General features: G+C 31.3%; 6 protein-coding genes, 1 long non-coding RNA gene and 1 other non-coding gene across 8 annotated transcripts in view; 4 read left to right on the forward strand and 4 right to left on the reverse strand.

Moving 5' to 3' along the window:
• The first annotated feature begins 15,284 nt into the window (after positions 1 to 15,284).
• On the forward strand, positions 15,285 to 16,412 carry LOC136986656 (uncharacterized). Its single transcript, XR_010882510.1, has 3 exons — positions 15,285 to 15,342; positions 15,986 to 16,060; positions 16,122 to 16,412. It is a non-coding gene; the product is annotated as an uncharacterized lncRNA (long non-coding RNA).
• A 1,487-nt stretch (positions 16,413 to 17,899) lies between these two features.
• LOC136986639 (ion channel TACAN) lies at positions 17,900 to 39,028 on the reverse strand. The gene is made up of 13 exons (XM_067284222.1): positions 38,947 to 39,028; positions 38,743 to 38,847; positions 31,385 to 31,503; positions 29,971 to 30,084; positions 29,384 to 29,443; positions 28,699 to 28,791; positions 28,536 to 28,625; positions 28,364 to 28,429; positions 28,235 to 28,296; positions 28,031 to 28,123; positions 27,704 to 27,768; positions 19,007 to 19,075; positions 17,900 to 18,584 (listed from the first exon to the last, which is right to left on the reverse strand). The coding sequence occupies exons 2-13, from the start codon at positions 38,809 to 38,811 to the stop codon at positions 18,465 to 18,467; spliced, it is 1,020 nt and encodes a 339-aa protein (XP_067140323.1). The 5' UTR covers positions 38,812 to 38,847; positions 38,947 to 39,028; the 3' UTR covers positions 17,900 to 18,464.
• A 4,003-nt stretch (positions 39,029 to 43,031) lies between these two features.
• On the forward strand, positions 43,032 to 44,009 carry LOC136986692 (bis(5'-nucleosyl)-tetraphosphatase PrpE [asymmetrical]-like). The gene has a single exon (XM_067284270.1). The coding sequence runs from the start codon at positions 43,044 to 43,046 to the stop codon at positions 43,890 to 43,892; it is 849 nt and encodes a 282-aa protein (XP_067140371.1). The 5' UTR covers positions 43,032 to 43,043; the 3' UTR covers positions 43,893 to 44,009.
• Positions 43,983 to 71,108, reverse strand: LOC136986690 (myb-binding protein 1A-like protein). The gene is made up of 22 exons (XM_067284268.1): positions 71,022 to 71,108; positions 70,508 to 70,587; positions 70,355 to 70,418; positions 70,212 to 70,276; positions 70,074 to 70,125; positions 66,954 to 67,076; positions 66,675 to 66,884; positions 66,435 to 66,596; positions 63,092 to 63,319; positions 58,667 to 58,721; positions 56,316 to 56,443; positions 53,334 to 53,470; positions 53,083 to 53,254; positions 52,517 to 52,586; positions 50,650 to 50,699; positions 50,525 to 50,569; positions 50,392 to 50,459; positions 46,632 to 46,683; positions 46,433 to 46,549; positions 44,447 to 44,515; positions 44,266 to 44,370; positions 43,983 to 44,192 (listed from the first exon to the last, which is right to left on the reverse strand). The coding sequence occupies exons 1-22, from the start codon at positions 71,079 to 71,081 to the stop codon at positions 44,061 to 44,063; spliced, it is 2,244 nt and encodes a 747-aa protein (XP_067140369.1). The 5' UTR covers positions 71,082 to 71,108; the 3' UTR covers positions 43,983 to 44,060.
• A 4,973-nt stretch (positions 71,109 to 76,081) lies between these two features.
• On the reverse strand, positions 76,082 to 87,158 carry LOC136986691 (myb-binding protein 1A-like protein). The gene is made up of 8 exons (XM_067284269.1): positions 86,970 to 87,158; positions 81,564 to 81,668; positions 81,330 to 81,413; positions 81,078 to 81,254; positions 80,602 to 80,724; positions 79,193 to 79,285; positions 79,013 to 79,115; positions 76,082 to 76,218 (listed from the first exon to the last, which is right to left on the reverse strand). The coding sequence occupies exons 1-8, from the start codon at positions 87,150 to 87,152 to the stop codon at positions 76,097 to 76,099; spliced, it is 990 nt and encodes a 329-aa protein (XP_067140370.1). The 5' UTR covers positions 87,153 to 87,158; the 3' UTR covers positions 76,082 to 76,096.
• A 604-nt stretch (positions 87,159 to 87,762) lies between these two features.
• Positions 87,763 to 87,835, reverse strand: TRNAR-UCU (transfer RNA arginine (anticodon UCU)). The gene has a single exon. It is a non-coding gene; the product is annotated as a tRNA-Arg (tRNA).
• Positions 87,836 to 93,402: 5,567 nt separating this feature from the next.
• LOC136986680 (uncharacterized) lies at positions 93,403 to 93,927 on the forward strand. Its single transcript, XM_067284258.1, has one exon. The coding sequence runs from the start codon at positions 93,403 to 93,405 to the stop codon at positions 93,925 to 93,927; it is 525 nt and encodes a 174-aa protein (XP_067140359.1).
• Positions 93,928 to 101,278: 7,351 nt separating this feature from the next.
• The window catches only part of LOC136986726 (SEC14-like protein 2), a 51,322-nt gene continuing 8,421 nt past the window's right edge, over positions 101,279 to 144,179 (forward strand). The window contains exons 1-8 of the mRNA XM_067284315.1: positions 101,279 to 101,486; positions 119,712 to 119,781; positions 119,997 to 120,040; positions 121,325 to 121,387; positions 121,462 to 121,555; positions 127,131 to 127,225; positions 141,442 to 141,520; positions 141,602 to 141,682. Of these exons, the coding sequence (XP_067140416.1) occupies positions 101,433 to 101,486; positions 119,712 to 119,781; positions 119,997 to 120,040; positions 121,325 to 121,387; positions 121,462 to 121,555; positions 127,131 to 127,225; positions 141,442 to 141,520; positions 141,602 to 141,682 (580 nt within the window). The 5' untranslated portion in view covers positions 101,279 to 101,432. The remainder of the gene's footprint in view (positions 101,487 to 119,711; positions 119,782 to 119,996; positions 120,041 to 121,324; positions 121,388 to 121,461; positions 121,556 to 127,130; positions 127,226 to 141,441; positions 141,521 to 141,601; positions 141,683 to 144,179) is intronic.

The following is a 144,179-nucleotide window of genomic DNA, read 5'->3' on the forward strand; positions in this document are numbered from 1 at the left end:
TTCCTTTTTAAGGGAAGGAATTAACGTAAACAAATCTCGACAAAGGAAATTTATTGTTTTCGATTCCCACGAGATTCAGTTTAATTTCGCATTATTGATAAATAGGAATGTATCTTTTTAAGTTTTAGCTGATGAGAGGCGGAAGAACATTTTTTAAATGGCAAATTCCCCAAAAAATATTATCAAAATATTTTAACTTTATTTGTTGTATGCAATTACTTTGCTTAAGAACATTGTTCTTAATTTAACTTATCGTGATGTGATGTTATGTATATCTCTATATTATAGTAGTATACATGTCTATAATATAAATAAATAAATAAATTTTAATTAAATCTTAAAATGAATCTTAAACGTTAGGCAATGATTCTAAAATTTCGAATTACACTTTTCTCCTAAATTTATAAATTGTGTTTTTATTAAAAAAATAATAATAATAAAGAAACAATACATTTGATCGGGTGTAAAAGAAATAATATTTTCATAACTGAATTTGGGTCAAATTATATTTTAAACGTTCTCTGATGCGTAAATCCAGTAAATTCATATTCGGCACAACTTTATTTTGCAGATTTCACGTAATCTTCAGGAAGTATAATATTCGTGTTATATGCAAATGATGCCATTTTCCATACAATATACCGTTTATATTTGATATTACTAAAATAACGTCAGTTAAATGTATCTATAGCACGGGAATCAATTGTAAGTATTATCGTCATAAAATCTATATTTTTTAGATTAATAATTAAGCTAAATAAACGCGCTTAAAAAATTCGTTTATATATCTTTTAATTTATTAATAATTGATAAATTTAGTTGTCGACTATGATTTAGTAACAATTATAAATTATTATTTGAGCAAAATAAAAAAAAAATGAAAATATTTTCTTATTGGTTTTGTTAAAAACTTTTAACATTAATTTTTTATGCTTTTTCAATGATTCTTATTTTACTTGTGGATCGTTGATAACTATTTCTAATCTAAATAAATGTTAGGAATAGTATTTATTTGGTAAACTTTGACTTGTTTGATGATATCTCCATTTTTTATTTCAAAATTTAACTTGATTTTTCCTTTCGTCTGATAATATTGTCGAACAATAGCAGTAAACTTATTAATTACACTATTACTATCAATAAATATTTTGAGATCTTTTCATTTTAGCTTATATTTTCCCGATTACTGTTTTTTTTTTTCGTATTATTTGTTAACGATTTTTACAAAATATTTTCTTATTTATCCGTTTATCTTAAAAAATTTTCCACGACAATAGAAATTTCTGCCATAAAGGAAAAAAATCAGAACCTTTTTTTCAATTCGCCAATAAAACGTGCTAAAAGATTGAATCAATGAATATAAATTATTCAATGTACTGTACATTATAATAATATTCATCTTTATTCATACTTATACAAAATAATAACATTTTAATGCGTCCTGTACATTGTAATTCCGTTATTAATGGGTTTTTAATACATTCAATTTAACGGATTGTCCGCAGTAGCGACACTCTTTCTTCAAATCAATTCGTTAAATCGAGTCTACTGTATTATAATTGTAAAACGGAGATACTATATTTATGCTAAAAATACATTAATATTATTTTATTTGATACGCAATGCGATGAAATGTGTTACGGGTCTGAATACTTAAATGCGACGGAAGGAACAAACTATTTTATATTTACGCTTTATAGGCCCATTGTTTATAGTAAAACAATCCATATTTATTCAATTTAATAATATAATATTCCTTTATCTTCATTCGTTTTTAAAATATATATACACGAAAGAGTTAAAATGGACAGTTAAAATAAAATTCTTTTGTTCGGAATCTTTTTTCTTGGATTTTAAATAAATAGATCTTTGAAATTTGCCAAAATATCTTGGATTTTCTTCTTACATGCTAATTTTGTTGCTATCAACAATCGTAGACAAATATCTCAATGGATTATCAATAAGATTTCTTTTAAATAATTATCTGAAACTACCAATTGGTGGAGTTATAAGCTTATTAAACTCTATTGGAGCGTTAGAAAATCGAGTTCATAACAATTAAAGACTATTTTTATTCGTGGGATGTATTTCGGTATTCACTACACCCGCTTCAGCCACTATTAGGCTACATACTGTAAATACTGATATCGGCAAATACATAAAAACTGATACTTCAAAATGCTGTACAAAAGTGGCATCGCGGCTGTAAGATGCCAACAAAATAATTGTACGATGTAAAAGCAGAGATTTTACGACCCTTGCCTCGTCTTATGTCCTATGCGACGTGTGATTACAGTAAATCAAGAGTGTGATACATCCGAAACCAATAACGAGTAAAAGAGACTGTCCTTATGATTTATAATAGAACCCCTATATTTTTTAGTCAGTGGATGGTCAGTAGGATTTTTAGTCAAACTAATGAGAACTTCAAGAATTTTGTAACATCCTAAGAGCGTGTCTGCACTGTCACTGTGAGTTGGCAATCAGGTGCTGAAACAGCGTTTCCAGTAAGATATTGTACAGGGTTGACAGATTGGCTTTTTTGATGCCAAATTTGCAAAATTTGGCTTTTTTTTCACTGATTGGCGTAAAAAATTTTGTTTGGCTTTTTGGCTTTTTTTTTTGGCTTTTTTCGAATAACATCATGATAATTTTATTTTTTTAACAAATTTGATTTTATTTTTTCCAGTAGGCATTCTAAGTTTTATATTATAAATTCTAAGTTGTATATTATTAAAAGAAATGATCTTGGATCAGACTAATTATCTTTGTTTCCATTTGCAACTCCAATAGTTCAAAAATTTGGAAGGTTAAATGGCTTTTTTCAACAAAATAAAGCAGTCCTTTAATAAAGCAGAGCCTGCAGTTGCATGAACGTTTATTTTACACTACAAAACTTTAAAAAGTAGACTTTATGATGGTAATTATAAGAAAAGTATTTCTAAAGTTGAATTTGGAATGAATTTTTTAAATGAATGAGATAAATACCTGCAAGTAAATAATAATGATGAAAAAAATCATGCAACGATTTCTATCAATCAAAGAAAGATGTTTTCACATGTTAGAAGAGGCTTTAAATCAAGTTCAACAAAGGCTTCCATCGGCAATGAATTTATTTCAAGATCTAGCGCAATTAAGCCCAAATATAATTTTAAACCAAGCTTTACGACCAAAGTTTTCTGAATTGCCATTTTTGACTTTAGCACAAGACAATCTTAATATGATTGAAGAGCAATACAGGAAATTACCTTTTGTCAATTGGATAGACGAAGATCAATTTAAGAAATGTGGAATATCCAATGAAAGTGAGCTTTTTTGGCAAAAAATATTACAAAATCCCCAATTCAAAGAACTTGTGACTTTTGCCCTCAATTGCCTAATAACGCCCATTAGCAATGCTACAGTAGAGAGGGTGTTTTCACTTTTAACTCATTTTAAGAATAAGGCAAGGAATGGAATGCAACTTTCTCTTCTAGATGCAATTATTAGGATTAGGTCACAACTTTTGTCCTCAAATATATGTTGCAAAGAATTTGTCCCTTCATATAAAATGTTAGAGTATTTTACTTCTGAGAAACTGTATTCCTCTGATTTAGTTTTTTCCCTTAATTAATCATAAAGATATGCTTTTTGAAAAAGAAACATTAACATAATAAAATAGCATTCAAGTATAATTAAAGTATAATGTATATAAAATATATGATAAATTTTGGCTTTTTTCTGGCTTTTTTTTTTTTTACTTTAGTTGGCTCTTCATAAAAATTTAAATCTGGCTACCCTGATATTGTAAGCTAATCGATTCTTATTCTCACGATAAATCAAACGAATTAGTGTATCATACGCAATGCTATTTCTTTAATATTGCACTTTGAACTATAGATTCATGTATTTATATTGTAATTCTTCAGTTTCTAACACAGAGTAACAACATTCAAATAACCTCAGCGTCAGGGATACGACCGGTTAAAGGGTGGATTGTTTACCAGAACTGCTTCAAATGATCTCGTAATTCGTGTGCTAGAATGGACGGCGACGATAGATGCTATTCTCATTTGTGAATTTTTTTTATTAATAAAAAAATAATAATATATAACAGTTATTTACTTAATCTTTTGAATGCGTTTCAAGTAAGTGTTCCGTGTACAACACAACAGTTTTGACTAATATTTACATAAAGCAAAATAAACTACAGAACAACGTAATTTTATTATGTTGTCAGGTAGTTAAAAAGCAACTTTGTTAATTTTCAAATATCTACGTATATTCTTTATTATTTTACAATTCTTAAAAGCTTAAGTGTTACATTCTGCTCCGGTTTCTCTCCTGCTGATATCAATTTTATTAAAATAAATAAATAAATAACAGGCTCAATAATGAACTCGTTACAGTGAGATGTGCCTGATAACTCAAATTTAAGGAAACACCGAAGGCAATTTAAGGAAACACCGAAACTATCGTCGAAGGTGTATTGTTGCGTGACAATAGCCGTCCTCATATCACTATCCGTATCGTTGAAACCCTTCGTAATCTGCACTTTAAGATGTTGGAAAAGGCTCTTTATAATCCTGATATTGCCCTTTAGATCAGTCAAAAGCCCAATAAAATCTGTTAATTTACCTGAAAAAACTTAAGAAAAGCGAGTATAGATATAGCTTTCTCTCAGCCTAAAAGAATTTTTTCCTAAGAGAACTTTTGAGACCATAGATTAATTTTATTTGGGTGAAAAATAATGATCTCACTGTTGTAACAAATTTTAAATTACCAGTACATTGCTTATAATTATTGATTCACCCTCGTATGATAACGTATACGATAATGGAGTATTTTGTTAATAAAAGTATGACAGAATTTTACGATATAATATTTGTTAATACGTTTAATTACTAACAAGGAAGGAGCCAGACCTTCGAGTCTTCGATTCGAATGAAACGTGATGAACATACAGCCCTACACACAAACATCTCCTTGTCCAAATAATAAGACCAACTTCTCAAGCGTTTCCGGGAAACGAGCCTCTGAAAATTAAGTGTTTAGCTTATGTCTTATTCCCTCGGCTATCGCCGAGGGAATAAGACATAACGTCGTTCCTCTCGCCACGTTTCGTTCGAACCGGAGACTCGAACGTCTGGCCCTCTCCTTGTTAGTAATTCGATCAGTAATGTATTTACCAGTAATCTTGAGACCAGTTGAGAATATTAAACATACGAACATCCAATAAACTAAGAACAAAATTAATTTTTTTTTTATTACATTATCCTTGTCTACAGGTAAAAGTAACATTCTGTTTCTAAATGCAGTAAAATATTATATATATATATATATATATATTTAAATAAAAAAAATTTCAATTCAAAAAGCAAAATGTAGATCTAAATCTACATGATTGCATCTTTCATTATTGGAATACAAAAATCGTTTAAATCTGTTTATTGTTTTTCATTAAGATTCTTTGGATTAATTTCTTATATTCATTTCAACATTTAAACCTATTAAGATTCATTAACAATTGATAACAATTATAATTTCTAATTCATTTAATATTGTAAATATATACAACATCTAATTAATAATATATACATATATTTCTTTTTTTAGAAATAAATTTTCCTCGATATTTTCGACAATGAAATTATCTATTTTGCTCGCCTTCTTTCTCTGTTTCATAGGTAAGTTATAATTCCTAATACTGTAGAATAGCGAGGTTGAGGCCGAAGTTTTAAACGCGAAAACGTGTACGTCGGACGTTGATGCGCCGCTTTCCTGTAAGCCTAGAAGTTTGACAATGGTGTTTGGAAAGTCAGTGGAATCATGCTTGACATTCCAAACGCCATCATCAAACTTCTAGGCTTACAGGAAAGCGGCGCATCAACGTCCGACGTACACGTTTTCGCGTTTAAAACTTCAACCTCAACCTCGCTAATATTTATTCTATTTCTTGTTGAATGAAGCCATATTTTTGTTTTAATCTTTAGTGGTTTATGGGATTCGTGGTTTTTGCGGTAGACGAGGTTGTCCACGAAATTCTACAGCCTGTAATAGTTATTGCAACGAAAGATACTCAAGGGCTTGTGGACGCTGTGGCAAAGTTCTCCACCATTGCTGTTTCTGCAAAAAGCATCGTAGTTATTGCAATCGAACGTCTGATTTGCAGTATAAGTGAGACGTTCCACAATTGAAAACTAGTTGTAATAAACAATTTTATTCTTTATATAATTGATTTAATTTTTTAAACAATTATATATTTTATTGTATATATCCGTTTAAAAATATAATATAAATGACTTATTAAAAATAGATAAGAAAATGTGTAAAGAAAAGACATCTAAAATTTTAATTAACAGCAAAGAAAATATTATCATCAGTTTAACATTACCAGAGAGAGTTTGTTAGCTTTTACACCCAACATGCCAAAATGCTATTGTATTCGATTAAATTGCAGTTTAACATTAATAGTTTAACACTAGTTAGCCGGTAAAATATAAAATTAAAATAATATTTCATGTAGGCTACGTCTACATTTCACAAATCCTTCGGTTTTCAATCAGCGACTAAAGAAGAAAAGGACAATAACAATATTTATTTGTTTTTAACTGTCGGAATCACTACTCGAAACTGTTACGGAAGGTCGAATTATTACGGATACTCGCTATTTAGTTCTTTTCTAGTGATTTATTTTGCCATCTTTCCAAATTTGCTTTAACAATTCGATTGGATTTGGGCTAAACGAAAATTAACAATAAAAAGGGTGAAAAGTATCTCCCGAAATAAGTGGAAAGGCCGCATTCGTCGTCTCTGTGAAACCGATAAACTGTTATCTAAATGCACCTTTGTAGGAAAATCATTGCCGCTAATTGTGATATTCGGCTTAACAATGTTCAAAAAATATCTAAATTTAAAAAGTTCTGAACTTATCAATAAAATCTCTGCAAATGATGCAAACTTCAGAAAAACTCTTGAAATAAATCACTTTTAATCGCACAAACAGAAAATCCAACCGCTCGCAACAAATTGTCAAAGTTTTATTGTTACGTCGCCACGAAATTTAATGTAAAGCGCTTGGATTTTTCACCGAATTTCGTGATTTTTGCGCCTCCCTGTCGCCGAAAAGACGGATTTTCGCGGATTATTCCCTGCATATATATTAATGTTAACAATAATACGAATTCAAAAATCTAATAATCTCGTGTTTCGTGTCCGTATAAATGTGAATAAAAATTTCGATTTTATGATGATTCTTCGAACCGAAAAAAGACTTGAAGTATAGTAACCCCCTATTATCTAACAATCTATTAATAAAATTGTTTTGTTAAATTAAGGTGTTCTAATTTTACAGATAAAAGCTTATACACGATAAGGACGAGGGAGCGAGTTACGGTCTGAAATATACGAAAGATAATGAGATCTATTGAGTGACTAAACATCTCTCTTGAGAAAGATTTATTTTTCCATTTTAAACGAATTAGAATCTTCATTCTAGAACGTGTTAAGCCATGTGTTAGATAAAAGAGAAGAGGAAGTACACTGCCAATACACAAAATTCGAAATAATTTTCATCATACCGCAAAAATATAGAATAAAAAGTAAACACGTCATTTCTATTGTATTTCTACTTGGTAGGATGCAGAAGATCGGGGACTTGGCTTATAGTTCCTTGCTTTGAATAGTTTAAAACACCAACGCACTATCACCTTCGAACTAATTCTCTTGGTCGACGAAATACCGTTTTCCAGAGCTGGTACAGCTTGTGGAAGCTTTACTGTAAGTCATTTTCAACTACATGTTTCCTGTCATGCTGTTTTTACCTCATTTGATAACTGAAAACGGCCTGAAGTCGTTTCCATATCTTTGAGTCCTTCATATTTTACTTTTTTCAGATTATTAATTAATGACTTATTTGTTACTAAGCAGGGGAAACATTATTTAACACGAATTGGCGTAGTATTTTTATGTACAAATAGCTTTTCGTAATTCTATTTTTTTAGGATTTTTCCACTAATGTTAATAACGTATTTTTAAATAGTTAATATGAAATTTAATAAGTTTTATTAAATATAAAAATTTATATACAATCGTGAAAATTCCGTGTACAAAACCTACAAATTTAACTGTTGAAATAATTATAATTCTGCTTTAGACATATATCGACTGCAAAGTTAAAGTTCAACGTGGAAATGGTTTCCTCCCGTAGTGCATTATTCTGTGAAATTTTTTTACTAGTAGAACACCGGTCGAAATATAAGTTGTCTTGGCCAGTTACAGTCGTTTAAACAACAGCATAACACAGTCTTTTATTAAACACGAGAACACTGCTTAATGTTTCGTTCTCGTTTTGGTCACGATAGACGTCACTCTCGATGTTCTACGCATTTTAACAGAAGTGGAAGAACGAATCTCGAATGGTGTCGACAGGGCCGGATTTACCAATCCAGGGGCCCTGGGCACAAATTCGGTGAGGGCCCCCTTTAAGAGTAGGCAAATTTGATGATTTAGAAAATTTACACAAAATACTGAACTTTCAATTAGATTTCAACTAGGAAGTTGTAAATTTCATTTAAAAAGAAGGTTATTGTAAACATACATATATTTTATTGTGTAAAACTAATTATTTTAATTTAATTGAAAAATACCAATGTGAAATTTTTTCCCGAAATTTTCCGATGTTCCATAGGTTTTTTCCCGGGTTTGGTTTTCTTTGCCTTTGGCCCTCATGATTAGGCCACACTAGGCTGTCGCAGTAATAGGGGGAAAAAATTATGTTTAAACATAGTTTTGTGGGGGCCCCTATTTTGCAGTGGCGTGCCGTCATTGAAAGCGGTGGAAGCGCCGCATCCACCTTCCAATGACCTTTTTTTTTTTTTTTTTTTTTTTTTAACTCTTTCCGCCCTGTCGGCACTAAGAGGGCCTCTTTTAGTAGGCCCATTATGGGTTCGGCCAGGCCCACAATGGGGCGACCGGGTGGTGAGGGACGGGGCCCGACATATCCGAACGGACCACCCCCCGAAAAATTCCTGGGGATTATTCGACCCGTTCGGATTCGATCCCGGGTCCCCCAGAGCGGTAGGCTGCCACCTTTACCGCTCGGCCATCCGGCCTTCCAATGACCTTCCCTTCTATTTTCTAAAATATAAATTTTCATATTTTAACGTACTTTGAATTAATTAAAATTAATATTTTATTATAACTGCATTATGTATCTTATTAAAAAATTCTATACTACATGTGAAAAAAACGATAAGATTGCTATTGTATATTCGAATGTCAGTGGCGGAATGGAAGCGCTTCCGAGACAGCTTTCAAGGCCAGAATAACTGAATGGTGTAAAGCAGCCAGAGGGCATTGGCGCATGCTCTTTACAGAGCACCAACCTCAGCTGGTGTAGCTGGTGGAAGCTACACACGCGTAACGCTTCCAACGATTCTATCCCTTAGCCACTGGTAGGGAGCTATCTGACTAAGTGAATTGTTTAAGATTTAAAAAGTAAAGAGTATTCATTGTTATTTTTATGTACGTTTTTTTGCAAAGTTATATTTAATTACAGTATAATTAAAAGAAAATTATAATTACATTGACAGATTTTTCAGATATAAAATCTTTAGAATTTTTATCACTTTTAAATGTTTTTCATAATATTAAAATTATTAACAATTTTTCCAAGCGTGTTTTTAATTCTTTAAATTAAGTAAATTTTATGGAAAATTTTTTGATTTATTTAAATTACGTAGCGAATCGCAACATTTATATTCGTATACGAACTATATTGACAAGTAACTCTTAAACATTAAACATATTATAATTAATGTCGATCCGAACAAAGACGTACTAAAAGAATTATATGATTTAATATCATGAATTTTTACGGTACCATCTACCGGTGCGTCTGTTGAGCGCAGTTTTTCGACCACGGAGCGAATTCATACATTGGCCAGGAACACTCGGTCGGAGGAAAAATTGTCGTCGCTAGCGTTGCTTTCGATAGAAAGAGAGCTTTTAAATACGTTGACGGAGTCGACGACCAGCGACTTTTATGATAAAGTAATTAACGACTTGGCGGAAAAAATGGCCGAATAGAATTAGTTTATAAAAAATTAAAAAAACAAGATTTCTATCATTGTTTGTATCGTATCAATTTGTATTATGTGTGTATTATTTGTGTTTTAGAACTAAAATACATAAATTGTTTATATTTGTCATTTCTAGTATTTGTTTAAAACTTTTATAGAAATGTCATGTATCGGACAGGTCGGACCCGTCACGAAAGACGCGAAAAAACGATTAATTTAGAGAAAAATTTATTGGTTTAAAAAAACATAGCTAAAAGTCGTTTGTAGTCGGACACCCATTGTTTATATCAAACTGCCGGGCAGAAACCATAAATCGCGGTAGGAAGTCGTCCTATGATTGGTGGAAGATCGAATTCGTCTTCGATTTTGACTTTTCTCACTCTCCGGGTAAGAGTCTCGTTACGTTTAGTAACCGGGGACCAACCACTCGGAAAGCGTGATCGAGAAAGAACGACCAATCAAAATAGATGAAAGAAAGAACGGAGATTGATATAATCTCCGAGGACACCTGGCACTCGGTTAACGTTCCGAATAACCAAAACGCCGTGTGTCAACGCGCAAAAAAAAGGGGAAAAAAAAGTTTCTCGTCTATTGTGCCAACCTGTAACCCGTGCCCCTTCGGACTTAGACCGTGTCCCCGACTCCAACGGACGAAGTCTCCCCGTGCCTTACAGACTCGTCGACGCCACTGTCCCGGGGCCACCTTCGATAGACCATCGAAGAACCACATCCACGCTCGGGACGTCCGAACGGCCGATTGTCCTAAAGCAAACTATTTTGTACATAGTATATGTTTATTTTATATTAAAATAAATTGTTTTAGTGAGATACTTGTCATCTTTGTCTCTACAGCTACCACACCCATGTACGAATGGACCCTAGACCATTACTGACGCGCAATTAACTGATTGTCCCTGGAAGTCGGCTTCTTACAGAAACACAGCTTCCCTATCATTAAATGTCACGGCACGCCACTGCTATTTTGTGGGGGTCTTGGGCACCGGCCCCAAATGTCCTTATGTAAATCCGGCCCCGGGTGTCGAGGTAAACTGGGAAGGAAAACTCTACTAGGATGGAAAGTCAAGTCCAGCTGATTAAGTCATTTCCGGGTGGTAAAATCATATTCGTGTGAAAGATCACTTCCGGATGGCAGTGTCACATTCGGTGGAAAGTTAAATCTGTGCAAGAAGGCCTCGGCAGAAAAATGGTTATTTTTTCCAACCTTTTCCACCAAGGCCTTTTATGCTTGACGGATTTTTCTACGATTTCTTCACTCCTTTGAACGCGTTTGGAAATTATAACCGGTGTTACCGGTAACCGCTGTTAGTTACCAAGGCGTTTAGAAAATGTGACCTAAATAACCAACCGCGTTAAAAAATTAGTTATGACGTCACCGGTTGTCCTGCGGTACTCACCGAAGTAATCATGGTGACAAAGCGGTTACTGCGGTTCTTCTGAATTACAAGATGGCGGACACATTGTATCGTGTGACGAATGTGGCCGTGATTTTAAAAATTTAGAGAAAATAACACAATGTTTTGTTTCCGCATCACAGAGCGACCAAGATCAAAAAGCCAAGCCATGTCGTCCCAAATTTCGGATGAGGCAAGACAGCAACGAAAATGGCCAGCAAATGCTACGAAATTATTGATTTCGCAGTATAAACTAAACGGAGATAAGTTTTTCTCCCATACTTGTTAAAAAATTCTGCAAGTTCAGTTTCATCTTTTTATAAACTTGTCGAATCATCATCGTCATACGATTCTGAATCGATATTCGAGAGCAATGGTAAAATTAATATCATCTCCTTTCGACTTTCCGCCATGTTGAACACCACAAAATAACCAGCGTGTTCAAAAATGTGCTAATTGCCCGAAATAACCGGCTATGATCGATGACGTCAGTCGCCACTACCGCGGTGTTAGCGGTTAGAATTTCCAAACGCACCCTTTATGTCGAGTGCCGTCTCACGTGACCGTGTCTCCACCGTCCATTTCGGAACTTCGGGATATCGCCGCTCCAGATAATGGACGAGAGACGAGGAGCTGTAGTCCGGAGTTATAACGACTCCCGTTTGACGTCGGGTGTATACGACTTCCGCTGTCCGCTCTCCTGCCCATCTTTCGAAAGCACTCGTATTATACGAGGCGAAAACGAGGTGTGCCACTGAGATGGTCCATTCTGCAAAGAAAAATGAGCAAATGTTGTAAAAACAGAACCTGCAACAACAATTTTTAATGTTCGATAGAGAAATTACTCGTAGTTTACAAAAAATTGTACTATGGTCTGTTGACTGCGTAACACAAAACATCTGTGAAAATAGAGGAAACGAGACGACGAATGAACTCGAATTATTAGCGAGGTTGAGGCCGAAGTTTTAAACGCGAAAACGTATACGTCGGACGTTCGGCGCCGCTTTCCTGTAAGCCTAGAAATTTGACAATGGCGTTTGGAACGTCGAGCGTGATTCCACTGACTTTCCAAACGCCATTGTCAAACTTCTAGGCTTACAGGAAAGCGGCGCTCAACGTCCGACGTACACGTTTTCGCGTTTAAAACTTCGGCCTCAACCTTGTTATTCTAATTAATTAAGATTCAGACGAATTTCATACGGAATATCAATTTATGTACGCATGTAATATATAAACTATAGCGGAGAATAACATATTTAAAGTATTTGTTAATTTCCATTTTGCTTTAACAACTCCATTAGAAAATTCCCAATGAATAGACTGAATCGGCTCCTCCAAAATAAATGAAAAGATCCGATTCCTCTGAAGGAAGCCGATCAATTGTTATTGAAAACCACCGCCTCTAATTGCGAAATTTTGCTTATCAAAGTTAAACAGTATATAAATCTAGAAAAATCGTAATCTAAACTTACTTAAACAATCGCTGCAAATAAAGAAAAGCTTGAAAAAACACTCGCAATAAATAATCGCACGAGTCAACGACAGATCCTCTCCCAACAACAAGAAAATTTTATTGTCGCGTAGCGACTCAATTTAATGTTAAAAATGTGGATTTTGGGGTGAATTTCGTGATCTCTATCTGTAAACAGTGGGACTTCGAGGGATTATTGCAAGAGTTTGTCTCTGGCCTTTTACTTGTCCTCACGGACACGAGCCGTAATCAATTCACATAGAGTTCGGATATACTCGAACACTCCTAAAATAAACAGATAGTATGAGAAACGATATAAAACGAGATTAGAATTAGAAGAAATTCCTGAACGCTGAAGTGGCTTATACGCTACTTAGCTTTAATCTTTTCGTGTAACATACGAGCTACTCAAAAAATAATAATAAAATATAAAGGTTAAGATATCTTTTTACAAATGCAAAGTCAGTCAAGTATTGCGCGACGTTTCGTAATTTTTAGTTGGGTAATACAAAAGCATACCGAACGTACTGTACGTACGTTATATAAAGGGTACGGCTCTCTAGGCGATGCGAATATATTCGTTTAAATTAATAAAAGCTATTTTCCGAAAGTATAGAACACGTCGTGTGCGTCTTACTTCCGCCATTCGAACGAAATAAAAAAAAAAAAAAACTATTCTTTAGGAAGCCCAAAGGGTACAGTAAAAACTTCTCTCTCAAACGTCTGTAGCTCAAACGTTTCTTTAATTAACTTTCTTTCTTTTAATTAACGTTTCTTAAATTAACTCGAAGAAAAGGAAGCACTTGTTGTGTCTCAATGGAGTAGCTTAGGGATTTAATGTCTCCAACTTGAATTTCCTTACTCGAATTTTCTCCAAGTAGAAGGTTTTCATGGTCCCTGACACTGATTTATTGTTACTTTTAACTTTCCCGATTCGAATTTTATTATTTATTCTATTCAAAGTGTCCTTAATTATTGGATTTTCATGAAATTTCCAGACAGTTAGTTGTATCTACTGTCCAACAGCATTTGTAGACAATGTTACAATCCAAAGCGAGAGGACCTGTCACTTTATTTCAACAAGATGTACCGGCAAAACTGTTCTATTCCATTAGTTACGTTGAACATTTTGCTGAAAGGCATTACACGAGCTGTTTAAAACAAAAGAAAACTATCGAAGATTCTTTATACAATGCAAGACAGGAAAAATTAGAATTTCAGAATTGGCATTTTTCACTCCATTGTTCTCTAACTTGAATTGTTTGTAACTCGAAGTTTTTCCCGTCCCTTGGATCTTCGAGTTAGAGAAGTTTTACTGTAGTTAGAAAAAGGGCAAAACTGTTTGCCGATCTTATTTTCAACGGACCCCAGCAAAAATGTGGACTAAATTTCTGCTATAAACTTTATTATTTCGGACTTCTACTAGCAAGGACTGACCTAGCTCGTTCCCCAATGCTGTCGTCGTTACTTTTAACTTACAGGTAAAGCGTGAATAACAGTTTGTGAATAACTTACGATGGCTTGCCCTAATATAATCTAGCAATAAAATCATTTTAAATATACATTTAAGACAATATTAAATTTGGAGACAGAAAACTTTAAATAAACTAAACGAAACTAACCTTTCTCTAATTCTCGACAAATAGTTTTTCCTCTCGAACTCTGTTCCTGACTTTTCCATCCTACTTTCACGTTTATAGAAGTCATTCAATAATGATACGTCGTAGTTTATCTTCTTTCACATATAACAAGAGCATTGTTTAACTGCGAAACGATAAGAAAATCCCGTCTCCTATGATAAAAAGAGTAACACAAAAGGTATTTGTTATTTACAGAAACTTTTGTAAGCAATTAAAATTTTTGAAAACGTTCAGGCACAACAAATTTTTTTAATTGCGAGAAATTTCAATGTGTCTAAATGGAAACATTTGAAAAATAATAATGACAAGTGAATGATAAATGTCTAACTCAACTGTCTCCTCAACGGATAGGAAATTACCAGCTGTTTCGAAGCGAAATTGTCAATCTCGCTTTGTTGTATCGTTCGAAAGATACAATAGATCTACATTGTTCAAGTGTATCGATAAATTTATATAAATTTAATTCGAACCGTCTGTCATAACATCTCTAAAGAACTAAATTGTTTTAATAAAATAAACAATGATGAAGTAATTAAAACTTCCTAGAATATAAATTTTAATGATCTTCGCGACATGCGGTATAAAACAATATTTGAAATATATGTCACAACATTCGTGTTCTTCAATAAATAAATCTCAAAAGTATTGACATTCATTGACAATGATTATATTCGTCCTCATGTTCTTTCCAATTCACACAAGCTATATATACTATAACTACATCATTCGCCGCATTACGCTTCCAGTTTAATTAACAGGTACTGTGCTGTATGTTAGATACATTAATTTAGTTTTGTAAGTTTTAATATAATAATATCACATTTTAAAAATATTTATTGATATGTACTTAAATATAAATTTATATTCTAAATATTTAACGGCAAATATTAGAAATTTTCTTTTCTAAATTCTAAATATTGCTTAGAATCTATCATAATATATACAAGCATTCATATAAAATTAAGATTGTTTCAAATATTTGCGTAGATTAAGCTTTTTGTGGATAAAATGTTATATGTATTGACTTCACACACATTTTTCTTCGGGGAAAATGTGTGTGAAGTCAATACAGTACATGGGAAATATTTTCTTATAAACGATTGGCTTGGGGCCCCGTTGGTGACGGTCCCAGGCAATTGCCACTTTGCCCATATTCTATATAAATCTTAAATCAGAAATATTTGTAACATTAAAAATTTAACGAAAACATCAATTCGAAATTATAAATATAAAAATAAATTTAGAATGAAGAACAAATTAATTTGTCTTATGCTTTAGTAATTACAGTATCGGGTTTTCGATCTTTTAATTGGTTAAGATCGGGAATGTAAATAGAAATTAAATTAACTATTTTAATATTCTGTATTTTTTTAAATATATATATATATATTTATTTTGCAGAGAATAGTTGTATCAATACTAAAACAATGAAATCCGTTGCATTCTTTTTCTTCTGTTTTCTGGTCTACAACTTGGGTGAGTTCCTATACTGTAAAGTATTGTTTTTCAATATTATTAATTTAATCGTTCATTTTAGGAATGCAAGACTCGGAAGGTTTCCTTTATTGCTTTAGTCGAGGATGTCCACGGGATCAGAGTGTTTGTAACCAATGCTGTACCGGAAATTACTCGTATTTATGTGGCCGTTGTCTTTTTCCGTCTAGCCTTTTATCATTTTGCGTTTGTTCCGATAGAGAATCATTTTGCAATCGACAGGCATAAATTATGAGTTTACTGCTTTAGTTTTTAAAATATCTCAATGAAGTTATTCGAATTTTTCAAATTATAGATTAATAATAATAAATATTTAAATTGAACAAAAACTGAATTTTGAGTTTGACTTTTATTATTCGTACGTATATTATCTGTTACATAAGAGATGGAAACCTCTTAATCGGAAGAACGTATTCCATTTCGGAGGGATCTCGTAAGACAACACATTGTTTTGAATGTAAATTCAGCCTGGGTGCACAAGAAATATATACTTTTTACGCAACTTATGTAATGATGTAATTTTTCAGCAGGCAGCCATAAAACTGTAGAAAATGGCTTCTTGCAATCAGTACAATGAACATCTAATTCAGTAGAAAGGTGATTCGTATGCAAATATCAAGAAGACATCACAGGTGACGAGAGGGCACGCTAGTCTTTCAATAAAGACTTTTGTTTGATTCCATACCGTATGCATTCTATTTATTTTTGCGCTAGTATGCTTTTTTCATCCTTTAAGTACAAAATACTCTCTCTGCATTCTGAATTTTGTCTCCCCAGGTGATTTCTTGCGGAGTTAAGCGACGATTTTTTTTTGACCGTAAGTTTTGCAACCAGTGTAAATGTATTTAAATAGATACCTTTGTTGAAAATACAACAGAAAACATATTTTTAATTTATTTATTTGAAAATTGAAGAGAAATAAGTGCCTATAAATTTGTTTTTATATCATATTTATATTTTATTAAACATTAAAAAACAAACTGCATTAGAAGCCAGAAAAGGCGGCATGTTCCTCACTATAACGAGATATCTTTGGGATATAGTATATCTAAATGTTTTATTAAAATCAATTTAGGGAATAGACTTACAGAACTTAAATCTAATTTTCTTTAAAATGAAAGCATCATGGGATGCCGAGCGGCGATGTCAACCTATTGTTCTGGGTATGGATGGCACTAGAGTGAGGCGAAGCTGGACGTCAGCCTACTCTAAATTTATTCGATTCTACCCGTACTGGTCATTATTGGAGAGTTTAAATATAAATTGATTATTTGCCAAGTTATTAATCGTTCTCACTAAACTTTTTTCCACTGATAACTATCTTACTGATGATCAATCGTTAAATTTTGAATTACTTTTAGTGAAAAAATGTGCAGATAACACCCACCCCACTAAAACAATGTTTCTACTCCACCTTTATCCTCCCAAAATAAAAATCCTAGAGGCTGTGGGAATTCGGGAATGAATCCAGCGGGTCGATAAAACCCAGGAATATTTCGTCCTGGATATGCCAGTGATGAGAAAAAGTATAAGTATACACACAGAAAAAAAAATGTGGTTTGTGTAAGAAATTATCAACATTGTTTACTTAAGAAATGAGTTTTATCTGAATAATTATAACTATCAACCGGTAGTTATTTAATTAAATGAGTTGTTGAACAAAATCAGAATTTAAGTAAGAAATATTTAACATAGAAATAAAGCCAATTAATTTATTTTAATATGAATTGTTTTACTTGTCTCCTAATTATGTCTTCATTATCTGGTATGACACAAAATCCTTTATATTATTTCAAATTACCATTTTAAAACATACAAGACTATACATAAATCTTTCCTTTATTCAAAATAACATCAGGACATTCTTTGTTTTTTTCTATTACAAATATGAACATAGATAATAATCTCTAAGATTGACTTAACTTCAAACAATATTACATTTGGGTAGTTATATTAATAATGCCTAAAACTTTATTGGTGCGTAATCTGAATGTTCTTATTAATTTATTCAAATAAAACTTTATCTGTACATTTTTATATTTATCCATTTTATTAATACACAGGGTAAAATTATCTCACAATTGGTTGTCTGTCTTATAATTTTCATACAAATACATTAAATATATTTTGCATGGAATATCTTTTTATCACATTCTTAGAAATATAAATTTTTCAGAAAATTTACAATTTTACAACAAGGATTTTTGACATTATACAATTTCATCATGTTAATAATGACTGACACTTTAATGTTTTGTATACAAATTGGCAGACAAACTAAATTTACAGTTTCGGGTGGGGAACACATTTGGTAATTTTTAGTTTAATTCAAAGCATTGACAAGACTGTCATCTTTGGCCCATGATGTGAAAATTTTTTTATCACCTTAAGGTATCTTCTGCTTAATGTCTGATAATTTTTCTTTTATTTTTTGGTGGATTACTCTAGAAGTCGTTAAGGTGTTTCCAAGAAAAAGGACAAAAAATATAGCTGCCGACCAAAGTACCTAAAATAAATTTTGCAGATAAATATAACATAATCTAGTTTTAAAATAACGATTTTTTTATGTTAGTACTTTATTTATTCATATACGAAATAAAAATATAGAGAATTTTAAAGATTATTTTCAAAACAAATATTTTCAAATAAATTTTTTGCATTAACTACTTTACAATTAAATCTTTTAACAGATGTAATTTTTAAATATTGATTCTATTGTGTTACAAAATAACAAGCTTTAATCCATATTTTAGCATAATAAAAATTCTATATTTTTGATAATTATAGTGGTAAAAGAAATAATTTTTTGTACCACAATGAGCATTTAATTCTATTAATATTTGGCTAACATAAAAAATTTTTTAAAAATGCATTGTCTCATACTAAATATAAATAAATACATTATAATTACAATAAATTTTCACTAACCTGCCATTCAATGCATTGAGGATGATCACTCAATTTATATAATGTGTAAGCATTATACAGTTGGAATATCTATATTAAAGATAAATTTATTATAAGTGTAAATTTATAACGTATATTTTTCTTAATATAATTTTTTTCTAAATTAAACTACATTCACTTTTGTATCCTAACACAATTTCTAAACGTGTCTAAAAACTACATAAACAAACCTTAAAAAATTTCTCACACGTAGTAATTCTTTTTGATTTGTAAGTTAATATTGAAGATGATATTTGATTATTAAAATGTGGAGGATTAATGATTGCTTGAGAAAATTGAAGATGCAATTATTCAGCTGTCTCTAAGAAATTGTCTTCATCCATTTTTGATAAAACACATCAACCATCACCACATACATTTGTAAAAATTTATAATGGGATAATCTATATAATAAGCTGGGAATGTCTTCTTACTTCAGACACTAAACAACTTGATGAGAATAATTGAACTATGTATAGTAGACTCTCAAATAACCAGCATCCATGGGGATTAGTAGATGCCAGAGCTACTAGTAAAAAGTAGATGCTTAGTTGTTTGAGAGCCACTAGTAAAAAAAAAGCCTACTAATTCTATACCCCATACTATACCATAACATATTATAAACTCTGTATTCACTTGATATTAATATTGAAATACAGTAATTAAAAGCAAATTAAGATAATAAAGACAAACTCAATGTAATATAGATTTATTATAAAAACAGCTAATAAAAGATCCCAACCAACCAGCATGTCAACACATGGTAAATTGGCAAGAGTGGGAGACAAACATCTCGTGTGAAGTGTAGCTTCCTACTAACTGCCACTTGGCACTAACTTCTACACTTAACTATTCATGATGGCACTCAATTATTGATGTTTGCTACACTCAGGTTTTCTTTTAGACCCTTTGGGGACTACAGCCTTGCAGCATAAAAACTGCATGCCAATATCAAACAGAGGATACTGTAGCCATATGTATGCCGTTCAGAGGGATCCTACCTTTCTCTACTGTCTATCGCCTCTCCCTCCTTCTTCCCCCCTTTCTCTTACCCTGTTTTCTGCCAGCTAAACACTTCATGTATGGCCGATGTCTGTCTTGTATGTATGTATGTATGTGTGAAGTGTGGGCTTACTCACAGCACAGCACACAAGTATAAACTTACATTTCTGATGAAAATTGATTTTATTTTAATTTTTACTTAAAATATTATTTCTTCAATTTTTATGCTAATTGCTTGAGTTCTGGTTAATGGAATATTCACAAACGTTTGCAAAATTCTTTTTTTATCATACTATTTTGAATGTGTTCAATAAGCAACTTCTGCATCTACATACTTCTGCCAGCATCTATATCACTTTTTCAAAACAGTCCTGAAAGCTAATTTTTATCATGTCTTTAATGACTTTTATCACTGCAGCTTGAATTCTGCTGCTTATTGTAATCAGCTCCCTTCAACTTTTCATTTTACAAATAAAAGGATGTGGGGTAAAAATCAAGAGAATATGATGTAAAAGTACTATTATACTTTTCTTGGTCAAAACATTGGTGGCTGGCTCATCAGAAAATTCCCTTCCAAGTGGTTGTTTGTTCAGTGGCTTTTCTTATTTTAACATATATTATATTTCACTTGAGGAAAAAAGTTAATAAACAAAATATAAGGATTGTCTACTGTATTAAATTTTAAAGTCTTATACTAATTCACATCATAAGCTGCCATGGTACACAGCCCATAGAGACAGACATCGTGCTCACAGTAAACACAATCTATTTCTTGAAATTTTAAAATGACTGGCCATGATATGAATATGAGCTGCCATGGAACAACTCATGTAAACCAATATTTGGCCCTCCATAATGTGCATTTTGTAACTTCTAATTTGAAAATGACTGATCACAACTTGGGCTGTAGGCTGCCATTTTTATTAGCTCTCTTTCTGTATTGATGAGCTCTATAATGGCCTCTTTATTTCTAGACTTATTACACCGTCATTAGACAAGATCAGCTTCAATATATCCATTTATTTTTAATAGTATGCATTTTAGACTTAAGTCCCTCCTTAGCATTTTTACAAATTTTCTGCAAAATTGACATAATTACAACTCCAAATCATACAAAGGAATTTTGACATTTGGCAATAATTGTTTACAATTTTATCTATATTCAATTGAAAAACAATTATTGCCAAATGTCAAAATTCCTTTGTATGATTTGGAGTTGTAATTATGTCGATTTTGCAGAAAATTTGTAAAAATGCTGAAGAGGGACTTAAGTCTAAAATGTATACTATTAAAAATAAATTGATATTAGTGTTTCTCATTTCCCGGTCTTTTGCTTCTCCCAGGATTCCGGGATAAAAGTGAACTGTTTCCTGGGATTCTGTGAAATCTTGGGATAGAATTACAGTAGAGCATTGTTTATCTGAATCAATTGGGGACTGGGGTCGTTCAGATAACTTATTTTTCAGATAACCGATTATGTACGAAAAAATATATTAACCTATCCAATGTTGAAATTTTCCTCCATTCCATGTCGCTTCGCATTGAATTTTCATCAATGTTAAGCCTAACGTAAATGTTTTAAAATAATAATTGTGGCTATTGTGTCGTTAAAAATTATTTCTTTATTTTCTTTTGACAAAATAAATATATTGAAAATTATAAAAACAAAAAAATTATATTTTGGAAGTTAATCTAGTATCAAAAACGTTCGATTCAGCACGACACAGTCTGACTGGAACGCTTTCGGTTAACCGACGTTTCGGTTGATTGGCTTTCAGATAAACATTGTTCTACTATAATTATAAGATGTACAAAATATTTTGAAATCAAATGATAAAATTATTTTGTCATTTTTTAAAGTAATTTAATATGTTCCTCGAAACCTCCTCTAAAGTAACCTCCAAAATAATATTAATAATGCTGTGTAAGATATATATTAAAAATTACCTTTGAACTTTGTAGAAATTTTCACAAATAGAAAAAAATTTATTAAAGTTTGCTGGAAACTGCATACAACGACAACAACAAAAAAATGCTTTGAATTGAGTTGAAAATTTAAAAACAATGAACTTAGATCAAACTTCTGACTTAAAAAGTAATTTTCGTTTTTAAATAAAACATATTACAAAATATTATTGTAAATTTTTAAAATAAGATTTAAAAAAGCAAAGATAGTCAATACTCCAATCACTCGATCTGCTTCCTATTTAACTAATGAAAATCCTGCTACCAAGAATGTCCTTTCTGATTCAATTCATGTAGGTAGAATCGTCTTTAATGCATTTAAGAGAAGACAGATGTGTTTTTTTCACCTGTAGCCTGGAAGATTTCTAGTTCATTTTCGAGATGCATTGCAGTACTTTCTTTTGCTCTCTAGAATTCTTGATTTGTCTATCTCAGCTGTTTTAATAGAAACATCAAGCTTATAGCCCAATAATTCAGCAGTTCGTTTGTCTTTAATAATCAGGTTTATGAAGAAAAACTTCATACTTGCAGACTTTGTACTCATTTGTATCCTTGCCCAATTTGCACAACCTGGCATTATGCAGTTATTGAAGCTACTGGGCATGGTTAAAAATTAAGACAGCATAAGCACAATCATTCCAGATATTACAGGTTCTGACAAGTAAAGAATTTTTAGAGTCCTGCCACAAATAAGCTACATATTGATTATTGACCATTTGTGACATTCCATAATGAGCAAAAATTTAAAAAAACTAATAAGTAGGTTTAAAATTAATAAATACAAATGAATTCTGACAGTTTATGAGTTAATTATACTTTCTATTTGCAAAATTTCCTCAACCTTAACACAAAATACAAAAAAAGTGAATTTTTAAGAAATTTGTGGGATTTCCCGGGTTAAAAATACAACCGGGATCCCAGGATTTGAAAAACCATAATTGATATATTGAAGCTAGCCATTACAGAGCTCATCAATACATTTTAAACTAACAAGAAGCATATTGTAGTAGTAGGTCTCTTTCTGCCTTGTGGGCACTAAGAGAACCTTTTTTCCAAGACCATCATAGGTTTGGCCAAACTCACAATGGGAGCAGCTGGATAGTGAAACAAGGAGCACAAAATTAAGACCATTCCTGAAAAATTCCTAATACGTTTTTTCAAGTGCCTGGGATTTAATCCTGTTCCCAGAGCTGCAGGAGGTAAAATGTTTGGTTCTAAGATGAAAGGAAACAATACTTTCACAATTTCTAATATGGTTACTTGATGCCTATAGATTGTTAGTCATAAGACAAGAAGTCAAAATATTCTGTGTTATACTCAATCTTATAGGAAAAAATCTCAGCCTATTTGTTAGTAAATAATTAATGCTATAAATTATGATGCGTTTATATTAATTGGAATGAATACTGAGACATTCTGACTCCTTGACAAGATAAACAAACTTTAACAGAGTGAAAACTTTATTTATTTGATATAAATATTTGAGATGGAGATGATTCATCTTCAGATAAAAATTTAAACAGAAAACTGAAAAGTAATTATATCAAAAACAGTTCACCACAATGTAACTGAATTCTGATACTGGATAGCAGTTTGTTTTTTTTTAACTCTTTCCACCCTGTGGGCCTTTTTTGCAAGCCCATTATGGTGGATTTGGCAGGCCCACAATGGGACGACCAGGTGGTGAGGGATGGGTACCAACATATCGGACCACCCCATAAAAAATTCCTGGGGATTATTCAACCTGTCTGAATTTGATCCCAGGTTCCCCAGAGCAGTAGGCTGCCACCTTGACTGCTCAGCCATCCACCATGACTGGATAGCAGTTAAGAAGTAATAGTACAGATCACTTGTTCAGATTAAGACATAAGAACTTGGGTACAAGAGTTCAGAATCTCCCACCAGTTACCATGCAATTAGAATACAAAAACATGTCAAATTGCAAAAAAATTTGCACTAATGTATTGTAAATTATTAAATTCTAAAACAAAAATTTATATTATCTACAGTCAAAATAGCAAATATTAATGATTCAAAACTAAAAGTTGGTTGATTTAATAGTTAAAAAAACTTTTTGAAATAATTAATATAAAATTTATTTAAATAATCATTACATAAAAATCTTGTTCTAAGGACTGTCATTAGGGGAAAGTCAGGGATTTTTCCCTGGGTCCTAAAAAATAGATGCCCTTAGTGGTTCCTATCCCTATAAATTAACATTACTTTTACTAACTAAAACAAAGTCTAAATCTGCTTATTATTATTAAAGTTTTGAACATGTTTTGGAACATACATAATTATAAAATATTTATACAGTGGTGCCTCATATGACATACTTAATCCGTTTCAGGTGCATGTCCGTTAAGTGAAAAGTCCATTATACAAAACACATTTTCCCATAGAAATACATGTTAAAACATTAATTCATTTCACAGCATAAAATAACCATACTGTATCATTAAAAAAAAATGAAAATGGAGCAGTTACCAATTATGCCAGGTAGTCAGATGTTGTGAGGAGGTGGAGGAACACTTTCTTCACCCATTCATACAGACACACACTTTTTATACATTGCAGCAGGTCTCTTTTTATTGTTTTTTAATTGGAGTCAGATTCAGGAGAGGCTACCAGGGTTTGTAGGGTCAACTCCTCTTGTTCCATCCTTTGTTTTCTGGCAGCTGGCTTCTTGAAAAACATGTCCAAGGTGGTCTGTTTCTCTCTCTTCTTCAACACCTGTTGAAAATGACAGGCAAGGGTGTCATTGTAGAGATCATTGATCCTGTTGGTCTCAGCTGTGTTTGGATAGTGAGTGTAGGTAAACTTCTGAACCTCTTCCCATTTGACAAGGAAGTCCTTGATGGCAACAGTTGAAATTGGTTGACTGGATTGCTCCTCCTCGTCAGATGAAGCTTCCTTTTGAGTTTCCATCATGTTCCTGGGCCAGAAGTGCTTGAAGCTCTTCAGTTGTCAGCTCTTCTTGGTGTTCTTCAATGAGCTCCACCACATCCTCTACCTCCACCTCCAATTCCAACTCTTGGGCCATCAAGATGATCTCCTGCACTTCTGTATCCTCAGCTGGTTCTTCCTGGGTCCATTCAGGAACAAGCCTCTTCCAGGCTGAATTGAGGGTCTTCTATGTGACTTCTCCCCAGGCTTCTGGATGAGTCTGATTGCCACAAAAACATCAAACTTCTCTTTCCAGAACTTTTGGACAATAGTGTCTCCACAAAGCTGACATTCTTCAAACACCTTCATAAAGAGAGCTCTGGTGTAGTTTTTTGAAGTTGGTAATGAAGGTCCTGTTGGGCATCTTCTTCCAGAAAAGACCAGTTTTGTCAGCATTAAAAACTTATTGCGAGCAGTATCCTTCATTCTTGAGAAATTGTTGAAAATCAACAGAGAACTTCTCTGCTTCTTCCTTGTCATTACTGCCAGCCTTACCATGACGCTGTGGATTCCACACCTTTTCTTGAACCTAAAAAACCACCCCCTGCTGGCTTTAAACTCCTCTTCTTCATTGCCACTGCTGCTGCTTGTTCCAGGAGTGTTTTTCTTCAACTCATCATAGATGAGTTTGGCTTTTTGACAGAACTTCTTGGGTAGAGATAGCACCTCTCACCTGCCTGTCATTGGTCAAAACCATCAACAGCCTTTCCATTTCGTCATGGAGTGAAAACCTACTCTTCACATGAAAGATCTTGGAGACTCCCTTGGCAACCTTGGCTGACTTGATGGCATCTTTCTTGCTTAAAATGGTGTTGATGTTGGTCTTGCTGAGACCAAACTCTTTGACAAGGTCACACTGTTTTATCCCACTTTTACTCCTTCTGATGATTTCTTGCTTTGTTTCAATTGAAATCACCTTTCTGTTTTTTTTAGAAGTCATGATTTGCACAACACTTGAATAAATGTAAATACCCTGCAATGAGGTGATGTACTTAATAAACAAGAGAGCAAGCCAAATCCCAATGGGAGCTTTGTACTTCAGGCGGCGAAGGAGCTCAACCATCAGGGCTACTTGTAAAGAAGAAAAAAAAAACAGCCTACTCTTCTGCAGCCAAAGAGCAACTGTTTTCAAAGGCTCCCTACCTACATCAAGAAGCTATTCTGGGAAGCCATGAAGGGGAAAACATGGAAATTGTCATGGGCATCGGCAAGAGTGGAAACATCATTTTCACTTGTTCGCAGAAAGTCCGTTGTTTGCCTCATGTAACTGCCGAATGGAAAGTTGTTCGCAGCACCGTGATACGAGGCACCACTGTAATTTTATAAACAAAGTTTTGCTTTGAAACATACTAATTCTGATAACATTAAATAACTGATAAGAATATCTGTGATTACAATAAGTGGATTCTACTGTATACAGTTTGAATTCATATTGAACGAATTAATATTATTCCTATCATTATACAATCATTGACTTTTGCTTTTTAGAAAATTTTCAACTTTTAAAACTAAATAACCTTGCATAAATAATGAAGAAATATTCCTAATGTGTAATTTGTTAACATATGTATCATAAATTCAAAAGAACAGAATTGACAATTATTTTAAATCAACTAACAAATATTTTTCTTTTGTCTAAATCTGTTTCCATCTTTATCTAGACACACAATTTTTATAAAAATTTCTCAACTTATGTTCAGATTCAGAATCTGACTACATTTCAATGAAATCATTGTAGATGATTTCATAATAATTCATTTAAATTCTGACCATCCAAAACTTGAGTGCTTTTGTTTTTCATAACAGTCTTTGAATTAGAATCATATTAAACAAAATTTCATTTTATTATATATTCTATATATATATATATATATATGTATGTATTCATGCATGCATGTATATGTACAGGAGGGTCTAATGATGTGTTTACTTGTTTATAATCGATCAGCGCCGCCGTAACTTATCCGTTACAATTCCCAGACACGCACCTGTTATCAAAGAGTTGACCGTTACGAGATTGACGGTTGCGATTTGCGCTGATCGATTATAAACAAGTGAACACATCATTAGACCCTCCTGTACAAATGAATTACTTATATACGTGGTACAATCCAAAAGTTCGGGGAATGCAGTAATCTATGACAACAAAAGCATGTATTTGAAGTTATAGTGTATGAAATGGATTCTACCAAACCACCTCTACGTGTTCAGGTTAATTTCACCCATGTCATGTGATTAAACCATGAGCGCTGCTGTTTTTTTTCCGGAGATAGTTACCTTTGTCCTGCGACGTAATCAAAGTGGAGTTTCAAGAACAACCTCCAACATTTCGACTTCACCGTGACCTTTCACCGTAGAATCACCGTACACCTTTCTTAGCAATTTTAAAATCTCCACAGGTGTTTTACCTAAACGCTGACAAAATTTAATGTTGGAGGTTGTTCTTGAAACTCCACTTTGATTACGTCGCAGGACAAAGGTAACTAACTATCTCCGGAAAAAAACAGCAGCGCTCGCGGTTTAATCACATGACACAGGTGAAATTAACCTGAACATGTAGCGGTGGTTTGGTAGAATCCATTTCATATGCTGTAACTTCAAATACATGCTTTTGTTGTCATAGATTACTGCATTCCCCGAACTTTTGGATCGTACTACATATAATACATTAGTAATAAAAAAAAAACTATACAAATTTAAAATTTATAAATGTAAATTTATCATAAAGCTCTTCTCATAATTAAATTAATATAAACTTATACTTACATATCCAAAATATAAAAATGGCAATAGGAAAGTAAGTCCTTTCCACATCCAGGAATGAAAACCCTCTGAAAAATTAAGAGTTCATTAATTCTCTAAATATAAATATTTTGTTTACTATTGAATAATGAAGTATGATTTTTATCATTAGTATATTTTCATAACTAAAGATTATCAACTTGTGATTCATTACATTTAAAAACAGATTCTCTTATTTTTCTATAGAAATAAGAGACATTGAAATTAAGGTTTTAAATTTTTATTTTGTAAAAACTTTTTAAATAAAAACAACTTATAAATTTTTAAATACAATTTACAAAATTTATGTACCAATTGTTATATCCATATTATACCTTTCACCTAAAGCTCGTAAACGATACAAACATCCTTGCTGGTAACTAAATTGCAAAAATTGCAATATACCTATTAATTAATTTTAAAAAATTGCATTAGTATTTTTAAATTAATAATATTTACACATATAATATTAATCATATATTAAAAATTGAATATACATTTATCATATAGACATACTTGTATAACAAGCGTAGACCATAAACTGTTTTCTAAATAAATCGTACATTAATCCATCAGGCCTATAATATTTGAAAAAAATTAAAATTTTTGCAATTTATATTCTGTTATTTTTTAGTTATTACATACCATACAATCAAAACACCAGCTTGTACAGTGGTAATGAAATGATTAATTCGCCACCATCCTTTCATTCTATTTAAAAATAAAATTTTAATAAAATTAGAATTTTTTTTTATGAGTTCGTTATTGAATATTATATTTTAAATATTATAAACATGTTAACATTGAAATATCTTACCGAGATCCATTGATAACTAAAATGCTTTCTCTGATTGTTAATGTACAATAATACCAAACCTGTAAAAAGTGGAGAATGGAATCTAGAACTCTGAAATAAAGTATATGAAAATAAAACTTTAAATTTTTAAAATCTTTTAATCTATGAAATTAAAGTTATTTACCGATATGACACAATTATGTCTAGAAATGACAGGATAAGAATGATAACTGTTACAATACATTTGAAATTTTCATATTCTTCTTTATATTTCAATCTGTAAAAGAAAATAGTTTACTTGTACACTTTATATAAACTAATATTTTGAAATTCTTTATATTTCTTATAATATTCAAATAAGATAAGAAAAGAAAAGCTACGTTTTCAGAATATTACATTTTGTTTTACTATACTCTAGGCATGGACAATCTTCCTATAGTAAAGGGCCATGCAATAGTGTTTTTATCTGAGATTGGACCAAAATACTAAGAATATCAGATTTTATATACATTCTACATAAAGGAAATTCTATATATCTAAACAAAATCTGAATATTAAGTTTCAAATCTATCACTTATAGCCTTATGGACTTTTTCCACTAAGTATGTGGATTTATTGTAAATTAGTTAAGATGGAAATATGTTTCCCTTTCTCTTTTACACTATATTGATTGTATAATAATATTCAACTTTAATTCTATTAGGAACTAAATACAGAAAATAAACAGCCACCAGATAAAAATAATTACTTGTTGTTAAATATAATCAATAATTGAGTTTTTTATAAAATAATTTTATAAATTCAAAGTAACATTTATTCATTATTTAATATTTCTTAAACATTTAATTATGATATAATTGAGTACTTACCTATCATCTTTGTTCATTAAATTAACACTTACGTTTCCAAGAATGACTTTAAGGTAGAGTCTAATGACAAAAATATATATTTTAAAATTAAAAAAAAAATATGTAGTAAATCATAAAATTAACAGAAAAATTCAGAATAATTCTATATAATGTTAATAACTTTTAATCTGAGATTCATTAATAATTTATTCCAACATTAAAAAAATATTAAAATTAACTAAATATCTTGGTTTACATGATAATTTTAATATATATATATAATAATATAGAAATATCATAGAAAATCATTTAAGTATTTAAAATTTTTTCTAATATATAGTGAAAATTTATCATCATAGGAGAATATTAATGATGATAAAAATATTAAAAATTCAATTAATATCTATAATGACTACTAATAAATAAATCAAAATACCTTACATAAAAGCTAAATAATGAAGTTTGCATCTGTATTTTAAAATACTCTTTAAATTCAGATATCAACAAGATTTTAGGTAGCAATAAATATACATACATTTTCAAAAGAAATTTCTAAATGAATACTAACTTATACATCTAGAAGTTAAATATAATTTTTTATACAATACCCATTTTTTCTTGGTAATACAGATTCCATTTCTTTCAAGCGTTCATATCTTGTTTTTATGTTCTCTTTTAGTTGAGAAACTTTAGCCTTTTCTTCAGTACTTAATGATTTAAAACTAAAAATTGAAAAAAATTTTATTATATGAAATCAATTAAATTATTACAGTGATATTAGTGGTGCTAAATAATTAATTATACTAATAACGAGCAAAAATTATTGAGACATCGTCACAATGCCAGACTGCAATTTTTAATCATATTTTTGATTTATTTAATTTAAAATATACAATCTAGATCTCAAATTACTAGTGGCTTGCCTCTGTACATCATTACTTTTCCTGACAATAACAGAGTCATGCTGGTCATCTATGTAACTCCAATCCAGGAAAAATTTTTGAATTGAAATCATGTGACTTCCAGTCTATACCAGAAATTTTATACAGTTAATTGACCTCCTGCCCTTAAGCTTTCCATATCTCGTCTTGACTTTCATCTATCTAACAGTGTTCTCGAGATTAAGGAAGTACAGACAGACAGACAACAGTGGGAATTTATAGGTCTGCAATCTTTTTCAAACCAACCCAATTAGGATAAACACTGCACATGTAACCAAAATCCAGCAAGAAGAAACCAGAAAAAAGCAAATGCTTTTATCCTTGTTTAATGGACATCGTCAGGCCCTGATGATTTCCATTAAAACATGGATGCTTTCTTCTGGTTTCTTCTTGCTGGATTTTAGTTATATGTGCAGTGTTTATTAATGTGTACACAGTTTTGAGTAGTTGAATTTAATAATAAAGATAGTATAAATACTATTTTTTGTATAATACAGAAAATTTTATCCAATATCACTAAATATAAAATTTATCATTTCAATGATTTTAAAAGTTTTAGAAAATTTCTATTTTTCCTTTTCTTATAAATTTTTTTAAAGTTTTATTCTATTGATTCCTGCTTGGAAGAAAAAAATAAGCTTACTCAATTAAATTTACAATTAAATAAAATATTGATAAAGTAGAATATAAGATGAATAGAATAAAAGGCAAAAAAAACAAAATTAATGGAGGAAAAACAACTAAATAATTCATAATAACGTTTAACACACACTATGAATTTCTCAATCATTTTCCTCCATTCATTTTAATGTATTTTGTAATCTCATTAATTAACCTTGACATGGTTATGTTTTTTAATTTAATATATAAAAATAATAAAATACTGGTTTCAAAATCTCATTATATAATTCAAACTAAACCCTAACAGAAATTTTTATTGCATTATCACATTTTCTCTAAGTATAACAAACAAATAGAGAGAAATTTAGAATAGAATTACATTCTATTTTTCTATAATATATAATTTCAACAATCAGCACTTTAAATTTTTATTAAAATTGAATAAATAAAGCTAACATACCTTTCTAAAGATTGAGAAATTTGTCCCATACGATATCTATGGTGTCCTGTTGATTTTACACACACCGCTTGCAATTTACACATATTATCAACACTTTTTAGGTAATTTTTATGAGTTTCCTGAAAATATTAATTATTTTATTACAAAACTATAGTAAAATTTTATCTAATTTAAAAACAAAATAATTTTATTAAATAGAGTTTTCTTGTTCAAATATTGTTTCAAATATTCAATCTCCATTCATTTAGTAATAACTATAATCATAAATGAGATTAATTTCTAACCGATTTTCAATCTAAATTATGCAATTTATAAAAATTTTTGTTTTTTTAATAATCCAGAATAAATAGTTCTTTTGAAATTTATACAAAATATCAAAACCAAATAACAAACTAATTGAATTTATATACTAAACATTAAAGACTGGTACAAAAAAATCAGTTTAGCATTTAGGATCAGAATTGTTATTGTTGCTTGAATTTGTTTATCAGTTTTAATAAATAAAATATATATTTTTAAGAAAAATTTAAATTAAAATCTAATCGGCATAAAATTAGCAATTTAGTTACTTCAGTTTGATTAAACCAATTTTATAATTAATAATCATATCGTCATCAATTATAAACATTTATATAAAAAGATTCAGAATATTTGAACAATATAAATATATTCAAAAATATAAACTATAAAATAATTTGAATGTATAAATAATTTCATTATTTAGAATAGAGGAAAATAAATTTTTTATTAAAACTTTATAATAATGTGGTACGCAATGAGACAAAAAAAACTCCTCGAAAGTTTAGTAGTATACAAGGATCATTAACACTTCACCTTATCCAGTTCTTGCCACAGTTTCTTGGAATATGGAGATGATTGTCAATGTCACGTGTCCAAATGGCATTTCAGTTCATAAGACTTTGCCCATATTTTGTCAATTGTAATAATATGACGAAGGAAGGATTTTCCTTCATGCATGTAATGATCTAAATAACTTCAAACACTTTCCATTCATTACTATTTCTGCACATTCTTCAAAGCATGAGATACTCATCTTGCAACAACTTTGTGCTTTTCCAGCTTCTTCATCAAGATATGGAAAATACCAGAAGCTACAATGCTTACTTTAGTACTCATTTCTTGGTAAGTCCATTAACAATTAATTATCCTCCAATAATCTCAAAATATTTTCTTCTGCATGCTGTTCATCTGTTACAGTGATTAAATGGCTGCAACAGCATTTTGTCCACATACAACTTGAATTTTGATAAAATATTTTTCTTGGCAAGAGTAAACATTCTTGAAAACTTACAAAAGTAAACATTGTTTAAGTTAATAAAATAAACACTTAAATGTTTGATGTTTTCCTATTTTTTTACAAATATTATTTATTGTTTCTATTTATTAATCTAATTGTGAACATGTGTGTTGTAAAACTTGTACATATGAAATTAGTGTTGTGCCCTATTTTAAAATGAATAATATATATTCAATCTCTTGTGTGTTGAGTAAACACCCTGATGTGAAGCTATTACATCAATGCAGTGAAAGAAGTGCATTATTTTTCTGGGAAACATTACATATTTTGACCAACAATACTATCAATAGATTCACATTAGATCTTTCCAAATTATGGGTAGTGCTTTACAAACAGATGAAAAATAAAACAAATAAGTAACCAATGTAAACCAGCCATTATTTTATACTTTTAAGCAAACCTCAATATTATATTTTTACTTAATACATATATGTTTCCAGGTGTTTATGCAATTTTCTTTGAAACATTAAATTACATCTCGCATTTCATGTTTGTTCTAATTTTAAAATTTTAATACAATACAATTAACATTTTATTAGTTATGTAATACTTAGTGTAACATTTATAATTTCATATTTTAATATTTATGAATGTATGTATATTACATATACTTTTGTAAAACATGTTTTAAATAACTTAGTATTATAAATTATTTTTCAACTAAAAACTTAATATTTCATCTGAATAAATATTAAGCAGATCTATCTAAATTTTTTATAACAAAAACTTATTTATGCCAACTATATAACTTTCAGAACTGCCTAATTGACTTTTTTTTAATGAGAAAAACTGTTTTTTCGACATATGTTTAATCTAAAATTAATGTAAATAGCCAGTGTTCAAATTCTACTTGCATTATATATCTGATCCACTAAAACTGACTTTGCGTAAAGATAAATTTAATCACAATTCAAATCAATAATCACAACATAATGTTTTAAAGTGCAATCATAATATAAATCAACAAACTTTTGCATATTTTATTATTTTTAGTCTAAATAAACAACAAATAATTTTTCCAATAAAGAAAAAAGAAAACAGTTGATTAAATAATTCTTAAATTATAAGATATATTCCAACAATTATAAACTTCACTGGGCTGCAATTTGAAAAAATTGTAGACCTATAAATTACCACTGTTGTCCATCTGTCTTTCCTTAATCTCCAAAATGATGTTAGATAAATGAAATTCAAGACCAGATACGGAAAGCTTAGGGGCAGGTGACCTTTATTAACTATATATGAACGTCCAATGCAAATCAGAAATTCAATTCAAAACGTTTCCCCTGAAAGGAGTTAGATAGATGACTGGCATGACTCTACTGCTAACAGAAAAGTGTGATGTACAGGGGCAAGCCACTACTAATTTGAGGTAGTAAGCATTTATTTTAAACTAGCTGACCCCGCCACACGTTGCTGTGGCTCAAAATGTATCTATTATAAATGTATAACACTTCCCCGTGGGGGGAATTTCAAAAAATCCCTTCTTAGTGTACATTCTTTTGACGTACCCTATTAAAACGCAATCAAAAACGCATCTAAAATAGTATAATAAAAGTCAAGTTCTTCACAGTAAGCCTTAATCCTGTCCCTCTCCCCCGCAAGGAAATACCGAAAAATCCCTTTTTAGTGTATATTCTGTTGACGTAACCTATTAAAATGCAATTAAAAACGCAAAAAACCGCATGTAAAATAGTATAATAGAAGCAGAGTACTTCACGGTAAGCCTTAATCCCATCCATCTCCCCCCAGTAGAGGAATTTCGACATGTATATTATATAAAAACACGTGCGTACTCGAATGCAACGTTGTGTCAAAATTTCAAAGGAATCGGTAGGAACAAACAAACGTTATATTTTATTTATATAGATAGATAGAAAATGATCTGCTTTAGTCCATTCTCACAGAAAAGCATATTGCCTCACAGAAAAGCAAACTTATGGCGTCAGAAGTTAGCGCCATCTGTTGGACGTAAAAGCCTTAATCCATATATAAATATATTTTTGAAAGGGAGGAAATGGCAGTCTTCACATATGCCAGAAACCTTCACGGGAGTGTATTAAACAACTTCCCGAAGTTTCATGGCAATCAGATAAATCATGTAACCAAATACCTTTGACCTTTACATTTCATGGTAATGCATGAAGGACAAACACACACACAGACAGACAAACAGGCAGGCATACATACATTCGTTTTTATATACCGTATTTTATGGACTATAAGACGCTAGGTTAATTTTTAAGCAATTTTAAAAAAAAAAATACCTGTAAGACGCTATGGACTATAAGACGCACCTGAATTTTGGAGGCAATTTTTCGAAGAAAAAAGTGCGTCTTATAGTCCGTAAAATACGGTATATAGATTAAATAAATTAAAAATATGATTAAAAATTGCAGTCTGGCATTGTGACAATGTTACAATAAATAACTGCTTGTCCAAATTTAATTTGATATTCTAAGAATCCATCAAAATGAAATATAGGGGAAACTGGCATAAAATCACAAACTAAGATAAAACCTATAAGACACTATGGTTATACTGGTTTATATGGTTTAGACACTGGTTATATTTTAAAAAATACCACAAAATACATTTGAATTTATCTATGCTGCTCATGAGGTGAGAGCAGCAATAATTATAAAGTTTTGACATCATAAAGAGTCTTTTGTTGAAGGAAGAGGAAAATCAAGAAAATTCTTCTCTGCAATGAAATATTGTGTTTTTTGCAACTTTTTATCACTGTAGACTTAATCCATAAATAATTGAAATGTAATACATTCAAATATAAGTGATTTTTTTTAAAATATCAACAAACTATTCCTCCATCTCTATAGATTAAACTATATTATTAATTTAGAATAAAATGAAATATCAGTTGCCTGGATAAAATGACCTACTGTGTCATTTTATCCTAGTGCTTTGACAGTGTTCAAATTAAAGGTTAACATTTTATGTAATGATACTAACACAGACTATAATGTGATAGGCCTGAAGAAATTCAAGATGAAAAAAACTTCAACTTTCAAAATATTGATGAAAGTGACTGTTTGCTTCTACTGTGATGACCTTTACATTCATTCTGAACCTGGAGAAACACTGCTTAAATGTAAATGTTTTTTCTGAGCAAATAATAAATGTGCAGTGCAGACTTCACCAAGAGAAAAAAAAAATTTTATGTGATTTATGCAAAAAGTGATTCAGGTGTATCATTTTATCCCAGCAACTAAGGCAAAATGAATCAGTATCATAATTTTTTGAAAAACACCTGTCACTTAACAGACGAACAGTCTGTTAAGTGACTGTTTTATCATTTGTTTTATTAAGCCAAGTTCTCCTAACATAAATAAGTTTTAGATGAAAAATATATAATCATATATATATTTGTTATTATGCAGTTATGTACAGTACACTATTTACTTTTTTAACTAATAATCATTAAATACATATACATACGTATACACATACATGTATATGTACTAATTTACTTTTAATTAAAACAGCTATTAATATACTTTTTCTTTATGGCTAAGCTTATCACTTTCACTTGATGAATAATCAATTTTTTATCATTAACTAAATATACTGGATTTAATGAATAAGAATAATTTACTGCACAACAGATTTACAGAAGTGAATTTATTTTATATTACATAAAATGACTTTTTTTTTCTATTTAAAAACTATTTTTATTCAAATTTCAAGTTAAAATAATTTTAGATAACACTTATTTAATCTTTGCCTTAAAATAATCTTTTGTTTGATAACTTTAGATAAAATTTGTTTAAATACTGTACATTTTAAAGATTATTAAAATGAAGTTTTTAATTCATTGCTAAGATATGATTTACTGTTTTGAGGTGTATCATAATATGTAATTGCTGAAATTAAATATATAAAGGACAAAAAATATTTCAGTATATATTTATATTATACTTTATATTTATATATTTATATTTTAATTTCTAAAAATAGATCGATTTCTTACTATTAAATTTAAAATCAAGTTAAGTTTTTTTTTTGCTTTACATTTTTTATCTATAATTTCAATTGATATTTTATATGATAAAATAGTAACTAAATGCTATAATGTGATAAATAGAATTAATATTTTTTAAAAAAGCTTTCAGTTAAAAGAAAGTTCAAAGAAGGATATCATGGAATAATTTATTTTTCTAAATTTTTTTAAATTAAAATTATTACAAAATTTTTCATTAATTTTGTAAATAATTATTTTAAAATATGTACCAGTTAATATAAAATTAATTAGTCATTTATTCAATTAATTGATAATTATATATAATTATGATTTATGATAAATTTATAATCTGAAGTCTGAAAATGTCTTTCATATTAGTACTGGGTCTTAATATATCAATGAACAAACACTAATAAACAGAATAAATGTGTGTTTTAAAGTGAAATTTTACATATAAAACTGATTTCATAGATTTTGGAATTCATAAACACACTGATTCTAACAATAGACAAAACTCATTTGATTTGTCTTCAATTAATAAACTTTATAAAACTGACTGGATGGCCATGGCAGTTAAGGCATAGACTTAACACTTTGAAGATCTAGATCAGATCCAGGCAAGCAACTTCCTAGAAATTTTCATGGTCTGTTCTGGATATGTTTGGCTCCATCCCTCATCATTACAGTTATTCTTTATTTTAAAGAACAATCCCTTATTTTAGCTAAACCGTCCTTGTTCCTTGTTGAAACGAGAAATGATGCAATCTGTCCTTTATTTTCATTTTTCAATATCTGCATTGCATAATGGCAGTGACAGATCTCTGTACAAGTGTATGCCTATCTTACTATACCTATACAGAAAACTATAATTTTTAAATTGAAATCTAAAAAATATAAACAATGTTTAATTATTCACTAAAAAAATAATGTTTTTAGCAAATGACTAAAAAGATTCAAGCCCAAGGACAACCGTTTAAAATGGAAGAAAACATTTATTTTCATTTCTTTTATTTTTTCTGGTTTATTGGTATTTACATCTAGTTGAAATTATTTATATAAAAAAATCAGATTAATGTTATCTATGGTAGCGAACATGGCGGCTTGTCCCTGAAACAGTGGGGACGCACGTTCTAACCTAACCTATTCTAATAAATCACCATAATTATTGCCAACCAAATTATTAGAATAGGGGTAATTTAGCAGAATAGGTTAGGTTAGGTTATAACATGCATCCCCACTGTTTCAGAGACAAGCTGCCATGTTCGCTACCATAGGTAACATTAACAAAAAATTATTTAATTTTATATTTTGGGATAGAAGTGGATGGAGAAAAAGTTGAAGATTGGTAGTATTAATCATTTTTAAGCATCCTTTAATCCAATTGTAAGAATCTGGCCAGTTACTACCAACTGTTCCCACTGTAGGCTTGGTATGGCTTCATACCCATATCAGGTATGAAAAAAGGGGTCGTCCTCTTAGTTAACTCATCAAATAAAAGTATATAATTTCTTACTGTCCGTGAATTATCGAATAATTCACCGTATCCACGAGTATTAGCTTATGTATACGGTATGCCAATATTCGTACGGTCATACAAAACATATATTTTTTTGAAATATATAAAACATATTTCAGAGATATTACAAGTTTATCCCAGCATAAATAATCCTATCACAAATCTATATTTATATTTTTGTAGTAAACATTCCCGAACATTACAGATTTGAATTTTATAATATATGTTTTTCCTTACATGACACATTAACTGTAATCCATAATAAATTAATCATAAAATATAGATTATTTCAAATAATTTTATCAATTTGATCAAAATATAAAGTATAGAATGTAATTTCTATATTACATATATACTGCACAAGTATATTATAATTAATATTGTGTGGATGTGTTAAATAATAATAAGCAAAAATTTAAATATTTAACTCATACAATCTTTTCTTAAATAATATAAAATTAATATTAAAGAATTCCATAAACAATAATTTTTCTTAATACTTCTGTTCAGTATTAAATCATTGAATAAATGACATATTAATTCACCTGATATTCGTCATATTCTTTATTAAGGGATTCCCATTCATCAAACACTCCTTCTAGTTTGGCTTCCATTATGTTTTCAAAATTTGATTTTCAGCATGTCAACATCTACAAAAAATGAGAAAAAAACAGCCAAACAACGCCTCCTTGTGTATTTTTTTATTTTTTTTTTAAATAAATAAATAAATAAAAAGTAAACGTTCTCACTTTCGAATATTTTTTAAAAATACAACAGACACGTATAGTTTTGTTTCTAGTATAATTTTAAAATCGATTTGCCACTTGTTTACAGAACTTCGATTTAAAAAAAAAAAAAAAAAAAATTACGAAGACCTTGAAGTAGTTGGCGGATAGCGGTAAATTCCTGTATATAATTATTGAATATATAATTTTTTTCAATAATTATATTAATATTGCTGTTATTTTTAATTATGTACGCAAAAAAGTATTTTAAAAATGTGTGTGTGTAAATTTATCAAATTATTATTAAAGGTAATTTGACAGGCGCATATTTTATTCAAGATACGTTATATAAATATCCGTAAACTTATTTTTAATTTAAATATATTACTAATTTATTTTTTTTAAAAACGCTTTTTTGTTAACGTAAATTTAAAAATGTAATGTTTAATTTAATTTAATTTAATTTAATTTTTTTGTTCGTTGCCCGACCACATTCTCAATTCATTATAATAAAAATTAACATTAATATCAGGAATTTTGTGGTATTAATACTTAATAATTTACAAGTAAAATTTTTTTGCATTATTTTTCAAACTTTTAAAGTTTAAAAAAATTTTAATTTTTTTAAAAAAATATATATTGTATGGACTGGCAACACAAATGTTAACCACGTGATCTGTAAGTAAATGTTTCTGAACAAGTACCGTGTGTAATTGAAATATTTGAATTATTTTACTTTTAGCTGGAACTAAAAATCGTAAAAAAACAGAATTATATAGATAAAATATGTAGTAAATAAAACTTATACATTGACGAAGAAAATGAGAAAGTAATTTCATTTTAAATGCGATAAGAAAGTCTGGTTAATGTAACCCTCGGTGCCAAGATGGCGGTTCGTCTCCGATTCCAGCAAGGAAACAATGGGACGCACGTTCTAACCTAACCTAACCTATTCTAATAAATTACCATAACTAAAAGCAACCAAATTATTAGAATAGGTTAGGTTAGGTTAGGTTAGGTTAGAACGTGCGTCCCATTGTTTCCTTGCTGGAATCCGAGATGAACCGCCATCTTGGCACCAACGGTTACATTAACCGAAAGGGTAGCTATTACCTTTAACGATTTTTTTTTTTTTAATGAAATGCATCATTAGACGAATGTTCCAAATTACATCATGTATTGTGAAGATAATGATGCAATTGTGTATTTGAAACAATAAAAAAATTGCATTATTTATGATTACAAAATAGAAATTTACAATTAAACTTATACTGTATTATCGTTAAACTTAATGTATGTAAATTATTTAAGTAACCTAAGGGTAAATCATTCTGAATATAGAGTAAATGATTCCCTTTTGTTTAGCAATTTGCTTGTATCAAGCTTCCTCTCATAACACGGTGTAAATCATTCATATGAATTTAACTGTTCAATATTATATTTAATTGGAGGAATATATAGTGAGTTTTCTGTATAAACTTGTGCTTACATAGCCATAATAAAGTGTGATCTCGATAGTCGAGATACATAAATCGTTGCTGATATCATAAATCAGCAAAGTGCCATCATAGCATGCAAGTTTTGTGCAAATGAGGCAACATAGCAGCACACTCATGCAACAAAATGTAATTTTTACTCTATAAAATATAAAAATGTAAATTTATATAGAGTAAAATCATTTCTGACAAATAGCCATCTACAACTGTTATCAGTAGCTTGTCAGGAATGCCACAGAAGGTATTTGGATGATTCCTTGCAATACAGAGCTGTTCATTTTTGCCTTGTACATTTGAGTGTTGCTTGAATTTTGAACCTGAGTGTATTTAGAATAAATAACATGAGTACAGAAGACAATAGTTTGAGTCTATTCAGTTTTTGTAATTATTATTATTTACAGAGGTTCTAGTAGGAAAATTTGCAATTATAAAAAGACAATTTGAATATTTTCAAATGAATTTTTACGTACAAGATTTCAAACAACATAGTTTGTCATTTATGTTTTGCAGATGACATCGTGCAAGTGACCTTCATTCATGTGCAAACACTTCCCATCTTTAAAACATGCTATGCATGGATTGGTACAACATGAATATATATTGATGCCCACAAAATATTGTCTTTATACCTCATTCTTTGTTTAAAAATTCTCAAAAGTTAATAACAGTATTTATAATTGCCCATTTTTCTTCCAGACTATAAATAAATGATGTTAAGGCCACTTGTGTTGGAAGTTTTATATTATTACCTCTACTCATTAAAAATTTACAATAACAAAGTGCATCATTTATTCTAAAACCATTTTCTGGATTCTTAATTAGCATTATGTAAACAGAGGAACAGATACTGATTAGGAATCAAGGTATTAATCCTTTTAAAAAATGTACTTTTGAATGTTTGTGATTGTTTTAAGTGACCTTGAAAATTATTTCTCAAGATAAAAAAGTTCCATCTGATTCCTTATGCATGGCTTCATAAATAACTACATTAACAAAAATTAATGTAGCCAGTATTTTTGGAATTAAAAAGATGCAAGGGACTTTTGACTCACCCTGTATATAATGTATATATAAAATGGCAATTAGGCTATATACATTTAAAATTTGGCAATTATTTTGGAAATTACACACTAACATCAAAAAAATGTTTATTTCTATAATAACCTATCGTAGAAAACAATCAAATACCAAGAATAGCTGCTGCTTTTATATGTATAAAAAATATTAATTTTTAATTTTGTTATATGTTTTAGGTAGATGCATGATCCTTATCAAATATACAAATAATTTTCTATCTCATTAACTTGTATTTTTTCTATTTTATGGGTTTAATAATAATATATCTGTTTATTAACTAATATAAACTTTGGTATTTCATTTGGAACTGATTATATACTTCATGATGGTTTATTTTAATGATGATATTAACTAAAGAAGTTAATTAATATAAACCAATACGATAGTAACACTAAATCCAAATAGAAATTCATAAAAAAAATATATATTTATTAAATTTCTAAAGAATAGAAACTGAATTTTCGAAACATGCATTATATATAAATCTATTCTGTAAAATGGTAAGTTAATCCAGATCTACTGTATTGGTTTTCCATATATATATTTGCATTCAATTAAATCTTTGTTTCTTATAGGATTAAAAAATACTATGTGTTTTTATTATTGAAATTGAACATATGACAAATTTTATGTTAAAAACAAACAATAGATTTCTATATCGATTGATGATGAATTTAATTACAGAATGTGAGGAAAAATATCATTAAGTCTATTTTCAAATGGCATAGTATATAGAAACCCAAGCTATCAGTTATGGAATAGAAGACACCATTAATTAGATTATTAATAAAGTAATAGTTATTTCCAATTGTAAAAGAATTTCTGGTATTATTATATAAATTTCACATGAAAGGAAATACCATGAAAGTGTTAAATTGCCAATAGTTTTGACAATCATTTTAACATTGAACTTTTTATTTTATAAAATTTACTGTAAATAGAAACCAATTTTTTTCAAATGTAGCAACATGACTATTGTATATTCAAGGATTGCAAGAATTCATAATGCCTTCTGTTCAAGAATAAAAATTAGATTAAATTACACTCAAACAAGCAAATTTTCCAAAGTACTAAAACATTTATTTTAGCGAGGTTGAGGCCGAAGTTTTAAATGCAAAAATGTGTACGTCGGACATTCAGTGCCATCGTAAGCCTAGAAGTTTGACAATGGTGTTTGGAAAGTCAGTGGAATCATGCTCGACATTCCAAATGCCACTGTCAAATTTCTAGGCTTACAGGAAAGCGGCACTGAATGTCTGACGTACACGTTTTCGCGTTAAAAGCAAGGTTGGGCCAAAGTTTTAATGTGATTTATATTGTAGTTCCTTTTAATTCTTTAATCTTAGATTAAATAAAAATATAATTATCTGTCCATTTAATCAAATTTTTTTTTCATTTAAATTTGATATGTATTAAAATTAATCATTTAAGTTAAATTGTTAAAAACATTCTTAAGAATTTTAAATATAATTTTTTTTTTTCAGATTATGACATATTTGAAATTTGAATTGCACAAAACAGTTTAATGATAAGTTGTTGCTTTCTGTTATGATATTAAAGAAAAATAAAATGGGAGCTCTTGTATCTTATGTATTATCTTTATATTATGGGAAAAAAGTACAGTTACAGTTTCCCCATGCTTTTGGTTTAAAGTATCCTCCTGTTTTGCATCAAACAATTACACAAGAAAGCATAAAAAAATTTAATGAAGTTTTTGTTATTGGTGATGTGCATGGTTGCTATGATGAGATGATGGAACTGCTTCAAAATGCAAATGCACTACACGACAGTACATTAAAAATTTTTGTTGGAGATATAGTGAATAAAGGTCCGAAGAATCTTGAAGTGTTAACAACTCTTCGAACTATGACTTCTTCACTAATTGTTCGCGGAAATCACGATGAGGTAGTATTACGAGAATATAACAAATTAAATGATCCGTCCTATGTAATTCCACCACGTAATTTGTGGATAAAAGATATCCCAAAAATAGATATTGACTTCTTAAATAATTTACCTTATACTTTATCTATACCAAGTTTGAATGTTATCATTGTTCATGCTGGATTAGTTCCTAATCTTCCTCTTCATTGTCATCATCCTAGAGATCTTGTTACTATGAGAAATCTTAAACTTGGTGATTATTATGGCAGTAAATTAGAACCAACATCAAAAAATACAGGTGAGCCATGGGCATCACTATGGACTGGACCTGAACATGTATATTTTGGACACGATGCCAAAAGAATGTTGCAACAATATCCACATGCTACAGGAATAGACACAGGTTGTGTATATGGCAATCATTTAACGGGTATATTTATTAGTGGTGCAAGATGTGGAAAATTATTATCTGTTAAAGCTAAAAAAGTTTATGAAGCACCTTCTGGAAAATGATATGTCACATTTAAAAAAATATTCACAAATACTTACTAAGAATTATTATTTCTTCACTTAATGTAATATAATGTTTTTAATAAATTATGATTTGATTATCATATTTAAAAAACTGTATTTTAATGAAATTTATTTACAATAGAATGGATTTAAAACTTTTTTATAAAATTAAGACAATTCAATTGATAACAGTTGTGCAACTCTCTTCCACAAACGTCTTCCTTTGCTTTGTAATTTCTGTCGTTGTTTTGGAGATAGATTTTTTAATTCAGGAATATCTTGACAATCTTTTGATATACTCTATAAAAAAATTATATAAATTTATATTTGTAATAATTTTCATATAATTTAAATCATTATTAATGATAAATACCATGCCAAACTTTGTATTAGTTTCCTCTACAGTTACAATTATATCTAAAACTTCTATTGTATATGTTGGTTTTATCTCTTGTGAATTAATAATATCTTGAAGTGCCTGTGAAAAATTCATAATTTTTAGAGTACTAATATATTGATATAAATAGTAACATGTTAATGACTTATAATTTTACCTTTATAACATTTGGCATTAATTTTATAAAAAATTTCTTCCAAACTTTCTTCTTGAGAACTGGTAAGTTCTAGAAAAATAAATATATTTTAAATTTTCCTCCTATAATCAATAAAAGTATTTTTCATTTAATTCAGCTTTATATATACATTACATACACACTAGCCAAAGTACTCGTAGAATAAAATGAAAATTAGACATTTAGACAAAATTTTTGTTATGACTGGATAACAGTATGTATAATATATGCATATTTTTTTAATAACCAGTGATAACAAAGGTAATCTTACTGAATGGCTACAATACTACATATGAATGGTCTCTCATAGAAGTTTCAAGAATATACTTACATAATATACAACAACACGTAATATGTTTTAACACTATGCTTCAAAGCTGAGAAACACTGAAGTTCATTTTTGAATTATTTGCTTGCAAATTTTCATTTACCTAAATCTATTATAAAATATAGCATTTCCTGTTGTTCTCCAAAACTGATAGATACTGTGGCATCCATTTTTTGACTTGACTTCTAATTTTTGTGAATCTTTGAAACTTGTATGTGCATACCTACTGTTGTTTTTTTTTTTAATTCCTTCCAGGACATGGATTATGCAAAAGCAATTGAAAAAGAGTTTTACAACGGTTTTTGATAAATTGAAATTTGCATGCAAATTTTTATTTTTCGCAAGTAGCAGAAAACCTGGTTAAGACAAGTGGAATTTCAATAGAACAGCAGCTGCACAGTAACCATGCACAGATGCCAATTTGTAGAAATTCTACTCATCTGAACTGGATTTAAGAGTTTTATCAAAAAAAGACTTCACAGTGTTTCTCAGATTCAAAACATGGTTTTAAAATGTATGTAATAATAACTCTTCCCATTTGAAAAACTGATCTTGCCGTGCATACCAAATCGTTGGTAGCATATTTGAATTCAGTGTTAAACATTGTGTAGGAATACCATTAAAAATTCCCATATTAGCAAGGTTTCTATCAGGGATAGGGATCTTTGTATCACAATAAGCCAAATACCTGTATGCTGTAGCCAAAATCCAAATTGCTAAACCTGAACTTCTGGATTAATTTTTGGGCTTTTCCAGGATTAATGATGTGGAGAAGGAGTTTGTCCAGTTATGAGTTAATCTTTTCTTGGGGCAGTTACTACATATCTGTATCTCCACGAGTAGCAAAGAAAGATCATCATGCTTACAAAGAATATTAACTATTCATATAAATATTTTTAAAAAGTTATTTTTTAAATTACTTCTAGTCATCATCTTGTACGAAGGAGGACACTTTTTTTTTTTGGACAGGTCTAGCTTAAAATGTAGGATTAGGCGAGTGTATATTTGTTACTTGGTGGATCTTACATGGCGTTATTTTTATGTATTTATTCATATTTTATTTTTTCTAATTATTTGTATTTTTAATTTTATGTTTAAATCTTTTGATATTTGTATTTATTTTATTATATTATTTTTTCATTTCCATATATGGAACACCAATTTAAATATGTTATCAGAGATTTTCAAATCTAGATTCTTTTTTGGAATGTGTTGATTTCAGAATGTGGAATTTTTGGAATGTGTTCATTATACAGAACATTCCATTTTGGCTTTTGGAACCTGAGGAAAGTCTATTAATGAGGCCAAAAATATTTTAGTTTTCAGTAGAAAACTGTTAGAAAATGAATGTGTTTTTGTTTGAATGTTTTGACATTTTATCCTAGTTTTGTTTACAAGTTACATTTGAGGAATGACAAAAATATTCTGAATTCAATATGCATTCCAACTTTAAAATTGGAAACACGAAAAGAATTGCATCTTAAATGTGAAGTAGTACAACATTTTTCATTAAACTGATTTTATATTTTAAAAAAATTACATCATTATTATACAGCAAAGTCAAAATTTTGCAGTATTTAGATAAGGCAATAAATGAGTGTTTATATTTGTTTTGATTTTTGAATTAAAAAAATAAGTACCTTCATGCACCTGATGGCTGCTAGTAATATTTCAAGTATTTGTGTTCTTTTATATAATCTGAAATCGGAAGAAAATGCCGCCAAAGAAAGGTCATCTGTGAAATTCCACACTGTTTCCTATTTTAAAAAAATTTTTCTCCTTTAAATTGATAAATTAAATTAAAAATGAATAATTATAAGTATTAATGAAATTACTTACAGGACATGCATTCAACATAGAAGTAAACATCTCTGGTTGAATGTGTGTTGATCTAAAAAAATTTAATGTTTACAACAATATAAGCATTTCAAGTGATTTAAAATTAAAAACATTTTTACAAAAATATAAATTTTTTTATTCAAGATACAAATAACTGAATTGAATTTGAAAAATATATTTCATACAATTTATTCACATATATGATTTTCACAAGACCTTAAATCTTACATAAAATAAATGATAACAACACTAGTCTACATGATTTTTGGAACAGATACATCAGTGATTTTTTTTTATAATGTATTTTTCATGTTGAAACGGAAAGTGTGATCAGAAATGCTCTATGTAAAAATGGCAAACTTTGACTTCACCCTCTTGTGGTGGTATACATTTTAACACGTTTTTTATTTAATTTTTCAGTCATAAAAAAATTTTTTATTTAAAGTAAAGATTTTGTCAAAAAAATATTTAAATTTAAAATTTCAATTTCAAAAGTCAACATTTTTACAATTCAGTAGTTTCGAAGAAAAGGTACATTCAGATATGAGCAAGATTGCTGACGAAAGAACAGCCACCTGATTGGCACCAGTTTATAACCTATTTATTCCGGCACCCACACTTTAACCAATGAATCATCAACCATGAACAAAGAAGATGCGTTAGCTCAGTGCAGCTCAAGACATTGGCGAAGCAAATGAAGTTGTGTGTGGTAATCCATGTTCAATTGCAGGTAAAATAAATTTGGAAATTTTTTTCTTTTTTAAATTTTACCTCAACATTTATTGAAATATACGGTGGCAAACACATTTGTGTACAAATTCTCCGGATATGTTTTGTTATGTATGTGGCGAATTTGCAACAAAGAGTCATCATAGGCCCATTTCAAAATTGATGAAAACTACCTATGGACTTTATTTCGGATGTCCACTTGGAGATCAAGACAAACAATGGGCAGCGCATTTAACGTGTATTAGGTGTTATGTCAAATTCACACAGTGGTAAAAGGAGAAAAGGAGCATTTGCCTTTACTAAACCAATGATTTGGCTAAAACAAGCAAATCATTACGATGACTGCTACTTCTGTTTAACAAAGGTCAGAGGTTTCTCTGCAAAAAATAAAAGTAATATTGTGTATCCAAATATTCCATCAACTATGAGACCAGTTCCTTATGGAGAGAATTTACCTATTCCCACAACTCCAGCTTCTTGGCAGGAGATTTCTGATTCCGAAGAGAATTGTTCTGATGCAGTGGCACAAGGTTCAAGAGATGAAGATTTTATACCAGAAAAATCAAATAGTGAACCACATCTCATTTTCACAAGTGGAACTAAACAATTTGGTCTGCAACTTGCATTTATCAAAACAGCAAGCAGAAGTGTTAGGTTCACACTTAAATCAGTGGAATTTATTGCATAAGGATACCAAGGTTTCATTTTTCAGACACAGAAATAAGGATTTAATGATATATTTCACTATGGCAGATCAGTTGTATTCCTGTTGTGATATAAATGGTTTGATGTGAGTTGAATATTCCTTATAAAGTTGATGATTAGTGGTTATTAATAGACTGATCAAAAACGAGCTTAAAAGCTGTGCTATTGCATAATTCAAACAAGAATCCTTCTATACCAGTAGCGCATGCTGTTGGTTTGAAAGAAACATATGAAAATATGTCATTAATTTTAAAAGCAGTCAATTATAGTGTTCACTTATGGCATATCTGTGGCAACCTAAAAGTTATTGGTCTTCTTCTTGGACTGCAAGGTGACTTTACAAAATACTGCTGATTTTTACGTCTGTGGGACAGTCATGCAACAAGTGAACATTATGTGGTTAAAGATTGGCCAAAAAGAGACACTTTCACTCCTGGGCAAAACAATATTATGTATGTTCCATTAGTCAACCCTCAGCAAGTAATTTTGCCCCCTTTACATATAAAAGTGGGGTTGATAAAAAATTTTGTTAAAGCACTGAATAAAGAAGGATCAGGATTTAAACATGTAAGCAAAGTGTTTCCTAGGTTAAGTGAAGCTAAATTAAAGGAAGGAATATTCGTTGGACCTCAGATTAGAAAATTACTTAATGATGAAAATTTTGACATGAAGTTGAATAACGTAGAGCTAAAGGCATGGAAATCATTTAAGGATGTAGTCCATGGTTTCTTGTACAAAATAGTGATATTTTAGTAAAAAATCTTCTGCTGAACTATAAAAATTTAGGCTGCTAAATGTCCTTAAAAATTCATTTCTTGCATTCTCATCTGGACTTTTTTCCACCAAATTTGGGTGCAGTGAGTGATGAGCAGGGTGAACGGTTTCACCAGGACATATTGCAAATTGAGCAGCATTACCAAGGGAGATGGGACAAATTGATGATGAGTGACTACTGCTGGTTTCTGCAAAGAGAAGATCCTACCCTACACTGAAGGAAGAAGTGATTATCCGACTCCAGTTATAAAAAAATTTCAGGTACTTTTTATGCCTGTTTCAGTTATGTTATACAACAGTTTTTTATGTAATCAGCAAAATAAAATATGAGTATTAGAAATTTATTTAGCATTGCATGAAATTTAATATACCAATAAACTTGGTCACTGTGGGAAATTCACATTTTTCATCAATTTTTTAATGGTATATAATAAAAATGTGGTGGGTGATGGAGAAAAACTGGCTTCATTTTCAGATTCAGCTAACAAAAAAGAATAAAATTCACTTATTGCTGTTTCTGTTCCGAAAAATTTTTTCAATTTGTAGACTAGTGTAATTTTTCACAAAATTTAATACAGGTACTTCTCACTTTACGACCGAGTTCCATTCCGACGACTACGTCGTTAAGCGAATTGGTTGATAAGCGATTGCGCCGGGAATATAGGATCATTGTAAAATTATACAAATTATGCAACAAACTTCAAATTTATTTATAAAAAGACTATTATAGTATGCTTAGTGTGCATGTCACCACTCGCCCCTGACCGACACTCAAGCTGAGAAAGGGGATTCCCCGAATTGCAGGTCGAAACTCAATTGGTCGTAAGTACGAGTGGTCGTTAAGCAGATAGGTTGTAAAGTGAGGAGTACCTGTAATCTGCAAGATGTCTGATTAGTGTAAGATCAATCATTATTTTATGTTTAATTCAGTCTTTTTTTAAATATCTCATTAGGATCTGAATAGTAGAAAAAAAAAATTCAAAATATAAATGAATATTCTGAATTTTTCACAAAATTTTACATTTTTGCGTAAATAAAGTCCACTTTAACTTGTCCAAGATCTTTCAAAAAATAAAATTTCCATCAAATGTAATTTAGTTATAGGCAATCTCCAACTTTTGGACGTAATGCATAATGTTCAAAAATCAAACAATAGACATGCATGTTATATATAAACAAAGTTCCTAGAGAGATTGAAAAATTAGTTTTGTAAATGATTTTACTGTTACTGAAACCAAAAATGCCATTGCTTCATAGCTCAAAATTTGTGTTTGCCAGATGAAAATAAACAAAAGAACAAATTTGATGTATAAAAAGTGACTTAGGAGTATCGAACTATTATATGTAAAAAGAGGGAGTTGTCTGAAATTCAAAAACAGAGGACTGCCTATATTCAATTAATATAATTTCATATGCAAACACACAGCTAAACTTTATTTTATAGTTTTCAGATATGTGAAAAGTGAAATTCATAGATGTCATCCTAAATTTCAATTTTAATCAAACTGGTCTACTAATAATTTTAAATGAAATTTCAATATTAATGCATTACCCTGTTTCTAAGAAATGCTTCAGTAATTTCTTATAATCTTCAATAAACCAATCTTTTGATACTGATTGCTATAAAGAAGTAAAATATATTGTTGAAATAATAACAATAGTTAATAATGATGTTTAAAATTTACCTCTGAAATCTCTTGATCTGGATCCATTTTCTTACTGCACATAACCTGATTTTTTTTAAACAATAACAATGATTACTATGATAATAATTTAAAATTTTTAAAAATTTATTTTTATTATCACTCACCACATAAATACAGAGCTGGCTTAATTTTTTTTGAATCTGTAAATCTGTAGCTGCAATTTAATTACAAAACAAATAAATATTTTATTTTTACAATATTTTCAAACTTGTAAATGTCAATATTTTATTGAAATAATGATACTGATTTATTAATATATTAAATGATTTAATTATCTTTTCTATTATCACTGCTAGAGTGACTGCCCATTCCAACTGCAAAACAATCCTGAAAATGCACTTAAAACTTTACATTTTGAAACTAGGTTGAAGTGTCATCAAAATCATTTGTTTTTTAAATTTCTGGCTTTAATTGAACCCAGGGAACAGGAATACGTAAGATATAATCCATTTGAAAATGAGTAAAACTGAAAGGATTTTATTTGAAAATAAATAGAAGAAAGGATTTACATAAGCAAGCCAAGAATAAAAAAAAAAAAAAAACAAAAATTAGACTTACAAAAAAAAATAGATGGACAGAAAACTGTTGCTGAAGAGCCAAAATTTATATAATACCGCCATGTCACTAAATGAAATATATTTTTAAAATAGTTACAATTACTGAGAATGAATAATATTAACACTAGCAGATGAGCCCGGCGTTGCTCAGACAAAAAGTAATGATAGCAAAGATTAAGATTATTAGATTATAGCTGCTGGGTTGCAATTTTTAATTTATTTAATTTAGAATATATGCTCTCCACCTCAAATTAGTACTATAGTGTTTTGCTTCTGTACATCATACTTTTTCCTTTAACAATAGAGTCATGTTGGTCATTTATCTAACTCCTTTCAGGAAAAGTTTTGAATTGAAATAACACAAATTCCAGTTTGCATCAGATCTTCATTTACAGTTAATTGGGGCCTCCTGTCCCTATGGTTTTTATTTTTGGTCTTGGTGTTCATGTATCTAATTCCATTCTCGAGATCAAGAAAAGTTACATGAACAGACAGTATGTTCTTTAAAAAGAATGAATTTTTGAATTTAAAGAAAAGAATTTGGCTTCCATAACAAGTGGTAACAGAAATATATGTTGACTACCATCTTCTGGTTCAAACTCATCTCCTCTCCAATTCCAGTTGAATTCATCAGTCAAGATCTTATGAATTCAACTGCAACTTTCCACACTCAATATTATATTTGACAGCATTTACAATTTTATTTTCAAATATGTTCCATGGACCTTGAAATAAAAAGTACTGTCTGACTATAGGCAATTTGAAGAGGTAGAATTTTAGTTAAATTCCTTATTTGTCATTCTAAATCATCCTATACATTGAGGTACTTCAACATGCCTCCAATGCTTTTCAACTTCAACCCAGGTTTCCTTTTTAACACCACCTTTATTTCCCAGGGTTGATTTGAATCCCAGTGCTTAAACAAGGAAATACTGTACACATATAAAACTAAAACCCAAATTGTTAACATTTTAGCCTAAACTGCTGATATCTCAGACAATATCTAGACCATGGATAGTGAATCTTTTTGAGTCTGCATGCCATATGGTAGGCTTCTTTATGCTGATGTTTTATACTTAGAATAACTATTTTTAAAAGAAACAAAGTAAATATACTTTCAGTTAGCATAAATTTAAAAAAGTTAATTGAGAAAAGCAAGATATATTAAACTGAAAACATAAAACTTATTTTAATTTCAGTTTTTAATTACAATTTTATTTACACAGTAAAAAGTAAACAAGATCTCATATGTTGCATGCCATATATATTTTTGACAGGTTGCTTTGGGCATGCACGTCATAGATTTGCCATTCCTGATCTAGTCTATCAAACTCGGAGATTGACATCCCATTACAAGTCAACCTTGGCTCTAGAGCCAAGCACAAGTGAGATTCATAAATAAATATTAGATTACCTTTCTTAGCTTTATCCATCAACTTCTGTAGCATTTCCGAAAACTGTAACTGATTAATATTATTGGCGTTCTGTAAAAAAATCACAAAAGTTTAATTATATTTAAACGTTTAAAAATTTTTTTGACAATATCTAATTTAATATCAACATATATTAATTCTAACATTAAAGAATTTTAAATATAATGTTATTAATTTTTATTCATATAAAAGAACAAGAAAATCTACAGAAAAAAAGCTTTAAATTCATTAGAAATAAAACAGAAAAATCATAAAATTAAGAAGAAAAAGTAACCAAATAATTAAAATCAACAATAAAGTTTAATCGTAAAATTAAAAAATAATTTAATGGTAGAATATAAAAACTTAAAACAAAAATGTATAAAAAAATCTAAATTAAATTGTGATTATTATTATTATTTCATAATTTGAATAAAAGCCAAAAATACTGAAAATTAAATTCATAAAGTATATTTATAGGACCAATTCTTCATCAAAATACCAAACAATGTCAAAGTTTTAACTAAAAGTTATTATGTGGTAGCTTTATAAATTTACAAAATTATACCTTTTTATATTTTATTAACAATGAAAATAAAGTTTCTATCTTTTTAGCAAAGCTAACTTGCTTTTCGTGACGATAGCCATATTCCATTGCATCAATAAGCGGTAAAATGATAGAAAAAACCAATTCTAATAGTGGCTCAGACTTCAAAAATAAAGGAAGTAAATCTAAACATCTGAAAAAATTTTGTAAATCATTATTATTCAAGAATTTATATATATTTTTATTTTGAAAATACATTTATTAAACAATACCTCATTCTAAAATGAACTAGTTCAGTCTGTTCTAGAATTGTTGTCTTTTTGTCTGGTTTCTTTTGCTGTGCAAATGCCTGAGCTATTGCATCATCGAGTTTAAACATTTCCGAATCACTCATGTAATGTTCAGAATCCTTAATTAAAAAAATTAATTAAATTTATAAAAAATTTCAACAATTGTTAAAAATCATTTTTTTAAATTAACTTTCATTACCAAATATATTATTTGTTGAATTTCAGAAATTCTGATATTTAAAAAAAAAATATTTTTAGCATTTACATTAATATCTATTACTTCAACTATTTAACTTTTAAACTAATTCTTTATACAGTAGACCCTCCTGTAACACAGTAGATACGTTCCGTGTTATACGAATCCGTGTTGTACGAGTCACTTGAATACATGAGCCAATCACAGCCTGGCACGTGTGCAGTTTAGGGGCTACGGCTGTTTGAAAGGTTTTCTTCCATAAAATTAATCGATTCTAGACTAATTTGACTCAACATTTCCAAAACACGTATAATTTTTTGGGAATAATCCATATAAACTATGCTATAAACAAAAAATTGTAGGATTACCTACTGAGTGTGCACCGTTCGACGACGCCATTGCTTAAGTTTGTTTTTGTCGCGGAGCGGCTCATCGAACGGCAGGCGTGTGTTTCCCGATAAGTTATTTTTCTGTGAAAAATTTGCTGAACTTTGGAGACATCATTAATATAAATATAATTTTTATGGCCGTTGAATAATAAATGGTTTTTTAGTAGGTCCGCTGCTCGTTTAAACTCAATGGTTTGTCCACTATCCGCTATTGGTCCAGATTCGACTAATCCTGTCGCGACACGAATCGGCGATGATGTTTTACCGTGTTATACGAGTCTCTTTTAGCATGTTATACGAACACAATTGCAATTTTTTCGCTGCGTTATACAAATCCGTGTTATAGGGGGGGTCTGCTGTATTACCAATTTTTTAGCATAATCTAAATTTTATTTATAAACTAGCTGACCCGGCCATGCGTTGTTGTGGCTCAAAATGTATCTATTATAAATGTGTAACACTTTCCCCGTGGGGGAATTTCAAAAAATCCCTTTTTAGTGTATATTCTGTTGACGTCACCTATTAAAACGCAATTAAAAATGCAAAAAACCGCATGTAAAATAGTATAAATAGAAGCCGAGTTCTTCACGGTAAGCCTTAATCCTGTCCATCTCCCCCCGTAGGGAGAATTTCGACATGTATATTATATAAAAACACGTGCATATTTGAATGCAACGTTGTGTCAAAATTTCAAAGGAATCTGTAGGAACAAACAAACGTTGTATTTTATTTATATAGATAGGTAGAAAATGATCTGCTTAGGTCCATTCTCACAGAAAAGCAAACTTAGGTCGTCTGAAGTTAGCGCCATCTGTTGGACATAAAAGCCTTAATCCATATATAAATATATTTTTGAAAGGGGGGAAATGGTGATCTTCACATATGCCACAAACCTTCGCGGGAATGTACCGTGTAAACAAGTCTCTCAGCGTGTTATACGAACACGATCGAATCCGTGTTATAGGGGGGTCATGCTGAATTACCAATTTTTCAGCATAATCTAAATTTTATTTATAAATTATAAACTAATTATCATCATTGAGAGAATGACAAATGTTCCCATTTTCTTAAATTGAATTCAATTTTTCTTTAATACCTGAAAAGTTTATATAAATCAAAAATATATGAATATTAAAGATAACTTAAAGAATATTTTTAAAATATTTTAAGCTAGTTTTCTCATTAAGCTTGGCCCTACATGTATTGGTCTTGTGCCAGAATCAAATATCCATTAATTGCTATTATCTAAGCTAAAATGTCTTAATCTAAGTTTAAGGATATTTTAAACAAAAATTGGCTTGGAAATATTTACTGGAGGGCTGTCCTGCAAACAACACCATATTCTATTAACAAGTAGAAGTAGATGTGTATGCCCAACAGCTAAACAACAAGACATCAAGTCATGATTTATCGTGTCAAGAAGACTTCTTAACGTAATAAAGTAAAATAATTTTAGAGTAATTTTTGATAACATGAAAAAATTCTTAGACAATATGCAGACCTGTAAATTCACATCATCAAGATCAGATTTTTTAACACACAATCCACAGATAGGAAATTAAAACACTTTGGTTTTTAAAACATTTTCTAAATTCAAAACTTAACTGTAAATATATACAGATTTAATTTTCAACAAAATTTTTTAATTCAGTACCAGTAACGTCAGTTGGTATTTTATACCCCACTTGCACTGAGCATTTCAATCTAGATTGTGGTAAGATCAGCAACTGTGCACTGGTGCAACCTCTCTTGACTGAAACAAGGTTCAATTGCAATTGACACGAGAGTTTTTGAAACTAGATCGAGTCATAAGAGTGTTCCCACAATCCCACATGCACGAGAAGAAACAAGATGGCTGCGAAACAAGTGTCGGGCTATCAACAGAGAAATAAAAAAGATGTTTGGAGAGATGATGAGATCTGGCTATTGTTAGATATATGGCAAGAAAATGTAGTAATTTGATTGTGGATGTCCAATAACTTTGCTGCATATAAACCTACCAATAACACATCTTCATTAGCAGTTTTCATTTTTTTTTTTTTTGTTGGTGTTCATGTCTTATCATGTAGTTATGTCAATTTTATCATCGCGTGCAACAGCTGGATTCTTCTCAAGTGGACTGCCCGTGCGAACAGCTCGACGTTTGACTGGCGACAGTTGCAATCAAGATTGTGAGTAGAGATTAAAGTGAATTGTGGATTTTGTACGAACAAAGTATTATAATGAAATAAAATTACATTTCTGCTCTTAAATTCTAATAATTTTCATGTTGTGAGTAATTTATTCAATTATTATTCAAAAAACATGAAAAAAAACTGTAACTGGACAAACTTAAAAATTTGTTAATAATCATCCTAATACAGAATTAAGTTCACTCACATCATTGACTTCATTTCCTAGTGCAGCTTGTAAACGACTACGTAAATCATCATTAACTTCAGTTTGATCATCATCGTCATCCATTTCTTCATCACTCCCAGACTCAAAACTTAACTGTTCATCATCATCTAAAAAAAAATTGAAAATTTTAACAATATGAGTGAATTATTTCTTGAAAATACCAAAACTAAACTATGATATTCTTGAGTTAGTCACTAGTAAACCACAAAAATGCTAGACTAATAAACTGTTATTAACTTATTGAATAGATTTACATGTTACATAATAATAAAATCAGCTCACATTAATATGAATCACTAGAACAGTGTTCCGCAACTGGTGTGCTGCGGCACTCTGGTGTTCCGTCACATGGTGAAAGGTGTGACATGAACTTTTACATATTCTGTTAATTTCAAGTTTTATTTATATATTTTTATCACAGTTATTGTGTTTCTTATGCTTGTATTTCATTCTCTGCCGCAGCACTGATGAAATAAGATGATGTTTGTTTATTCTTTATTACAAGCCATGCATTTTTATGTATTCTAAGAAATTATATGTAAAATAAATTTGCTCACAGGTGTTGATGTCTGTTTAATAATAATAATAATAATATGTTAGGTGCATTACATAATTCTATTAATAGTATCATATCATACATTTTTGAGGGGAATAACATTTTGGTGTGCCATTTTGGGTCATGGGTGTGCTGCAGTAGAAAAAGGTTGCGGAACACTGCACTAGAGGAATGCTTTGCAACTAGAGGAGTTGCTTTATTAAAAATTTGCATTAATTAACAGTTTTCAGGGTTAAGGGTATATAATTTAGGGAGTTAAGGCTTAAACAAAATTCAATAAATGCTTTTTTTTTCATTCACTTCTTTTTACTTGTATTATTCATTCAATGAATGATATGCTTGAAATGCATATTCCTACATAAAAAGTATCTCATATTGAGCATGGCTTTCAAAAAAAAAAAAAAAAAAAAAAAAATATATACTGCATAAGTTTCATCGAATAATTTCATAAATGATACTTGACTATTTGCTTTAAAAATTTCAAAATAGAACATGTACTGTATTTCCCCATAAGAGCACACTTATAAGAGTATGCTCTATGTGAAAATTGCTTGTTTTTGTATTTTCAAAACATTTTGTTTTGTTTATAAAAGCATACCTCAAATGTAAACTTATGAGCAGCATGCTCATAAGTTTAAACATTTTGTTTTGTTTATAAAAGCATACCTCAAATGTAAACTTATGAGCATGTTCTTACATGTGACAGCTTGTTTTGGCTTATGAGCACTTTACTAATGTGTCAATGTAAATTAAATGTAAATGCACTAATACAATAACTATTCAGTGAAATCTCTATGGTAACCATTATTAAAAATTAAAAAATGCTTTTATAAACTAAACCAGAGTTTGTTTTAGTACTTTGCAAAATGTAGTGCTAATTTTAACCCATTTCTAAGAGCATGCTTTTATAAGCACAGTACTATTTTGTGTTTCCAAATGATTGCCAGATTAAATTGGCTATATGCAAATTAATAGCGATGTTGAGGCTGAAGTTTTCAACGCGAAAACGTGTATGTCAAACATTTGGTGCCGCTTTCCTGTAAGCCTAGAAGTTTGGCAATGGTCTTTGGAATGTCGAGCATGATTCCACTGACTTTCCAAACGCCATTGCCAAACTTCTAGGCTTACACGAAAGCAGCACCAAACATCCGACATACATGTTTTCGCGTTTAAAACTTCAGTCTCAACCTCACTAATGATTTCTTTAAGGTATCTTTCCTGATACTGTTTCATGGGTGTCAAAATTCACTGCTTTTGAGGTTGTATACATACATAATATGCCTAATAATTTTGAAATCAAGCTATTCTGATAACATAAATGAAAATACACTTGCATATTAATCAAGAACGGGATGATATCTTATTTCAAGCTTTTATTTTTCTACACCTTTCTAAATTTAAATAAATTATTTGCAATATCTTACAATATTTACTTAGACACAATGTATTTATTTATAACAACAAATTATCAAATCAGTAATGTTTTTAAAATTAATATTTGGCATTTTTATTAACTCTAAAAAAATAATTACTTCTAATAATAAAAGCTATGTATATCTAACAAAAGCAATAAGAATTACATATGTAATTATAAAAAAATTTAATAAAGCAAAATTTTTAAAAGCCATTATTAGTCTTTTTAGAATCTGACCCTAAACTACTACTAGATTAACATAGACAATTCACAAGAGCACTGGAGAATTAAATGCAAAGTGATTTTAAAAAATGTATGAAAATTATAAATTATAGTATTATAATAATTAACTAATTTTACCTTCAGTTTTTGTTAAAGGATTATTTTCATCAGAATTTGTTTTCGGATTAATAACCTAAATAAATTCAATAAAAAATATTTTTTATAAATAATATAATAATTTTCATATATTATTGTTATAATATAAAAAATTATATTAAAAAACTACACACTAATTTTTATTGACAACACAAATTAAATTTAGAAAATTTAATTTATTAAATTAAACATTTTCAATGAAATCAAATTGTCAAACAAATATAAGTAATTATTATTTGTTTATTCTATTTATAACTAAAACTGCAATAATTTTATTACACACACACATACATTGACTGATCAAAATATTAGAGAACCTACTAATAGCATGAATGACAGCCTGAGCACACCAAAGTATTGATTCCACCAGATGATGGAAGTACAGTAGAGCGTCGATAAGTGGAACGTCGGTAAGTGGAATGGCCGGAAAGTGGAACGATTTTCAGTCGGACTGTGTCGTGCTGAATCGAATGTTTTTGATACTAAATTTACTTCTAAAGTATAATTTTCATGTTTTTTATATTCTTTAATATATTTATTTTGTTTGTACAAAATGCAGAAATAATTTTTAACGATATGATAGCCTCGATGATTATTATAAAAATTTTCGTTAGGCTTAAAATCGACGAAAATTCAACAGGAAGCGACACGCAACGGAGAAAAATTCAACAGGAAGCGATACGCAACGGAGAAAAATTTGAACATCGGACAGGTTAATGTATTTTTTCGTACAAAGTCGGAAACTGGAACGACCCCAGTCCCCAATTGGTTCCACTTATCGACGCTCTACTGTATTGCAAACCATACCTGTTGCATTATTGTCCATAACATTGCCATAGATGTAAGTACTGGCTTCATGAATCTGAGGTGTCACTCAACAGAATCCCAGAGAGATTAAATCACACTTAAATTTGGAAACTTTGGAGTCTGGAGGCCATTGAATGATTTAGAATTCTGATGAGTGTTCTTTGAGCCATGCCTAGTAGTAGCAAGCCCAGTGGGACAATGCATTGTGTTGGGAACAGCAACATCTCCTTGAGAATGCATGAAAACCACAAAATGGTGTAGGTAATTAGCCAGCACATTCTTGTAGCTTGCATCATTTAAGGACCCCTGCAGACACACTAAAGAACTTCATGAAACTCATGAGACAGTACCCTGTAACATCAAAGAGCATTGAACAGAATTTGGCAAGATTGATCCATGGCTTCATGTTGATGCCACACATCTACTTCCTTTCATCAGTCCAATGCAGCTGGAAATGGGATTTATCTGATTACATAACTCACCAACATTCTGCAGAGGCCCAGTTTTGATGTTCCCAGCACCAGACAAGACACAATATCCAATGTAACAGAACCAGCAATGTGACATGAGAGTAGGACATTTGTTTCCACAGCCAAGTGTACGTATCATGCTCCTTACCATCTGCTTTCTTACATTACCTGAGTCCTGGCATTACACTGGATGTGATCTGTGCTACCACTTCCCAGTCACAGTCTGTACTGGCCTGGATAACCTTTGCCATCCTGATCATCCGTGATGCATGAGTAGTTGCTGTTTGCTCAGCGAGTGCTGATACTTTCACAAATAGTATATTCTTGTTAAGCCTTGACACATTTACCCTTAAAAATCATGGTATTATTACTACTTCAGAGAGAGAATGACCTGTCTATCTTATGTCAACAATGCATTCATGATCAAAGTCACCAAGATTGCTACATTTACCCATTTTCGTCAATTGTGATATATTGCAGCATAAGCTGATTTATCTATATAATATACCCCAAGTTAGGTTTGGTTATATTTAATTCTGCCCGGGAATGTGAGCATACACTTTCCATTGCTATTGTCTCCAATGTTTTGATCAGTCAGTGTATATAAAAAGAAAAACTTATTTTCTATTTAACATCAGAATTTCACAAACAACAGACTTTTTAAAAAATTATTTCAATGTAATTTATAACTTGTATTTTAAAAAAACTTTCTTTTTATCATCAAATACATTTTTATACATAATTAATAATGTTTCTCAATGAATTCCTAATTGTATGATAATTGAATTTAAGTAGTTGGCTAAAGTTTGATTATAATCATATTCTAAAAAAGAGTAGTTTAAAGTTATATTGTGGTTATCCAATAGTAATTTCCAAATTTAAAACATTAAATTTATAATGGTAATAACAGAAACAACAAAAAAAGAGAGAATTCATTGTACAAACTGAACTAATGATTGATATCTATATGCAAGACTTCAGAATTGAAAAATACATTATTAAAAAATGAAATATAATAACCTGCATAATAGAAGAAAAAAAATTCAGCTGCATTTTCCAATCAATGATCAATGCTATTTTATTTTCTTGCATAATTTTTTAATTGCTTAATATTTTGTTCTATCAGTTATTAAAAAACAGTGCAAGCAATTACCACGTTCAAATTATTCATTAGTCTAATAATATATATCAAATCAATGTTAATATGGAGTAAAGTACAATCTTGATAATCTAACATGTATGGAACATAAAGTCAAATTAAAGAGATTGCCAAATTATAGAGAAAGTAAGATGAATGCAACAGTTAATCATTCAGTATGTTCATTCACCATTGCCAGAAGTTTCATGTCTTGTTCATAAATGATAGCCTCCAAACTTACTCAAAAGAGCATATATTTCTGATCACTTTTCTGAGGAAAAATGCCATAAACATGGAAGTAATGAATCAGTGTACTGGTAATCGAATGCAATAAATCAACATTGGAAATATCACATTAAGGCAGCACTGATTGAGAAACTCTAACTCAGTTCTTGTTCTACAAAAGCTTAATGATCAACTTTCTATATTGCTTAGCCAGCATAGACATGCTTACATCCAAAAAGATGGCATGCAACTAGGAAAAGTGTTGATGCAAACAAAAATCATCTTCATAACCCCAGCAATATACTTTTTAAAAATAAGAATGTTTTCAATCAGTTTGACTGACCTTCAGTTAACATAAACTTCAAATAAAAGAATATAATTTAAAAATTAGAATATAATGTTTGAATTAAAATAGGAACAAGAAAATTTTAAAATAACATAACAATAAATAATTAATAAAGGAAAAGCATAAATAAATAAATCTCAAAAAGTAACTATCAAACATTAGAAATGGTGTTAGCATTGGATGATTAATGCATGTAGATTTTGTATGAACTTTATAAATTTCTAACTTCTTTAGATCAAAAAGAGTGTGGATGTTAGAGGTAGATTTGATGATTTTTGCCTCTTCCCAATTTATCTGTATATCCTGATGGTTTGAATAGATTGCCAATGCAGTGTTACAAAGGTTTTTGTCGACTGTGTATTTAAGCTCTGATTCTTTGTGCAAATTACATTTAGTGGTGCCTACGTATATGAGCTTTTTCGTAAAACATTGTACCAGGCATCTACTTCATCCCTAAAGATGACCAGAGTTATAATCATATAAAACCTTATCATTTCTAAAATTTTGAAAATGGTTGCATGCTCTTGGCACAGACATAATCAAGTAGCAAATATAATACACCAATACAAAGAAACACAAATTAGTAGACATCCACGAACCATACTACAAATACATTCCACAGACAGTATTGGAAAACAACACGCATAAAATGTACTATAACAGAGCCATAATCACAGATAAAACAATTTACCACAACAGACCAGACATCACACTCATTGACAAACACAATAAAATCACATACATTATAGACATATCCATTCCAAACACTCACAATACACAAAATACATGCACTGAAAAAGTCAGCAAATACAAAGAACTTGCCCAGAAAATAAGGCATCTGTGGAGGATGGATAGGGTGCTAATTGTACCTGTTGTTTTCTCCTCTACAGGTCCACACACACTACGCAAAAGCCTGGGAGCACTACAATTGAATAGAAACACATACATCACACTACAGAAGGCCACTATATTAAATACATGCCACAGTGTTAGGAAATTCCTGATTACAGACACTGACACTGACACTGACACTGACAAACTTATTTTATTTAATTTTGGTTGCTATGCCTTGACTCTGGTCCAGCATAGTACACAGCCACCAGTGTAAACTGAGTATAACCCACTAAACCCAACATAATAATAATAGTAATAATAATAAAATTTTGTCTCAAAAGCAAACAAATACATTTTATATAAACCAAGAGCAAAATAGATATTTCCAAACAATTCTTTATTAACATTTGTTGATAAATGTTTTTATATTTGTTGTATTAAATATGCTTTATTATAAACTGAATTCAGTTGAACTTATGTACTATAGTTATATAAAGTTGTCCATGATAAAATATTCATATATTCAATGAATTTTATTTATTTATTTATTATAATTATTTTGACTTAAATTTAATATAAAAACTTACATTCAAAATTTGTTTTAGTGCATTTTCAGTGATGAATGGACAGAAAAGAGGAAATACAGCCATCACAATACTTCTTGTCAAATGTGAAGATTGAGACAAAAGTGATAGCATCAATTCAATTATTACTTCTATCCAACTCGGCTCATTGTTTGATTCATCTTTAGTTGAATCTAATTTATTTGCTTTTTTTCTGTACTTTAAGGCATGATTACAGCATTCTTTCAACTCCTTTAAAATAAAAATTGATATATAATTATTACAGTTATTTATACAAATACAGTAGGATCTTGTTTTACATGGGATTGATATACACAAATTTGTCTTTTGCATATTGACAAATAGTTCAGTTAACCTATTCTTAGTGCCACAGAATTAAGTCAGAAAATCAAGCTTCTTCTAAATCTGACAATTCTAAACATGGAAAACTAATAAATGTTATTCACCGTGATGAATACCTTGGTAGTTTATTCCATTGCCATTTTTTTTTCAAGTAATGTACTCAATACAATACAATGAAATTTTACTCTGTATGTTTAGAAATGATGAACTAAATTATTATTCATTATAGTAATACAGTGGTACCTCAGTATATGTCTGCTTCAGAATACGTCCTGTTTGGACAAAACAAATTTTGCTCGGTGTAAGACTTTTGTTCGGTATACGACTTAATTCAATTATACACACCATCTATGAACAAGCAGCACTATCGGTGTACTAGACCAGACTAGACATTCGTGGTGCCACGGTCTATAACTTTGTTAAATTTCTTCTCATTTTAATTTGTAAGTAATATTTTTTATTAATCATGAATTGCAAAAAGGCAAATGAAAAGCAACAGAAAACTAAAAAAATGACTAGAATCACAATGGAACTGAAAAAAGAGATTGTCGAGAAATATGAAAGTGGCATGGGTGTTCGAGATTTAGCTGTTGCATACTGTATTCTGAGAACGACGATATCGACAATCGTGAAAAATAAAGACATTATTAAATCTGCTAATGTTGCAAAAGGGGTTAAAATAAATTTCTAAACAGAGATTGGAGACACTAGATCATGTTGAGAAATTGCTTTTGCTTTCGATAACTGAAAAACAATGTGCTGGCGACAGCGTATCAGAAGCAATTATTTGCGATTATTGCTGTAATAACTTTAAAAATCTATAATAAAATTTATTCTTTTATTAATGTGCTCAAACAGTGTTTCAATTATTTTACAACCCCATTAATATACCATATCAAGAGGAGTTTTTTTTACATGAAGACGGATTAATCATTTTTACATTACTTCTTATGGGAAAGGTTGGTTTGGCATACATCCTATTCGGTGTAAGTCCAAACATCAGGAACGGATTAAGGTCGTATACCGAGGTTCCACTGTAACATAAATAAAATAACTTTTCTGTTAATTGTATATGATTTGCATAATGATAAATAGTACTTAGGCAATAAACTGGAACTACTTATAATGTAAGCTCAAAATTTACACAAAATTTAGTTTTACATAGTATCTGCTATCAACCTTTGTGTAAAATAAGACCATACTGTATGTCTGTGTTTCTAATATCTAATTCATTTGATGATAATTAAAAATATTAAGAATATGCAGTAATAAGCTAGAAAAATCAAATATATCTTTCTTAGCATTCATAACTGTCAATAACCCAATTTAATAAATAAAAATCTATTAAATTATAAAAATATTTATATACCTATATACAGCTTATAAGTAAAAAAAAAAAAAATAAATTTGCATCATGCTACACAATAGCCAGATGGTGTAGCAAGTAGTCAATGTTATAATATATAGTAAAACCTAAATATTATGAACCCCTATATAACAGATTATGCATATGAAAGTTATAGGGAAAAAAGTACACTCTTTTTTTCTACCTTAAGAAAATGCATTCAGTTGCTCCCTATCCTAAATAAATCATCATCTGTAACTAATTATAGGGTTGAACTGAAAGTTTGCTCAGTTTTTAGAGAGAAAATATATTATTTTGGAATAAATAAAAACTTTTAATCCACAATGTATTCACCCTTCTGTTCAATAACCTCATGCCATCTGATTGGTAGTTTCATAATTCCATCTGTGTAAAATTTGGTGGGTTTCTGATTGAAGAAATTATCAATGTGATTTTTGATATCTTCTAAAGATTATCATCTTTTTCATTCATTACAGAATAATTTAAATGGCATAGAGTTTCAGTCTGAGGGAACAATACCCAGAGAACATGCAGGGTGGCTCAAAACATCCCAGTTAAAGTCTAGAAGTTTTTGGCACATGCTCAGTAATGTGTGTGGTCTTGCATTATCACAATGGAATACAGAATCTTGACTTTTCACTTTATAATTATTGTGGCACATTTTGTTTATGGTTATGCTAAGAATAACCACTCCCCATTGATTTGCAAGTTCTGGATGTTTTTGATGCACTGCAGTCTTCAGTTCATCCAGTTGAAGACAATATTTATTGGAATTAATTGTTTGGTTTTTGGATAAAAAGCTCATAGTAAAGAACCACTTTCAATCCCACCAAATTGAAATCATTACTTTTCTGGGATGCAAACCAGCCTTTAGGTTGTGGCAGTGGCAGATCACCTGGCTTACTTCAAGATCTTGGGTAAAATATTGTTGTAAATAATCCATTTTTCATTTCCTATTATTAATCACTTTAAAAATGGATCATCTTCATTGAATTTCTAAAGTAAATCACATACAGAAACACGTTCAATAAGATTTCATTCACTTAACTGATGGGGAACCCAAACATCATAATGAGAAGTGTATCCAAGGCAAGCCAAATGTCTGACGACAAATGTTTGGGTTCTTTTTAGGGTGGGGGCTATCTCATGTGTTGTTCTATGCTGATTATTTTGGTTTAAACCATTATGGACTCATCTTCTATGGTTGAGGATCTTCCTGACCAAGGTGAATCTTCAAGAGAAAAATCTCCTACCTTAAATTTTTAAAACTATTTCTGGCATGTTCGATCAGCAACTCCCCACATATACAGCACATATCTTCTTTTGAGTTTTTGTTGCATTTTTCCATTTTCGGAAATAATAAAGCATGAGATGTCGAAAATGCACAGTCTTATCTTCCATTTTATAGGTAACTGTAACTAAACTTGCATATTAAATATGCAAATATTCATAATGCCCACCTAAACAAGTTAAAACTTGATAAGCATGACAGAGGTGACACAAACGAATGATTATGTAAATACTAAAATGAACTTTCAGTTCAACCTAAATAATACATCTATTATTCTATTATTCATAATGCAAATAAATTTATTTTATGTGAAAATATAACTCAAATTATAATATTAAATCACTAACTTGTAATATATCTATTGTTTCAGATGGATCAATAAATAATTGAAGACCAAGGTAGACGAAAAGTGTTTGAAAGGCACAACTTTCGTGTAGTTTGCCATCCTTCTTCTGTTGTTTTTGCAACTTGTTGGTAATTGTAATAACATCTTCCCAATATTCTTTAATCTATTTCAAAAATTAAAGGAAATTGTTGTTATTTGTTAATTTATTATAATGTACAAATAAATAAAAACATGAACTTGCCTGGTTAATGTCTATAAGAGGAATGAAATAATCTGGTAAATTTAATATTGTATTAGTATAATGAAGAATGGAAGACATCATTTCACATTTTTCCTGAAGATTTGATTTTTTTGATGGTGATGATCTGAACAGAAATTCTAATGAACGAATGAAACTTTTCAGACACACTTCTCTTATACTGTCAGATATTTCAGTTGGTATCTGAGAAGACTAAAATAAATATGAAATAATGAATTACAAATTTAAATAATTATTATTATTTTTTTTTGTATAAATTACCTCAGGTACGTCATCACATGGCTGTTTGATTTTAAAAAATGAATGAAGAAGAAGAAACTGAACACACTCTTTTTTCCAACTAATATTCGATACTAAAGCTGGATGTCCCACTAATAAAGATATCTAAAAGTGAATCAAATAAAAAAAATTTGTAAAATAAAAATTTATATATAACATGACAAATATATTAAAATGTATATGTATTTTATTTTATTTGAAATTTACTTCTAGTTTCAATAAATGTAATAATTAAAAACCTATAACAACTCTTTAAGTCTTGCATTTTTATCAGTTGATTTGTGGGCATTAAAGAATCTGTCCAATGTTGATTGCTTTTCACTCTTCAGGATTTTTCAGAAGTAATTATAGCATTGTCCCAAGTAGAGATCCCAAGCCTACTGACCTCAACCTGGTTTGGGAAGTAGGAGGATGTCAAACGTTGTTCTGACATCCTCCCACTTCTTCAAAAGATCTTTAATAGCAGATGTCGACATGTTCATCTTCCTTTTTTTCAGAAGAAAACACATCTTGCCAAGTTTCTTGGTGGTGTTCTGTCGTCAAATCAGTTTCAGATTCCATTATGAGCTCTTTAATGTCATTTTCATTCACCTCCAATTCCAGATCTCTAGCAGTTGTCACAATTTCATCCATAATTTCAGGGACATCACCTCCGTCTCCCTGAATGCAGGAGGGACACAGCTTTTGCCAAGCAGAATTCAACTGTCATTGAGTGACTTTTGACCATGCCTTCTGAATGAGCCTGACAGCTTCAAGTATATCAATTTTTTTTTTTCCAAAACGTTTTTAATGTCAGCATTGAAGAGAAATGGCATGCTTCAAAACAGTGGGCAAATGTACAATTTCTTGAAACCTGCAATAACCTCCTGATTCGTTGGCTGAATCAATGAAGTGGTATTAGGAGGCAGAAACTGAACTGTCAGCCAGGAAAAGTCTTCCAGCAAATTATCTTCAAGCTCTTTTGGGTGTCCAGGTGCATTGTCCAATAGCAACAGTCCTTTCAATGGCAATTCATTGGTCTGTAGGTAATCCTTGATGCTTGGAACACAAACTTCAAACATCCATTCTTTGAAAAGAGTCTGCATGACCCATGCTGTTTTATTTGATCTCATCATCACTGGCAGTCTTTTTTTAATTATGGAATTTTTTTAATGCTCTAGGATTCTCATAGTGATAGAAAAGAAGTGGGATAAGTTTCATATCACCACTAGCATTAGATCCCAAAATTAATGTCAATCAGTCTTTCATGGGTTTATGTCCAGTAATATTTTTCTCATCTTTCATGAAGTAAGTATGGTTTGGCATGCAGTTCCAAAATAAATCAGTTTCATTACAATTGGAAATTTGTTGTGGACAATATCCTTTTTTAATGAATTCTTCAAATTTGAGACAAAACTTCTCAGCTGCTTCTTTATCTGCACTAGCAGACTCAGTGTGGATTACCATGTTTAATGCCAGATCTCCTTCTAAACTTTGCTAATCATCCAGTGGTAGCCTTGAATTCTATCTCCTCGTGACAAATGTCAAGTTTGTTTCTTCAGTTCTTCAAAAATTTCTCTAGATTTCTCTTGAATGATAGTCATACTAGTTATATCTCTGTTCATTTCCCTTTCTTTTATCCAAATTAAAAGCAATCTCCATTTTTCATGGATGACACATCTTTGTTCCCCAGATGTGATTTTCATTACTCCTTTAGCTGCTTGAGTCTTCTTGATTATATCTTTTAGCTAAGACTGTGCCTACTGTAGACCTGTTCAAGTCATACTGCCTACCAACATCAGATATCATCTGCCCAGTCTCTACCTTGGCAATTATCTTTTGCTTTGTTTCTACAGTGAGCACAGTTCTTGACACTCCACTCTTTTTAGGTTCCATAATATTATCAGTTTCTTTTTTTAAATAAAAAGTTTAGAAAAGCACTTACAAAAATTCAGAGAACAGAAATCAACTAGCATACAAAAAAATTATGTAAACGTGAGGCTCTGGCAAAATTCAAAATTTGGTATGAAAACATTAATGAATATCCAATGGGACAGTTAAAGTCTCACCCTTTGAAAATAAAAACCAATGCAAAACTTAACAAGTGCCCAACAGTCTCGCAAAGACTATAAAAAATCCTTTGCCAGAAAGGTAAACAAAAGGCTGGAATTACAAGGGAGAACTTAAAAGTTCGGAGGAATACTATCTGATCAGTATTGTCGATGTCGATGTCTCCTGCACTCCAGAAGGTTTCAAACTGTCACCTGAAGACAAGGGAAGACCAATCGGTATTCATTATTTTATGTTGCTCTTTCTTGTGTTTGTTCTATGAGGTGTTCGTTATCTGAAAATGTGTTTGTTCAAACAAAAATCTTTTGCAAAAGTGTTTGTTGTCTGATTTGTTTGCAGTCCAAACTGTTTGTTAAAAGATCACCCACTGTATTAGATTATTGAAAAAATGATAACTTTTTACATATAATAAATTATAGAATAATTCTAGGCATATTCTCTTTAATGTAATTAATTACTTTTCATGTACAGGCACTCCCTGGCTTACAAACAAGTAAGGTTTCTGAGGTTTTGTGATAAATTGAAAACCAACCTAGAAAGTACATTTGTACACAGAATAAATCATATTGTTAGTGTCTGATTCTTCAATGCACTTAATATTAATAGAATACATTATGCTTGTTTATCTGCTTGTTACTGCTTAGTGCCAGGTGTTTTCAAATGCAGTTTTTTTCACCTATTGCATTAGTTTTATAATGTCAAGTTTAGTTCCCATTGTAATAGACACTTCTTGCATTTTTCTCTACTGTTAGATATAAAACAGAATAGTAAATCTAAGACTGCTATTATTTTATTGTACTCAGAAGAATGTTTTCTTTAACATTTAATTAACACCTAGTTTTGTTAGATCTGATTAATTTTATATTTTAGTTACAGTTTAACTGGCATGCCAGTAACCCTGGAGTTTCTGGCATGCTGGTCTCCCTGTTTTTATGTGGCATGCTGGTCATTCTGCAAAAATATGATAATATGCATTTATAGTATTTCTATTTAATGCTTATTGAAAAAAATATATATATATAAATTAATAAATTTTCATTTGATGAGACTAACCTGATTAACAGCAAATCCTCTAGTATGATCATTATACACTTCTTCATTCTCACTATAAATTAATTCAAAATCAATTAATTTTTTTATTACTTTATCATTAGATTTAGCAACAATAAAATGCCTTAAAATTTTACTTACTTGTTATTGTTCACAAATATTGATTTTAATATTTCAGCAAATGATTTAATAGCACTACTTTTTAACTATGTAAGTAAAATAAATTATTTTAAATTCAATCAGGTATCTCACATAAAAAACTATATAAATGTATTATTACTTACGTGTTGTATAATGTTTGAAATGGTTTTTGTTCTTGTCAACTTGTCAAATACAATTGTACCAGGTCTGAAATATATTTATTAGTAATTTTAAAGTAAGTTTCAATATAAATTTGAAGTAAAATTAAAAATAGACTGTAAATAATCAATCCTTACTGTTTTATAAATATCATCAATACTTCAAGTTGAAGCTTAGGTTTGTCACACTTAGAAACATACTTAACAAAAAAGTCACACTAAAATAAATATAAGTTTATTCACTTAATGTTATCATGATTACAGACAAATTATAATAAAAATTATACTCCAGTGTTAAGCTATTTAATTGTCATTTAAAAAGTTTTCAGATTATAAAATTTGCCAAATTTGTGCTCAATATGAAAATTATTATTTCTCTTTTCCTATAATGTATTTGATTGTACTTGATTATATTTGGTGATAAACTAATTATAATGTTTGCTAATATTGTTCTTTTCTTTGTATTTTAATTGTTTTCTTTTTTGTTAGCATAAAAAAACAACATACACAATGAATACTATGACTGTGCCATAATCAGAGACAAATAATCCTTCACAACAGCACAACAGCAAATTACAGAAAGCAACCATAATAAATTCAATTTCTCAAAAACTCAAGTACCAATATAAAATTAAAATAATAAATTACGAACCATATCAGAAGCAGCAATATTAAGAGAACTGTGCTGATTTATGGATGATCTGATGAACATATTACGAAAGTTTGGCGATAAAACTGTTTTAACCTGAAAAATAAATTATATTTTTTAAAAATGATGATTAAAATTAACTAATTATTTTTTAGACTTGATAAAGCCAAAGACAAGACAAGTACAGAATGGCTAGCCTAGACATAGTTGATATGTATCCATCAATAACTTGGGACATAATAGAAGAAAAGCTTAATAATTTAAATGTCAACAAAGAAATAATAGACCTAATAGAATTCACGTATAGAAGTAACTACTTCGAAACCAACGGAGAGTACTATACCCAAACAGAAGGAATAAGCATGGGATCGGTGATCGGCCCAAAACTTGCCGAACTGATTATGATAGATATTGATAACATAATATATAATATACCAGGTGTAAAATTTTACAAAAGATACGTTGACGACATTTTAATAATATACGACGAAACAGAAATTAATATAGAAGAAATTAACAAGCAAGTAAATGATATACACAACGCAATAAAATTTAAAATAGAAAACGAAGATATAACAAGACAAACAATAAATTACCTAGATATTACAATAACAAGACTAAAACAACATCTAGAATATAGAATATTCAAAAAACCGAGTTCTAACCAAGAAACAATTAGATACCACTCAAAAATGCCGTTATACGTCAAGTACAATATATATAAAATGGAATATGACAAAATAAAAAACTGGACAAGCCAAGAAGTACAAATATATGAAGACCTCATGGAATTAAGAACGAAATTTCTCCTAGCAGGATTCCCGCAAAGACCGTTAAACTTAATAACCCACAAACGCTAAACCAAAATAAACAAGTAACTAAAACAAAATATATTAAATTTCCTTATATCAAAGGCCTATATGAACAAATCAATACAGAAATAAAAAGAATAAACTACAAATTAGCACCAACATATCAAAAAATGGAAAGCAAGCTGTTAACCTCAAACCCGTTAAAAAACCAACAAATACCAACCGAAGCTCAAAGTGCAGTATACAAAATTCCATGTACCTGCAAAAATAAAAAATATTACATAGGAGAAATAAAAAATATTACATAGGAGAAACAAAAAGAAAAGTAAAAGTTAGACTAAAAGAACATATGGCAGACCTAAAATACAACAGAATAAATTCTGCATTTTACGAACATTGTACTCTAAATAACTGCAACATAGACAAAGATAACGTCAAAATACTGCTTAAAGAAAAATTAACGTACAACCGGAAGTTTAAAGAAACCATAGAAATTATAAAAAGATAATATAAATAAAAACCTAAGCCTTAAAATAAACAACAACTGGCTTAATATATTATAAATTAAAATATTTTGGAAAAAACAATTTCTTTGGGAAAAAATGAGCCTGCAAAAAAGTTTTGGTAAACAACCACAAGGCGGCAAACGCCATACGTGGCAACACTAGCCGTACCAACGTAAACGTCAAAAAAGGGGTGGAAAACAAAAAGGGGCGGAAACATTTTTAAAAATCTTTTATATTTGCAATATATTTTTATGTCTTACAGCAAACTTTTAAAGTTATAATGCACTTTTTGTAGTCTATGAACTTCTTACAACCGTAATGTATACAGTTAACAAGATTTTAGATTTTTTTAAAAAAAGATAATCAACAGTTGACTGAGGAGGGGCAGAGCCCGAAACGTGTACAGACAGAGTACCGTATCAACGAGAATGAATAAAGATATCTGATAGAAAACTTGCCAAGTGTCTTTGAAGAAAAAACACACAACATTAGTGTTTATCAAGTCTAAATTATAGAACAAGACACGGTTTCATAAAACAAATATTTTTATTTCAATTTATAAACATAAATGCTAATCAATAATACAAAATTTTAATGAAATATATTTTAAGTAAATATTTTTAGAATATTTATTTAAACAAAATACATTTCATTAACACTTATAAAATTCTAAAATCATTAACACTTAATAAAATCAAAACACAATATAATCTGCTTATTGTAAATCACATTAAGATTTATTTATACTGATAACAATAAGTCCAGGATGCACAACCTGTGGCCCGGAAGGCCACATACGGCCCCCTTTCAATGTTTATGCAGTGGGCAGGGACAGTACAGGCCAAATCCCTTCTTATGAAGTTTCTAAGTATAGAACTTTTTCCCTTTCACAGTCATTAGCCCCCAACTGTTTTATGTGAGGTGAGAAATGGGGGGGTTGAAGTTCTTCTATTTCTAGTGTAAAGATCGGGATCTTTATATTGTGAACTTTATCATTTTTATGTACTTTTATAAATCTTTTAATATCATCTTTATATAATCTTAACCAAAATATTTAACTACATTTTATATAAAAATGGAACAAAGTAGACCAAAAAGGGTTAGTTAATGGGAAATCAACTGATAAAACTTTCTGATAAGATCGGTTTAAACTCGATTCCCACGAGTTGAGTTCCTTGTTAAGATGAGTCAAATTTCTGTGTCACAACTATGTCACCCATCACTTTATTGGTCCAAGAAGATCATCTCATCTGACGAAATCAAGGAAGGGCCTGCAAACCACCTCTCCATATAAAAAGGGAGTACGATGAGTAAGATAGAGGAAGTTGTCATTTGACTGTGTGTGTGTGTGTGTGTGTGTGTGTTTGGATTTACCCATCATCAGGCTCCTCCTTCCACTGTTCATCCTCCTCGAACTAGCGTACAATTGGATCGGAATTTAGGATAATTGGATTAATTAATCTACATTTAGACTGAAATCTAGAAGATATTATATCATCTATCAGACGTTCATCGATACGATCAGCATATATCCTAAAGTATTTATCCTACTTGCGAATATCTGTAAGCTCTCTCTCTAATCTGTGTAGAATTTACGTTCGTGGATCGTGAGTTATGTATCTTATCAATCTCACGGATAAAGTAACCATTTTGTATCTAATTGGACCTATGGGAAAATAAACGGGTATATTTTTATATATAAAAATCTCCGAGTGTGTTCCTTCTGTCATCCTCTCCACTTGCTTCATTCCGGGTCTAACCCATATGTAACCACTCGCGCAATTGATTCTCTGTATCAATCTAAGGATACAGTGGTGTCATCCTGACGCGGTATCAAAGAGATACTGGCCCTATGGTCACACTAGCTAACACACTTTCTGGTTTAGATATAGAATATTTTAAGTCTAATACATAGTTTTAACCTTTATTTAGTTAATACGTGCCATTTGCACGTTTCGGGCATAGAGCCCCTCATCAGTCAACATTATCATATTCAATCTGCCATGCATACAAGGTTTAAACTCAATTGACACATGTATCTTATTTTTTCTATAAATGGAGTAATCCCTTTTACACACAGTATTTATATCTGTTGTACTGTACATAATCTTTTGCTTATTTTACTATATCCAGTTATCACAATATCAAGAAGATGTAGACCGTGGTTGTGTTCATTACGGCATATAATAAGTGATTTTTCACAAGGACATAAAGATTCTTTTTCATTAATGTCTTATGGCTGTTTCTGCCTCATTTTCTGCACTTAATTTTAAAATAAATAAATAAAAAAAGGAAGAAAAAGGCTTGTATTAATTTTAAAAGTTTTGGTCAGATGGATCTCCAGATACATAATTTAGACAGGCTTACAAAAATTGCACTGCACAAATGCTGTCAACACAAAAGTAATAATTAAAACTAGAAGACAACCAATGGTACCCACAGGATAAGGGATTAAATAGAAAAAGTTAATTTAGAATTAAAAATTGGAATTTAATGTTTACCAAAAGTTACTTGTAGTCTAGACTAAATGAAATATATTCACTCCCAATGCTACATACAAAAAGGAGTTAAAAACTTTCTTTGTTTACCATGTTTAAGATGATAAATCCAAAAGAAACTTGTTCTGGATACTTTCATTCTCAATAGATATTCCTAAGCCATCAAAAATCCCAGAATATAATGGTAGATGATACAATACTTGTTAAATGAAAGTTACTACAAAATGATTGGTAAACATTTATAAAGTGCAGAAACTTCAAGTCAGACAAAGCTATTTATCAGAGCTACACACTGCTTTGTAAACTATGCACACAGATGATTCCTCAGTGAATCTTGCATAATTTCTTGCAAAAAGTTTCTTATCAACTCCCTACACAAAGTGATGAGAAAATTTCAGAAATTTGAAAACCAATATCTCCAGAACAGATCATTGGATCTGAAAACAAAAAGCTTATTGCACATCTACAGACCCACTCCACCTACAAACAGCTAATTTATCCAAATCTGCTGAAAAATGTATTAGTTTAGCTAACAAAAATCTCCTCAATGTTATATATATATATATAACAACCATTCTGGCCATGCTACCAAGGGGTGCCATGATACAGTTTTGGAACCACTGATATAGACAACCAAGTCTGAATTATTCTAATGATAAGATGTTAAAACTGGATTAACTATTGAGCTACAGTAGATTTTGACTAATTGATTTTATAGATATTAAATAATTTGTGCTAACAACATGTGTTAAATTTAATAATTATATTGATTTTTGAATTAAATTAATTAATATACATCATTCTGGAAGGAAAAGAAATCATTCCAGACGACTTGAACTTGCAACTGCCATAAGCAGTAAGTATTAAAATTATTTTTGTTATTTATGAATATATTTGAAAATTTGGATTTATAAATAAAATTAAGTCTAACTTTAATACTAGAAGATACTATATGATATAATTAGATTTTTCACAAGCTGTTCTAGAGTTCTTATTCCAATCTGTAATGGTGGAATCTGATTATAATAGATATTTCAGAATTAAACACTTTTCAGGATGCTAACAAATTATCTATTGAACTCCTTAAAAACTTGGTTTAGCACTAATAAACTTCACCTTTATAAAATGGATTTGATCATCATGAAGAATAAATATAATCAGGTTTTACTTATGTGTCTGTAAAAGCAAATTCTTTTTGTTGCTTCATTTACATAAATTATAATAATAGAATATGATATTTTTATTAACATTAAAATATTTTCTTAATTCATTATTAAAAATAGCAAAATACTTACTAAAGATATTTTTAACTCAGGAAGAATTATTTTAATCAACTGGAAACCAAGATATATTTTAACATGCTGACCAGGAACAAATAAAGTTTCTGTAATATTATATTAATACTTCAGTTATGCAAAACAATAAATAATTCTAATTTGTTAAATAATAATTTAAAAATATATTTGCTAAATCTATATATAAAGGAATGAATGCATTGAACATTGGAAAATATTACCCGCATCCAATCAGAATCAACTTTCATCTATGGCATGAAATCTATATTCTGCCAATCATACAAGTTTAACTCCACACTCAGCAAACCTAAAGTTCTGGCATTATTTCTCCCTCACTTTGAAGATTTAATCAATGATTTCAAGTATTTAGCACATTTTTATTTAAAAATTTGTTGTAATTAATCCACATATATGTTGATAGTAGTTATATATCCATTAAATACTTTCCTAATCAGTTTCTTGTTTATAGTTGAGACAAAAATGATTCCTATTCCGAATGATAATACAGTGAAAATGTCAGTATAACGAAATTGAGGAGACCATTGAAATATTTTCGCTATATCAAAATAAAGTCAAAATGCACTAATAAAATAAATTTGCTTACATTTTGAAGTAAGAAAGTTTTTAAAAACACAGTTTGTCTATTAGTATTTATATGGAACCAAATTTCACATTTTCAGAATGTAAGTTATATTAAATTAGAATAAAAATTAATCTGTAATAAAAAAGTATCAAAAAATATCATGAGAAAACAACTGAAGTAATAACATCAAACAAAACCATAACCAAGGATTACAATTTGTGTTGCCAGTTGAACTAGACATTAAAATTAATGCTGCCAGAATGTTTAACATAACAATCATCATTTAGACATTTATAGATTTCATTATAATGAAACTATTCTTTCGTAATAAACAGAATTTTTATTACATTAAACCAAAATTTTCATTGTAACGGTATTTGTTATTACACTGAAACATTTTTGCATTGAGCTGAACAGGGAATTGGTGGAGAATCAAGTTATATTCATTATACTGACATTTCATTATAATGGCAACAATCCAGTTTCATTATGGTGTGGTTCTATTTTGCTTTTTAAATTTATTTTCTTAATTTTTTAATTAAAATTGTTATATTTTATAATTTTTTTTTATGTCAAGTATCTGTTTCACGCATAGCCAATCAGCACAATTAATTTTAAATTATTCTTTGTTTTATAACAATAGGGTTGTCCATAAATTACACAATGCAGATATGGATGGGTGGGGTATGCAGATAATCATTATGATACCTTTCAAGAGGATGGAAGTGTTTACAAAACTATTGCACAATGCTAGAATCTCAACTCTGGGTAACAGAATGATTCATATTTTTTTCCAAAGAGCTGCATAGAAAATCTACTGTTTATGTCACTGTTTTACATGCAGTTAATAAAATAACATAACGTTCAGTACAGGAGCATATCCAGGGTGGTGCTTATGGTGCTACAGCATCCCGATAATAATAAAGCAATCAGTTTTGTTATTTTAAAATAAAAATAAATGTAACAATACATAATGCATGCTTTCAGTTAGGTAACTAAAGTAATTCTAAGATAATTAAATAACATTCTCTGAAAAATAACAGAATGCACATAAAATATCTTGGTCCCACCTGAATCTGCATTGAGCAGCAGCCTTATTCTCAAAATCCTGGATACACTAGTTCAGTATCTCATACTGTGTACTATTCCTTGTACTATTAAGGGAGGGTCAAACTAGGATATGTATTATATAATTTTGAGGATGGGGTATATGCAACGTATTATGGAGCATTATGAGGTGAGAATAGTAGTTGAAAAGTAGTAATAGAATTACATAACTTATGGATGATCCTATATATTTGAATCCTGTAGATCCTTATAATTATTTAACTGTAATGAAAACAAATACAATCCACATTGAAACATAAAAGGAGTTTAATTCAGACTGTATCTTGTATATAAGTTAGCAGCATGATTGTACCATGTACAGTACAGTACCTGCTAAATAACTGAACTTTGACCTATTGACCTAAAAGTTTTGCAAGCACCTCACACTCATAACAAGAAAGGCTTAAGTTATCTAGTAGATCCAGTAGTTTTTTCTCTAAGAGTGTCTGCAGTGCCAGTTGAAGAAAAAAAAGCATAAAATACAGTTTTTTTTGGCAATTTTTGCACTTTTCAATTACTTATATTTCAGCAACCCTTTTCACAAAAAACAATCACACATCTTTAAACTCCAGCAATGAATTTGATAAAATAAGAATGTTTTCAGCCAGTTTCACTGACCATCTTCAGTTACAATAGAATGAAAAAATAGAAGAATGTGAATAAAAAAATTTAAAAACAAGAACAGGATATATGGATATAGCAACCCTTTTATAGAAAAACCTGAAATTTTTCACTACCTAAGAAAACAAATGTCTTCTGAACAAGATATTAAGAATTACTATAGGGATTTGGGTGAAGAGATCAGACCTCAAAAATCAGTAACTCTGATTTCTGTATATATATATATATATATACAGAAATCAGAGTTACTGTATATATATATATAGTCACTCGGTGACTTTTTTCACTGCAGTGACTCTCAATAAACATACAAATTAAAACTTATAAGAAAAAATTTATATTTGAGAATGAGATCAAAATTTTTTGATACCATAAAGATTTTTTGAAAGAAATAATTTTTAAAAATGTTCATAAAATGTGAAGCAATCATTTAATAATTTTAATTAAATAAAATAAACTTATAATGAAATTAATAAAATGAATTAGAATTTGGTGAGTCTAAACTAAATTGAAAGTATAAACAAGCAGTTGAATAAAAATTATAATTAAAAATAAAAAATTATTCAACTCACCATCAATTAGCTTCCAAAATTCAGTAAAATTACTTAATTTTAATGCATTTTCAATTATAACATTACATACTGGATGAATAGTTGGATGTACCAAGGTAGAATCCTTAAAAATAAAAAGAAAAAATAAATATGCATATGTAATTAATTATTTTATAATTATTTTAAACTTTATTAACTCACTTTGATAATCCTGGCAAAATGTGTAAAATTTTTTTCATCTAAAACATTACTTATTTTCCAATGTTTTTTCAAAAATTTAGAATTCACAATTTCCTATAAAACAAAGCATTTTCTTTAATTATAAATGATTAAATAAATAGCATAATTTCTTTTTAATTAGATTAGTCAATAAAATAACACAATTTATAGATACAGGCTGAATATCCCAAATCCAAAATTCTAAAATAAAAATATTCCAAAATCCATAACTTCTTTGTCACAGTTGTTATTGTTTGCTTCGTATCTAGTAGAATCCATTACTGTTTTTGGTAATTGGCTATTCTATCCAATTTTTTAAACTAGATTTGTCACAATGGTTAGACACAGAAGGCCACTTTTACACCTTATAATATCGTTTATTGAAATTGTGTTGTAATAAATGCAGGGTGTGACAGTGGAGTAAAGTAAAAAGGGAACTGCTTGGTTGGAACAGTGAGTTTAATCTATGCTGTATAGAGTATGCAAACCAAAAAAGAAAGGAGATAAAGTACAAAGTACAAGAATCTTCTTATATAAGAAAAGGTTACCTGAATGTCCCTAGGAGAGTGTCATGATACTCTCACCAACAAATTTAAATGCATTTAAATTTTATTGTAAGGTTACCAAATGTCAAAATAACAACTGTAAAATTGACTGAAGAGGGACTAAAAACAGGTCCAAAATGCATTTTGATTTCAATAAAGGATATTATAAGGAGTAAAAGTGGTCTTCTGTGTCTAACTATTGTGACTAATCTAGTTAAAAAAATTGGATAGAATAGCCAATTACCAAGAAACAATAATTCTTTTTCACAGCAGAAAGCCCTTTGGGATAGGACTATAACTCAATGTTTGTACCATGAAAGATAACATGACAGTGCAAGTGCAACCATGCTCACTGTTGTGATTCAGTAAGAAACATTTCTAAAAGTGTGAATTTTTTCACTTCTTTTCAATTCTGCTATATCACATATTCAAAAATCAAAAACATTCCTGGTCCCAAGCATTTTGAATTGGGAATACTCAACCTGTAGTAACATATTTAATGAACAATTCAACTTCATAGACCATCTTTATATTCATACCTTCGAATAGAATTTATTTAAACAAATCTGTCAAATTTTTAAATTATTTGAATGTATGTACAATAATAATCACATAAAAATAATGTAAAAAATAAAATATTCAACAATAAAATTAAAAATTCAAATAATAATTTATTATTATTAGTTCATTACTAAGTTTCGAAGATAATTTTAATAAAATTTACATTACATAAAATGCATAAAAAATAATCTATAAAACAACATTTTTTTTGTTTTAATTATGTTTCATATATTCATAATAAATATAATAGAAATTTTTAAAAAATATAACAGTAAAAATACTTACCGGAAATAACTGCATACATGTAAATAACAACCATAATGTATCAGGAGTACAATCTTCCCAACCAATTTTCAAATCATCTTGTAAATGAGGCCATATATATTGTTTAAAACAATCATCATCAACCTAAAACATATTTTGAAATATATAAAATAAACAATTTAGTTAATAACAAAATAAATAATAAAACTATATTTTATAACTTAATAATAATTATTTAAAATTATTTTAGTAAGAATGTCGTGCTGCCTGCGTGCATGTATCTGTTATATATACAATTTTAAGTTGGCTGATGAGGGGCAGGAGCCCGAAACGTGTTATGTAGAAAGCGTCCTAACTGAATAAAGATGAAAAATTTGCTTAGTGTTTAAGTTCGTCACTACATTGTGTCTGTGTAAGAATGATCAAATATAGAACACGGTTTCACTAGTGAAAAAAAAATTATTTTAATTTTAAATATAAAACCTATTATTATTTACCTGATTAAAAATATTAACCAACAATTTGTTCACGATTAATTTCATATAATTTTTCTTTTGTAGATTTTGTAGACAAGTTATAACTTCATTCATTTTTTCCAAATTTTCTTTAAATTTTCCTGAACGAACAATGACAGCAAATGCAATTATTTGTCCAATTATATGATTACGTTTCTCCTATAAAAAAAAATTAATAGATCATGAAATAATTTCAAACTTTTCAAATTTCAAATGAGTAAAATCATTTGATACCATTTTATCACCGTTGATTGAAAGATGTTTTGAAATTAGACTCAGAATTTCATCTAAAGATACTGACGGAAACTTTCTTAGCAACTATAATAAAATACACAAGAAAAAATATATTTTTAGTTTTGCACTTATTACTGGTTTGTTAGTTTTATTATGAAAAAGTTTATAAAATTGTAAAACAAATTAATAATGATAATTCATTTAATTTGTATTAAATAAAAATTAATTAATTACTTCAGTCAGCATTACAGCAAATCCTTGTCTAGCAGCTTTTCTTGAAGAAGCTAGTCCTTTGATTAATCGTTGTAAGCAGTATGAAATATCAGAAGTGTTATCTTCCTATAATTAATATATATTAAATTTTAAAATAACTGAAAAAACTAAAGCATAAAATAATTCACAATTCATAATATAAATGAAAAACTGACAATTGTATGAGACATCAATATTTGGTTTACAAATAAACACAACAGAAACAATATCAAATTACATTCAAAACAGCAGCATTTTAAAACTAACTACAGTGAACCCCCGATATAACGCACATGTCGGGCGGGAAACAACACCCGCGTTATACCAAGCAGCACAGTGTAATGCGGTTCACCTCTTTACTTTAGCAATAATGTCAAGCTTTTTTTTCACACTGTAAGCTTTTCTTTTACTCATCATGCATACAATAATTAAACACTATTCAAAATATATTCAGGAACTCAATACATACCCAATTACTCAATACGCAGTAACAATAAAATGCGCTACTCACTAATGCCACACGGACCTGTATAAACGTGTTTGAGCTTATCACATCGCGAATATTGCCCGCGGTATAGTGAGCAGCGCTATAACGAAGATCCACTGTACTGTTCCCCAAGCGATTCGTATTAATGTGAGTGTACTTTGACTATTATTATTTTGTCCATAAACTATGAAAAATTATTTATACTTTATAAATTATTTAGTTCTGGTTGTAAGCTTTCCTTGCATGTAAGTGAGAAAACCATTACTACTGTTTTTGGTCTATCCCACAAGACCTTCAGGTAGATTTTTCCAAAACTGAATCCTTCTCGTACTGGCATTCTAGATTAGAATCTGTAGAAGACTTTGATGTATTTCAATCAGAACATTTGTTTTCATCTTTAAATTTTTCTTAAATATCCAATGGGGTATTAAAGAAAAATTTGTAATCTATGCATCAATCTATGTATACATTTGCCTATTACAATGTTGGGTCAAATATGGCTTGCCTTAAATATTTCTAGTACCTCTAAATTTCTGAACTGATTTTTATGGTATGTTTTTCATATTAGGACAGTTTGTTGGAGTTCTGTTTTAATCTCATTATCACTTGTATATATAGCCAAGGTGGAGGTTTGTCTCTTCTTTTCTATATCAGTCTTATGTTCAAGAATATGCTGCTTGAGAGACTTCTTCAAAGATCCAATACATATGAGGTCACTATCAAATCTGTTGTCATTAAGCAGAATTTCATATACTCCCAGTACTCTTTCTCATTTTGAAGCAGTCTGAATGCATCAGATTTACACCTGTATGTGATTTTTGCACCAACATATGACTATCTCTCAATATAAAGAATGCATATAGCATTTGTATATTATGGAGAGGAGCATGTTGCTGGGGAGTGTCTGTAATTGCAGTTTTATTCTGTTGGTCCCTGACCAGCAGAATTAAACTGCAATGAGAAACACTCCCCAGCAAAATTTCTTTGCTTATGCACAATTTTATTTACTAAGCTTTTAGTATAGCTATGCATCTTTTGATTTCCATTTGTTTTAGCTCCAGTTTTATGTCTTGTTCCTAGTTGCAGTGTGTGTGAGCCTTTCTAATAAGTGCCCTAACAGCCATCATCTTGCAGTTCTATGAATCATTGGAGCAAGCCAATATATATATTAGAATGAAGCTGAGTTTGTGATAGATTTTAGTGTTGTATCCATTACCATTAAAGGAGATTCTTATATCTAGAAAGTGGGCTAGAAAGTGTTATTCATTTGCTCTAATTCAATGGTGAGACCATATGGATTTTCATTCATGCTGTTAATAAACTCACTGATGTTAGACTTAGTTTTCCAGATGATGCATACATTGTCAATGTATCTTTTATACATTTCAATATGGAAGAGGAATTTAGGAATGATCCTGGCCTCCAAGAGATACACCACAATTTCAGCCACATCTCCAGATAGAAGGCTACCCATAAGTACCACTCTTTGAAAGAACATCTCCCCATCAATTGAAAACAAGAGATATAACAAAGCATAACAGAAAATTTGATAATTCGTTTATGGCACATGTTTGCAACTCTTGTCATAAGCCAATCCCAAACAGCAAAAATGAAGCTTGAGTTTAACGGATGAATACAAAGACTTAAAGACTAAAATAGTGATCCAAAAGTGTCAGATGCTAAACAATCTTGTATAGCCCCAATTAGCTGCCTTGAGTTGATAACAGTAAATTAGTAGTCTTGTATGTGTGCAGCTAGGAGTTCAAATACAGTTTGACCCTTCTGGTGGGCAAATTGGATAAAAATCATTGGCTGTACTATAGATTACCACCTATGTAATTTTGGGACTTTGAGTATATACCACCTATGACTCGGGACTGAGACGAGTTCAATGATACCCTACTTTTGGACTGGAGACGAAAATTAAGAAAGTTATCATATTTACAATTTCTTACCTTTCACAATGCATTCTACGCCATTTTAGTTTTCCACTAGGTGGCGTTCTACTGTTCGTGCTCCTGATGGACCTTCCGGAGGAGGCCACCAGCAGGCCGCTGAGTGTTTAACGTCACTAGTTATTGATTCATGGTAGTTCTTGAACAAAAAAAAAAAGGAAGTGGCATTTGATTGTTCATGCAACTTCTTGCCTTTCACAGTGCTTTTTTAATGGTTTGCAGATTTTACTGCAAGATGCGGTACTAGCAACTACGATGTTGTCTGCACGATAGCATTAAAAAAAAGTATGATAACTTTCTTATTTTTCGTCTCCGGTCCAAAAGCAGGGTATCGTTGAACTCATCTCGGTCCCCTCAGTTCAGATATATACTCAAAATCCCAAGATTCCATAGGTGGTAATCTATATAATCCCCAAATCATTTAAAGACAACTGTAATAAATTAAGTATAATGTATTTTTTATGTCTGTTTTTTAAAAATCCTTCCAGTAGTCTTCAATTCTTATCATGTGCAAATTTTTTCCCCCTCATAAGATATTTTATTTTGTAAATTTTTATTAAACCAAATAATCCGGAAAGCAACTGTCCACACAAAACTCTAAAAAATGATCAAACAGGGATCAGAGGGAAAAAATGATCAAACAGAAGAGCAATGAGTATTTTTGAAATCAATGTACAATTTGTGGTGTTTTCCCTATAAGTATATAAAAAAATTAAGATAGCTGTTTATAAGCCAATACTTAAAGATTATAAATATTTAAAAAAAATAGAAGTTTGTTTGTTTGTTTAGTTATGGCAATGCAACACTTGGGCGATCTGCCTAGGGGAAGTGCCTTCCAGGAGGTATTTTTAAGGGAAACTGACCCCTATTTTAAACATTACAGACATGGAGAAAACCCGGAAAACTCCATGTGGCCAGCCCGCCCGAGCAAGGCGCACCCATGACCAAACTCCTAGTGTTCAGGGAACAAAGAACACTTGGCCTCTGGTGGGCCCAAAAATAGAAGTTACTACATTCATTTTAATTTTTGGTTAATGTTACCTATGGTAGCGAACATGGCGGCTTGTCTCTGAAACAGTGGGGACGCGCGTTGTAACCTAACCTAACCTAACCTATTCTAATAATTTAGTTAGAATAATTATGGTAATTTATTAGAATAGGTTAGGTTAGGTTAGAACGTGCGTCCCCACTATTTCAGAGACAAACCGCCACGTTCGCTACCATAGGTAACATTAACCTAATTGTTCAAAAAAGAGTAGACTTAGACTCCTAAGATAAGATCCAATATTTGTTTGGCTTTTTTTTTTTTTTCCTAGTATAAGAATGATTTTCAGCCCTAATAAATAGGTAATGTATAGTGGTAACATCATTTAGAACTAACAATCAGAATTACATACATACAGGTATACCTCGCCTTACGTCAGTAATTGGTTCCAGGAAAGGCGACGTAAGTCGAAAAATGATGTAAGTCGAATTTACTTGTGTAGTTTCGACTTATGTCGTAACTACACAAGTAAATTCAACTTACATCGTTCGACTTACAGAAAACTCCAATAATGAGCACTTAAAGACCACCAAATAAGACGACAACACAGAAACACAAATGTTTTCATGTTTTGTTCTCTAGGATTTATGATGATTATATTAACATTTACTGTAAATGTATATATTTTAATATGATTTTATGTGCTTTTAACACTTTTCTAGTGATATTATGACTTCAATATTTGTGGAGGATGAATGTAAAGTCGAATAAAGTGACTTAAATCTTGATTTTTATTTTTCCATATACTTTTTTGACAAATGACGTATAATTGAGAACAACATAACTCGAAATGACATAACTCAAGATATATCTGTATATACGGGGGTTGGACAAAAATATGGAAACCCCTCGTTAAATGCATACTTGAATGTAAATGTTGATTCTAGCCAAGCCTCTAGGTTGCGTTGTTGTATTTGACTACTAACGATACCTGTGCAATCTCCTCAATACGTTGCACGTGTCAGTCATTGTTAGAACTATGTTCTGTGTAGGTGGGAGTGCACAATGTCAGAGCTAAGTGAATTCGAACGTGGGCAAATTGTTGGTGCTGGTATGGTGGGTGCTTCTGTAACCAAGGTGGCTGAAGTGTTTGGTGTGTCAAGAGGCACATATCAAAGATTTATACTGCATACAGAACAAGCAGAAACACCATCCCAAACGCCATCCCAAGCCTACAATGCAGACTGCTTGCTGCCAAGAGTGAAACATGACAGGGATTCAATGATAATTTGGGCAGCCATATTCTGGTATTCCATGGGCCCCATGATTATTCTGCAAGGTAACATTACTGCCAAAGATTATGTAACCATTTTGGGCAATTGAGTCCATCCCATGGTACAATGTTTGTTCCCCAATGGTGATGCTATGTTCCAAAATGACAGGGTGCCTGTTCACAAAGCTCACATTGTCCAAGACTGGCAAGACTGATTTTGTGAGCATGAGGGCAATTTGTCACATCTCCTCTGGCCACCACAGTCACCAGACCTCAATATTATTGAGCCTTTGTGATCTACTTTGGAGAGACAGATGCTTGATTGCTATCCACCTCCATCATTGTTATCTGAACTTGCCACTATTTTGCAGGAGGAATTACCGGTACAAGATTCCCTTGAAAACCATACAGGACCTGTATTTATCCATTCCGAGAAGACTCCAAACTGTTTTGAATGCCAATGGTTTGCCTACACTGTATTAGGGCTTAGTAATAGGTTTCTTTTTGGTGTTTCCATATTTTTGTCCAACCTCTGTATATACAGTATGTACTGACACATGTAGTAAGACTTCATTCATTTTTTATATAATATAGATATCAAGTAAAATTATACACAATATACGTTATGTTATAATACGTTAAAATGTTATAAACTGAAACAAAAAGAAATGACACACATGGAACTTACTTTTGACCTTTGTAGAGTATTCAACACATTTTCAACGGCTTTAAATCTAGTCGTTTTATTGACATCTGTTAGCTTATAAAACGAATCCAAAATTAATTTATTAACTTTTTCTATCCTTGACGAATTTAAATTATTAACACCATTGGTAACGCTTTCCACGTGTTCATCCGAGGAAATCGCCATTTTTCAAACGTGAGATCATGTGGACTAGAAAACAGTTTTACATAACGTAATTTTATCACATTTAACGTAGTTTTATTAATATTAAAAATTTAAATTATGATAAAAAAAATCTAATATGAAGCACAATATCTCAAAAATATTACAATTAAATTATAATCACGTGATTTTAGTGACGTATTAGATATACTAAATATTGTATGTTTTATTTTAACTTTGTTTTAAAAATTCTTATAAAAGTTTATAATAATCAATGCTTAAATTAAATTCACAAAATGTCTATTAAATTAGTTTTAAAATATTTTAAATTTCTTATGCCGCCATCTATTGACGATTATTAAAATAAACTTATTTATTGTTAATAAATTATAAATATAAATTATAAATTTTATTAAATTAAATTATTTACTAAATTTTTATTCGACTTAAATTTATATAATATTTTAATAAAACAATCTATAAAATATATATAACTATTTTATAAAATACATTTTAAAATTTTTTATTTCAATTCAACAATCAAAATTTACAAATAATAAAAAGTAAACGAAAAAAGAAAATTTAATATTAGAAAATTTTTAATTGTTAAGTCCAAAAATTCCGGAGACACCTCCATCCCTGCCGGGATTCGAACCCGGGACCTTTGGATTAGAAGTCCAACGCGCTATCCACTGCGCTACAGGGACACGTGTTGTCAATCCCATAAAATACCTATAACAAACTACTTAATCTATTTGTTATTTTACTTTTTATCTTTGTTTATTACATTTACAGACGCACTCACCAATAATCACTTACGTTAAGCATTTAACGAAATAAAAGACATCAAAAAATATAAATCTTTTGAATTCATTAAAGCACGTGATAATTAATTCAAAAATTTAATAAATTATTTTAAAAACTTTAAATTTCTAATAAATAATAAAAAGCTTTATATATTATTATTAGAATTGTAAAAGTGAGTAAAAAGTTTACGCAAAAATATTTATTAGCTCAATATTTTGTTTAAAGATGGCTACTCTAATTGACAATAATATGAAAGCTTGTTCGTCTTTCTATCTGTAAGAGAAATTATAATCTCGTCTTTTCTCCTTTACGAGATTATTCGTCTAAGAGATCTCTAGAGCATGTTTCTCGTGGTTACCTGAAACTATACTTTGGATTTTTTAATATTCAATTGTTGAGTTCTATATAATGTGTCTTCTTATTTTTATTTTAATAAAAAAAATATATGTACTGTACAGTACAGTACGTACAGTACTATACACAGTGGCGTAGCTTAGTGGGGCGGCACTTTTAGGGGGCGGCAAAATTTCGCAATAAATAATAATATCTTGTAAAAATTCCTAAATAAGGGGGCGGCGAAATTTTCCTCATCCCCGGGCGGCTGACACCCACGCTATGCATAGTCTGTTGTACATAGTTTCACTCACATGTCAGTGGCGTAATTACAATTAAACGTGGTTAAGTGAAGTTTATGTTATAAATACTGTTTCTATGGAACAACAAAATATCGGAATTTTTCAATTACCGTATATAAAAAAAAAAAAAAAAAAGCTATTTATGTTCACTGACTTATATCATCAATATTTACTTTGTATATTATTTTTATTTATTGTGGGAAGATCTGCTTGAAAATCAAGTTTAGGCTTCCTTGAGTAACACGATAGAGTCATTCGAATTTGAAAGAGTTGTTTGTATTTTCAATTTGTGTTATCATGACCCTGGAGGGATAAGGTTCTAAGTATTGGAAACCCCTTTTCCATGTTTTACTGAAGGGAGTAAAACTTCTAGTTATGCCATTAGTTCGCCGCAATGTTTAACGTAAAATGCATTAATTAATTAAAAAAGAAACGTGTATAAATCGTGCGAAAATACACAAATTTGACAAACATCAGAATAAAATGCAAATTAAAAAAGCTGGCAAACGTTCTTGCTCGATTTTTCGTTAAGGTGACCAAGGTCCGAGTCTTAACTACTTTCGATAATACCGAAGGTTCAATATCCAATGGCAATGTTCGCTCACGTTGCATATTCGAAGCAGTATCTCCCGTAAATTTATTAGATGTTAGTTTCTAGGCGTTCATGTGCGGTTTGATGTTCAACGTATATGCTTCCACTAAAACTTTGTTAACTAACTCTTATAAAAGGGTCCTCTGTTGAATCCGGATTTATTTTTATACTAACAATTTGCTAAAAAACCAACTAGTCCCGGTCAGTTCGTATGGCGGTCTCATTCTGCAGGTTTTCATAAACTAGGTTCTTCGGAATTTTTGTTTAACTCCGACGATCTGATAGTAATTAGATTTAATTGTAGGAAATCTTTTTGTTCACTTATAGTCTGATAATTGTTCTTGTTTATTTGAAATAGGTCTTTATGATGTATTGTTAGCTAAAAGGGAAGATTGCTGAGGAATTTTTTTGAGAATGATATAATTATATAAGGAGACATGAATCCTACAATAGGCAAGGAATAATTTTGGATAATTTTTTATGCCGGGTTTAATACAAATGTTTTAAATTCCCGAAGATCTAATTATTTAATATTAAACCAAAGAAGAAAAGGATTTTTACAAGTCGTATAGATTATTTATTTTAAACGGTCGATGTGTGTCACATTATCCGGATAAATTTACTTTTCTCTCGACGGTTGGTCTACTGTTGTTAAATCTATAACAGATAAATGTGAATTTATTAGATAGATTATTAAAAAACAAAACAAAAAACCGAGTATTAAGAATGTTTCGTAGAAATAAAACTATAAATCTATTGGACGAATACTGTAAATTAAATAAAAGTTACAGGTCGTTATGTAAGGCGAAGAAAAAGTTATTTTTGACTAAAATAAACTCACTACTGTTGAAGACTAAAAATACTAGAGATTTTTGGTTATTAGTTAATAAATTTCGAATTAAGAAATAGTGTGAAAATGCACTAATGCCCTTGGAATTGGTTGAATTATTTGAGAGAGTATTTCGCTGGACCAAATACAGTAATTTATATTGATTTAAGCTTTCGTAATGTTCCTCTTTTGGATGTTTCCAATTCACTCAAAGTGAATTGGAAACTGTAATCAAAAAATTAAAATCATCTAAGGCCCCCGGTCTCGATAACATAAGGAATGTAATGATAAAATACCTTTCTACAGAAATGTTATTAGATATATTGGATATGTTTAATTCCTTTTGGTCTAGTTGCTCTTTTCCTTATCTTGAAAACAAATTTCTTTAAGAATGATTGATTTATAAGAGGGGAAGTAGGCAGATGTCAACTAATTATAGACCAATTGCTTTAATTAGCGTATTTAGAAAGTTTTTTTCAACTATTTTGTGAAATTGTCTCCGGAATTGGATGAATGAGTTTAATATTGTTACACCTCTCCAAGGAGCATTGTTGAAAAATAGAGATGTCGAATACAGTTTGTTTATTTTGGTTGGTCTTATTCAAATATCACTTGCGAAGAAACGAGAGAAATTATATACTGCTTTTATTGATCTCAAGAAAGCTTTCGATACAGTCGATCGTGATTTGTTATGGTATACTTGTAAGCTTAGGAGTATTGGTCTTTCTGCATATTTTTGTAATTTACTTGAGTCTTTTTTTCTAATACTAGATTCTTGAGACTTATTCATTTAGTACTGATTATATTGAGTTCAATAGAGGGCTACCTCAAGGAGAACCATTGAATCCTATCTTTTTATTTTGTTTTTGAATGATCTTCCTGACCTCTGAGAAGTCAAAACTCTATGATAGCATTATCTTCTCATGTTGAAATTAACTGTCTTTCTTCTTTATGCTGATGATGTCCTTCTCTTGGCTAATTCAGCTTCTGAGCTTAGGGAAAGACTCACTCTTATTTGGAGATATTGTGAAGATAATCGATTGGCAATTAATTCAGAAAAGATAAGGCTTATGATTTTTCGTACAGGCGGAAAACTTAAGAAAAAAAAAAACAGACAATTTCAGTTTAGAAAACCGTAAACTGGAAATTGTGCCAAATTTTAAATATCTAGGTATTTATTTTTATTCACAAGGCACATTTTCCTATCATTTAAACAAAGGTTTACTTGACGCAAGAGCTAAAATCGCCAATCTCATCAAGTTATTTATTAAAATTAATGCATCTTTATTAAATAATTATTTTAGATTATTTGATTCCTTGATCGGACCAAGTATTTTTATGATTTTCCGGTTTAAAATGGTCTGTCAGCAGACAGATTTGAGGCAATACAGTTGTTCTACTTTAAGCAGGTGTTCCATATTAATAGATCTGTCTAAAGACTTGCACTGAGAATGGAATTGGGAAGACCTCCCCTCACTATTAATTTATCGATAAATTTGTTTCGGTTTTGGAGGAAACTTATTGACCTACCGAAAGATGATTATTAAAAATTGATATAAACAAGAATTTCACAAGGGTAAATGATGATTATTTTTTGAAGCCATGGCCTGTTATATGTTAAAGGATTATTAAATAAAAAAATACATATAACTAGAGGACAATCCATTGTTAAGTGAAAGTTCGTTCCTCCTGGGCTGTGATCAACGACTAAGAGACGTATATTGGTTAAAAGATGTTCATTATTTGAGTGAGAGGTTGGGACAGTAAAATTTCTTATTGGAATGTGGACTCCAGCGTCATATTTATTGTCTAATTTGAGTTACAAAATGGTCATTTGCTGGCAATTTAGATTAAATAGGTTTTCGATAAACTTAACGGTAAAATAATTAATGCCTCGTGTGACGCTGAGTGTTCTTTTTGTGGAATAACAGTGATAGATATGAGAAAACACTTTATTGATTCTTGTAATATTCTTTTGGATATTCGAATTGTTACACTACCATTTGAAGAATAAAATTACATTTTAAACGTTTGCAGTATGAGCTCAATATAAGATCTTTCTCTGTCGACTACATATTGCAATCGTAAACACGCGTCACCAACTACTACGCACGTAACATTTCAGGAGGAATCTGGGAGATTTGTTACACTATGCTAGCCTTCAGCTCCGACACTGAGTTCACACACCGCTAATAAACGCGATCTTTCAAATAACCCCACAGCCAGTAACATGCGTTTTCGACTGAGGAGCGTCACATTTTTCCCTGGCGGTGAAAATTTCAACTAATTTTCCCCGTAAATCTCTCTCCCGTGTTCTGCATTATATATGTACCGAGTTTCATTCAATTTGGTTCAGAATTAAGTCTCCAATTAAGATCGGAGATTACGTGCTACAATCGACTTAAGCCTGCTCGCGATATTATGGTATTGTGGAAATAGAACTAAACAGAAAATGAAGGGAAACTGAATCTAGTTATTTATCCGTTTCCGCTTTTTTTCCCGTTTTTTGGTAATATGAAAACCAGCCTTTATATTTGTATAAATATATCAGTGCTATTCAAACTATGGTGCATGGACCAACGCGGTTCGCGAACAGTTTATTACTAGGACGTAGCGAGATATCATTTAAAATTTTATATATTACGTCAATAGAGCTATTTAAAAAAACATCTTACTATGTTTTTAAAAGTCTTTTAATTTAATAATTTTTACTTATTATTTAAACACAGTGAATGCCAAGGGTAGACTGGAGATCGAAATCGGGCCGGAAAAATACTTGAAAATAGTCCACAAATACATTTTTCAAAATGATTAGAACAAAATTTTATTAATGTATTTTTCTTACTAATTCAACCTAAGAATTAAAATAAAAAAATGCATTTGAACTCCGTTATTTTCGTTTTTTATACATTATGCCTTTTTTCTCATGCACAAATAACTAAAAGGAACCAATCAGTATACAGTACATTACTTAATAAACTGTAATAAATTGATTTATTTTCTCAAGTCATTTAAATAAGTAAAATATTATGTGTTATGGTACAAATGGTATTGACCGTATTCATCACGACAGGTGGCAGCATCAGCACCAAAACATCCTGGACCCTTGGTACTTCCGTTTTTTTTCCTTGCTTGCCCAAGTAAACAACATCTGTTCGGAACTTTTTTAACACAACTTTTATATAAACACTTGTTCATTTTTTCACTCGCTTTCTCTGCTGCTCTCAAATGGCTTAGACGTGGAAATAAACTCTCTTTTTGTTAATGTTAACTATGGATTGTCTGAATCATTCATAGTCGTCCAACAATCGGTTATGGGCCCAGGAAACGCAGAAAACGTTTAAAGAATAAGTCACCCAAGTTTTCGACTAAGGTTCCCGAAGAAAAGTACTGAGAGAACAAAAAAGAAAGATGGCCGAGAAAGCTAAAGGATTGAGTTCAATACCCAAGTTAAATGGATCGAACTACCTAATATGGAAATATATAATAAAGAATCTGTTAGAAGGTCAAGATCTGATGCACGTGATCGAAAGACCCAGACCAAAAATTCCTGGAGAAACAGTCACTCCCGAAGACAAGGCAGCCTATGAAACGTGGCGAAAGAACAGCGAAGCTCTTAGAATCATCACATGCACAATGGGAGAACACGAGGTTAGTCTAATTTTGAATCTAAACGTTGCACGCGGTATTTGGAAAGATCTAGAACAAAGATACGAAGGTCGATTAGACACTGAACGAAAAATGTCTCGTTCAAAGCTCTCGAAATTAAAAATGGAGAGGGACGAAAACTGGAAGGAATATATCAGAAGGGCTCGCGAACTAAATGAAGAAGCCAAAATGGTAAATTTAGGAATGGAAGAAACAGAATTGATAACTTTAATAACCGACGACTGCCCCCTAAATATCATGATATCGCCCGAAAACTCGAAAGCATAAAGGATGCGACGATGAACGACCTAGAATACGCCTCCAAAAGGAAGAAGACAGAGCAGGCACCTCGCGATACAACGAACGCGAATCGGCTTTTCGTTCAAGATTCCAAAAAAGAAAATACGTAAAAGAGAAAGGATGTTTCAATTATGGAAAATTCGGACACAAATCCTCAGCATGCTGGTATAACCCAGAAAACTCACAGAAATACGAACAGAAAACCGATCGATATCGCAATCGCACGCGTGACATCGCAACAAAAACTAGAAGAGAAATCAGAAACCAAAATCAGATACGTCGATGCTAAGCCTACTCCGGAAAGAGCATGGTTCACGCGAGACAAAAGAGCATTGTTACTGCAAACAACTGACAAAGCATCGAATAATAACAAAGACGAAGAAAAATAATGGGTAATCGACTTCGCTTCTACATCACATATGACATCAAATAAAAACTGGATCAAAGACATAAATCCGGATACACGAAGTATTCGTGTAGCCAGCAACGGGGTAAAGACCACATGTATGCCAACGGAAAGGGAACGGTGATGGAAAACAATATCCCCATAGTATTAAAAGACGTCCTATATTTCTAAAGCTGGATGGACACCTTCTCTCAGTGAACAAATTGGTTGAAGATGACTACACAATAATTCTTGATAAAACAGGAGGAAAAATCATTTCCGAGAACAACGAACAGATAGCCAAAGCAACCCGAAAAAATGGCTTTTTTATTCTAGAGACTGATGAACGAAATTCTGCTAAACAAGTCACCACTAATGAGCTCGAAAGAAACGAAAAATTTTTATGGCATAGGAGACTGGGGCACGTAAATGAAACATACCTCGACATAATGAAAAGACAAAACTTGCTTAGAGGACTCGACAAGGAGACAAAAATGATCCAATGCGAAATATGCATACAAGCCAAACACACTAGAGAACGCTTCAAAGAAACTAAGGGTAATAAGACGAAACACCCTCTAGAACTAATCCACATAGATCTCGTAGGACCGATGCCTGTCGAATCGCTCACCGGCGATAGATATATAATGACGATCGTAGACGACTATAGCCGAAAAATATTCACAAATTTCCTAACGTCAAAGGATGAAACAGCCGATATGCTAGAACAGTGCTGTCCAACTTATCATAGCCCGCAAGACATATTTTCTTCACCAAACATTTCGAGGGCCAAGAAGGTTGATAAATGAAAAGTCAGTTTATGTTAATTAAAAAAATATTTTATTTATACTAAAAAGAAAACATTAAAATATTCGTAATATATTAATGAGAACATTGTGGCCGTAATTTTCACATAGTAAAATAATTTTAATATTAATAATAATAATTTAGTAACATAAATTTATTCATAGTAAAATGTACTCGAGGGCCATAAAAATAATTTGGCGGGCCGTATACGGCCCGCGGGCCGCCAGTTAGACAGCCCTGTGCTAGAACTCTTCATAAAAACGATGCAAAACAAACAACAAAACAACAAAATAAAGCGCATCAGAACAGACAACGGCACTGAATTCGTAAACCGAGACTTCATTCGTATATGCAACGAGCATGGAATACATCAATTAACGACAGCATACTCGCCGCAAAGCAACGGGATCGCCGAAAAGGCCATCAGAAGAATTCTCGAAGGGACAAAAGCTCTACTCATCGAAAGTCAACTACCAAAAATCTTTTGGGCCGAAGCCGCACGAACGGCGACGTACCTAAAGAACTGCACACCCACAAAACTAGAAAGGAATGCATCCCCCGAGGAACTATTCTTTGGAAATAAACCCTCAGCATCGCATTTACGAGTATTTGGATGTCTAGCATATGCGTGGACTCCAAAGATAAAACGGAACAGACTTGAGTCGAAATCGAGACCAGTTATATTTGTAGGATACTCGAGGATCAGACGAGCCTACAGACTATACGACCCAAAAACAAATAAGGTGGAGGAAACCAGGGATATTAAGTTCATCGAATATCGATTACGAAGCAAACTGTTAAACAGGTCAGACGGGGAAACTAATAGAGCAAAACAAGCAAATTCCTGGATAGAAATAGATCTAAGCAATATGGACAAGAAGAACGATCCCACACCCGTAGATACGGAAGAAGGGATAACGATATGCCTAATGACGAAACCCACACAAATGAAGAACACAACCTTAACCAAAGCGAGGACACCAACATTCAAATAAATAGAAGATCACAAAGAATCAGAGAGCAAATCCAACAAGGAATCAGACCCAACTACGACGAAAATTTCTCTGATACAGACGAATGGAGTGATACGAATGTAGTAAATGTGACAAGATGAATATGAAAGATGAATATCAATCACTGATGGGACACAGAGTATGGGACCTAGTAGATCGAGAACCAAACACTAATGTTATAAAATCAAAATGGGTATACAAAAACAAAATGAATCCAAAAGGATCTATAAATATGAAAAAGGCCCGACTGGTAGCCTTGGATGTTCCCAAAAATATGGAATAAATTACGAGGAAATATTTTATTTTTCACTGTCTACTTGGACAATGATTATTAGTAGGACGTTAACTGGTGTTTAATATTTGATACAAAACTGGCAGTTAGATCAGAAAACAAAATTTTTATTAAATTCACCCGCAGTAGTAATTTTTCCTGTACACACATACATATACGTGTTTCGGGTTGACACACCCCTCATCGGCAGTATTACCAAATACAGCTAAAACAAATAAACAGATAAGACGATGTGTATACCAGGCATAGGCAAATGCGGCCCTTTTTGAGTTACATGCGGCTCTTGCTGAAAGTGTTAATTTCTGTTTTTTATTATTATTTTTACAATTTTATTTTTATAATTTTGTGAAAATATGTTTGTTAAAAAAATCCAATATTTGTTTTATATTATATAATAAAATCGCGCACCTTAGCATACTATCCGCCACGACAGTACAGAACTGCGGCTCCCATGCATTTTCCAAAACCTACATTTCGGCTCCCACTTAACTCTTGCTTGCCTATCCCTGGTGTATACAATAAAACCCGACTATAAAATCAATATTTTTAAAAAAAACTTACAGTAAGTACGTATCCTAATTGCTTGTACAGTACATAAGAGATATTTTTATAAATTTAACATTTGTCAAATTACTTAGGTTCGTAGAGGGGTGTGTCAACCCGAAACATGTATATGTGTACAGGAAAAATTACTACTGCAGGTGAATTTAATAAAAGTTTTGTTTTCTGATCTAACTGTCAGTTTTGTATCAAACACCAGTTAACGTCCTACTAATAATCATTGTCCAAGTAGACATTTGTAAATTTTATTTTTTACTAAGGACGGTAAGGCATTGCTAATTACAAGGAAACATTTTCACCTGTAACGAAATTGGAAACGCTAAGAATCTTATTAGTAATGGCAACACAAAAGAATTGGAAAATAAGCCAATACGACGTTAAAACAGCCTACCTACACAGTAATTTGGACGAATGCATAGGCCTATATATGGAACAACCGATGGGATTCATTAAAGAAAGAGACGAATCGAAAATATGCAAACTAAGTGGATCTATCTTTGGCTTAAAACAGGCTGGAAGAGCATGGTTTAAGACGATTACCGATCACCTGTGCCAAAACGGGTTCGAACAATTAAAAGCCGATCCATGCGCATTTAAATACCAACTAGATGGAAACGTTCTATACTTAGGATTGCACGTTGACGGTATGATAATATCCTCGAATGAGCAAATCGAACACGAAGCTATGGCAAAAATTGCGAAATATTTCGACTTAGTTAACCTGGGAAACCTTAAATGCGTTTTAGAAATCGAAATAACGAAATCCGAAGATGGGATAAAACTGACGCAACAGAGACAAATAAAACAGATACTCCGAAAATTCAAAATGAAGGATTGTAAACCAATAAACACGCCAATGGATCCTAACCAAAAATTAGACGACAGTGAAAGATCACCGCACGGAAATACGAAACTTTTCCAAGAAATTTTGGGAAGTATTATGTACTGTACCTATGATTGAAAGGGTTAAATAAAGATGTTAACAAAAATAACGAGTTAAAAGTAATTTTTAATAACTCAACTAAACATATCTTATTATTAAGAAGTTTGTTAATATTTATCACTAGTGTGAACTCTCTTTAAAAAGTCTTTATCACTTAACATCGGTACGTTTAAAACACGACACTATATTTGAGAAAGTTCCTTTCGAACATTTCAAGTGATTTTTAATGTTTGAACGCCCACCATGAGTTACTGAAAATTCTGAAAAGCACAGTTCATATTTCACTTCGTCAATACGAACACAGACTTTTTCAATTATCAGTAAACACACTGTTTCTTTTTGGCATTTTTGAGATTAAATTTATTTAATGTACAGTACGAAATAATCTCGAAGGCCGACTAGCAATTTGAACTCGACTACGATATGACGTGCGCAGCAATTACGCAGCAAAACGTCTAAATTCATTAGGCCATATGCTATAAATTTCGGAGGAAAACATCTAGACAACATTAAAAGTTCTTAGATCTAGATACATTCACTGTTGCCTAATCTAAATATTTTGTAACACGGGAGATTATTTAGTTGCCAAATCGCCAATTTACTCGTGACTGCACTATTCTTACTTCTTGCATATTCGGAACGTTTAAAATTTTACCAAATAACCGGGACAAAATAACAAACTGGCCGGGACGCAACCTAAGTTTATTTCGATACTTTTTTACACACTAAATTACAGTTTCTTTCTCTAAAATTCTAGTTCTGGAACATATCTTCGATATTTCAACGGTTTCCAATGAAAAATTCTATTTTAGTTTGCATTGTTTCAAATTGCATTGTGTTTTGTAGGAACCTATCTACTCAAAACGAGGTCTTGGTGTATTGTATTATATTAATATATAAATATACTATATTAATATAAATTTTATGAAAAGTTAAAAACAAAAACTTATTTCCTGTAAAATATGTTTTTCTGTCAATAGCTGATGTTACGCAAAGAAAACAACTTTAAAGGTATTGCTGAATGAAAAACAAAGTACTAGGCTAGAATCATATCGCTTATTCGTAATAGTTTGAACAAATATATACAGATATAAATGTAATATTACATCTACAAATCCGTTTTTTCTATTGAAATTATCATAATGTGTAATCTGTGTTTAATGGTAATACAGATAAACAAATAAGTTCGAGAAATATTACATAATTATTTAATATTTGTATGAATTAATAAGAATAATGTAAGAAAGAAATCTGTTCTTTAGAGGTGCTATTACTGTTTGAGGCAATGGCGCTTATACAGAAAACGTCCGTTCATTCTAATTGTCAATTTCAATAATTTAATTAGACCCAAAGAATATTATTGATATATAGAGGAGAGGAGGGTATTATGGAATACTATTTACATTTCTAAAAATAACTTTACTGGTTTTTGATTAAAATCCCCAAAATCATCATGAGTACATACTATAACTAGTTGTAATGAACTGTCACTTGTAAAAAATACTATTTATTTTGTTGTTATAAAAAAAAACTTTATTTATAAAAAGTCACAAATGGAGGTTATTATGAAATAGTCGGGTAATATGGAATAGGTGGTAAACCATTTAAAAACTAATTATACTTCATAAAACATAGTTATTTTTAACTATAAAAATCACATTTTTTAGATTATGTGCGTCATTTCTGCTTAGAGTCTATTTACAAAGTCACAGATATAATTTTCTTTCTCTACTCCGGTACAGTCAAGGTGAGTCCACAGAGAACAGCTGAAGTATTAAATTTCCCCTCGTTGATCTTCGGAGAATTTTCCGTTATAGAAGATACATTCAGCGTCTTCGTTTTCTAGTTATATGGAATACTATACTTCTACGTCGGGTATTATGAAATACCTAGTATTCCATAGTACCCGACACGCCATCTTGGAAAATGAACCTTTACACTGATGGACGAAACATTGTCAGCCAAAAAACGACCACAGTATAACAAATTACAATTCTTTCAATGTACATTATGCTTAACATCAATGTTCAAGTCACATGTGTACTAGTAGGTTAAAATGTTTGAAAACTTGCAAAAACTCTTGAAAATCACAAAACACTTTGTTCTGTAGCGAGTGGTACGACAACAACAAGCGGTCAACTCGCACTGCATTATAGGAGTCTTTCTTGAGTAGTTTATGGTATTCCCAAGTGATAGCAGCAACAAACAGAGCCGAAACCTCGGTATTCCATATTTCCCGACTATTCTACAATACCCTCTTCTCATATATTTATATAATGATGCTGCTATATCTCATACTGAATCGAAGAAGGGAAGTTGTCTTAATTTATAGTATAACGCAAAGATTAGATTAAACTAGATCAAGAAAATCCGGCAAATTTGCGAATAATATTTGAGTCGAAACATATTGAAAACTAGACTTTATTAAAACTTTTTTTATATATTTAAAACAAAATATAAGCATCTTATTTCACTTCCAAAAGATATTATTTAATAATTTTTCCAGTTAGAAGTGTTTAGCAACGTGATATACTGTATAATTATGCTGCCAAATAGTCTTGTAGCCTATTTGGCAGTGTAATCATAGCTATATGCTGCCAAACAGGCTTAAATCGCAAAATCAATCTAATTTCTCAATTAATAAATTTCGTGTAAACTTATTTATACCGAAAAAATAAAAATAATAATTAAAATATTTCAATTTATCGCAGAGAAAATAAATAATAAATGTAAATGTAAAGTAAAATCAATAACATTATTATTGGAACGCTTGATATTGAGCAAATATTTCAACTTTATGGTTTAAACCCGCAAATATATAGTCCATAACTTTTATTTATATTAAAAAAATTCACTTTTTATACTCATTTTTGACAAAATAAACGTAAAACAAATTGGAAATATTTTAAAAAAATTATTATATTTCCGTAATTGTTTGGGAAAAATTTATTAAAACGTTTAATAAATTTGTAATAATAAATTATGTTATATTATATTTTTAAAAATTTATCCTTGCGTATAAATTAAGCAATTTTAACTAAAATATAATAAGATAAAAGGGAAATCGATGTATTATAAGATTAATAGTCTACGGGAAAAATTATTTTATTAACACTATACATCACGGAGGATATTTTATTACGCGTTCTTTTATTGGTTAAAAAGTAATCTTTTCAAATAAAATATCGATAGAGAATGATTGATTACGATAAATGTACGAGAACAAAATCGATTAATCATTAGACGTATTTTAGTTAAAATGATAATAATAATGGCCAGAGTAAATGTCATCGTATTGTTTTACCACCCACGACTTAAAAACATCCAATAAAACATCGACTTAAATCAATATCCAGTGACGTCACGGCTAATGCGCCATGACGGTTTCTGGGTGAAAATATACCACATCTATCCGAAAGAATTTTAAAATAGCAAAAATATTCGGCCATTGGTAATAGTTAAAAAGGTATAGACGTGTTTAAATAATTAAAAATGAGCGGAAGAGTCGGTGATCTCAGCGACGAACAACTCGCCGTTTTGGATGAAGTGAGATGAAATTTTCTTATCATAATTAAAAAATAATAATAATAATAATTAATTAATTAAAATAGTATTTTAAAATTGATGATTGTTTCTTTACCAAATGATAATATTTTTTAATATTTTATGAATTTAATTTGTTATTTTGTAATATATTGAAAAAATATATATATACATCCTTTTATATAATTGATTTTCCATGTGTGAAATGAATAAATTAAGGAGCTTATCAATGCAGAAACTAAATTCTAACTTGTATTCAGGAGAAGTATCTAAAAGGGGCAGACTTGTATGCAGGAGAAGCATCTAAAATGGGGCAGACTGAAAAAACATGGCAAAAATTAATGTTAAGATTAACAGATTTTAAATATTTTATTATAGAAGCATCTTTATTCTTCATCTTTGTTGTATGAATAGCTAAAAGGAGGCATTAATTATTTATGTTTTGATCTTATTGTTATTTTAAATTTATCATCTTTTTTAGATATTAATATTTAAAACTATATAAATATTAATATACAGAATTTCAAATAGAAATCATTTTTAATATATTAGCGAGATTACTATTTTCGATATATTAAATGGAAAAGTTGAGCGAACGACTAAAATTTCCAGTCTAAAATTGAATATATTTTGGTAACAATAATTAAATTATATATATATATATAATTTATATATATATAATTTATTTTTATAACATTATATATGTAATTGTTTGAACATTATTTATTTTATTAGATTATTATAACTGTTGATGTGAACGATTAATTCGTGCAAAGACCAAATTTTAATAATAAATATTTTTTAATACCTTTGTGTGATTATTTGTAATAACTTTAAAAATGGTGAATTTGACCTTTACTAGATAGTTGACATTTAAAACTGTCTTTTGTCTCTCATTCAATTTATATGAAACTTCAGTTTTTATAGTTTTTTTTTTTTTTAAACAAATATTTATTGAATTATGTGATACAAATATCAATAATATCTGATATTTTAACTATTTAATTCAGTATAAGTCTAGTGTGTGTTATTTTAAATATTTTAACATGTTTTTTTCATTTTTTAATTAGAATAAAACATTTTAAAATAAGATTAATATTATAAATAAAAAAAGATCATTCTAAGTTCAAGATTAGTATCTATATATGTTAGTAATAGTACATCAATTTTACTGTTATGATAGATTCACATTTGACAATAGAATATTGATTATAGTATAATTACGAGTTATAAAATACATCCTTTGCTTGTCGTAATGTAACAATTAGCATAGTAGAATTAATTAATAAAGAGTACTTTGAAAAAAGTAATGATAATCATAAAGACAAAAATAATATTTAGAATTGAAAACAATAATAATAATAATAATAATGACAATGATAATAAAGTTTAAATGCAGATATTGATTAATTTATACAAAGCATAAAAAAATTTAAATATGGGAAATATTCTAATTAAATTGCATTTACTGTTGCAGTTATATAAATGTTGTTTTAAATTGATATTTAATGTATAATGTAAAATGTAATTTTTTAAACATTGAACATTTAAAAAATCATTTGATGTTTAGCTAATACTTTTTCAACATCCAAGTAATTTTTGTTTTTAACTTTAAGGTTTTTTTATTTTTAGGTTGTTATTATTTCCTTCTGAAATATTTGTTATTTAATAAAACAAAATTAATAATTAAAAAGTCAAATTATATATTTAAAAACTTGCTATGCATTATTCAACAAAGAAAGAAATGCAAAGAACTGTAATGTTATAGAGATTACATTGTTTCAGATTTTTTTAACATTTATATTTGAAAATTTACAGTAATAATTCTTCCTAAACTAAATACTTGTAGGACCTTATATTAATGATTTTAAACTTTTTTAAAAATTGAAAGAAAAAAGCTATGAGCAAAAATTGGTTTGATAAAAATATAATAAACATTAAATAAGTCCTTTTGTATTATCTGTTTAAATGTTAAGAGAGAGAGATATTTTAATAAATCCATTAGAGAAAGTAAAAAAAAAATAGCCAAATATTTTTTTATAACTGCATCATCATCAGATGTGAACTCCAAATGAACTGTCAAATTATTATTGGATTATTGTAAGGCTAGTAAATAATTAGATATAAATCACTACTATCTCAGTAAATTTAGCAATTAGAAATAAATTAATTTTAATTTTTAAAATTTAGAATATCCTGGAAGAAAAGAAATCAGCCTGGAGCAGGACTTGAACTCACAACTCCTTCAAGCAATTGCATGGAAAGCAGGAGTTATGGGTTTGAGCCCTACTCAAGGCCAATTTTTTCTGTTAAAGTAGTTAGTTCATATTGGATTTGGATTACAACTTTGGTGTTGAAAAATTTTTTTGTTATAATGGAAGAGAATTAGGGTGTAACATTGGGGAATGCTATTGTTGATCTGAATGCTATACTGGTTGTAATGGGATTTACGGGGATGATTCCTTGCTTATCTAATTTTCCAGGAGATATCTTAAACATACAAAGGATTTTTTTCATACCATATCATAAAAAATGTGGCTGAATTAGCTGGATGGAAGAAAAAGTTAAAGTAATGATCCTGCAAGTTAGACTAAAAGGGAAACCTTTGTCCATATTCTTTGAGTTAAAGGATCAAGGGCAATTATGTTTTAGTAGAATTAAAGACAAATTAATCAAATGCTTTGATTGGCAGAATAATGACTCTGATCCCTTTGATCAAGTGTTAAAATAACTCAAACAAAAGATGAGTTTGTGAGCATGCAATTAGATTATTTCTGTTTTTCACATACTGTTGCTTGTAATAAGAACTTAAGCACTTTAATATAGGGATAGCTGAGGAAGAGGTTGAGAAGATGTGTAACAAAAATTGGAATTGATAACATATACATAAACTTTGAGCAAGCGCAATATAGTAGAAATCAGGAAAGTAGAGGAATAGATCATATGGATAAAATTAAAAAACAAATCCAAATCCTATATGACTCAATTACATCAATGAGTGAGATATTTAAGAATAAAATCCATATCCAGAACAGGAATGTAAACATAATTTATGAACATGTTTTCTCATGTGGAGAGGTTGGACACGTATTGGTGTGTCTAATCTCACTATCTGAGATTTTTCTTCAAAAAGGAAAAAATTTAAACTAATTGGGAGTCATTTGGAAGAGCAGTCAAGTGATTGGTATGTGGTTTTGAATTTGGTCAATGAAGTTAAGATTTCTTGGCATAATGTTTATTAGACTGGATGTTACTTTCAGAGATTAGGAAAACTGGCTAGACTTGCCTAACTGGTTATGTGACAAACAAACAAAGATTACACCAAAGATACAGCCACTTGACTCATGGAAGGTCAGTGTTGAAAAGGGGAGAGTGAAATAAAGTCACTGTCACCAACAGTTCCCTGAGGGGTCAACAGCATCACCATCCTTTTATTAGTAATGGAAAAAATATTTACAAACATCATCATGATGCATTGCACGTATTGATGTTGTATAATATTTAACAATGTTGGAATCAACAGTTGAAGTTAATGTTTTGGTAGTAAGAGGGAACATTAATCAGATGGAGGTCATTTGCTTAATTGATACTGGTGCTGAGAAATCTATCATTAATGAGATTAAGAATAAAGGTTGGAGAACAAGAAAAGTTAGAAAAAATAATAAAAATTGGACAATTTGTAATAGTACCATCTTGATGGGCATAACTGGTGTAGTGTTGTCACTATATACATTTTTCTCATATGATTTTTGTATATGTTTGTCTTTCTTTTGTGTAATATATTTCATTTGTCCGTGCTTGAAATTGTAATTGTGTAAATGAAGAAATGTTAATAATTTCCGTTCTGGTAGAACCACCCTTTTGGGTGGCGCTGTCTGCTGTGCAACGATTGGTTGTATGTGACCACATGAAGGGTGTGACGTAGTATGATGGTGGATGTATAAATTGGCATCCCATGTGCAGATGAATCATCTTTTTTCTAACTGGGACTTGGATTAGATATACAGAGGCTTGTTTGGAGTGGAGAGTGAAATAGGAAGAAAGAGGGACATGACCCGGTTTGGACAACTGGTAGCAAACCACTCGAGAAGCAATCAGATTGCATTGTAGTAAGTTATACATCATGATAAATTATCATTATCATTAGACTGAGTGTTTGGGGTGTATAACCGGATAAGACTAATATTATCCAGTGGCGTGCCGTCATTGGAAGCGATGGAAGCGCCGATTCCACCTTCCAATGACCTTCCCTTGTATTTTATAAAATATAAATTTTCATATTTTAACGTACTTTGCATTAATTAAAATTAATATTTTATTATAACTGCATTATGTATCTTTTACAAATTTCTATACTACATGTGAAAAAAAACGATAAGATTGCTATTGTATATTCGAATGATTCGGTGGCAGGAGTGTCGAAACCGGGTCAGTTTCCAATCAGCCAGATTATATAGGCATTGTCACATGCGGTTTACAGAGCACCAACCTCACCCGGTTTAGCTGGTAGAAGCGACACACGCATAAAGAGTCCTACTTTATATCCCGGCGCGGTTGTGGGCTCTTAGCCACCTGCCTGTCAACTTCCAAGCAGCCAGATTATAGGCATTGGCGCATGCGCTTTACAGAGCACTAACGTCACGGTTTAGCTGGTAGAAGCGACACACGCGTAAAGAGTCCTACTTTATATCCCGGAGCGGTTGTGGGCTGTTAGCCGCCTGCTAGATATTCGGCCACCCTCGCCCGATTATGTGAATCACAAGCAGACTAGATCAACGGCGGGCAACCCACGGGCCAGCTACGGCTGGCGAAAAGTTTCTATCCATCCCGCGAGATCTTTAATAGATTATTAAATTCGAAAAATAACTAATTAATAGTTATTTTTCCAATTCTTTGTAATTTTCGAAAACGATAAGAGAAATAAATGTAGTAATTAACTTTTTATTTATTTATTTCATATTTGCAGACTAAAAAAATTACGAGTCACAAGAAGGCGTCAATTGACTACTACGGCCCGCGGAAAAAACGTAAAATTTATTCCGGCCCATGTTATAAAAACGGTTGCTCACCCTAGACTAGATTTATAACTTAACCCAACCGATAGGAATTTACTGGCATGTTTTTATGATAGTTCTGTATAGTTGACAGGAGTTTTAAAAAAATCCATTAAAGTATTTGATACATTTATTCCGCGTTTATTCTGCTCTCCCATCTTATATTACTTACGGATTTCAATGTTAAACCGGTGATATTACGATTTAGTATGTCCCATCTGTAAGGGGATGCAGAAAAAACGTGTACAATTCTAGTACAGTGATAAAAAATTAACTGTTACTTTGGCTGCATCATTTACAACCAAATTTAATGAATGAGACGTACAATGGTACAAAAAAAGCTCTAGAATTTATTTTCCTTAAATTTACGATTTATGTATCAGTTGTCATAAAAATTTCTTTCCACTTCTTTCCCAAGACTACAGATATTCGAGTACAAAGTAACCGGTTTCGACTTATTTCTATTTAAGAAGTAGTTAAATAATTAAGCGATTAGGGAATTCGAAACATAAATAAAACCCCGATGAAAGAGCCGAAATTTTACTTAAACAGAAGCTTAACCAAACCAATCTCTTGCCGAGTACAGTGGGGTCTGATCTCTTCGTAATATTAGATGTAATAAAGACAGAAATTTCTCCAGTTCAATGAGAGTGACCGAAAAGTTGTAAATTTTGGAAATTTCCGTGAACACTTGGTCCTAAAACGAATTAGTTAGAAAACGAACGATGGACAATCTGTTAAGTTTAACATATTTAGATTTTTACAGCTATGGTGAGAAACGTTTAAAATCTACAACAACCCCATTGCGTCCTTTGATATATACTAGTGACGCGAACAAAAGAGGCATTTGACATTGACCGGTATCGGCACCCTCGGGATTTGGCACGCACACACCTACCTGGACCGTCTCTGATTCCATTCATTAGCCACTCGTAGGGAGCTACAGTATTTCACTAAGTGGATTGATTTAAGATTTAAAAAGTAAAGAATATTTTGTTATTTTTATGTACGTTTCTTCACAAAGTTATATTTAATTATAAGTTTCTTTAAAAGTATATTCATACAATTGAAGAATTTTTTGTACTAGGTATGTATATTCGTCACACATTTTGTTTTACCAAGTAAGTTTTTTTTTATAATTTTAATTTTAGCCCTTATATCGTGGTTAGTGATTAAAAAATTTATTTTAAAAAAGTTTTGGCTCGAGACCATATAATGAAAAAGAAAACATTATTAAAAGAGAAAGACCAATGCCTAAATTAAATATAAATACGTCAACAAAAAATTTCGACATTTTGAAGATAAAATTTATGACGAATGACAATTCTTTCGTAAAATTGAAGCAATTTGGAAATCAAAGAGGAATAGAATTTAACATTGGTAGACAATATAAAATAAATATTGAAAATTATAACAAGATAATTACGATTAATACATATATGTAAATTAATAGATGTTATATGTTTTTTCTCAAAGCGAGAATTGGCATTTAGAGGGCGTAGGGAATTTATTGAATCTAATAATGGAGGTAATTATATTGAACTTTTTTATTTATTAAGTACGTCAGATAATCTATTAAAAATACATTTAAAGAAGTATACGGTTTTTACTGGCTTATCGAACAAACGAATACGAACGAGCCCTGACGCGCAATTAGTTGATTGCCCCTGAAAGTCAGCTTCTTACAGAAACGCAGCTTCCCTATCGTCAAATGTCACGGCACGCCACTGATATTATCATTTTCTGAGCTTATCAGTGAACCACGTGGCCGAGACTGTTGAGAGTGGATTCTTGGATCCCTAGAAAAAAATGTGTTCTCATACTAGAGAGATTCAGTGAGTGACCTTCATCTGTAAAATTACAGTGTATAATTAATTTTTGTTTAGATCACACGATTGGTTCCTCAAAAAATGGATCTATTAATTGTTGCGAGTGTTGTTAGTTGTATCTGGTAGTAAGTAGTGTAAGTTCTGATGTATTTGTCTATTATTAAAACTTTGTTAATTGTAAGTCAAGGCATTGTCTATGTAAAGTCCTCAGACATACATTTTACCCAACTGATTGACTGGAGTACTTTCGATACTTCTTAGACACTACACTGGTATGTGGTTACAGAGCAATGAGGAGTAGCTTTTCAATGTAACTGTAGTAATAGTAAAAAGATTAATGTAGAAATGCCCACTATGATGTTTCCATACAGTATTGATTATGATGTGATTCTAAGAACGGATATTTTGTTTTCGCACAGTTCACTAAATTTTAACATAAATTTTAGTGGTTATAATCATGCTAGTGTAGAGGGTAAAAATATCACCTTAAACGTTAATCCTAACAATGTTGCTCATGACATCAATGTGGACCAGAGTTACATAGAAGAAAAAACTAGGGCAGAAGTGATACAAATCATTGAAAATTATCCAAATTGCTTTGCTTTTCAGACATCCAAATTGACTGACACCACCAAATTTAAGTATATTATCAAAATTGAGCCTGAGAAAATCATTAATGTTGGACATTACCATATTCCACATACTTACTTAATCATTAATATTGTTTTTTTAATGCTGGTTTCTTGAAGTGGCTATTTGCAAAGAAAGCAATTTGGAATAGAACTTTCTGATACACTTTGTCCCTAAGGAATTTGGAGAGGTAAGAATAACTCTTAATTTGAGGAAAATTAATGAAATAACTAAACCTCAGCTGTTTCCTATGACATATTATCTCAATTTTATGGTAACAAGTATTTCTCGGTAGTAGACCTTTAAATCTGGTTATTTTCAAACATTATTAGAAATTGCTATATTTGAAATCCATTTGCCATATTTTTGTTTTCTCTACCCTATAAGGAAAATTTCAATTATGTAGAATGCCTCAAAGTGGAAGAAATAGTAGGAGACTTTTTCAATATGCAATGACAAAAATCTTAGTGAGGTTCATTGGTATAAGCTGTTTTATTTTCTAGGATGATGTTTTGTTATCCTCTATACTAGAAGATCATTTAAAATTGCTTGATAAGGTTCTTAAGGTTGATTAGAGGGGCTGAGTTAAAGCTAAACCTAAAAAAATGCAAATTGTTGGCTAAGGAAATTAACTATGTAGGTCTTCTGATCAACTTTGAAGGTGTTAGACTTGACCAAAAAAATATCAGGCAATTAAAACTGGATCTACCAAGAAATGTAAAGACTCTGGAGTTTCTTTGGCTCAGTTGTATTCTTTAGGGAATTCATTTCCAAGTTCCAGAAAATTGCTATATCTTTAGTTGACTTAACTAAAAAGAATACAAAATTTGATTGGAATTGTACTTGTCAGAGTAGTTTTGAAATGGGACGTTCTAAAGGATGCATTATCAAAACTCCTCTCCTAGTTCACCCTGACTTTAGTAAGCCATTTTATATGTATACTCAGCGATGTAGCTACCGTGGAGCAGTTGGAGCAAACTGATCCAGGTGCACAAATCATGAGGGTGCAAGTTAGAAAGGACAAAATAAAAACTTGTAAAAATATTTGTAAAAAAATTTTTGGATTTAATAATTAATCAATTAACTATTAGATTTGAATCCATTCAACAATTATGTACACTTTTCAAGTGCTTATAGCCTGCATATCTCGTCTTGTCATCTGATAAAAATATTCGAGAACAGTCAGAATTGTTACAATTGGCATATCCCTTCAACATTTGCCTAGTTTTGGACCTCAACTGCTTTGATTTAAAACGTGCTTTTATAGTCAAGTAAAAGAAATTACTTCTATAAGCAAAGTTGCTGAACTACTATTATTTCACACCGCAGCCTCAAATAGGTTCTCCGGCATTATTGCAACATGCTTCATTTTTTTAATTTTATGGGCAACAACAATGACCTCAGAACGAACTTTTTCAAAACTAAAATTAATCGTAACTTATTTAAGAAGCATGTCACAACACCATAACACCATCTTAACTCTGGTTACTGTATCCAGGGATGGATCTGTCACAACTGTATCTGTTGTGACATAGGGACTAATAGGGCTTAAGCCTTGGGCCCCAAATGTCACAAAAATTGAATTAATATGATAAATTTTTAATACTTATTCATTAACAATAAGCATTTATTGTATAGTAAAAAATAGTTAATAATAATGTAATAATGATAATTTATAGTATTATTTGTATTAACGAAAAAAGGGTCTCCGTTGGACTTCAATAAGCCCTAGGCTCCAAAAAACCTAGAGCTGCCCCTGACTATATAAATTGAAAAAACAATAGCTTATCAACTTGATCTGAAGAAAGTGATTGACTGATTTGCAAACGAAAAAGCAAAAAAACAATTTTTAAGTTCTTTTTATGTATTATTATGTATTTGTTATGAAACTAAACTTGCTTATATTTTGTCAATACAGTTTATATAATATGTAGTGAATATTATTAGGTACTCCATACTTAAAGAATTATATTTTGTTTTATTATTATGTTTATACTAGCAGATGAGCTCGACATTGCTTGGGCAAAAAGTAACAATAGCAAAAGTAAAGTTAAAAAATAAAGTTTCACAATTGGCGACCGTTTGGTATGCCAATAACACAATGAAAAGTTTCAGTTCTTATCTCCCGGACTTGTCCATCAAAAAGACATCTTATGACGACTAACAAACAGTTGGCTAGAAGTAACACTTTTTTTGACTATGGTGGAACATAATCAGTGAGACGGATCTAAACTTGAATTTCCTGCTTTCACGTTGACCTTATACAGTCGTCCACAGCCGTTGGCCAACCAATCAATGGCTATGCTAGTTGTAGCTCTATTCCAGGTTTACCTGCCATATCATGTGATGTTTTCACCAATAGTCTCTTCTTGAGACACATGTGCCACCAATTCAAATTTAACCGAATGTGTTTTTCAGAGATCTCTCCTCGGCAGCATTTGTTACCAGTTCAAATTGACAATCATGTTCATTACATGATATCACCATGACAGCAAAGATTGAGATTATTAAATTATAGGTGATCTTAAATTAAAAATTGCCAGGACGAATTCACATTTAGAAAAATATATATTTCTTTCTGGACTATACATACAAATGAGTCCTACTCCTTCTGTCCTTTCACATGCTTCGTAGAGGCAATAACAAATTTACAGCGAAACCAACTTTATAGGTGATCTTACTCATTTTCACTGGGTATGAGAATTAGGTCCCCTCTTCCAAAACTAGGGAATTTTTAGATGGGTATAAAAATATGCTTGATTTTTTGCAAAAATGAAAAAATCCACAACTAAAGTAGTACAGTAGAAGCTGAGTTCTTCAGGATAAGCCTTAATTCTCTCCCTTTCGCCTGCGGAGGAAATTTCGAAAAATTTCTTCTTAGTGTACATTCTCAAGACTTACTCTGTGTACCAAATTTTAACTTTCAACTCCTAATGTGCTTATTATTATTATCAACCCATCTTGATTATATTATAAGATTTATTAAATTGAATATCTTATTGTTGAAATGCCTTGAATCTCAAATAAATTGTTATTAAGTAAGGTTTTAAATCGAAATAATTATCTATAATATGTTTTTAAATTAAATGTTCAATATAAATTTTGCAAGACCTCATCTGAAGAACAAGGGGCACACTGATTCAACTTGCTCCAGGGTGTTGAATATGTAGCTATGGCACTGTGCATACTGATGTACTGGATAAAGCTGTGGCTGCTATTGATTGAAAAAGAATGTTTAGCCATTGTGTTAGCCCTTAGACATTTAAAATTTTTGATCATTAGTCAAAAAATAATCATCCTTTTTGATCATAAACCTCTAGTATTCCTTGGAAATTTATAAAATAACAATAAATGCTTAATGAGGTAGGCCATGGAAGTGAGTGACTTTGATGTTGAAGTGAATATGTTAAAAGGAATGATAATAAAGTGGCTGATTTTCTGTCTCAAAACACTAGACATCAAGAGTATAATCATCTCGTTATTATAAAGATATTTTCCAGATGGAATGGACATAATCTAATCGCAAGATAAAGATGATTTTTTGTTTCGGTTTCATTAAGTGTGATTTAGAAAGGAAAAATAATGAGAATGGTATACAACCAAAGAGTATTCTACTAAAAAACCTACTTAAAGCCTGTTACCGGTGAGCTTCGCTGAAAATCGTTACAAACGTTTTCGAACTATAAAGTTCTTCTTCAGGTAACTGACGACCGTTAATCGAATGCAATTCGAATAAAATCCTAATGGAATACGATTCCGAATTCTATCGCTTGGATCGTTGACGTCATCCAGGCATGCGCTCTTACCGGCTGTGTACTATCTTAAGTTCTTGTTTATCAGTGCTTGCCATGCCGTTGACAGAGCGATTTCGTCCTTATTGTTGATGCAGTTATCTTCCTTGAGATTAGCCTTATATATGCACAGAGCTTCTAGCCATCTAAGATGGTTTACGCATTGAGTTGTGTGAATTATTTTGGCTTGATTGAGAAAAGGTTCTATTTCCGGATCCGAGGCATAGATAGCAAGAGCGGTGGTGGACCTCGCGTGTAAAATATCACTCTCGTGTTCTTTTAGTCTTACTTCCAGGGAGCGCTTCGTGGATCCTACATAGATTAGACTTCTGTCTGTTCTATGGTCCATAATCGGGATGGAGTACACGCCCGGAAGTCGTTCCTTTTTGGAAAGTCTTCCGGGCGTGTACTCCATCCCGATTATGGACCATAGAACAGACAGAAGTCTAATCTATGTAGGATCCACGAAGCGCTCCCTGGAAGTAAGACTAAAAGAACACGAGAGTGATATTTTACACGCGAGGTCCACCACCGCTCTTGCTATCTATGCCTCGGATCCGGAAATAGAACCTTTTCTCAATCAAGCCAAAATAATTCACACAACTCAATGCGTAAACCATCTTAGATGGCTAGAAGCTCTGTGCATATATAAGGCTAATCTCAAGGAAGATAACTGCATCAACAATAAGGACGAAATCGCCCTGTCAACGGCATGGCAAGCACTGATAAACAAGAACTTAAGATAGTACACAGCCGGTAAGAGCGCATGCCTGGATGACGTCAACGATCCAAGCGATAGAATTCGGAATCGTATTCCATTAGGATTTTATTCGAATTGCATTCGATTAACGGTCGTCAGTTACCTGAAGAAGAACTTTATAGTTCGAAAACGTTTGTAACGATTTTCAGCGAAGCTCACCGGTAACAGGCTTTAAGTAGGTTTTATTAGTTTAATCCGGTGTAGTAGCGGTTGTCCCGTATTACTTAGAGTATTCTACATTTTGAACTGAGAAATAACTGTCTATATCATGTGGTTCACAACATTGCACATGATCAGCAAGTGAGTCTAATCTTTTAAACTTTCTTAACTTCACATTAGTGAGTCTAATATGCATAGGAGAGAAAATTGCCCACAAAGTTATTAAAACTTTTTATCAAAATGCCCTTACTGGCCACAGAGGCATTAATTAAACTATTAACTTAATTGAGAGGCATTACTTCATCCAAAATATGAAAAGAAAAGTTGAGGATCTAATAAAAATGTCCAGGCTGTCAGAAAGATAATCTTCATAAAGGGCACAATCCCTATCAGCACAATGAAACATCTACCTCACCATTTTCAAAGATAGCTATGGATATTGTTGGACCTCTGAAAAGCACCAAAACAGGCATAAATATTTCCTTGTTATGAGTGATATTTTTACAAAGTTTCTGGAGGTGTATCCATTAAGGGACCAAACTGTTTTAACTGTAAGTGATGTTTGACAAAATTATATGCAGATATGGCGTTCCTGCAATGATAATATCTGATAGGGACACTAATTTTACATCCTCTTTATTCTTTGATGCTTGCAAGTGGTTTAAAATTAATAGAAACATAACTATTGCATATTGCCTGTGTTCTAACAGAGAGATATAATTTCAATAATCAATTTGTTTATTCTCTCAAAGTCTTCAGAGTACAATGAGGCTGATTGGGATGAGTTGATATAGCCTGCTTCCTTTGCTTATAACATCTCACAAAGCCCTTAATGACTCACCTACATTTCTTCTTTATAGTTTCAATCCTCGACTCCCACATTATTTTGCCAAAAAGGGCCTTCATGATCATAGAGAATATTTAGTTTCCAAATTATGTATGCTAAGGGAGAGTGCTGTTAAGTTCTGTGAAGAATTCAATATTAAAATCTGGAACTATCAGAATTGCAGTCAACATTATAGGAATTTCAAGATAGATCAGCATGTTTGGCTATGGGAAAAGAATAATAAGTTTGTTGTGAAATATTGAGGTCCTTTTGGGATAATTGTCATATGTGGTCTTATGACCTAGGAGACAGTTCTAATTTTAAACATAAGGATGTTGTCCACAGGGCCAGCTTTAGAAAAAGTGGGACCCAGTACAAAGTTGTCATGTGGGGCCTTTTAATAGTAATATATATATAAAAAAAAAAAAAGTTTCAAACAACAAAAGAATATTTAATAGTAAACATACCATCCGTTAAATATATTAGCAAAAATTAATTAAATTAGTGAATAACGAAATGATCAATTTTTAAATTTTGCTAGAGTTGGATCATATAGAATTATGGAGCCTTGTACAGTTGCACCATTCTGTGTATTGCCCTCTGGTTGGTTCTGGTTGTCCATGTTGCTAGATTAAAGTTATGTTATGGGAATTTGGAAAAGAAGAGGAGAAATAGTAACTGTAGTAGTATTAGGAATCCTAGTATGCATGATGATGGAGACAATAGTAACATGGATGATTTTCCACACATTCCAACCCTTAGAATAGGCCTTTTGCATATATCAACAAGTTGTTTATTAATTTAAATTCTTCTGTTATTGCCTATGCAGATGATATAAAGTTGTTAAATCATGATCCCACTACTCCAATTCGATCTTCACCACTTATCCTTTGTCTTTAGTAAAGTTAACCTTAGAATTAATGTTAAAAAATCTGTAATAATGTGTTTTTCTTTACCCAGGAATCCACCCCTACTACACCTTTTTATAAACACTCATGCATTGCAATATGCCAACACATACAATGATATAGAAATTATTTTTGCACTAAATTGACTTTTAAAAGCCATATAGATAGGAAAATCATTTGCAGTCTGTCATGGGATATTATGGTGTTTTTGTAAAACCATATCCTCTAGATCTGTTCTATGGTCCATATTTTTTTGTCAGTTTTCAATCCTTCATGGACTGTTGCCTTCCCATTTGGTCCATGCACTCCCTCTTTACTTGCTAAAATATCAAGAGAACTCAAAAAACTTTACCAACTTTTAAATAAGCTTAGTAACCTACCATGAACCAATAACCCAAATGTTGCTAGAGTAACACTAGGACTTCTGGGTTTCTTTGAGAGAAGTAAATATTTCAATTAAATTCTCTTTTTAAAATATTTTAATGGTCTAATTCCACAATTTTGGCTAAATCTAAGAAACTCCGGAAGAAACACCTGTAATACTTGTGTGTGTGTGTGTGTGTGTATATATATATATACCTCTTTTTGTTTATCATTGTCATATAGATCTTATTTTTATTGAATAGCTGATAACATGAGCCTGATGGAATATCTACTCCATGAAAAATTTGCTATTATAAGTGGACATGTTGACATTTCCATGTTCAATTTCTTACATAACTCTTAAATTTTTTTTTTACTTTGTACTTCTTAATTATTATTATTCTTTTTAATATTTTTACTATTTTCTTTTTTATTTCTATGTTTTTGCTTGTTGCAATTACACTTTTTATTTTGCATGCTTCTGAATATGTTTTTTAATATATGATTTTTATATTTTTTTAATGAATACATATTTTCTGTTTTATTCATATTTCTCCACTGTGTATATATTTTTATGTATTATCTACCACTAGACTGTGGTAGATAATACATAAGTTTAGATAAGACTAGTTTTATGTATTATGCCACTAGACTGTGATCTTATTGTTAAAGATGGTGATGATCTTTGGCTAGCCAGCTATAGAAGGTCAGGCAGACACCTTTGATGCACTTTCTTCTCTACTGAATCTTCTGATGTGGAGATGCTTCAGATTGATGCTGTAGCTGAGAACAAAGAATTGAATCCAAGGAATTGCTTGGCATAGATAAAAATGTAAAATTTAATAATTACAGTTAGCAACAAGTCTTTCCAAAGAAAGAACTTACAAAACTCACACCCGTGAACATACAAATATCTGGGACCAAACCTTACAATAATACTGAATGAGTCCTACATGCTGACATACAGAAGAACTTAATCTAGCTTATTTCTAACTCAACTCTACCTTAACTAAAATACAATATAAGGACCCTGAATTAAAATGGGGTTGTTGGAAGAAATCAGAAGATCTGATTAAGATAGTAGAAAGAGGGGGAAAAGGGATGACTGGCAAAAATAAACCTCAAGTCTCTGTTCTTCAAGAGGGGCTTCCTTTCCATTCTTCATCAACACACGTCCTCTTCTCCCAAGCTCCTGTCCCAAAAAGATGATGGTCTTAAGGTGCTTTCCCCTATCTTTCCTTTCTCCTCAGTCTTTTTTGACCAATCCGGTATGACCTTTTTTCTTTTAGAGACATATTGGACCAACCAATAAGGGTAAGGCTATATGAACAAAAGTGGGGAAAGAAAAAACAAAAAAACAAGGCTTAACCAAGCCACAATGCTATCATCAGTTGGACATCTTGAGTGATGATAGAGATTGTAAATGATGGATCTTGAAGAGTGAATGTGACAACTTTCACACAAGTTGAGAGAAATCAAAACAACAGGTGACTCAAAGATTTTTCTGGTTTTTGGTGTAGAACACCTGGTCAATGAAGATCCTTGAGAGTGTGGCCGTGCGCCTTATTTTGTATATTTTTGTATATATTACTCTTAGTATTTAGTCCATTTTCTTCCTCTTCGTTAGTTCTTTTGTCCATCTTTTTCTAGAAACTTCTGTCTTCCCTAACCCTTCCCTGTTCAAATGGGGGTGACCTAATTAGAATACAAAGAAGAGGTGGTAGCCTGGGGGCTAAGTGGAGGAGGAGAGGTCACTTTTTGACTGAGACGTCGAAGGGACAGGACGTATTGTGAAGACCTCCAGGTTGTTCTAGCATCAACTGGAGGACAAAGGACGGTAAGCCTAAGCCAACGTTCATGAGAAATCCGAAGTATATTCTGATATAGGAACTTCGAAAAACTTTATTGGGAGGTTGAAGTGAACTCACTCAGCAAAATTAAATCAGAAACAACCAAACACCTTAAGTTGCTGAGAAAAATTTAATAAATAACAAACGTTTTCAGCCAAACCTGTTGGCCATCATCAGGTTAAACATATTCGAATGCAAACACAAAATGGAACAAAAAATTTAAATACAAACAAAATAAAATAACGGATAAATTATACATATATCCGTTATTTTATTTTGTTTGTATTTAAATTTTTTGTTCCATTTTGTGTTTGCATTCGAATATGTTTAACCTGATGATGGCCAACAGGTTTGGCTGAAAACGTTTGTTATTTATTAAATTTTTCTCAGCAACTTAAGGTGTTTGGTTGTTTCTGATTTATTGGGAGGATTGGAGAGACGTCCAAAATCAACAACACTGAAAATTATCAATCTAGTATTCGCAACCATCACCCCAAGATCGTCGACACTTTGGGTACCCATTCTTTTCTATCATACTTCCAACTATCCTATTGTCTATCTTTTCTTCCCTATCTTTTTTAGTCATATAAGTAGTTTTAAGTAATTAGTCTTAGTCCTTATATTTTGTAACGCGCTGAATATTCTTTTGTCGCGAGGTCGCATAACGATCCTATCCGAGCATCTGCCGGAATTATATGTGGAAAGGATTATTATTGTAAAAACGAGGAGTGTCAGAAGTGTAAAGGAATCCTGCAAAGTAAATAAACACGGGTGACGAGAACATAATTTTGTGTTATATTCCATTGTGAATCACTCACCACGTGCATATCCTACAAGAGCAAGGAATCATTCTTTTGGCAAAAAATGGATCTTTTGGTAAAAATGAGCAAACAAGGAGTGACTCTTTGTGGAAAAATCTATTCTTCTTTTAAGACATTAATAGATACTTGCAAAAAAACTTTGTTCTTGAGACATGGACTTTTATCCATTTGATCCATCCAGTCCCTTGATTGCCCATTCTGATTTTGATTCCTTATCTACACTTTCTGATTTCTCTCTGTTTCCATATAGAAATCGAGACTAATTCAGGCCACAGAAGAGTTTGATCATCAGTGTTTAATATGACACTGAATTGCTATCCCAACTGGAGATGCTTGATCTTAAGACTTACATTTTTATTTCAATTCATGTTAAAATGTAAACATTAACTGACAATATTTTATATCCCTTATTTTTTTTAAATAATTTTTTTCCTATTCAAAAACATTTTTAAGCAGATTTTAGTGAGGGTCTTGGACCCTGTCCAGAGCCTGATATATTTTTCTCTCATTACTTTAAAAAATTAATCTTGGTCATCTGCTTTTGCAAAAAAAGTGTACAGTAGAGCATTGATTATCCGACTTAATTGGGGACTAGGGTTGGTCGGATAACTGAAAAGTCGGATAACCAAAAAGTATGAAAAAATACATTATTAGTATAGTGTATTAGGCCTGGTTTAATTACTAGCCTCCCTTTCATGGTTGAGCCAGTGCTGCCAGCTAAAACATGCAAAAATTTAACAAAAATAATATTAAAGTAGCCAAGACATAACCAAATATTGTAGCGCCACATCACTAGCGGGCATTTGAATTTGCCGACTAGAATGCGGTCAGTTAACCGATAAGTCGGTTAATCGGGGGTCAGATAATCGATGCTCTACTGTATTTTTGAAAATGTTCACAAGTGTGCACAAGCATTAGCATAGCCAGGGTTTTGTTATGGGGGGCCTAGTAGAGGCTGTAATTTTCTGGGGAGGGGCACCAGGTTAACTGGGGGGCCATGCCCACCCATGCCCCTTCCTGGCTACGCCCATGGGCACAAGGTCCCATAAACAATTTTTGCTTATTTGGATTGTGTATCCTCCTGTAGACATCAAGCACCAGCAATATAGATGCCCATGAAGATGAAACACTATAAAACAACTTTCAAAATATTTATTAATGTTATTTATTATTAACATTTTTTAATATTTTAATGAAATTATAATGAATTCTGATCTTTATTTTAAATTTATTTTAGTTTCGAGGAACTATGGATGATATTTTACGACCCCATCATGATGATTACTTCCTTTCTCGTTGGCTTCGTGGTCAGTAATTTAGTTATTAAGTATTATTATTAGATTAAAAACAGTTATTACTAATAAAATTGCCTGTAATATTCAAATTAATGATTAAAATTAATACCCACAATATTTGAGAATGAAATACATAAATTCATTTTTATGTGTAATTTTTAATTATTTTAAAATAACAATACAGAAAACTTTTATCATCTTTAATTAATAATAAATATAAATTTTAGCAAAAAATTATAATCTGACTGAAGCAGTGAATATGCTAAGAACTGTAAGTATGTTTCTTAAATATAATGGATAAACGGTACAGTTATTGGCCGTGGCCACTTATGAAAATTTTTATTTTAAAAAAGTACAGCATAGCAGATTAAATTAAGAAATACATTGTTATAGTTACTTATGAATTTGTTCATTATTTTAAAAAGCCTTTCTACTGCCAACATGTAAAAATTACAAATGCCAGTCATGTAATCCAAAATGTGTTTTGTTTTATGAAAATGCAAAATGATATAGTTATTGGTAGGGTTACCATATGTTTGTATTTAGTACGAACAGCCTGTACTTTAAAGGCTCTGTTAGTGTCCTTATTGTACTTAGAAAAATTAAACAAAATGTCTGTACTTTTTAACTGTTGTAATAGTTAAATCATAACCACCTAGATTTAAATCTGACAAAAAGAGCTAAGTTTCTGATATTAATTATTGTATTTATTGGCTAGGTGGTAACCTTGTATAAGCAAATGTAACAGCTGTTGCTTAGGGGCTGTCCATAAGTGATGTCCATACTGAAAGGGGGAGGGGAGAGGTTGAGCTTTGGTGGACATCCCTTTATTTTATTAAATTTTAAATAGTTTATGCATTTTATTATATTTATTTCAAAATTTCTTGTATGTTTTGTTTCTACTTATGGTATCTATCATTCATAAAGTGATAAAGGTTTTAAGGAGGGGTTGAGTTTTGTGGAATGTAGAAGAGGGAGGGGTTACAGAAACTTGGACAACTGGGACAAGAGGGGGAGGGGGAGTGAAAATTTCAAGAAAAATGCAGATGTAATTTATGGATAACCCTTAGAGAACATGTACACATTCATTATAATGGTTTTTTAATTTAGTAGTATTTGTCTAATGAGTAAATAAGTGGTAAAATAGTTTTCTTATATTTAAAATTGTATTCTATGTCTCAAAGGAAAGTGTAAATTGAAACTTTATATTATATGCCTACATTCACTAGATTGAAAAATATGAATAAATTCCCTTTATTTTGCATTGCTGTCTGAGTACTTTTAATGCTAATCTGTTCATATTTTGCTTTCAACTATTTATGGTAACCCTATTATAGGCCACATGCAATGACAGAAAACCTTGCAGGAGTTTTGCTTTCTATTAACAACATAAACTTTTATTAATACTGACATGAAATATTTTCAGAATAGCTTTTATAGAACTCTTATTAAAGTGGTTTAAATTTAAAATGACTAATTACTGTCTAGTGGCCAGTAACTGTACTGTTTACACTATTAGAAATATTTAATTTTTAATTTTAAATATAATGTCTAGAGTCTACAATGGAGAAATCAAATGAAAGCTGACACATTAATAGATGAATATGATCCACCAGAGGTAAATTTTATAAGTGTTAAAGTAAATATAATTAATAATGATGATGATATATTAAAATTTCTTTAAAAATATAGGTTCTTTTAAAATATTTTCCTGGTGGATTAATTGGTCATGACAAAGAAGGTTGTCCTCTTTGGATAATCCCATTTGGAAACATGGATATTAAAGGTAAAAATTATTTTGTAAATTTTGTTAGAATATGTTTTTTAACTGTTGTATAAATATTTGTATTTGTAACATTGAAAACATAAAGCTTCATACATAAAACACTTATCAACTTTTTAATGTTATTATTTATTAGCATTATTGATTATCATTTTTAGAATTATCTAGATCACTACTGTCATTCCAATCTATTCATAGAATATATCAGTGGCATACCATGACATTTGATGATAAGGAAGCTATGTTTCCATAAAAATTTTAAACAAATACTGGAAATGACAAAAATAAACAGTTTATTTTAATTCTAAAATAGATAATTGACACAAAACAAAGATATAAGAACTTGTTTTTTATTAGTTTTTTTTATAAACTAACTATTTGGCAATTTTTTTCCAATGTATCTCCAATGTATAAATTCGCTTCATAGTGAAAAACTGCACTCAACAGATGCACTCATAGATAGTACAATAAAAATTAATGATATTAAATCATATTATTCTTTTAGTACATCTTTGTGCAGATTGTCAGTAATTATAATATTTTTTTATGTCTAAGAGTGACTTGCCAATATAGTCTGGACATGAATATAAATATTGCAATTAACTATGTAATTTAGATAAATCAAAAAATTCTCCATAAAATTTGCATAAAGAATTAAAACTTGCCTCAGAAAGTTGTTTTTCATAATATTTAAAATTCTTAACATCTAAAAGTGATAACAATTCTAAAGATCTTATGTCTGAAAAATCTGTTAATATAATTAATTATAAGTAAATATAGCAATCCACTTAATCAGATTGCTCCTTACAAGTGGCTAATGGATAGAATCGTTGGAAGTGTTATATGATATTTTGGTGTGTAGCATCCACCAGTTAAACTGCCAGAGGTTGGTGCTCTGAAAAGTACATGTGCCAACACCTGTAATCTGGCTGCTTTACATGATTCAGATATTTTCGCCATGGAAGCTGTCCTGTATTTGATAGTACAGCACTTCCATTGGGAATATGCATATACGAATTTATATTTGAATATACAATAGCAATCTTAGCATTGATTTTCACATGTATAAAAATTTGTAGTAAAGTACATAATGTGGTTATAATAAAATATTAATTGTAAGTAATTCAAAGTACATTAAAATATGAAAATAATCGCACTATATGTATTTATATTTTAGAAAATACAAAGGAAGTGGTGCTACCACAACTTCCTTGGACAACACACCACTGGAATATATCATTTCTTTTGAAAATTTTAATTTTTTTTTTGTTGTTGAAATAATCTTTTATGTATTAGCCAAATTTTTTTTTTTAAATTTTTGAAATTTGCATATATATTTTTTTTTATCTGTAAGAAGAATCATTGTATGGAAAGCAATAAAATAAAACTTGAACTAGTGTAATTCATTTTTGAGTGTAAATTATGAAAGCTCAAGTGATGAATATTGTGGAAAACCTAATATCCCTTGAGACACCCTATGTAGGTTATTAGGTGAGCAGTTACCATGTGAAGAGAGAATGTAGAACAACACTTAAGAACTTACATGTCAACACATATATACAGATATATACATTTATTTACATAAAATCCGGATAGAAACACGTTGCAGGGAGGGGTACACATTTGATACTGTGGCGAAAGCCACTCTTCACATCTTGACCATCGTGAAAAACAAGCAACGAACCCCAGGTGGTATGAGTCATCACTTCCTGGAACAAGTTTGAACTCACCCAGTAAGACCGTTGGCTGTTAGTTGTTCTTTTGTTAGCAGTGTCGTCAAGACATGTACCATATATGCAAAAAGACAATAAACGCAGTTTTGTTACGATCTTGTCTCTTTCGTTTTTATCACGCGGAGTGACCAAAAGTAAAGCAATAGTAGTAAAAACACTACATTGGTGAGCTGGACTAAGAACTACGAAATCCACCATTGGAACCTTCATTAGGTATGTCGTTCCTCTTTCCTCAAGACCTCAGTCGTTGGATCATGGCCGAGATTGGAGCGGTAAAAATCCCTCCATATAACTTTTTTGACCCAGCCATGGTTCCACATGTATGAAAGCACATTTGTGCTAAGATCTCCAAAGCTGATCACGGAAAGTGCCACAAAGTTCAACTACGTAGTGGCCCATTTACCACAGGAAGTCGCATAAATGGTTAGAGACATTATTATTTCTCTGGACCATACAGACCCGTATGGTCACATAAAGGTGGAACTTATTAAACGACCTGGTGAATCATCTCAACAGGAGTTACGAAAACTATTGGCTGGAGAATAGCTAGGAGATCGCAAACCCTCCAAACTACTACATGATCTAAAGCGTTGAGCGGAAAATTTTCAAATTTCAGATGCAGTTATTGCTAGAATTATTCATACAACACCTTCTAACTTCCATTTAATGTATCCTAGCCACTATTACTCTACTCGATGTAGACAAAGCAGCAGAGGTAGCAGACCGTGTGGTGGAAGTAACCTCAGCAATGATTTATCTTCAGTGTTGCAATCTGAGAAACCCAAAACTGTAACCAAAAAAATACTAGATAAAACAGATAGTTTATCAATTCGCTTATTAAGTTTAATGCAGGCACATCAGGATCACAGTGACCATTTTTCTAGACACTCCCGCAGCAGTTCAAGATATTGCAACAATTCAACCTATTGCAGTATCAACTACTGCTGGTACCACAACCGTTTTGGCACAAAGGCACAAAAATGTACTCCGCCGGGTAGTTTTCCAACAAACGAGAGTGGTGAAGCATAGAGGCAACATGCACTTTGCCAGAACAATTTCGTCACCTGTTCATTCTAGACAAGAGAACAAACACAAACTTTCTCGTCGACACAGGTTTTGATGTATCAGTCTTTCCAGCCTCCTCATCACAAAAGAAGCACACATCTCAAATGACCTTGATGGCAGCAAACACAACTGCAATTCATGCCTACAACCAGTGAACACTCGCCCTTTATTTAGGGTTAAAGAAAATTTTTTGCTGGAAATTCCTTGTTGGCAACGTGTCAACGGCTATAATAGGTACAGATTTTTTGTATCATTTCTATTTGGTACCAAATCTTAGACGCAAGTGTCTCACAGACATTCAGACAAAGGTGAACTCTCCAGGCAAATTATTAGAAACCTTCATCCACTCCATTAAGATAATGACCAGCAACTCCATATTTCATAAGACATTGGACGAATTTCCTGAGATCACCAGACCTCCACGTCCTAATCAACCCATAAAACACAATGTTGTACATCATATAGAAACCATTGGTCCACCCATAACTGCAAAACCATGTCGCCTAGCACCCAATAGACTTAAAATTGCTAAGGCCGAATTTGATAAGATGATAGCTCTTGGCCATATACGAACATCAAAAAGTAATTACGCATCACCACTCCACATGGTTACCAAGAAAAACAGTTTGGATTGGCAATCCGTGGGAGATTATCATGCCCTAAATGCAAAACCATAAAGGACAGATACAGTGTTTCAAACATCACAGATTTCACATCGGAACTGTGCTGAACACAAATCTTCTTGCACGTAGACTTAATCAAGGTCTATCATCAAATACCCATCTACCCACCGCATGTACTGTACACAAAACAGCTATAACGACACCATTTGGTCTTTTGAGAGTACTAGGTTGCAATTCGGATTGAGCAACACATCTGCAACCTTTCAATGGTTCATCAATGAAGCAACCAGAAGACTCTCCTTTGCATATGTTTTTATCGATGACATACTAATAGCATCATGCTCCCAAGAAGAACACATCTTGCATCTTCGCACCTTATTCTAATGTCTCCGAGAATATGGGTTAACCATAAATCCGTCGAAATGCACCTTTGGCATATCATTAATCAAATTTCTCGGATTCAAGGTCTCTGGAAAGGATCTGGAACCATTCCCTGATAGAGTTAGAGCCATCCGAGAATTTCCCAAACCCTCGTCTCTCACTCAAATTAGACTGCTTTTAGGCATAATGAATTTCTACAGGAGATGCATCCCTCGAGCGGCACACATCCTCACTCCACTAGTGCAGCTACTAGAAGGAAAAGAAAACGGGAAACATACATCATTCACTCGGAAAGTAGAATCACGATCTCTGCAATGGTTGAAAGTGGCAGAACAATCCTTCATATCAGCTAAGGAAGCACTGGCCAAAACCACACTTCTCCACCATCCAATACTCGGAGCTAAACTATGCATATGGGTAGATGCGTCAGACAGCGATTGGCGGAGCACTGATGCAACACAACAGGAAATGGGAACTTGTCACCTTTATCTCAGCGAAACTGGCATCAAATCAACGCAATTGGTCAGCTTATGACAGAGAACTATTGGCAATATACACACCAATAAAATGATTTTGCCACATGTTTGAAGGCCGTGAATTCACGATCTACACAGATCAAAAACCGCTTATATACACCTTCAAACTAAAACCAGATAAATGTTCACCATGACAAATGTGGCAAAATTCTCGATTTTATATCCCAATTCTCTATGGACATAAGTCATATTCTGGGCACAGCCAACACTATAGCAGATGCTCTCTTTCGCATCGAGATAGATTCAGGAAGTCTAGAGGATAGCTTCTCCGCTTCTCCTCTAGACTTTCGAGAACTAGCCACAATGCAAACTACAGATTTGGAACTTCATCAATTGTTAAAGGATCCTATGTCACTCAAACTAGAGCTGAAATCCTTTCCACCTAATGAAATCGAACTATATTGTGACACATCATCTGGAATACCTCGCCCCCTCATGCCGCATGATCTCCAACAAACCATACTCGATTACCTACATGGACTTTCTCATCCAGGAGTGACAGCAACCACTAAGTTAATTTCAAGCCATTATGTTTGGCTGGGCATGAGGAAGGACATCTGTCAGTGGACATTATATCCCCTGCCAGAAATCGAAAATTCACCGCCACGCCTGGACACCAATAGGAAAGTTTACACTTCTGGAAGCAAGATTTTTCCATTTTCACATGAATCTGATAGGAATCACTACTGCCTTACCGTGATCGACCATTGCCTCTCACTTTACTTTCCTTTACCGTATATCCACTCCTCCACTTGTACAAGTGCTGCCAATCCTTGTACAACTAAGAAAAAACAATGAATGAAATACAACAAATTAATGAAGAGGTGAAAACAAATACATATAAAAAAAATATATACAAAAAAAGAATATTTGCAGAAGGTCAGGGAGGACACAAGATGAATAGTTTGGTAACAATGTAAATTCATTTTTTGAATTATTTTTAACAAATAAAAAGCATACCATGTAAAAAATTGGATACATTGTAATGTAAAAGATTTTTAAAAATTTAGTTGCATATGAAACTATCATATTGATTGTCAGTTGTTACTACTGAATTAATAATGAGTGACTTATGAGATGAGCATCCTCATATTTGCACCAATATGCACCCTTTTAAAATTTACTGCACTGTTTTGTCTTTTCTCCCCCCAAATGCCTAACACTAAAAATGATTATAAAATTTTATAGTTTCTTAAAATTTGTTCATGATGATAAATTATATTTATATTAAAATTTTCAGGATTATTTTATTCTGTGAAGAAATCAGAGTTTATTAAATATATTGTCAAACTGATGGAAGTTAGTGAACAGGAAATGAGAGATCAGAGTGAAAGAGTATGAAAATATTTTTTGATTAAATTTTAATTTAATATTTTATTACTAATTAATTTTAATTATACTGGTAATTAAATTTTATATGTAAACAATTTTTTTCTAACATTTACAAATGACTTAATTAATTTATGAAATGTGGGCAAAAAGTTCACAGAAAACTCACTATATCAGATTTATATTTTTCAGTTTTTCTGGTACATCTACATGATTCCTTTCAAAATACTTCCCTTCCATACTTAAACACTTAGTCCATTGCCATTCCAATACTGGAAGCAGTATCAGCACTCAGCAATAGTCATGTTTTTCAGCACTTACACTGATTCTCTTTTAATCATCATTACATTTTGGTAACAGTTCACTAGATCAGTGTTCTTCAATTTTGGGTCTGTGGACTGGCACTAGTCCACAGAAATTTCCTTCTGGTCCATGAGAAATTTCATAGACTGGCAGGAAATTTTGTAATGACAAAATAATAAGATTTTAAACTTGTAATTAATATAAACAGTTCTTATTTATTTTTTACTATTGCAATTGTTTAAATAAAATTTATTATAAATCAAAATTTTATTAAAATTATTAGATACTACCATAATTACTATATAATAATAATAATAATAATAATAATAACTCTCTTGTGGTCACCACCTGGTTGTGGTGGGAGAGCCCAGTAATTTTACTGATCCATAGGGCAATGCAGGCTGGAGCACAAGCTCCTGGTAGGGACACCCATGCCAGTAAGGTCTATGGGGAGAAATGAAGCTAAGAGTGACCATACCCACATTCTATGGAGATATTTATTATTGTAATAACCAGATCAAAGTGTGATACCGGCTCGGACGTCGCCCGGGTTAACAAGGTCCGCGTTCGTGGGTTAGGCAGAGGCTCACGTTCGAAAAATAGGCCACAGTCTCCCTTGGTTACCGGTGGCGAAAGCAGCACCGGCCCAAGCATGGCTACTGCAATGCCCTCAACAGATGTGAGGAACCAACCCAGCCTTGGTGTTTCTGTGGCAATGCAACCACAGACCACAAAGGCTGTAAAACCACGCTAACGGATGAAATGGACAGTAGAAATGAACGAGTTTATCATCCTTACTTACTACACCATCACAAAACTCGAAACAAACATGACAGCATACAGACAACAACTACACCATAGATTCACACAACAGTATCCTCATCTCACTGTCACCGAACAAAGGGTTGTTGATCAAAAAAGAACAATTATACACAACAACCTTATTCCACAAACAACACTTGAACTTATCAAACAACAGGTTGCTGATCAAATACATCAACAGACAGAAACATTAACATTAATGAAGATCATGTAACCTGTCAGGATAATCCAGCAACAAGCATTGATAATAACATACATACAACAATTACCACTAATGATACTACAGACACTTCCTCATCCATCACTGATAACATAGACATGGATTTAGTTAATACACTCTCACTTATATTTCAGGAAACACTCACTAAATATACAGGCACAGATCCCACACAAAGACCACGAATACCAAAAATCAACACATCAAAGGAAGTAGGAAAAACACTAAATTATGTAAACACCCACTTACTACCACACTACATTCATTCAATTTCTATACTCGCAGACATTCATACATTAGTTTATGCTGGGGCAGTCACAGTAGTGACACACCATGGACTGAAAGTACAATCACAGACAAATACACAGAAAACACAATACTATCACAAGCCTACCTGGCAAAGAAGAATAGAAACACAAATAAATGACATTAGACAGTGTTATGTATTTGTTATGTATGTAAACCTCCAGAGGATAACCCACACCAAATTGCCCCTTGACCTAGTTAGGCGACCCCGCACCTCTGACCTTTGTCTTTGTCGTGCTTCTTTGTCTTCGGGCAGTCGTGCGTTAGCTGTTGTAACACTTAGACCTGGAGGCACAAACGTTACGTTGTATTACCCGCCGTTACGTTCTATTTTAATAAAGTTGTTTATATACGTTAACAGTAATCGTTTATTTTACGGACACAACAATTGGCGACGAGGATAAAACTGACGACAAGGATAAAATTGGCGAGAAGAATAAAATTGACGACAAGGATAAAATTAGCAACGAAGACAGAAAGGATATAAAAATGAGTGAACTTACGGAATTAATTTCAACTCTAGATGTGTTTATCAAGAAACTACAGAGTCAGTCAGCGGAGACAAAACCAGAACTATCAGTTCAACGAGTTCTCCAAACGCAAGCCTTAACCTTCGAAACTTACGACGAAACGTCCGAGACCTTTGAAAACTATTCCCAACGACTGGATAACTTTCTCAAAATCAAAGGACTAACCGGAACTGACGCCATTACTGAAGAAGCTAAGGTAATGATATTAATCAATTGTCTTGGACCGAAACATTATCAGCTACTGACCAACCTAACGGCACCAGAAATACCCTCTAGGCGAACCTTTGCTGAATTAATGAAGTTACTACAAAATCACCTAACACCCAAACGAAATATCCTAACAGAACAGCATAAATTTTTGTCCAGAGTACAACATAATGGTGAGTCCATTTCAAATTACGTGACTTCTTTAAAACAACTCTCGAAAAGCGCAGATTTCAAGTCTAGTTGTAACAATGCGGACTGTATAAAATCCGTCATAGATTTAATGTTAAGAGTACAATTCATACGTGGTTTACGAGACGCCGACATCCGTGAGAAAATTCTACAACAAACTGATCTAACCTTCGAACAGACGCTAGAAATTGCATTAGCCATAGAAGCTTCCAAAATCGAAAACGACGAAGTATATAAAAGTAACCACCTTGTTCACAAAATTACCAAAAATACTCAAATAAAACGACGCTCACACCCCCAAATACAACCGTCAAATCGGAACAAAAGCAGAATAGAAGGTCGCAGTGGAAACCCACTTATACTCCACGAACTCCATTTAGAAGGACTATGCTTACATTGCGGGAAAAACAACCATAAATCAGTAAATTGTAGAGTCAAAGACCAGTTGAAATGTGAACGATGTCATAAAAAGGGCCACACGGGGAAAGTTTGCATATCATTCTTAAGGAAACAAACGTCAACAATCAACAGGAATCATAACGTCCACAATATTAATCACGAACGTGTAATTGACTTTGATATAAACAGCGTTCTAGATATATTTGTTAATACAACAGGAACCGATGACAGACTCCTCACAGAAATCTACGTTAACGGTAAAAAAGTCCGTTTTGAATGTGACACTGGCAGTCGCGTCACTCTCATCAGTATCGACGAATTCAATCGCTTACAATTGAACGCACCTATAGCAAAAACGGAAGTGACTTTTCGAAGTTACACAGGAGATATTTTCAAACCTCTAGGAGTAGCAAAAGTGAAAACAAAATATGATGATAACTACAGTATAGAGGACTTGTATGTCGTTCCCTTCCAAAAAAATGCAATAGTAGGAAGAGATTGGATTCGGAGCTTAAGGATTGACATCAATGAACTCAGTCACACAACTACAGTCAACAACATTTCGTCAACAGAAGCAGAAACATCCATTTCAAAAATCATAGAACGCTACTCAGATGTATTCACTCCCACAGTTGGCCAAATACCTAATTATATTTGCTCGTTAAAACTGAGAGATGGTGCCAAACCAATGTTCTTAAAACCACGCCCAGTTCCATATGCATTAAAGGAAGAAGTGGATAAGGAACTAGATAAATTAGAAAGTGAGGGTATCATCGAAAAAGTGGATTATTCAGAGTGGGGAACACCCATAGTCGTTATTCCAAAACCCAATGGGACAGTACGAATTTGTGCCGACTATAAGGTCACAGTCAACAAACAGTTGCACGACTCACGCCACCCAATTCCACGCATTGAAGATATTTTCAATAAATTACAGAATGGATCTTATTTTTGCACGTTAGATATCCACAAAGCTTATCTTCATCTATCAGTTGATGATGACAGTGCGAAAATACAAACAATCTCAACACACCGTGGAACCTATCTAGCAAAACGATTATTTTTTGGAATTAAATCTGCACCAAACGAGTTCCACAAGTTTATCGACCAATTCACCCAAAATCTTGAAGGAGTGGTGGCTTATTTTGACGACATCATAATTCAAGGAAAAACTTATAAAGAATGCATGAACCGTTTACTGAATGTCTTAGACAAGTTGAGAGCTAATGACTTACACGTAAACATCAGTAAGTGCAAATTCTTTGAAAGAAAAGTACAATATTTAGGACATATAATTAGTGCAGAAGGACTACAAAAGTCTCCAGACAAAATAAAAGCCATCCAGGATGCACCTCGCCCGAGAAATGTGGAAGAATTACGCCAATTTCTAGGACTTGTTAATTACTATTCCAGATTCATAAAGAATGCATCAGACATTTTATATCCATTGAATCAACGTTTAAAGAAAAACGCTCAATTCCGTTGGACAGCAGAGGAGGAAACAGCTTTCATTCGTGCAAAAGCTGAGATTATCAGTGATAGGGTACTAATTCCATTTAACTCTAAACTACCAATAACATTAGCAACAGATGCCAGCCCATTTGGACTCTCTGGAATATTGTCACACCAGATGCCAAATGGAACAGAACGGCCTATAGCATTTGCTTCCAGATCTCTCACATTTGCCGAACAAAACTATAGCCAACTGGATAAAGAGGCCACTGCTGTGTACTGGGCTTGTAAGAAATTTTTCGATTATATCTATGGAAGGAAATTTACTCTTATAGTCGACAATAAACCCATGATGACGATACTACATCCCGACAAGAAGCTACCTGTTTTGACAGCTACAAGAATGCTACGATACGCGCACTTCCTTTCCAACTTCGATTATACCATCAAACATAGGAAGTCGATTGAACATACAAATGCTGATTACCTGTCACGGAATCCTATACCCATAACAAGAAAAGAAGCCCAGGCAGAAGACCACGATGATACTTATCACGACACCGTTGTTAAACATATCTCAACTGCAACTATCACCGCCAAGGACATTCGAAGAGAATCATCAATTGATAAGGAACTATCACAGATCAAAAATGACATTGTCAATGGCCATATGTACGACCCAGAAATATCCACACACAACGGAATTCTGTTTAGAGGACACCGTGTAATTGTCCCAAGAAGTTTACAGCCAGCAGTCCTGCAAGAGCTACACTCTACACACGTAGGAATCGTTCGAATGAAGGCTCTAGCCCGAAATTACTGTTACTGGCGTAATATTGACTCTGATATCGAGAATATGGTTAAAAGTTGCAAAGAGTGCTGTGACATTAAGAAAAACCCAACAAAGGCCCCAATACACAAATGGGAAACGCCTACAAAAAACTGGCAACGTATACACATCGATTATGCAGGACCATTTATGAATCATTATTTCTTTATTGTTGTTGATGCCAAATCAAAGTGGCCAGAAATATTCTATACAAAGAAAGCACCAGACACATCCATCACAATTCATTTTCTACGTGAAGTCTTTGGTCGATTTGGTCTACCTGAGATTTTAGTAAGTGATAATGCAAGTATTTTTAAGTCACAAGAATTTCAAGAGTTTTGTTCGAGAAACGGAATCCGTCAAAACTTAATTGCACCAGGACACCCAGCCACAAATGGCCAGGCTGAAAGATACTGTCACACCTTAAAAACACACCTCAAATGTATGAAGTATGAAAGTGGTACTCTACATCAGAAGCTCCACGAACTACTATTCCGGTATAGAGCGACTCCCTTATCTAACGGGAAAAGTCCAGCAGAAAACTTGTTAGGACACAAAATAAGAACAAAATTAGATCTGCTCAAACCTCAGGCACAAGCTTCCCAAAGGAACGTAACCGAACAACCGAAATTCTACAAATTTTATCGTGTGGGAAATCGTGTACAATCCCGAAATTACACAACGTCCGGCCCTTGGAAATATGGTATTGTTGTTGAACGACTAGGTCGTGTACATTACTTAATTGAACTCGACGATGGATACGTAATTAAAAGGCATTACGATCAACTACGCCCATGTGAAATCAACAAACAGACAAATCCTATTCAAATAAGATTCGACTTCAACAAAAAGGAAATTGACAAGTGTAACGACATAGCTAACAGTAGAGACTCATCCCCAGCTAGTGCTAGCCCACACCCAAGCACAATTAGCTACGACGAAGGAACTGTAACGACTTTACCCAACAAAAAGGAGACAATGACGAAAACAACTTCCGAACAGCCCCTAGAGAAGGAGGAGGGAGAGTCTAGCCGAACGATGACAAACTCAAATGAATCGGAGCCTCGACGATCAACGCGAATACGAAGGCCAGTACAACGCCTAAATCTGTAAACGAACAAATTTTAAACATTTTATTAAGCGTGGGAGAATTGTTATGTATTTGTTATGTATGTAAACCTCCAGAGGATAACCCACACCGAATTGCCCCTTGACCTAGTTAGGCGACCCCGCACCTCTGACCTTTGTCTTTGTCGTGCTTCTTTGTCTTCGGGCAGTCGTGCGTTAGCTGTTGTAACACTTAGACCTGGAGGCACAAACGTTACGTTGTATTACCCGCCGTTACGTTCTATTTTAATAAAGTTGTTTATATACGTTAACAGTAATCGTTTATTTTACGGACACAACAGACAGCAATTAGGCAGGCTGACAAATACACTAAAAACAACATAACACCCAAATTAAGGAAACAGCTCAAAAACATTTTCAAGAAAATAAAAACACACACAAAACATGAACATCACAACACACGCATTACAGAATGCATTGATACACTAAAACAAAAACGTGTTGCCAAAGCACGTAGACTCAAACGATACAAAACATGTACACTACGAAAACAACAAAATAAATTATTTACAAACAATGAAAAACTCTTTTACAGACAAATTAATAACAATGCAAACACTGATATACAGCACAGTGGCACACCAACAGAAGAAGAACTCGCAACATATTGGTCTTCTCTTTGGTCCAGTGCTGTCACGCACAATGCTGATTCAAGCTGGATCAAGGAGGAGAACAGAAACTTGCACAACATACCAACTATGTCCTGTGCTGAAATAAACATACATGATTTCCAATACACTGTTAACAGAACACACAACTGGAAGACACCTGGTGTAGACAACATTCACAATTTCTGGTACAAAAAGTTTACATCACTGCACCAGGAACTAGCTAAACATCTAACACACATCATCATCAATCCACAAGACATGCCAAATTTTCTTACTCAGGGCATCACCTACATGAAACCTAAAAACAACAATACCACAGACCCCACACAATACAGACCAATTACATGTCTTCCAACACTCTACAAATTATTGACATCCTGTATCGCAAACAAAATATACAAACATGTTGAGGAACACGACATTCTTATGGAAACAACAAAAAGGTTGCCGTAGAAATCACAGGGGATGCAAAGAACAGTTACTCATAGATTCAGTCATTCTACGGCAAGCACAGAAACAACACAGAAACATACACATGGCATATATAGACTACAGAAAAGCATTCGACAGTGTTTCACACAGTTGGCTGCTACATATTCTACACATGTACAAAATACATCCATCACTCATTACATTCTTTCAAAACACTATGCAGCACTGGAGAACAACACTACATCTCAGGGTTAGTAACACTTCCATACAAACAAACCAAATTTTTATTAGGCGAGGAATTTTTCAAGGAGATTCCTTGAGTCCTCTCTGGTTCTGCTTAGCCCTGAACCCATTATCCAACATGTTAAACAACACACAATATGGTTACAATATCAGACATGAAAAAACAACACAGTATACACAGTCACATCTCACGTACATGGATGACATAAAACGTTATGCATCCACACAAAAACAACTTCATCAACTCCTACAAATCACACATTCATACACCCAGGACATACAAATGGAATTTGGCCTAGATAAATGCAAAACACTTCACATAGAAAAAGGAATCTTGAAGAAAGAAGATTTTGCACTTGGAAATGGAGACATTATTGAATCCATGGAAGAGAGCAAGTTCTACAAGTATTTAGGATTCCAACAGGCCAAACTAACAGAACATGCACAAATAAAGCAAAGATTAATTAAAGAATACCAAAGTAGGTTAAATGTTATTCTCAGAACACAGTTAAATGCAAAACACACAGTTAAAGCAATAAACACATACGTCATCCCAGTACTCACATATTCTTTTGGAGTTATACATTGGACTCACACAGATCTTGAGCAACTCCAAAGGAAAACAAGAACAACACTTACTAAGCACAAACATCATCATCCTAAATCTGCCACAGAAAGATTAACCCTTCCACGTAAAGATGGCGGACGTGGCCTGATTGACATAGTTAACCTTCACTACAAACAAATACAGTCACTGCGAGAGTTTTTCTATAAAAAAACAAGAAACATCACAATTACATAAAGCAGTAACTCTAGCAGACTCAAATAACACACCATTAAACTTACACTCACATCATATGGACACAACACAACATATAAAAAGCATAGACACCATTAAGCAATCGTGGGCTCGAAAGGCACTCCATGGCAGGCATCCTTATGATCTGGCCCACGATTTTGTTGACAAAACTGCGTCAAACAGCTGGTTAGCTCGGGGATGCCTCTTTGGGGAGACGGAAGGATTCATGATTGCCATACAGGATCAGGTCATAAATACTAAAAACTACAGAAAACACATACTCAAAGATGCAACACTCACAAATGACACATGCAGAAAATGTCACATCATGCCAGAAACTATACAACACATCACCTCTGGTTGCAAGCTCTTGGCACAGACAGATTATTTACACAGACATAATCAAGTAGCAAATATAATACACCAAGAGCTTGCAAAGAAACACAAATTAGTAGACATCCACAAACCATACTACAAATACATTCCACAGACAGTATTGGAAAACAACACGCACAAAATGTACTACGACAGAGCCATAATCACAGATAAAACAATATACCACAACAGACCAGACATCACACTCATTGACAAACACAATAAAATCACATACATTATAGACATATCCATTCCAAACACTCACAATATACAAAACGCATGCAATGAAAAAATTAGCAAGTACACAGAACTCGCCCAGGAAATAAGGCATTTGTGGAGGATGGATAGGGTGCTTATTGTACCTGTTGTTCTCTCCTCTACAGGTGTGATACCACACACACTACACAAAAGCCTGGGCACATTACAATTGAATAGAAACACATACATCACACTACAGAAGGCCACTATATTGAATACATGTCATATTGTGAGAAAGTTCCTGAATACAGACACACACACTGATACACTTCTTTAATTTCTGTTTTGGTTACTATGCCTTGACTTTGGTCCGGCATAGTACACAGCCACCGGTGTTAAACCGAGTATATCTCACTTAACCCGACATAATAATAAACTGAGAGAAGGATGTTTTGTACCTATTGGTTACTTCAGCAAAAAGTTCCAAGATGCAAAGTTGATATATTTGACCATTGAGAAGTGCTAAGCCATAATACTGCCAGTGAAGTATTTTAAATTCATAATCTCAGGGCAGAAAATTGTTATGTTTTCTGATCGCAAGTCTATCATTCTTGAGTACTTTTCAAAACAGTAATAAATATTTAATGAGGTAGATGATAGAAATGAATGACTTTGACATTGAAATAAAACTGGTAAGAGGAGTTAAGAATAAAGTTTCACATTTTTTGATAAATAATTTGTAAGAGCAAGAAACTAATACTGTAAATCAGTGGCATGCGGTAACATTTGATGATAGGGAAGCTGTGCCGGCCCTTGATAGAACCATTGGAAGTGTTATATGATATTTTGGTGTGTAGCATCCATGAGCTAAACAACGTGAGGTTAGTGCTCTGTAAAGCACATGCACAAATGTGTATAATCTGGCTGCTTTACACCATTCAAGTATTTTGCCATGGAAGCTATCCAATATTCAACAATACAGTGCTTCCATTGGGAATATGCATACAAGAATTTATATTCAAATATACAATAGCAATCTTATCATTGTTTTTCACATGTATAAAAAATTTGTAATAAAATACATAATGTGGTTATAATAAAATATTAATTTTAAGTAATTCAAAGTACATTAATATATGAAAATAATCGCACAATATGTATTTATATTTTAGAAAATACTGGTATACCTTGGGTTACATCGTTTTGAGTCAAGTCATTCTTGATTATACATTTTGTCAAAAAAATATATGAAAAAATAAAAATCAAGTTTGAGTCATTTTATTTGACTTTGTCTGTCTGCCACAAATATTGAAGTCATAATATCATTAGAAAAGTGTTAGAAGCACATAAAATCATGTTACTATACAATAAATAAGAATAAAAGTATATAAAATCATATTAAAATACGTACATGTACAGTATTAACATTTAGTGTAAATCATAAATCCTAGAGAACGAAATATGAAAACATCTGTGACTCTGTGTTGTTGTGTTATTTAGCGGTCTTTGTTGGTAAATTTAATGTAAATTAATTTATTTTCTGCTGTTGCAAAATAATTTTAAAAACTGTATTTGTTATTTAACCTCACAAAATCATTTTATTTTATAATGTCTTAGAGCAAACCACATTAACAAATAGTCCGCAATGTACTGTAAACATCGCCAAATTGTAAACATGTACATTTACAAGTATGTATGTACTAGATAAATTTTTAGTTTTTAATATAGTACAGAAAAAAAGTAATTTGTAAGCTTAAAATAGATTCTTATTAACCATATATTATTAAAAATGCATTTATAAATAAATTACAGAACTGGGAATGGTTATTTGTGGTTTAGCCTAGTGACAAGTAAATTTGAGTTAAGTAGCCTCTCCTGGAACCAATTACCTACATAAGGTGAAGTATACTTGTACAAGGGAAGTGGTGCTTCCACAGTTCATGGATGGCATGCCACTACTGTATATTTTGTAAACTGGGAACAGTCTATCATACAGAAAATAAAACAATTTCATGATAAGGATGAATATTTTGCTGAGACCTTACTCAGAGAGGGAATGCGAGAGCATCTGTAATAAAAATTGGCTCTTGCTTTGAAATTTTTGACCATCATTTGTATCATGAACATCAGGATAGTAAACATCTGATTTGTGTCAGCAAAGACATTTGTGAAGAGGTGATAAGAAAATTTCATGGCACTGCTTTAGCTGGTCATTGGGATATAGAAAAAAGTCTGATTGAGAAGTATTATTTTTAGTATAAAATGCCTCTTGTTTGGTTAACTATGTTAAATTTTCAATTGGTTATTAATATTCCTCAAAATCTAAAATGCCTAAAATAAGAAATTTATATTGGAAAATTTATTGTCAGGAATTTATCAATGTATGCTAAGACCTTTTTATTAATAGGTAAATACAGATAAAATCAGAACCTGTTTTTATTTTTTTAAAATGTGGAATTTTATCTGCTATCTAAATATTATAAGTCAAAACTTGACATAGAACGTATTGGTTGTTGTAAATGTTAAGATGATGCTTATTCTTTTGTTGATATGTCTATGTAGATATAATATTGCACCCAACTGAAGAGGGATGAATGTGTATGTCCAAAATGCATATTGGAGTCAATAAAATTGAAATGATACAACGATCACTTTAAAGTTGTTTGTGGTTGTTATTATAAGTTGGTTTTGAGGCATACTTAAATTTTCAATTGGCTATTAATATTATCTTTTCAGAATGTTAAAGTCAGTTTAAAGGGAATTCATTAGGAACATCAAAGCCAATGTACAAAATAGTCATATCCCTCTACATGAGTCTGAATCTACCAAATTACCATTTCAGAAAATTGCCATAGATATTGTTGACCTGTTAGACATTATAGAATATAAGAATAGGTTTGGTTTCTTTTTGTAATAATTGACATATTTACCTGATATGCAGAAGCTACCTCAAGCAAAGGAACCAATTTTATTTCCACCTCATTTTCTGGGTACATAAGAAAAAATGTAACTATTGACAGTCATCCCTATTCCAATGAAATATGCAAGAGAGTAAACAAATCAATAGTTGAAACCATCTCTGAGATAGCTGATCTTAACAGATCAGATTGGAATGATATGGTTTTTCTTTTATAGTTTGCAAATAATGTGTCCTCTCTTTCAACAATTGATGAGCCTTCTGCTTTTCTACTATTTGGATTTCACCTAGGTTTCCTACAGTAGTGAACTTCAACAACCATCCCATTAACCATAATGTCAATGAACACTGTAAATATTTGACGAACAAATTACATCTAATGAGAGAACATCAAAAAGATTTAATGGTGAAGTGAGTAAGAAGAAGAGGGAATATTGGAATAAAAGGAGAAAGCTAAAGAACTTTGTTACAGTGAAAGATTTGGTAACAAAGAAAAGGAAATAAATTAGGAAAGTTTTTGCCTAGATTTAAAAATCATTTGGAATTGTCTATATCCATAATTCTATTACATATAAAATCAATGAATGAAACTTAAAGGATAGAGAAGTTGTTCATATTGACAGGCTGAAACTATTTTATGAAGTGAGTGTGAGTGAAAGATACAGAAAATGGGCCAGAGCACTAAGTATTCAGTGAGATCATGTTGAAGAGATTGATAATATCTTATATACCAAGATGTAAAAATAATTGGAAAGAGTTTGTCATGACATTGAGGAAAATTATTTTCCTCATGAAAACCTATGATGACATTCTAACTCCTAGCAACTGATATGAAAAGCTATAATGACAGACATTACAACTGAAGGAGGCATCAGCTTGGTTTTCATAGATTACACCTTGAAAAATAAAATTTTATATTTGTTTTGATGGAAAGATATGTGGCATGCTAATGTGCAATTTCTATTTCTTTGTCTCTTTTTCTTTGTTTGGGTGGGATTGGTCTGGTTGGATTGGTTGGCATTTGTCTATAATTTAAATTTGAATACACTAAGATAATGAAAGTATGTACATTGTAAGTATGTACATGTAATGAAAGTGTGTCCATTCCACATTGTCCTTTCCTGGACAATGTGGAATGGAGGAATATGTTTTTAAGAACACAAGAAAGAAGAAAGAATATTTTGTTTTTTCTTTTACTAGTCATTAGAAAGGTCAAAGAAAAAGACAAGAAATGAACAATTCAAAAAGGAAGATCTGAAAACAAAAAAAAGAAGAGAAGCACTTTGAAAGGAGCTGAGAAAATGTCCAGATTTGATATACAACATAACTGAAAACATACGTTTGAAAAGGAAGAGATTGATATGTCTATAGAAATAGCCAGTTAATCTTGTAAATGTTGTTTCTTTATCATCTTTGACTAACACTTTTTATTTTTAGGTGTAAGTTATTGTGTAGGCTGGAAAGGAGTCTGTGCTCATCTTGTAACAAAGACTGTCAAGTTCCATACTTTTTGCAAAGAAAATCTGATTAGTTTAATATAAGTTTTTAAATTTATAAAATTCTTTTGGTTATTTTCTATTCTCATTTATTTTGTATTTGAGTTATGGGCATACTAATTGATAGCTAAATGATTATATTGTAGAGTTAAGGTCATAATTATTGACCTCAGTGACATATCCAGGATTTTGAGAATATAGTACTGCTCAAGGCAGATTCAGGAGCCCATAACACATGTCCTCTGTTATTTTTTGGAGAATGTTACTCAGTTACCTTAGTTATCTAATCTTACCAAACTGAAGTCATGCAGTATACATTATTATATTTATTTTTATTTTAAAGTAACAAAACTGATTGCTTTTGTATCAAGGGGATGCTGCAGCCCCATAAGCACCACTCTCTGAATATGCCTGATTGAGGGCATCAAATTTTAAATTAATTGTATGGTCAATCCTACAATTAAAATAAAAATTTTGAACGTATAAATAAACAAATGCTATTATTTATTAAAATGTGTAGCTGCATCTTTTATTTAATTAAAAATTCAAAATGTCTTATTTCCACATACTCATGAAAAATTATTTCTCCAGCCTGTGACTTAAGCTCAAAGGTACAATTTGGCCCAAGTTGGACCACTTTAGTATAGGTTATTGGTTATTATATTTCAGTTTTACAACAGTTTTTATAAAGAGATTAGAAATTAAATATTACAATTCATTTCAATAAAATTACAGGTACAGTAATTAACATCATTTCTATTATTTCTAGTTGGGAAGAGTTGTTGAAACTCATAGCATTATATTTGATTTGGAAAATCTGACTATGAAGCAAGTTGCTTGGAAACCTGGTAAATTTTGTTGAATTTGAATTAAATTAATATATATATATATAAACAAAAAATTTTAATATTCTTTTCTTTTTTCTCTAGCTATTGATATGATAACTCAACTGGTAAAATTATTTGAAGATAACTATCCAGAGAGATTGAAGAAAGCCTATGTTGTAAATGGTAAATTGAGTTATAGGTGCATCAAAATCGTTTTTATTTTCGTTTGATAAATTTTTATTTAAAGCATGTTTATTCAATGATAAAGAAGATGATAATGAAATTTCTTAGAATAGGTATGTTTGTATGAATTATTTTTATTTATATTTTTTCTTTCATTTTACTAAGTACTTTGGATTAATTTTGGAATTTTTGGAGTAAAATTTATTATTTGTCAAAGTAATTTCGTAATTTTATCTAGTATTTTATAACTTTTCTGATTTGCCTGTGATTTAAATTATCATATGAGTGTTTCCAATATTTTTTATTCCATTATTACACAATATATTTCATAATTTTATTTTCTATTATTAAATATAAGGATTTTAAAAAATATTTACAAGTTTACAGTTTTATAAAAATGAATGTGCAATTTTTAACACATTATAGCAAAATTAAAGGTTCAAAAATTATATACTAAAAATTTATTGTTAAAATAAATTTATTAATAAATAATTTTTGAATTTATAAAAATATATATTTTTTTTACACTTTCTCTATCCAAAGGATTAGCTATAAAATAAATATAAAATGTAAATTTATCAATAAATTTTGAATCTCAATTCAAGGCTAATATACACTTATTTTCATACATACTTTATATGAAAAACAAGAAACTGTGAGATTAGAGAAGTCGTGCAAACTGTGGCTGTATGCCATATGTCTGTTTTTGTTCTTTGTACATTTTTCCTTTTGTTCTTTAGAAAGTTCTACAAGGTAGAAAGAACAATCTCCTTAATTCTTCCTTGTTGGGGTTGGGGCTACTTCCTGGAATAACCAGTATAATGAATGAGAGATTATCTGAGGGCATACAAGGTGAAGAAAGATCACTTTTGAGCTAGTGCTTGAAGAGAGAGGATAATAATGAAACAGTAGAGATGTGATATTGTCCAGTATCCGAGTAATGGGTGAAGTCATAACTTTGAGTGAGAATCCTTGAAATTCCTGGACCAAAGTTAGTGTGTGAGACTTTCTTTTCTCTGTAAACTTTCAGATGAGTTTGAGAATTTCAAAACAGCACATCTAACATCCAAAGATTTCACTTGAAAGATGACTTTATTTGCTTAATTTACTTTTACATATACATTTAGGTATGATGTATACTTTCTTTCCCTCCTTACTGATGTTTCTATATAAGACATTAGTTATATTTTAAAACAATAATAGAATCAGTACTTGCAGATTAAAAAGTAATAGTTCCAAACAATTTTTTAAATTCATACACTTCCAGATCATATACTGTAAAAAAACTTGTTAAAAAAACTCACTTATCCATAATGTTAAATATACTCCATGTTAAAACAAAATTCAAATTTAATTTAATATTTAGTTCTGTTCAAAAACATTATAATAAATGTAATTACTTACAATTAATAATTATTATTTCACAAGTAGAAAAATATTTTACATCTAATTACAATGATGCTTCTTCTCTATTATGTCATATCATACTTTATTAATTTGCAAACCTGCAAATAAGCAAATAAAGTTATCATCAAGTGAAACCTTTGGATGTTAGATGCATGCTGTTTTGAAATTCTCAAACTCATCTGAAAGTTTACAGAGAAAAGAAAGAATTTCAGCACCCTCTATTCACATTAGTGTATTAGAGTTGGCATTCAACTTGACCAGTTGCAAGTTTAAATGAGCGACCAACAATTTAGATAAATAAAATAATAAATAAAAACCCCAAGAACCAAGGAGAAGACAGAAGTGTGAATTTTGTGCAAAGATCCACATGGCCATTCACAACAACAAGAATTGAAAGAAGTTTGAGGACCTGGGTGCCTTTGTTCTGTCCTATACCATCTTTACTACTTCTCGTCCCTATCTTCAATTTTCCATATTAGCATAAATTTAGTATTAATGGTTACTTTTAGGAAAATTATTATTGTAATAATTATTCTTGTTTATCGTATTTGATTAGTGTTATTTTTGTTAATTTTGTAATTGTTCTGCCGATGAGGGAGTTTATGATTACTGCCAGAGTAACAGTCCTAGTGTTGGCATCCTTGATTAAACCTGTATATAGTTGTAGTGTTCGTAAAAGTGGTATAGTACGGTCTGTGAATGAAAAGTACAGAAAGGACTCTATGACAATTATAACAATATTCACAGTCACTTTGAACAAAAAGGTTATATAAAGAATCCCAACTGGTTTTGTGATAATTTTCAATCCAGCATAATTTACACAAGAAACTCGGGAAAGCACGATGGTGTCTCTTTCCCGATCGCGTGACAATTCATTTCTAGTAAGCATGTAACTAAACCTAATTTAATTCTAACTTAAATCTAACTTAATACTAAGGAAAATAATGAGGGAGATAGGATAGTGGGAAGGAATAAGAAATGAAGAGTTGATTCACCTGGGGTTTCTATATATCAGGATGATATGCACTTTGGGTAGGACCATGGTTCTGTTATGGTGGCTTCCGTCTTTCGGATTCTCTCTTCTATATCA

This window comes from Centruroides vittatus, unplaced genomic scaffold, assembly GCF_030686945.1.
Source record: "Centruroides vittatus isolate TY-2023 unplaced genomic scaffold, ASM3068694v2 scaffold_1167, whole genome shotgun sequence".
NCBI classification, from domain to species: domain Eukaryota; kingdom Metazoa; phylum Arthropoda; class Arachnida; order Scorpiones; family Buthidae; genus Centruroides; species Centruroides vittatus.

Excerpts from the sequence above, each read along its gene's own strand:
- LOC136986639 (XM_067284222.1), bottom strand. The coding sequence starts at position 38,811 with ATGGAAGCCAAACTAGAAGGAGTGTTTGATGAATGGGAATCCCTTAAT. Across the intron at positions 29,444-29,970 it reads GTATTACCAAGAAAAAATGG|ACTCTACCTTAAAGTCATTC; the intron begins GTATTGTATAAA and ends TTTTGTCATTAG. Across the intron at positions 28,792-29,383 it reads TTAATGAACAAAGATGATAG|ATTGAAATATAAAGAAGAAT; the intron begins GTAAGTACTCAA and ends TTTCTTTTACAG.
- LOC136986692 (XM_067284270.1), top strand. The coding sequence starts at position 43,044 with ATGATATTAAAGAAAAATAAAATGGGAGCTCTTGTATCTTATGTATTA.
- LOC136986690 (XM_067284268.1), bottom strand. The coding sequence starts at position 71,081 with ATGTTCATCAGATCATCCATAAATCAGCACAGTTCTCTTAATATTGCT. Across the intron at positions 70,588-71,021 it reads ATATTGCTGCTTCTGATATG|TGTGACTTTTTTGTTAAGTA; the intron begins GTTCGTAATTTA and ends TATTTATTTTAG. Across the intron at positions 46,684-50,391 it reads AAGCATTTCTTAGAAACAGG|ATCAACACACATTCAACCAG; the intron begins GTAATGCATTAA and ends AAATTTTTTTAG.
- LOC136986691 (XM_067284269.1), bottom strand. The coding sequence starts at position 87,152 with ATGGCGATTTCCTCGGATGAACACGTGGAAAGCGTTACCAATGGTGTT. Across the intron at positions 81,414-81,563 it reads TTGCTGTAATGCTGACTGAA|TTGCTAAGAAAGTTTCCGTC; the intron begins GTAATTAATTAA and ends ATTTTATTATAG. Across the intron at positions 79,286-80,601 it reads CATGTATGCAGTTATTTCCG|GAAATTGTGAATTCTAAATT; the intron begins GTAAGTATTTTT and ends TTTGTTTTATAG.
- LOC136986680 (XM_067284258.1), top strand. The coding sequence starts at position 93,403 with ATGGCCGAGAAAGCTAAAGGATTGAGTTCAATACCCAAGTTAAATGGA.